The sequence below is a fragment of the Oncorhynchus gorbuscha genome, unplaced genomic scaffold (assembly GCF_021184085.1).
Source record: "Oncorhynchus gorbuscha isolate QuinsamMale2020 ecotype Even-year unplaced genomic scaffold, OgorEven_v1.0 Un_scaffold_1270, whole genome shotgun sequence".
Taxonomy (NCBI): domain Eukaryota; kingdom Metazoa; phylum Chordata; class Actinopteri; order Salmoniformes; family Salmonidae; genus Oncorhynchus; species Oncorhynchus gorbuscha.
This window is the reverse complement of record NW_025746095.1, coordinates 1-117,500: the sequence shown is the minus strand read 5'-3', so window position 1 is coordinate 117,500 and position 117,500 is coordinate 1. Positions and strand designations below refer to the sequence as shown.

The 117,500-nt window shown below is 43.8% G+C and overlaps 2 protein-coding genes and 3 pseudogenes across 4 annotated transcripts in view; 1 reads left to right on the top strand and 4 right to left on the bottom strand.

Annotated features, from left to right (window-relative positions):
* The window catches only part of vwa3a (von Willebrand factor A domain containing 3A), a 45,403-nt gene extending 25,668 nt beyond the window's left edge, over positions 1–19,735 (bottom strand). The window contains exons 1-12 of the mRNA XM_046337081.1: positions 19,511–19,735; positions 16,539–16,666; positions 16,375–16,398; positions 13,897–14,015; positions 13,480–13,560; positions 13,032–13,086; positions 12,811–12,912; positions 11,662–11,768; positions 790–921; positions 326–434; positions 133–195; positions 1–21 (exon numbers count right to left, since the gene is read on the bottom strand). The exon at positions 1–21 is cut by the window's left edge and continues 114 nt beyond it. Of these exons, the coding sequence (XP_046193037.1) occupies positions 1–21; positions 133–195; positions 326–434; positions 790–921; positions 11,662–11,768; positions 12,811–12,912; positions 13,032–13,086; positions 13,480–13,560; positions 13,897–14,015; positions 16,375–16,398; positions 16,539–16,661 (936 nt within the window). The 5' untranslated portion in view covers positions 16,662–16,666; positions 19,511–19,735. The remainder of the gene's footprint in view (positions 22–132; positions 196–325; positions 435–789; positions 922–11,661; positions 11,769–12,810; positions 12,913–13,031; positions 13,087–13,479; positions 13,561–13,896; positions 14,016–16,374; positions 16,399–16,538; positions 16,667–19,510) is intronic.
* A 22,465-nt stretch (positions 19,736–42,200) lies between these two features.
* On the bottom strand, positions 42,201–78,853 carry mosmoa (modulator of smoothened a). The gene is made up of 3 exons (XM_046337080.1): positions 77,790–78,853; positions 57,750–57,962; positions 42,201–43,198 (listed from the first exon to the last, which is right to left on the bottom strand). Exons 1-3 carry the CDS (start codon positions 77,893–77,895, stop codon positions 43,014–43,016), a joined length of 504 nt encoding a protein of 167 aa, XP_046193036.1. The 5' UTR covers positions 77,896–78,853; the 3' UTR covers positions 42,201–43,013.
* A 3,843-nt stretch (positions 78,854–82,696) lies between these two features.
* On the bottom strand, positions 82,697–98,419 carry LOC124022030 (annotated as a pseudogene). Its single transcript, XR_006836332.1, has 15 exons — positions 98,387–98,419; positions 94,168–94,251; positions 93,602–93,750; positions 93,409–93,456; positions 92,623–92,639; positions 92,422–92,478; positions 89,378–89,502; positions 88,871–88,968; positions 88,711–88,768; positions 86,990–87,085; positions 86,635–86,834; positions 86,297–86,377; positions 86,124–86,200; positions 85,821–85,937; positions 82,697–83,152 (listed from the first exon to the last, which is right to left on the bottom strand). The product of XR_006836332.1 is annotated as a cytochrome b-c1 complex subunit 2, mitochondrial-like (transcript).
* Positions 98,420–98,459: 40 nt separating this feature from the next.
* LOC124022028 lies at positions 98,460–101,813 on the top strand (annotated as a pseudogene).
* Positions 101,814–103,036: 1,223 nt separating this feature from the next.
* On the bottom strand, positions 103,037–115,713 carry LOC124022029 (annotated as a pseudogene). The gene is made up of 11 exons (XR_006836331.1): positions 115,313–115,713; positions 113,027–113,161; positions 112,628–112,819; positions 112,055–112,198; positions 107,581–107,767; positions 107,160–107,306; positions 106,833–106,961; positions 106,389–106,565; positions 105,937–106,083; positions 104,616–104,781; positions 103,037–104,075 (listed from the first exon to the last, which is right to left on the bottom strand). The product of XR_006836331.1 is annotated as a kelch-like protein diablo (transcript).
* Positions 115,714–117,500: the final 1,787 nt, after the last annotated feature.

Here is a 117,500-nt window from a genome sequence, read left to right as displayed (position 1 = left end):
TGTACTGCTGTCTACTACACCCTGATACACACACAGACACACACCACACACACAAACAGCAGGGAAAGTTTTTTTTGACCACAACACACTAAAACACAAACCCAAATAGCACAGTCAGGACAGACAGGTTACCAGGGAAGCTGAGAAGATGTGGTGGCGTCCCTGTGTAACTTCAGCTAGTCTCTTTACAGTTGTCTGTTTGAGGCAGAGACACAGTGAATCATTGACCAAACTTTTCACAGGTTAGAAAGTTTAGTAAATCTGTCCCTCTATTAATAAAAACATATGATTGTTGGTGACCTGAAGGTCCAGCAGTTTGACTCACAATGGTCAGAGGGCTAATGCTACAGTAGGACACCACATGGATCAACAACGTCCTTCCCAAAATGCTTTGTCCTACATAATCAAAGAGGGCATCTGCGGTCTGGTCAGGGCTAGAGAGAGGAAAGGAGAGAAGTCAGAGGAGGAGGTACTATCATCAAACACAGGGGACTTGTTACTTGTTATGTGGAAGAATAACCCTGCTTTCTGATCGGTCTCTTTATAATGACATTGTCATAACCCCACTCTCCGATTGGTCACTTCAAAAAGGCATAGTCATAAGCCCGCTATCTGATTGGTACTTTCATCATAAGATCGTCATAACACTGCCCTCTGATTTGTCCCTTAAAAATGACATGATAATAATAAATACAACCCAATGTGTAGATAGTGTACAACCCAATGTAGTTATTGCTGTACTTTCATCATCAGTCCCACTACATCACTGTCCTGTTGAAGTTGATTCACCTGGAGCCCAGGACGATGACCAAGGAGTCAAGCTGAGTGCAGTCCAGGCCAAGGCCTCTCTTCAGGGCCTGGAGGAGGTTACATCCCCCCCTGGCTCCCAGCTCATCCACCCAGCCACAAGCCTCCTGCAGTCTGGAGAGAGAGAACAGGCCACAGAGACACAATCTACTGTAGAAGGCAGCCTAAACAGATCCACTGACAACGAGTCAGCCTACAGAAACTAGCAGTTTAGGTCTAGTTCAAGTTCATGTTCAATTACACCCACACAGCAGTTAATACCAACTGAAATGCATGAGCACACAAATGGTATGGCTCTCTCTAAAACATATTGATAAATGGATAAAAGGATGGAAAGACATATACTTGAAGTCAGAAGTTTACATACACTTAGGTTGGGGTCATTAAAACTTGTTTTTCAACCACTCCACAAATGTAGTGTTAACAAACTATAATATTGGCAAGTCGGTTAGGACATCTACTTTGTGCCTGACACAAGTCATTTTTTCAACAATTGTTTACAGACAGATTATTTAACTTATAATTTACTGTATCACAATTCCAGTGGGTCAGAAGTTTACATACACTAAGTCGACTGTGCCATTAAACAGCTTGGTGTAATGATCTTCGTCTGTTGTTTGTAGAAAGTCAGACCGAAATGCAGCGTGTAGGTTACTCATGACTTTTAATGAAGCTAATACGGTACATGAAATAACGGAAGAAGAAAACAACAAACGAATGAAACTAATTACATTTACATTTACATTTAAGTCATTTAGCAGACGCTCTTATCCAGAGCGACTTACAAATTGGTGCATTCACCTTATGAGATCCAGTGGAACAGTCACTTTACAATAGTGCATCTAAATCTTAAAGGGGGGGGGATACTTATCCTATCCTAGGTATTCCTTAAAGAGGTGGGGTTTCAGGTGTCTCCGGAAGGTGGTGATTGACTCCGCTGTCCTGGCGTCGTGAGGGAGTTTGTTCCACCATTGGGGGGCCAGAGCAGCGAACAGCTTTGACTGGGCTGAGCGGGAGCTGTACTTCCTCAGTGGTAGGGAGGCGAGCAGGCCAGAGGTGGATGAACGCAGTGCCCTTGTTTGGGTGTAGGGCCTGATCAGAGCCTGGAGGTACTGAGGTGCCGTTCCCCTCACAGCTCCGTAGGCAAGCACCATGGTCTTGTAGCGGATGCGAGCTTCAACTGGAAGCCAGTGGAGAGAACGGAGGAGCGGGGTGACGTGAGAGAACTTGGGAAGGTTGAACACCAGACGGGCTGCGGCGTTCTGGATGAGTTGAAGGGGTTTAATGGCACAGGCAGGGAGCCCAGCCAACAGCGAGTTGCAGTAATCCAGACGGGAGATGACAAGTGCCTGGATTAGGACCTGCGCCGCTTCCTGTGTGAGGCAGGGTCGTACTCTGCGGATGTTGTAGAGCATGAACCTACAGGAACGGGCCACCGCCTTGATGTTGGTTGAGAACGACAGGGTGTTGTCCAGGATCACACCAAGGTTCTTAGCGCTCTGGGAGGAGGACACAATGGAGTTGTCAACCGTGATGGCGAGATCATGGAACGGGCAGTCCTTCCCCGGGAGGAAGAGCAGCTCCGTCTTGCCGAGGTTCAGCTTGAGGTGGTGATCCGTCATCTACACTGATATGTCTGCCAGACATGCAGAGATGCGATTCGCCACCTGGTCAGTGGCCTATCTGGTGACTAACACTAAGACAGGTACAATCACCCACGAAATACAACGCACACACAGGCTACCTAAATACGGTTCCCAATCCGAGACAACTAGAATCAGCTGACTCCAATTAGGAATCGCCTCAGGCAGCCAAGCCTAACTAGACACACCCCTAATAAATACACACTCCTAATTAATGCAAACCCCAATACGAAATGTTCTAAATTGAGCAGCTGCTGAAAAATGAGCTCCTGTATTTATTGAGATTTAAATGTTTTTTTAGAGTGAAGTACATCGAAAAAATCAAGAGAAAACTGCAAGACTCAATAGAAGACAAAACAAGGAACAAACTAAACAAGACAGGCTTTTGAAAAATTAACTATTTTTTTCATAAAATTGTACAGTTATCTTAGCTAGGTGAATTGCTAGCAGAATTGTTTACTTGTTGCTAAGCAGTTGCTAGGGACTCTCCTGGAAGAAGCTAGCTAGCTTACAAAGAATAACAACAAAAAATATCTAGTTAACAGAAGAAAGGAAGACAAAATAAGGACAAAAGAAGGACAGAAGAAAAAGGAAAAGAAAGAGGACAACAAAGTGAAACAGTCAGCACTTCTATTGCAACTTCGTATTTCGTCGTCCTAACGTAGTCTACACTGCTATCTGCCCAGCAGCTAGCCAGCTAGCAAACGTCCACCGTCTACCGAATAGCAGCACTGTAGAAACTATTACACTCAACTGAACGACTTGATTAGTGTAGTGTTAGCTAGCTACATAGTTGTCTTTGCTGTCTTCGTATCCAAGATAATTGTGTAGTTTAGAGCGTGTAGTCTTAGAGTGATTATCTTAATTTACCGAGGTTAGCTAGCCAGCTATTTGTCGTCCTTAACGTAGGAGACACTGCTAGCTAGCCAACAGCTAGCCAACGTCTACTGAATAGAACTTCCGCACTCAACAACCCGGTCGCATTCCGCTTCGCTCCACAGGTAGTATCACATTTTTCATTTCATTTCATTACAGCACAACGGTTTGATTTGTTTGATCGTAGCTAGCTACATAGCTAGCTACATAGCCGTCTGTGTATCAAAGATAATTGTGTAGTCTAGAGCGATTTTCTAGGTTAGCTAGCCAGCTATTGTCGTTCTTTTAACGCAACGTAACGTAATCAACACTGCTAGCTAGCCAGCTAGCCCCCGAATAGCAGCACTGTAGAAACTACTACACTCAACGGAACGACTTGATTAGTGTAGTGTCAACAACGCAGCCACTGTCAGCTAGCCTACAAAGTCAACAACGCAGCCACTGCCAGCTAGCCTACTTCAGCAGTACTGTATCATTTTTAATAATTTTAGTCAATAAGATTCTTGCTACGTAAGCTTAACTTTCTGAACATTCGAGACGTGTAGTCCACTTGTCATTCCAATCTCCTTGCATTAGCGTAGCCTCTTCTGTAGCCTGTCAACTATGTGTCTGTCTATCCCTGTTCTCTCCTCTCTGCACAGACCATACAAACGCTCCACACCGCGTGGCCGCTGCCACCCTAATCTGGTGGTCCCAGCGCGCACGACCCACGTGGAGTTCCAGGTCTCCGGTAGCCTCTGGAACTGCCGATCTGCAGCCAACAAGGCAGAGTTCATCTCAGCCTATGCCTCCCTCCAGTCCCTCGACTTCTTGGCACTGACAGAAACATGGATCACCACAGATAACACTGCTACTCCTACTGCTCTCTCTTCGTCCGCCCACGTGTTCTCGCACACCCCGAGAGCTTCTGGTCAGCGGGGTGGTGGCATAGGGATCCTTATCTCTCCCATGTGGTCATTCTCTCTTTCTCCCCTTACCCATCTGTCTATCGCCTCCTTTGAATTTCATGCTGTCACAGTTACCAGCCCTTTCAAGCTTAACATCCTTATCATTTATCGCCCTCCAGGTCCCCTCGGAGAGTTCATCAATGAGCTTGATGCCTTGATAAGCTCCTTTCCTGAGGACGGCTCACCTCTCACAGTTCTGGGCGACTTTAACCTCCCCACGTCTACCTTTGACTCATTCCTCTCTGCCTCCTTCTTTCCACTCCTCTCCTCTTTTGACCTCACCCTCTCACCTTCCCCCCTACTCACAAGGCAGGCAATACGCTCGACCTCATCTTTACTAGATGCTGTTCTTCCACTAACCTCATTGCAACTCCCCTCCAAGTCTCCGACCACTACCTTGTATCCTTTTCCCTCTCGCTCTCATCCAACACTTCCCACACTGCCCCTACTCGGATGGTATCGCGCCGTCCCAACCTTCGCTCTCTCTCCCCCGCTACTCTCTCCTCTTCCATCCTATCATCTCTTCCCTCTGCTCAAACCTTCTTCAACCTATCTCCTGATTCTGCCTCCTCAACCCTCCTCTCCTCCCTTTCTGCATCCTTTGACTCTCTATGTCCCCTATCTTCCAGGCCGGCTCGGTCCTCCCCTCCCGCTCCGTGGCTTGACGACTCAATGCGAGCTCACAGAACAGGGCTCCGGAAGGCCGAGCGGAAATGGAGGAAAACTCGCCTCCCTGCGGACCTGGCATCCTTTCACTCCCTCCTCTCTACATTTTCCTCCTCTGTCTCTGCTGCTAAAGCCACTTTCTACCACTCTAAATTCCAAGCATCTGCCTCTAACCCTAGGAAGCTCTTTGCCACATTCTCCTCCCTCCTGAATCCTCCTCCCCCTCCCCCCTCCTCCCCCTCTCTGCAGATGACTTCGTCAACCATTTTGAAAAGAAGATCGACGACATCCGATCCTCGTTTGCTAAGTCAAACAACACCGCTGGTTCTGCTCACACTGCCCTACCCTGTGCTCTGACCTCTTTCTCCCCTCTCTCTCCAGATGAAATCTCGCGTCTTGTGACGGCCGGCCGCCCAACAACCTGCCCGCTCGACCCTATCCCCTCCTCTCTTCTCCAGACCATTTCCGGAGACCTTCTCCCTTACCTCACCTCGCTCATCAACTTATCCCTGACCGCTGGCTACGTCCCTTCCGTCTTCAAGAGAGCGAGAGTTGCACCCCTTCTGAAAAAACCTACACTCGATCCCTCCGATGTCAACAACTACAGACCAGTATCCCTTCTTTCTTTTCTCTCCAAAACTCTTGAACGTGCCGTCCTTGGTCAGCTCTCCCGCTATCTCTCTCAGAATGACCTTCTTGATCCAAATCAGTCAGGTTTCAAGACTAGTCATTCAACTGAGACTGCTCTTCTCTGTATCACGGAGGCGCTCCGCACCGCTAAAGCTAACTCTCTCTCCTCTGCTCTCATCCTTCTAGACCTATCGGCTGCCTTCGATACTGTGAACCATCAGATCCTCCTCTCCACCCTCTCCGAGTTGGGCATCTCCGGCGCGGCCCACGCTTGGATTGCGTCCTACCTGACAGGTCGCTCCTACCAGGTGGCGTGGCGAGAATCTGTCTCCTCACCACGCGCTCTCACCACTGGTGTCCCCCAGGGCTCTGTTCTAGGCCCTCTCCTATTCTCGCTATACACCAAGTCACTTGGCTCTGTCATAACCTCACATGGTCTCTCCTATCATTGCTATGCAGACGACACACAATTAATCTTCTCCTTTCCCCCTTCTGATGACCAGGTGGCGAATCGCATCTCTGCATGTCTGGCAGACATATCAGTGTGGATGACGGATCACCACCTCAAGCTGAACTTCGGCAAGACGGAGCTGCTCTTCCTCCCGGGGAAGGACTGCCCGTTCCATGATCTCGCCATCACGGTTGACAACTCCATTGTGTCCTCCTCCCAGAGCGCTAAGAACCTTGGCGTGATCCTGGACAACAAACTGTCGTTCTCAACTAACATCAAGGCGGTGGCCCGTTCCTGTAGGTTCATGCTCTACAACATCCGCAGAGTACGACCCTGCCTCACACAGGAAGCGGCGCAGGTCCTAATCCAGGCACTTGTCATCTCCCGTCTGGATTACTGCAACTCGCTGTTGGCTGGGCTCCCTGCCTGTGCCATTAAACCCCTACAACTCATCCAGAACGCCGCAGCCCATCTAGTGTTCAACCTTCCCAAGTTCTCTCACGTCACCCCGCTCCTCCGCTCTCTCCACTGGCTTCCAGTTGAAGCTCGCATCCGCTACAAGACCATGGTGCTTGCCTACGGAGCTGTGAGGGGAACGGCACCTCAGTACCTCCAGGCTCTGATCAGGCCCTACACCCAAATAAGGGCACTGCGTTCATCCACCTCTGGCCTGCTCGCCTCCCTACCACTGAGGAAGTACAGTTCCCGCTCAGCTCAGTCAAAACTGTTCGCTGCTCTGGCTCCCCAATGGTGGAACAAACTCCCTCACGACGCCAGGACAGCGGAGTCAATCACCACCTTCCGGAGACACCTGAAACCCCACCTCTTTAAGGAATACCTAGGATAGGATAAAGTAATCCTTCTCACCCCCCTTAAAATACTTAGATGCACTATTGTAAAGTGGTTGTTCCACTGGATGTCATAAGGTGAATGCACCAATTTGTAAGTCGCTCTGGATAAGAGCGTCTGCTAAATGACTTAAATGTAAATGTAAATGAAATACAACATATAAACCCATGTCACACCCTGGCCTACCCAAACATTTGAGGTTAAGGTTGTCTGGCCGATCTAGAAGATCTTGGTAGACTGGCACTTCTGGCGGATTCAGGCAGACTGGTGACGCTGGGCCGACAGGAGACTCCGGCAGCACAGGAGAGGAGAAAGGCTCTGGCTGAGCTGAACAGGCGGGAGACTCCAACAGTGCAGGAGAGGAGAAAAGCTCTGGCTGCGCTGAACAGGCGAGGCGCACTGGACGCGCTGGGCCGACTGGTAGCACTGGTGGCGCTGGACAGACAGGAGACTCCGGCAGCGCCGGAGAGGAGAAAGGCTCTGGCTGCGCTAAACAGGCTGGAGACTCCGATAGCACAGGAGGGGAGAAAAGCACTGGCTGTGCTGAACAGGCGATGCGCACTGGACGCGCTGGGCCGACTGGGAGCACTGGTGGCGCTGGACAGACAGGAGACTCCGGCAGCGCAGGAGAGGAGAAAAGCTCTGGCTGCGCTAAACAGGCGAGGCGCACTGGAGGCCTGGTGCGTGGTGCTGGAACTGGTGGTACTGGTGCGAGGACACGCACAGGAAGCCTGGTGCGGGGAGCTGCTACCGGAGGACTGGTGTGTAGAGGTGGCTCTGGATAGACCGGACCGTGCAGGCGCACTGGAGCTCTAGAGCACCGAGCCTGCCCAAGCTTACCTGGCTCGATGCCCACTCTAGCCCGGCCAATAGGAAGGGCTGGTATGTGTCGCAGCTGGCTCTGCACCCGCACTGGAAACACTGTGCGCTCCATAGCATAACACGGTGCCTGCCCGGTCTCTCTAGCCCAACGGTGAGCACAGGGAGTATGCGCAGGTTTCCTACCTGGCATAACTATTCTCCCTTTTAGCCCCCCCAATATTTTTTTTGGGGTGACTTTCCGGTTTCCAACCGCGTCGCCGTGCTGCCTCCTCATACATACGCCTCTCCGCTTTAGCTGCCTCTATTTCCTCCTTGGGACGGCGATATTCTCCCGGCTGCTCCCAGGGTCCTTGACCGTCTAATTCCTGCTCCCATGTCCAAATCTCCAAATGATGCATTCTCTCCCATTGCAACTGCTCTTCACGATTAACAGGGAGAGTAGGCTCAGGTCTGTTTCCTGACTCAGCCACTCTCTCTCTGCGCTTTCCCCTGTTACCTTCAGTCTTCGCTCTGTATAGCAATGCTTTCCTTCTCGATTCCATCCGTGTATAGCCCTCTTCGCATTGCTGTAGGGAATCCCAGGCGGGCTCTTGCACTCGCTCTGGGTCGGCTGCCCACCTGTCGATTTCTTCCCACGTCGTATAATCCCTGCTTCTGCCGTCCATATCGTCCTCCTTTAGCTCCTGCCAGTTCACACGCTGCTCGGTCTGTGAATCGTGGTGGGTGATTCTGTAATGATCTTCGTCTGTTGTTTGTAGAAAGTCAGACCGAAATGCAGCGTGTAGGTTACTCATGACTTTTAATGAAGCTAATACGGTACATGAAATAACGGAAGAAGAAAACAACAAACGAATGAAACTAATACAGCCTATCTGGTGACTAACACTAAGACAGGTACAATCACCCACGAAATACAACACGCACACAGGCTACCTAAATACGGTTCCCAATCCGAGACAACTAGAATCAGCTGACTCCAATTAGGAATCGCCTCAGGCAGCCAAGCCTAACTAGACACACCCCTAATAAATACACACTCCTAATTAATACAAACCCCAATACGAAATACAACATATAAACCCATGTCACACCCTGGCCTACCCAAACATATAACAAAAACACAAGATACAATGACCAAGGCGTGACACTTGGAAAATTCCAGAAAATGATGTCATGGCTTTAAAAGCTTCTGATAGGCGAAGACAATTGAAGGTGTACCTGTGAGTCAATTGGAGGTGTACCTGTGAGTCAATTGGAGGTGTACCTGTGAGTCAATTGGAGGTGTACCTGTGAGTCAATTGGAGGTGTACCTGTGAGTCAATTGGAGGTGTACCTGTGAGTCAATTGGAGGTGTACCTGTGAGTCAATTGGAGGTGTACCTGTGGATGTATATCAAGGCCTACCTTCAAACTCACTGCCTCTGCTTGACATCATGGGAAAATCAAGACATCAGCCAAAACTTTTGAAACAAAATTGTAGACCTCCACAAGTCTGGTTCAGCCTTGGGAGCAATTTCCAAACGCCTGAAGGTACCACGTTCATCTGTACAAACAATAGTACGCAAGTATAAACACCATGGGACCATGCAGCCGTCATACCGCTCAGGAAGGAGACGCATTCTGTCTCATAGAGATAAACGTACTTTGGTGTGAAAAGTGCAAATCAATCCCAGAACAACAGCAAATGACCTTCTGAAGTTGCTGGAGGAAACAGGTACAAACGTATCTATATCCACAGTAAAACGAGTCCTATATCGACATAACCTGAAAGGCCACTCAGCAAGGAGGAAGCCACTGCTCCAAAACCACCATAAAAAAGCCAGACTACGGTTTGCAACTGCACATGGAGACAAAGATTGTACTTTTTGGAGAAATGTCCTCTGGTCTGATGAAACAAAAATAGAACTGTTTGGCCTAATGACCATCATTTTATGTTTGGAGGAAAAAGGGGAGGCTTGCAAGCTGAAGAACATCATCCCAACCGTGAAGCACGGGGTGGCAGAATCATGTTGTGGGGGTGCTTTGATGCAGGAGGGACTGGTGCACTTCACAAAATAGATGTCATCACAAGGAAATAAAATTATGTGGATATATTGAAGCAACATCTCAAGAGATCAGTCAGGAAGTTAAAGCTTGGTCACAAATGGGTCTTCCAAACAGACAATGACCCCAAGCATACTTCAAAGTTGAATGGCTTAAAGACAACCAAGTCAAGGTATTAAAGTGGCCATCGCAAAGCCCTGACCTCAATCCTATAGAACATTTGTGGGCAGAACTGAAAAAGCTCTTGCGAGCAAGGAGGCCTGCAACCTGACTCAGTTACACCAGCTCTGTCAGGAGGAATGGGACAAAATTCACCCAACTTATTGTGGGAAGCTTTTGGAAGGATACCCGAAACGTTTGACCCAAGTTAAACCATTTAAAAGCAATGCTACCGAATACTAATTGAGTGTATGTAAACTTCTTTTTACTAGGACTAAATGTCAGAAATTGTGAAAAACTGAGTTTTAATGTATTTTGCTAAGGTGTATGTAAACTTCCGAATTCAACTGTATATACTTCCAACAATAAGAACAACAAAAACAAAATAGCTTTAAGTGTGTATCCGGACGTTTCACACAGAACTTGTATTTGATCTATTTGTATTCTAACCCAACACTGTAGCTCTATTCCCTCCTACAGTACTAGATCAACTGTATGTTGTTCTATTTCATCGAGGAAACATGAGTGTATTACTCTACCTGAAAATATGGGCGTCCCCCAAACTATTCACAGTTTATGTTTTCACAAACCAGTGTAGGAATGGACAGTTTTTAAAAAGCAGAGATACACTTAACTGTAGGAATTAGTGATGATCTATGAGGGTATTAAAAGATGGAACGCTTAACATTTATTTACACTAATAGATACTAAAATGTTCAGTATGAAAACACATTCTGTGTGTATTATTTGGCATTGGTGTTGAATACAGCCAGTCAGTTACCACAGAACAGTGCACAGTAGCTCTCAATGTCCCTTACTCTTCCCTCTGTGTTGTGTGTGTGTGTGTGTGTGTGTGTGTGTGTGTGTGTGTCTTCCTCTACTAACACAGGCACAAACTGTTCTCGCATGTACACACGCATTCCCAAATGACTCATCTAAAATAACACAAGAGCCATAAGAAGCATTTTAAAATAGACATTATACCCTAATGAAAATAAACGCAGGAGCGAGCTGAAATAAACAGTGGGCGCTGTGCTGGGTTAGGTCCGTGAGACTGCAGGGACACACACACAAAGGCCGTGAGACAGTCCAGCAGGCCTCTCCCCTCCAGCACCATGCTGTTACATCAACATCCAGAGTCCTCTGGTATCATCATGGAACTTGAGCTAAAGTGACTGGGCAGCTTTTTAAGGATACTATAGCAACATCTGAAAAATAATAGTATTTTATCCCACCAAAACACTTGAGGGATACATGTCAGTTATAATATCCTCTCAATGGTGAACAACTGGAATTCCTGAGTGGACTATTTTGTGGTTAAAAATAATATGCCTGTCACCCCTCTGGGTCAAAGGTGCAATCTGTAGTTTCCTTTCTGGTTAAAGAAAACTACTTGGCAGGCTGACGGGGTACCTAAATGTATAGCCACAGGAAGTAGTTTGGGGGAGGGTCTGGAAAAGCGTTTTGCCCACGCTGCAGACTGATATATTGGTCCGCTAATACAGGACTATTAAAGGCCCAGGGCACTACTTTTCTGATTTTTCTAAATTATATTTTTTCAACAACAAAAAATATTCACATTTTTCAGGGGGTTCTGCAGCACCCTCAGCACCTTACTTCCTGCGGCTATGCCTAAATGGTGTGTGTATGTGTGTGAGCATGGATTATTTCAGCATTTAGTCTGATGGCCACAGGGGACAAAAAGGTTATGGGATACACTTTTAAAGCACAATGTTATGACCTCGATGACCTCTCTTATGACTTCTCACCTGAAGGTGTCGACGTCTCTGGGGCCGTCCCAAAGGCTGCTGGTCTCAGTACCACAGGATATCAGGTACAGCTGACGCTTACAGCTGAGCTGCTCTTCTATCAGACACTGACAAACACACACACACAAACATACACACATAAACACACACACATCCAATGCTTGCTGAGAGTCAAAGCACATAGTAAATTAAGGAAATGATGAGGTGAAACAAGAGGTTTAAATGTCTATCTAGCTCGCCAGTAAATGAGAGGTGAAACCAGGGGTTTAAATATCTATTTATCTTACCAGTAAATGATGAGGTGAAACCAGGGGTTTAAATATCTATTTATCTTACCAGTAAATGAGAGGTGAAACCAGGGGTTTAAATATCTATTTATCTTACCAGTAAATGATGAGGTGAAACCAGGGGTTTAAATATCTATTTATCTTACCAGTAAATGAGAGGTGAAACCAGGGGTTTAAATATCTATTTATCTTACCAGTAAATGATGAGGTGAAACCAGGGGTTTAAATATCTATTTATCTTACCAGTAAATGAGAGGTGAAACCAGGGGTTTAAATATCTATTTATCTTACCAGTAAATGATGAGGTGAAACCAATGATGTATACAAACTCTGGATTGCTGATGCAATATATTGGCCATTGAGAGGCTTTGAAGCCACTGGTCGGCCATTTTAGCACTACTTTGTAGGAGCAGTCCTCCATAAGAATGAATGGAATTCTACAGTATTTCAATTAAATGTTTCAAGGGCAAAATTACATGTATTTAATAATGTTTAAATTGTAGTGAGGACACTAATATTTGTATTCTCTAAAGAAATACTTTAAGGTCATTTTTAAAATAATTTTTCCTTTGTATGTTTAGCTCACATGATATAATTTAAAAGCATGCATCAAAGTGTCTGTAATAGAATAAACATGTCAAAAACTAATCTAGACATGAATAATTGCATTTTATAGCTTCCAAAATATTTTTTTCAAGGGAGGAGGAGTACCAAGATGCTGCATGGTAGCTTTATTACACCAGTCCGTCAGTCATCCAGGGTTTATAAACATCGCTGGGCGAAACCAGGGGCCTAAATGTATATCTATCTCACCAGTAAATGATAAGGTGAAACCAGTGGTTTAAATGTCTATCTATTTTACCAGGAGGTTCCTCTGTAGATCTGGCAGTCTGTCCTTGGTGCAGTTAACATCTGAGGTGTCAACTATGACCCCTACTCTGGACCCCTTCACCAGCCCAAACACCTGCCACACACACAGGGGAATGGCACAGTTAAACTGTCACTCTGGACACTTTAGGTTGTATAGCAATAGTTATATAGTGTATATGATGATGATTTATAAGAAGATCTACTATGCCATGCCTTCATACTTCCTTGGTTCAGCCATCTTATTCTGCCATGGTACAGCTCAATGGCCCTGTAGAGTCCAAACAACACATTCATTATCACAAACAGTGGCAGTCACGGTTGCAGCTGTGTGTGTGTGGGTGACAGCACTTGTTTTGTGTGTGTGTGTGTGCTTGCATGCCAGTGTGTGTATGTGTGCCTGTGCGTGCGTGGCACCACATGCCAGTGTGTGTGTGTGTGTTTGTGTGTGTGTGAGTTTGCACACACGCATGTGTGTGTATATGTGTGTGTGTGTGTGTGTGTGTGTGTGTGTGTGTGTGTGTGTGTGTGTGTGTGTGTGTGTGTGTGTGTGTGTGTGTGTGTGTGTGTGTGTGTGTGTGTGTGTGTGTGTGTGTGTGTGTGTGTGTGTGCGTGTGCGTGTGTGCGTGTGTGCGTGTGTGTGTGTTAAGAGAGGAGTACTCACTGGTACAGCTGGAAGTCAAAGTGAATGAGTGCTGCAGCAGTGATCTCCAGCTGTCTGCTGTGGCCTCCGTCCTCCTCAGCACTGCCACCAACACAGAGAGGTCAGAGCAGGGGACAAGGGCAACTGCTATTAGGTCATAGTTCATACGTGGCCGTTCAGGCAGCCTTGCTCAGGCAATAACTGCCCAGATGGGATAAGTTGGATGCATAGGGCATTTGTAAAATGGAACCAGCTAGGCGTGCTAGGGACCTTGGCACGTATAACAAAGCGTCTCAGTGTAAAAGATTTAGTATCAGGTCCATGCTCTTTTTCATTATGATTTCAGTCAAAAACTGATCCTAGATCAGCAGTCCTACTCTGATACTCTTTGTGAATATGGGCCCAGATATGTAAAGCTGGCCCCTGTCACACACTTGCCTGATCTTGGTGGTCCCATGTGAGAGGAGTGTTGATAGGGAGAGGCTGGAGCTGTAGAGACTGTGGGTCAGGAGCCAATCAGAGGAGCTCTTCCACTCCGCAGCCTGACCCTGTGACCTCTGGGTTACAGAGTGGAGCACAGACAGTAAGGTAGAGGACAGATACACTCTGAGGCTCACAACTACAGACATAAAGTAAGCCTTAGTACTATATACTGTATATAGAAACATTTAGAGGGATACAGACTAAGACATAAGGTAGGCCTATTGCACAGACAGCATTACAGACAGACAGGGGCAATACGGACTAAAACACAGACAGCATTACAGACAGACAGTGGCAATACGGACTAAAACACAGACAGCATTACAGACAGACAGGGGCAATACGGACTAAAACACCGACAGCATTACAGACAGACAGGGGCAATACGGACTAAAACACAGACAGCATTACAGACAGACAGTGGCAATACGGACTAAAACACAGACAGCATTACAGACAGATAGGGGCAATACGGACTAAAACACAGACAGCATTACAGACAGACAGTGGCAATACGGACTAAAACACAGACAGCATTACAGACAGATAGGGGCAATACGGACTAAAACACAGACAGCATTACAGACAGACAGGGGCAATACGGACTAAAACACAGACAGCATTACAGACAGACAGTGGCAATACGGACTAAAACACAGACAGCATTACAGACAGACAGTGGCAATACGGACTAAAACACAGACAGCATTACAGACAGACAGGGGCAATACGGACTAAAACACCGACAGCATTACAGACAGATAGGGGCAATACGGACTAAAACACAGACAGCATTACAGACAGATAGGGGCAATACGGACTAAAACACAGACAGCATTACAGACAGACAGGGGCAATACGGACTAAAACACCGACAGCATTACAGACAGACAGGGGCAATACGGACTAAAACACAGACAGCATTACAGACAGACAGTGGCAATACGGACTAAAACACAGACAGCATTACAGACAGACAGTGGCAATACGGACTAAAACACAGACAGCATTACAGACAGATAGGGGCAATACGGACTAAAACACAGACAGCATTACAGACAGACAGGGGCAATACGGACTAAAACACAGACAGCATTACAGACAGACAGTGGCAATACGGACTAAAACACAGACAGCATTACAGACAGACAGGGGCAATACGGACTAAAACACAGACAGCATTACAGACAGACAGGGGCAATACGGACTAAAACACAGACAGACAGACATTACAGACAGACAGGGGCAATACGGACTAAAACACAGACAGCATTACAGACAGACAGGGGCAATACGGACTAAAACACAGACAGCATTACAGACAGACAGGGGCAATACGGACTAAAACACAGACAGCATTACAGAAAGGCAGGGGCAATACGGACTAAAACACAGACAGCATTACAGACAGACAGGGGCAATACGGACTAAAACACAGACAGCATTACAGACAGACAGGGGCAATACGGACTAAAACACAGACAGCATTACAGACAGACAGGGGCAATACGGACTAAAACACAGACAGCATTACAGACAGACAGGGGCAATACGGACTAAAACACAGACAGCATTACAGAAAGGCAGGGGCAATACGGACTAAAACACAGACAGCATTACAGACAGACAGGGGCAATACGGACTAAAACACAGACAGCATTACAGACAGACAGGGGCAATACGGACTAAAACACAGACAGCATTACAGACAGACAGGGGGACAAAACACAGACAGCATTACAGACAGACAGGGGCAATAAAAACACAGACAGCATTACAGACAGACAGGGGCAATACGGACTAAAACACAGACAGCATTACAGACAGACAGGGGCAATACGGACTAAAACACAGACAGCATTACAGAAAGGCAGGGGCAATACGGACTAAAACACAGACAGCATTACAGACAGACAGGGGCAATACGGACTAAAACACAGACAGCATTACAGACAGACAGGGGCAATACGGACTAAAACACAGACAGCATTACAGACAGACAGGGGCAATACGGACTAAAACACAGACAGCATTACAGACAGACAGGGGCAATACGGACTAAAACACAGACAGCATTACAGAAAGGCAGGGGCAATACGGACTAAAACACAGACAGCATTACAGACAGACAGGGGCAATACGGACTAAAACACAGACAGCATTACAGACAGACAGGGGCAATACGGACTAAAACACAGACAGCATTACAGACAGACAGGGGCAATACGGACTAAAACACAGACAGCATTACAGAAAGGCAGGGGCAATACGGACTAAAACACAGACAGCATTACAGACAGACAGGGGCAATACGGACTAAAACACAGACAGCATTACAGAAAGACAGGGGCAATACGGACTAAGACACAGACAGCGACGACACAGACAGTAATAACATGGAGAAAGAACTATAAAGACACAAACAAGATTTACCCCATTACACCGTGGATTCAGCATCTGAATGATTATACATTAGACACAAACAAACTACAAATCAATTCAATGCAATGCTTTCAAGGGAAGTCTAAACACTATTTATCCAGTGTTTGGAGATGGAGATAAAATGTATTTTTCAAGAGAGAACTTGACCAGCTCACCAGTAAGTCCTGTGTTTGGTTGACATGGGTGACCAGTAGACCATCGTCTCTGTGAGGGGCAGACAGAGACACATCTTCCCAGGGAGGGCAGTCATCTCTGAGGGAAGTACTGGCCGCTTCCATCACACCTGTTGTGAATGAACACCCAATAAAAACACACTATAACACCCAATAAAAACACAATATAAAACACACTGTATCTCCAACCTTCATTCAGAATGGCAATATTGTGCATCATGCAACCCTTGGTAACAGTGTGCAACCCATATGCAACACCTTTGGATAGGCCGGTGGATTATTAACATGGATAATTGGGCATCACCTCTGATCTAATGACAGACAACACAATATGACACTCTTGACATCTTCTAAAAGAGTTCCTCAAAGGCATCTGTAAGACCTGCCGAAGTACACTAACTAGCATCCTCTTTGCACACCCAGGCTGCATCACATCTGGCCGTGATTGGGAGTCCCATAGGACAGCGCACAGTTTGCCCAACGGTGTCCGTTTTTAGCCCGTGTAGGCCATCATTGTAGATAAGAATTTGTTCTTAACTGACTTGCCTAGTTAAATTTAAGTCAAAATAGTGCAGAACAATTGGAGACATCCAGTGTAGTTAGAAGAGTTCGTAGTGAGACACAGTTCAGACAGAGGCAGTAACCCTGTGAGCTCTGTGGCCACTGGGGAATAACAAAACAGCAGCACAGCACTGTCACAGACTGACTGGGGCTTCAGTGTAATCAATACCCATTGGTTCTGTTCATGAAGGATCTTAGCCATGCAGCCCTCTGTCAGACACCTGTCCACCAGAGGAGGTGGGAGGAGCTATAAAAGGATGGGCTCATTGTAATGACTGGAATGGAACAAATGGACCGGAAGAAGAAATACGGTTTCCATGTGTTCGATACTGTTCCATTAACTCCATTCCTGTTATTACAATGAGCCCATCCTCCTATAGCTCAGCCAACCAGCCTCCTCTGCTGTGCACAGACTTCCCAGGAGAGGATAAGAAGGGAGGGAGGGTAGGGCCTTCAGATATCTATCACCTGAAGCATGCGCACAACATACAAATACATGCACTAGACGCATGCATACCTGCCAATAGTGCTGAGCGATTAACCATTTTTTAAAACGTTTTTTAAACAACTAATTGACCGACATAAATGATTTGAATTCAATTTTGTTCTTTTTTTCTGTGAGCTCAATGAGTTTTTCCAGAGATAAATCAAATCCAGTCTGAACTGTGCGATGTAGTAGTAGTTTCCAACAGGCCAATATTCCAAATAGTTTAACCCATAAAATGTGGTAATTAACTACAATGCCTTATTTACATCGAAGAACTACTAAAATAGAGATTTTGTCAGACAGCAAAGGCAGCAGCTCTATAGAGATGATGATGACTTGGAATGAAATACTGAAGAAATTAAAGAAAACAAACGTAATATACACAAAAACTGAATTATGTTATTAAAGTTGAATAAATGATGGTTAATAAGTAATAAGCAGTAAAGGGCAGTCACTACCATAATGGATCTTTTATTCATTGTTTTATTCTGTTTTGTTACAGCATTCAACCCACATAATGCTAAATGGATTTAACGTTGAAAAAAAAAATCTAAACCGAAATCAAAACAGTGATTATTTTTTAGTAATCGAACCGAAACAGAACTGACCTCAAATAACACTAATCATAAAGCACTAATCCCTGAGCAGTACTTGACGATTTTGTGGATGTGTTTACATGGTTCTGCGCATGCTTCGGGTGATATAAATCTCAAGGCACTAGCAGCTCTTTGAAAAATGTATGTATACCGAACAAAAATATAAACGCAACATGTAAAGTGTTGGTCCCATGTTTCATGAGCTGAAATAAAAGATCCCAAAAATAGTCCAAATGCACAAAAAGCTTATTTCTCTAAAATGTTGTGCATTAATTTGTTTACATCCCTGTTAGTGAGCAATTCTTCTTTGCCAAGATAATCCATCCACCTGACAGATGTGGCCTATCAAGAAGCTGATTAAACAGTTGACAGTGCATGACAGAGCAAAAACCAAGCCATGAGGTGGAAGGAATTGTCGTAGAGCTCTGATACAGGATTGTGTCGAGGCACAGATCCGGGAAGGGTACCAAAACATGTCTGGAGCATTGAAGGTCCCCAAGAACACAGTGGCCTCCATCATTCTTAAATGGAAAAAGTTTGGAACCACCAACACTCTTTCTAGAGCTGGTTGCCTGGCCAAACTGAGCAATCGGGAGAGAAGGGCCTTGGTCAGGGAGGTGACCAAGGACCTGATGGTCACTCTGAAAGAGCTCCAGAGTTGCTCTGTGGAGATGGGAGGACCTTCCAGAAGGACAACCATCTCTGCAGCACTTCACCAATCAGGCGTTTATGGTAGAGTGGCCCGACAGAAGCCACTCCTCAGTAAACAGCCTGCTTGGAGTTTGCCAAAAATACATCGTTTTTGATTTGTCATTATTGGGTATTGTGTGTAGATTGATGAAGGGAAAAATATATACATTTTAGAATAAGGCTGTAAAGTAACAAAATGTGGGAAAAGTTATGGGGAATACTTCCAGAGCGCACTGTATTTTGGGGGGTATATTGTCTCACATTCCTACCGCCAAAAACGACCAACTGCAAAAGACAACCGGTAAAGTATTGTACGTTAAAATGTAACGTTATTAAACATTCTGGCTTGTAGATGTGAGCGGAAACTTTGGTGTAAATTCTCATGTATGCCCAACTTCGGGTTTCCAGGCAAATCATTATCATATTCCCAGGATGGCCCTTTTTTAACCACATTGGTTTAAGGCATCATATTCTTAGACTACTCCTTATTTCAAGAAAAATACTATAGAGTTTTTGAAAACATGCAATTAAATTAGATCATAGCTGAATTAGATAGGTTGCAGCAGAGTTTCAGAATCTTGTCATTTGTAAATTGATACAATTTCACCGGCGCGTTCTACCTTTGCTTGCAGGGTGGACAATCAGAGCGTCTTTCTCAAGACATTCTGAAGACGTAAAACATGGATGTGTCCGACAGGTGCCTCGCGACAGTTTATGCAATCATCGGTTTTGTCTCAAAGCTTCTTAAATTGTATATAAAGTTGTACAGATATATTGAGGGTGCTTCGCTGAGAGTTTTCGTGTGGAAAGTCGAGGCTGAGACAGTCGTAACCGACCCTCTTCAATGTTTCTCATCTCCAAGGTGACCGACAATTTCCGATCTGTGCACGTGAGTGCGCATTTTGAAAGAGAGCGCATAAATACGTAGAGGCAGGTAAAGGCATGGAACATAAAATACCTGTAACTGCATTGAAAAGAAAATGTTATATAGATTTAACATCTGAATCAAAACCGTTAATATTTTACCTGTAGGGTAGGCCTAGGCAGGCCTAATAATACTGTTCTCAGCCTGGTCTCATAGACTAGACGTAAAATAGTAAATATCAATTCGGGACACCAGCATAGTATGATATGTTACGTTTAGTAGTGTTGATAAGAGAAATGGTTTCTTAAGGCAAAAACAAAAGTAGGATGGTTAGTCAGGGTGGGTGTATAACTCGAACCTCTAACAACCCAAAGATTGCAAGTTCGAATCTCATCAGGAGAACTTTAGCATTTGAGGTATTTAGCAACTTTTCAACTTCTTACTACTTTTTGCTTCTTTGTAACTACTTAGCATGTTAGCTAACCCTTCCTCTAACCTTAACCTTTTTAGCTAAACCTAACCTTAATTAACCCTTTAACCTAACTTCTAAACTTAACCCTAACCCCCAGCCTTAGCTAACATTATAATTGTAACATATCACACGTTTAGCATATTGTACATTTTGGAAAATTTGTACCATATAATACGAATTGTAATTCATAACATATCATACGAAATGGGTGATGGACACCCACAAATGAATACATACCATACATATCATAGAATGGGGTGTCTCCACGTACAGAATAATACGAAAGACTCAGAGACCAGGTTGCTGTTCTTGGCAGGCATGATCTATTCTGTTTGGCTTCCACTAAAAGTGTAGGCCCAAAGAGGGTTCATATAGCCTACGTTTTCCCCATCCCCTCTGGTAGGCCTATTGGTATTTTTATAAAGTCCATAACCCTGCCATTGTGAACAATTAAATATAATATATGCATTAAATATAATATACTCTTATTTCCACAAGGTGCTTGCTATGCATTGTATCAATGCACTCTAAAAAGAAAAGGGTCCTGGGGTATCCTTTAGGGCTTCTTCAAATCGAAACAATGGGGGAACCCCTATAAAGACTTTAAAAGGGTTCTTATTATTAATAATACGCATAACAATAACACAATATTTTAGTTGTCTGTGTTTAGTATGATTTTAGTGGCAAAGCAGCATAAAGAAATCTAAATATGAGGTAAACTCCCAGCAGAGCCCCAAGTCCAATGGGTTTATCCTCTGGCCTGTTGATGTTAGTGTGTTGATGTTCTCTGTATCCATAGGCAGAATGAGTTTGCAGTGCATGGTGTTCAAACAGGTTTCCTGTTATATTCATCAGAGGTGTGGGGAGGGTGAAGTCTGTGAATCCAAAAAATAGTCATTATACAGATATTTAACAAAACATGCACACAACAGTATTCATACCTTGGTTTTTGTGTTAAATGTGAATGAAAAAACTGTTTTGATGATGGTTTTCATACACATACCTTGTCCGTATTGTAGAGGCCTATTGGATTTTCATTGAAGAGGTAAGAGAAGAGGATGGTACATGTGATTTGCATAACATACCAATTGACATACTTTTGTATGCCTCCTCGTCTGTATACCTACAGACACAAAAGTGAGCAGTTCAGTCATCTGCACCCAATACAGCCAGCCTGCAACATATTATAGCCTTCAACATATTATAGCCTGCAACATATTATAGCCTGCAACATATTATAGCCTGCAACATATTATAGCCTGCAACATATTATAGCCTTCAACATATTATAGCCTTCAACATATTATAGCCTTCAACATATTATAGCCTTCAACATATTATAGCCTTCAACATATTATAGCCTACAACATATTATAGCCTTCAACATATTATAGCCTGCAACATATTATAGCCTGCAACATATTATAGCCTGCAACATATTATAGCCTTCAACATATTATAGCCTTCAACATATTATAGCCTACAACATATTATAGCCTTCAACATATTATAGCCTTCAACATATTATAGCCTTCAACATATTATAGCCTACATATTCTTACCTCTTTGTTGATTGATATCCATTGAATTGTGTCCAATTTCTGTTTTAGAAAGATTTTCACAAATATGAAAAGAGAGACGGTATCATTACAAAACAATATCCATTTAGATCATATAAGGGACCAACCTCAAATTGAGGAGATCTTTACATTTCTCAGTTAAGTACCTGCACCTGCTCTCCTTTCAAATTCAAATTGTCACGTTCTGACCTTTATTTCCTTTCTTTTGTCTTTATTTAGTATGGTCAGGGCGTGAGTTGGGGTGGGCAGTCTATGTTTATGTTTCTATGTTTTTTCTATTTCTGTGTTTGGCCTGATATGGTTCTAAATCAGAGGCAGCTGTTTATCGTTGTCCCTGATTGAGAACCATATTTAGGTAGCCGGGGTTTCACTGTTGGTTTGTGGGTGTTTGTTTCCGTGTGAGTGTTTGTCGCCACACAGTACTGTTTCGGGTTGGTTATTTCACATATTTGTTTATTGTTTTTGTATTTCATAGTGTTCAGTGCTTTTCTTATTAAAATCGTCATGAACAATTATCACGCCGCATATTGGTCCGATCCTTACTCCTCTTCAGACGAAAAGGAGAAAATCTGCCGTTACACAAATCATGTTTCAGTTGGGCAGTTAGGTTCCTGCAAGAACCCCCACCAACTAAGGAGGTTCCTCGATGAACCCCACCTCCTATGGGGTTTTAGGAATAACCTTTTGGGGGCAATTTTCAGTGCCATGAACACTAAGGTTCTTCAAAGAACTTTGAGGATCTTAGAAGAACCCTTGTTGAACCCTTAATTTTTAGAGTGTAGGCTACAGCTTCCTGCCACTACAATGACCTCTCTCCTCACTGCTGCTTGGAGAAGGAGAGACTGCTGCAGCCTAGCTGGTATTATCTGCTCAGGTGAACTAAATCGAGTTGGAAGGCCATCAAATGAGCAGATGGGTACCACGTTTCCATCTAAGTGCATTTGGCAGCACTGACACAGTAATCTATCACAGTCAACAAACGTGAAAGCCATAACGCATAAAAAGCATGCATTTAGCAAGAAAAAACATTGTTGCATTCTATTCGAAAATCCTTCGAAAATCAAATGTTTCCATACGTATAATAATTTCTGTGAGATTATGTTCCTACACTTACCACCCACGTAACATAGGCCCCTATACATCAGCACCTGTCAGTGTGTCATGTTTTGTCATTTATTATCTTGTCTTGTCCCTGTGCTTCCCATTCTATTCGTTTCCCTCTGCTGGTCTTATTAGGTTCTTTCCCTCTTTCTATCCCTCTCTCTCCCCCTCCCTCTCTCACTCTCTCGCTCTCTCTTCTCTCTATCGTTCCGTTCCTGCTCCCAGCTGTTCCTATTCCCCTAATCAATCATTTAGTCTTCCCACACCTGTTCCCGATCCTTTCCCCTGATTAGAGTCCCTATTTCTTCCTTTGTGTTCCGTTCCTGTCCTGTCGGTTCCTTGTCTAGAATTCACCGTGCTGTGTTTGTGTATCGCCCTGTCGTGTCGTGTTTTCCTCAGATGCTGCGTGGTGAGCAGGTGTCTGAGTCTGTCTGGTTCAAGTGCCTTCCCGAGGCAACCTGCTGTTCACCTGCTGTTCAAGATCGTTTGTCCTAGTCTCCAGTTTGTCCTCGTCATTTCGAGTGAAAGTTGTGTTTTTTGTTTGTATTTACTTTACTGGATTAAAGACTCTGTTTTCGCCAAGTCGCTTTTGGGTCCTCTTTCACCTGCATGACACAGTGTGTAGGCTATAACATCTACAGAGATGACATGTCAGTGTCTAGGCTATAACACCTACAGAGATGATATCAGCACCTCCCAGTGTCTAGGCTATAACATCTACAGAGATGACATCAACACCTGTCAGTGTCTAGGCTATAACATCTACAGAGATGATATCAACACCTGTCAGTGTCTAGGCTATAACATCTACAGAGATGACATCAACACCTGTCAGTGTCTAGGCTATAACATCTACAGAGATAACATCAACACCTGTCAGTGTCTAGGCTATAACATCTACAGAGATGATATCAACACCTGTCAGTGTCTAGGCTATAACATCTACAGAGATGACATCAACACCTGTCAGTGTCTAGGCTATAACATCTACAGAGATGACATCAACACCTGTCAGTGTCTAGGCTATAACATCTACAGAGATGATATCAACACCTCCCAGTGTCTAGGCTATAACATCTACAGAGATGATATCAACACCTGTCAGTGTCTAGGCTATAACATCTACAGAGATGACATCAACACCTGTCAGTGTCTAGGCTATAACATCTACAGAGATGACATCAGCACCTGTCAGTGTCTAGGCTATAACATCTACAGAGATGATATCAACACCTGTCAGTGTCTAGGCTATAACATCTACAGAGATGACATCAACACCTGTCAGTGTCTAGGCTATAACATATACAGAGATGATATCAACACCTGTCAGTGTCTAGGCTATAACATCTACAGAGATGACAAGTCAGTGTCTAGACTATAACATCTACAGAGATGATATCAACACTTGTCAGTGTGTAGGCTATAACATCTACAGAGATGACATGTCAGTGTCTAGGCTATAACATCTACAGAGATGACATCAACACCTGTCAGTGTCTAGGCTATAACATCTACAGAGATGATATCAACACCTGTCAGTGTCTAGGCTATAACATCTACAGAGATGACATCAACACTTGTCAGTGTCTAGGCTATAACATCTACAGAGATGATATCAACACCTGTCAGTGTCTAGGCTATAACATCTACAGAGATGATATCAGCACCTGTCAGTGTCTAGGCTATAACATCTACAGAGATGACATCAACACTTGTCAGTGTCTAGGCTATAACATCTACATAGATGACATCAACACCTGTCAGTGTGTAGACTACAACACCTACAGAGATGATATCAACACCTGTCAATGTGTAGGCTACAACACCTACAGAGATGACATCAACACCTGTCAGTGTGTAGACTACAACACCTACAGAGATGATATCAACACCTGTCAGTGTGTAGACTACAACACCTACAGAGATGATATCAACACCTGTCAATGTGTAGGCTACAACACCTACAGAGATGACATCAACACCTGTCAGTGTGTAGACTACAACACCTACAGAGATGACATCAACACCTGTCAGTGTGTAGACTACAACACCTACAGAGATGATATCAACACCTGTCAATGTGTAGGCTACAACACCTACAGAGTAGTATGGAGCAATTAAGCAACATTTAGGTCACTAATATATGCCATTTAGCAGACACTTTTATCCAAAGCAACTTAGTCATGCGTACATACATTTTACATATGGCAGGCCACAGCAGGAATCAAACCCACAGCCCTTGGTGTTGCAAGCACCATGCTCTACCAACTGAGCTACACAGGACCACAGGATATTGGGAAAAGAAAGGGAATATCTAGGCAGTTATACAACTGAATGTGTTCAACTGAAACACGTCTTCCACATTTAACCCAACCCCTCTGAATCAGAGAGGTGCAGAGGGCTGCTTTAATCGACAGCTTCGGCACCCAGGGAACAGTGGATTAACTGCCTTGCTCAGGGGCAGAATGACAGATTTTTACATTGTCAGCTCAGGGATTTGATCCAGCAACCTTTTCGGTTGCTGGCCCAACGCTCCTACCCGCCAGTCTATGCATGTATCAATGTACCTACATTCATTAAACTCTATCTAGATATATAATGTCATATTAATTATGTGCTTAGGCTATAAATGTGTTAGGAATAATGTAAACATGTTACCTTTATGAAGACAAATGTAGAGTATGCAGGAATTGAAACAGTCAGTTCATGAAATCCTTAAACAGTGGATTTTATTTTGGTACATTTGCTCAATAACATAAGTACAGGTGATAAAAAGGGGTTCCTTGTTCATAAACCACAAATCAACAGAAGAATACAAATAAAAACACATTCTGAAAAGTTAAAATCCCCAAATATATGAACAATTATAACCTGTGATATTTCCCAGACATACACCACAAAAACATACATTGGTGATTATTACAATAATCCCCCAGCATTTCCGAAATACCAAATAATGTTCAAAATCGACATCGACTTGAGTGTGCTTCATCGCTAAAGACTCTTCATTTTACTCCCATTGAGGAGTCATTTGTTTGTACAGTGAACATCTCTCTCCTTGATAACCTCAATGTGGTCTGCTAATCTAGACAGACAAGATGTAGGTTGCTTCCATCATCAAAGCAATGTACCATTTTGACTGATATAGGCCTATAGGGTGTGTGTGTGTGTGCGTGTGCGTGCGTGTGTGCGTGCGTGCGTGTGTGTGCGTGCGTGCATGTGTGTGTGTGCGTGTGTGTGTGCGTGTGTGCGTGCGTGCGTGTGTGTGTGTGTGGTATAAGTAAAGACAACAGAAAATATATAGAGACTGTGTACTTGATATGGCCCTATGAACATTTCATCAGTAGAATGAATCATCATTCATCAAGTCAGCTATTCTTCCACAGTTCTCTTAGCTCTCTATAAATTATACAGATTTATTATAATAATTTGATGGGTGCTTATATTTGTCCTATTTCACACCAATACAAGCGTGTATTAATACGCATGTGTGAAATGAAAATGTGTTTTTAGTATGCCCTCACTCTCCCTGAGAAACTGGTGTCACGGCCAGATTTTGAAAATAGATCCAAAACATGTTCTTGGTGATTAGGTATCCTAATATGATCACAGGTTGTGCTCCTACTTAAAATGTAACATTATGTGGAGAAAAATAGGCTTTATATTCATCAGTATGAAAAAGGACCCATCATCATTATGTCTGCATGGTGTTGCTTCAGGCCAATCTGATTGCAGGGTTTCAATTTGATTACGTTCTGAGCTCTCAATTAATCAAGCTTAATTAATTGAGCTCTTAATTGGGATTGAGTGGTCAATTTAAGATTAGCTCTTTGTTTTAATTCATCACCACACGACCGTGATGCTTTTAGTCAAGTTCGCAACTGATTCATCTTAATTAAAGTTAACTACAAACAAATATTCTTAATTGATAACTAATTTGCATTCGAGAATGTTCTCAAACACTCTATACATTTCTCCCAACGGTTTTAATCATATAAAACTGTGTTAAAATGCTTTCAGCGTGACTATAGATCTCCTCTTCAAACTGTTTTACCAATGACTCATTCCAAGCACGAGAATGTGGCAAACATAGAAATATCATTCCTAGAAGAGAAAATGGCATTCTATTTTTATGGTGGCAAATGGATGGATTGGTTAGTCACAGATGAGCTGAGGGACCAGAGAGAGCCTCTGACCGTTTGAATCCAGCCAGCACACCCACACTGCTCTCAGATCTGTCAGGGCTCATCAGCCAGGGCTCATCAGCCAGGGCCCAGAGGGAAGCCCATGTAATTCTAGGCTGGGAGACTCATCCTCAAACCTCATAACCTGTCACTCAAACATACACACACACCCACACATAGACATACATAAGGTACCCACACATGCGCAGATACATGCATGTGCATACATATACACTATGGCTCTGTGAAGGCTTTCAGCTGTCATTTAGCTCAAGCTACTGAGAAAAACAACAACATTGTATTAACAGAGCAGAGTAGAACACAAAGAGAGGGGAAGAACCTCAGATGGCGAGGGAATGGGCGGAAAGAGTGTGTGCTCAGACAGAGCAGATAAACAGATTAGACACGTAGTGTATGTAGATGAGTCACCATTGAGGAGGAAGAGATGTGGCTGCTGTTCTCTAAAAGGGTTCTTTGGCTGTTCCCATAGAAGAATAACCATTTTTGGTTCCAGGTAGAACCCATTCCACAGAGGGTTCTACATGGAACCCAAAAGGATTCTACCTGGAACCAAAAAAGGGTTATCTTATGTTGACCGACAAAGAACCCTTTTTGCTAAGAGTGTAGACTAGGCCCAGAGTTGTTACTGGTCAGGTCACATGGCCAAGAAAAGCTTCCTGTCTCTGGTTGACTGAACTTAATCCTTAAGAGTCTAAGCCCATATTTAACCTTTTTGGGGCGCACTAAACATTTACCTGGTACCGAGCTACCCATCAGATGCGTCTTGTGAGGATCATAGAGTAAGTCAGCCGACATGTTTATGAGATTCTCACCTTTCTGTGTTCGTGAGAGTCTCACCTTTCCATAGAGGGGTCATGTTAGTGTGTAGCCAAAACTGTTTGGACCGTACAGACAGAAGTTAGCAGATCGGCTGTAATGACTTCTGAGGAGTCCCATGACAATTTTGTGGATCGTAGAGAACACAAAACGGAGAACACCATCGTGAGAGTCTCATCTTTCCATAGAGTGGTCATATAGAGCACTACAGTATGAGTCATAATACCCATAAAACCTAGCAGTCAAACAAGGAAATGGTTGTAATTGTTTATCCACCATTCATTTTTCCCCATAGGAGATTTGATAAAAACTTAAAATAAGGGCTGTTTTGTATACCATCTCTACCTGTACATGACCATTTGATCATTTATCACTCCAGTATTAATCTGCAAAATTGTAATTATTCGCCTACCTCCTCATGCCTTTTGCACACAATGTATATATAGACTGCCCTTTTTTTCTACTGTGTTATTGACTTGTTAATTGTTTACTCCATGTGTAACTCTGTGTTGTCTGTTCACACTGCTATGCTTTATCTTGGCCAGGTCGCAGTTGCAAATGAGAACTTGCTCTCAACTAGCCTACCTGGTTAAATAAAGGTGAAATAAAAAATAGGCTTACCCTGGCGTGACATTTTGATAACCGTGTAAATCTCTCTAGGACAAAGTGACTTTTATCAATATATTCGCCTGTATCCCCCCCACCTCCACAAAAATGAAAGGCTAATTAGCTGCTAATATGGTGGTCAAATAACTACAAATGCCTTGGTGATCTGGACAAAACTGCCAAATCAAGGAAACGGTAAGAATCTCTGGATTAACTATCTAATGTTAGATAAATTTAGTAATGAATAAATTGGTTACATTTCTTTGACTGTATACCGGTTAGCAACGGTGTCAGCTGAAGATGACGCGCAGGAGCTTGCAGGGATTTGTAGTCTTGTATGGTGTCTACTTTGATGCTAATTAGCATTTTCGAATCTGAGAGTAAATATATTGATAAAAGTCACCTAGTCCGAGAGAGATTTACACTGTTATCAAAACGTCACGCCAGGGTAAGCCTACACCAAACCCAGCCCTTATTGTAAGTGTTTCTAACATTCCCTATAGGAAAAATAAATGTTGGAAAAATGATTGGAACCATTTCCTTGTTTGACCGCTAGGTTTTATGGGAATTATGACACCTCCACTGAGGGGCTCTATTAGTTTGGAGGTTTGGACACTACAGACATTTTCGTGAGAAGACCGGGATGTGTCATTGTCTGACAAACACTGCTGTAGCTCGGCCAACTTCCACCGCAAATGCTACATTTTAAACAGACAGATTTTGATGGGGATTTGTTTATTATGCTAATGACATTTCCACAGGGGCACGGGCATAGACTCTAGGGGGTCAATCTAGCTGGTAAATGAATTTGAATGGCAAAATGGCAGACTTCACCTAATACCCAAACAAGAACCAGCTCTCTTTAGCCAAACAACCAGATTTGGGACATTCCTCATTATAAAATGGCCCAAATGTCACGCTATTCACTATATACCAATAGATCAGGGAAGAAGGTGCCATTTGATAGGGAATAGGTTGCCACTTGATAGGGAATAGGATGCCATTTGATAGGGAAAAGGGTGCCATTTGATAGGGAATAGGGTGCCATTTGATAGGGAATAGGGTACCACTTGATAGGGAATAGGATGCCATTTGATAGGGAATATGGTGCCATTTGATAGGGAAAAGGGTGCCATTTGATAGGGAATAGGGTGCCATTTGATAGGGAATAGGGTGCCACTTGGGATGCAACCTAAATGTTTTGCTCTGGTGTGAAGTTTGCTCTATCTGTTGTTATCCAAGGGGAGTGAAGCAGGTGTTACTAAAGACTTTCATGGTTTAACTTCATTTTAAAATACTAATTTCTTTCTCTCAGAACAGGTGCAAACTTTGGACTGGTGGAAGTGATTGGTAAATGTGGCCCTTTATTTTATTAATTGATAGTATGGATCACATCAAGATGGTTGACAGACAAGATGCTGTAATTAGATGGAAGAGAAGCCTTGACTATTACACCTGTAGAGCTCATGTCTTTATTTGCATAGTTGGTGCCGTTTATTCTATACAGTCAGATGATGTTAGTGACTAGTGTCTCGCTAATAACTTACCCAAAGAGTGAATGTGCACTTCCATATAATCAGATGATGTTAGTGACTAGTGTCTCGCTAATAACTTACCCAAACAGTGAATGTGCACTTCCATTTAATCAGATGATGTTAGTGACTAGTGTCTCGCTAATAACTTACCCAAACAGTGAATGTGCACTTCCATATAATCAGATGATGTTAGTGACTAGTGTCTCGCTAATAACTTACCCAAACAGTGAATGTGCACTTCCATTTAATCAGATGATGTTAGTGACTAGTGTCTCGCTAATAACTTACCCAAACAGTGAATGTGCACTTCCATATAATCAGATGATGTTAGTGACTAGTGTCTCGATAATAACTTACCCAAACAGTGAATGTGCACTTCCATATAATCAGATGATGTTAGTGACTAGTGTCTCGCTAATAACTTACCCAAACAGTGAATGTGCACTTCCATATAATCAGATGATGTTAGTGACTAGTGTCTCGCTAATAACTTACCCAAACAGTGAATGTGCACTTCCATTTAATCAGATGATGTTAGTGACTAGTGTCTCGCTAATAACTTACCCAAACAGTGAATGTGCACTTCCATATAATCAGATGATGTTAGTGACTAGTGTCTCGATAATAACTTACCCAAACAGTGAATGTGCACTTCCATTTAATCAGATGATGTTAGTGACTAGTGTCTCGATAATAACTTACCCAAACAGTGAATGTGCACTTCCATATAATCAGATGATGTTAGTGACTAGTGTCTCGCTAATAACTTACCCAAACAGTGAATGTGCACTTCCATATAATCAGATGATGTTAGTGACTAGTGTCTCGCTAATAACTTACCCAAACAGTGAATGTGCACTTCCATTTAATCAGATGATGTTAGTGACTAGTGTCTCGATAATAACTTACCCAAACAGTGAATGTGCACTTCCATTTAATCAGATGATGTTAGTGACTAGTGTCTCGATAATAACTTACCCAAACAGTGAATGTGCACTTCCATTTAATCAGATGATGTTAGTGACTAGTGTCTCGCTAATAACTTACCCAAACAGTGAATGTGCACTTCCATTTAATCAGATGATGTTAGTGACTAGTGTCTCGATAATAACTTACCCAAACAGTGAATGTGCACTTCCATTTAATCAGATGATGTTAGTGACTAGTGTCTCGATAATAACTTACCCAAACAGTGAATGTGCACTTCCATTTAATCAGATGATGTTAGTGACTAGTGTCTCGATAATAACTTACCCAAACAGTGAATGTGCACTTCCATTTAATCAGATGATGTTAGTGACTAGTGTCTCGATAATAACTTACCCAAACAGTGAATGTGCACTTCCATTTAATCAGATGATGTTAGTGACTAGTGTCTCGCTAATAACTTACCCAAACAGTGAATGTGCACTTCCATTTAATCAGATGATGTTAGTGACTAGTGTCTCGCTAATAACTTACCCAAACAGTGAATGTGCACTTCCATATAATCAGATGATGTTAGTGACTAGTGTCTCGCTAATAACTTACCCAAACAGTGAATGTGCACTTCCATTTAATCAGATGATGTTAGTGACTAGTGTCTCGCTAATAACTTACCCAAACAGTGAATGTGCACTTCCATATAATCAGATGATGTTAGTGACTAGTGTCTCGATAATAACTTACCCAAACAGTGAATGTGCACTTCCATATAATCAGATGATGTTAGTGACTAGTGTCTCGCTAATAACTTACCCAAACAGTGAATGTGCACTTCCATATAATCAGATGATGTTAGTGACTAGTGTCTCGCTAATAACTTACCCAAACAGTGAATGTGCACTTCCATTTAATCAGATGATGTTAGTGACTAGTGTCTCGCTAATAACTTACCCAAACAGTGAATGTGCACTTCCATATAATCAGATGATGTTAGTGACTAGTGTCTCGATAATAACTTACCCAAACAGTGAATGTGCACTTCCATTTAATCAGATGATGTTAGTGACTAGTGTCTCGATAATAACTTACCCAAACAGTGAATGTGCACTTCCATATAATCAGATGATGTTAGTGACTAGTGTCTCGCTAATAACTTACCCAAACAGTGAATGTGCACTTCCATATAATCAGATGATGTTAGTGACTAGTGTCTCGCTAATAACTTACCCAAACAGTGAATGTGCACTTCCATTTAATCAGATGATGTTAGTGACTAGTGTCTCGATAATAACTTACCCAAACAGTGAATGTGCACTTCCATTTAATCAGATGATGTTAGTGACTAGTGTCTCGATAATAACTTACCCAAACAGTGAATGTGCACTTCCATTTAATCAGATGATGTTAGTGACTAGTGTCTCGCTAATAACTTACCCAAACAGTGAATGTGCACTTCCATTTAATCAGATGATGTTAGTGACTAGTGTCTCGATAATAACTTACCCAAACAGTGAATGTGCACTTCCATTTAATCAGATGATGTTAGTGACTAGTGTCTCGATAATAACTTACCCAAACAGTGAATGTGCACTTCCATTTAATCAGATGATGTTAGTGACTAGTGTCTCGATAATAACTTACCCAAACAGTGAATGTGCACTTCCATTTAATCAGATGATGTTAGTGACTAGTGTCTCGATAATAACTTACCCAAACAGTGAATGTGCACTTCCATTTAATCAGATGATGTTAGTGACTAGTGTCTCGATAATAACTTACCCAAACAGTGAATGTGCACTTCCATTTAATCAGATGATGTTAGTGACTAGTGTCTCGATAATAACTTACCCAAACAGTGAATGTGCACTTCCATTTAATCAGATGATGTTAGTGACTAGTGTCTCGCTAATAACTTACCCAAACAGTGAATGTGCACTTCCATTTAATCAGATGATGTTAGTGACTAGTGTCTCGCTAATAACTTACCCAAACAGTGAATGTGCACTTCCATATAATCAGATGATGTTAGTGACTAGTGTCTCGCTAATAACTTACCCAAACAGTGAATGTCTAACTTCCATATAATCAGATGATGTTAGTGACTAGTGTCTCGCTAATAACTTACCCAAACAGTGAATGTGCACTTCCATATAATCAGATGATGTTAGTGACTAGTGTCTCGCTAATAACTTACCCAAACAGTGAATGTCTAACTTCCATATAATCAGATGATGTTAGTGACTAGTGTCTCGCTAATAACTTACCCAAACAGTGAATGTGCACTTCCATTTAATCAGATGATGTTAGTGACTAGTGTCTCGCTAATAACTTACCCAAACAGTGAATGTGCACTTCCATATAATCAGATGATCATTTTGCTGTGGATACATCATTCCTTTTTTGTACTGTAAATCATTAGTGTTTGTAAATGATGGAAGGAACATTTTAATCAGTTGCATTATGTAAATCTTTGTCTATTCTTGGCTGGACACTGAGCACACAGACTTCTGAACAAAATCCACATTTAACAGAAACATGAATGCAGTATGAACATGAATGAAAAGTCACTCATAGGTTTGACTGTAAAACTTAACTGGAGATGAAGTCAATTCAAAGGTGAATATGGTAAAACACTGTTAAAGTCTGGAAAAAGAAACAACTTCAATCAATAGTTGTGGGGTTGGGAAGGTATTGTACGTTTTGTTCTTCACCAACTTCACTGGTGCTCATTTCCAGATGAACAATAAGCACATTGCAGGCTGACTGAAAACATATAGCCCTTCAACTGAAATGCATCTTCGTTGCCTCTGTCTTCTACATAGGTTTGTGTTGACAAAAGTGCAATGTCGTAAAACGCTCACATTGTGACGGCCCTGAATTTTTCTGAACCGTCTCAGTGCAGCTCCTTCCAATAGGGCGCTTTCCCTTTAATTCCCAATTAAATAGCCAGTATCAGCTGCGCAAAAGTGGGGTTGTGATGGAGACGTGACTGAGGATGTGTTCAACCCTCAGTTCCCGAAGCTTCTCTATTCCGTTGTTTTGTTGCCGTTAAACGTGTGTTTTGTTGCCTAATAGAGTTTACCCAGGATCGGATCCACTCTTTGCGTCCCTGGACTACACCTCTCCGTTCTTCGTGGCCTTTCTCCGCGGGAGATCTATTGGCGGATTGGATTGTCTGACTGACCGACTGACTACCACCTTTTTGTATACGGTATTTCATTTGTTTGGATGTGATGTATACTGTGATTTGTGTAGTTAGTGGTAGTTGAGGACTTAATTAAGAGTTGATCCGCTTTAAGGTTCTGTGGTAAAGTAATTGTTATATTGATTGTATGTTTAATACTGGGTTTACGCTACACGGAACGAACGGACAAACATCGCGTGACAAAAGTCACTTGAGTTCACTGAACTCCTTTACCGGGCAGGACTCTTTTTAGGCCCGAGGTACAGGACATTTCTGGAGGAACCAGAACTCATTGTGATATTATTATATATGTGTGTAATCATTGTTGTTGCTAATACAACCCACGCAACAGAATATAATTGTTTTTGAAGTTCTTTTCAATGTTTTAAGGGTTTATGAAAAGTTTATTTCCATCCTGACTTTTACATACGTCCTTTGTATTGGTGTAGACTTGACGGACCAGATGGGACTCATTCCCACCCAAACTAAAAGGAGAAACTAATGTTTTCTCTGGTAGGCACAACCTACCTGGCACCCCTATAAATAATAACCTCAAGTCAAAACCGTTACATAAAAAATGGCACCCCAGATGGGACAGCTCAACATTGAGAACTAACCAAAGCAAATATTTTGTGTGGAATTAAAACAATGGATTCACCCCAAGATAATGTGCTCATCCATGTCATACCTGTCAATGGGAATACACAGGGCCATTCTGACCATCAAGCTGACAATACAAATCATAATGTGAATGGAGATAATGGAGTTGATTTGGGCCAGAGCCCTGGGAATCTGAATGCTCGGCCTGAGCCACAGGCCACAGGAGGTCTAACCAGTTACTCACTTATTGACATGGATCTGTGTGGAAGTACTGAGCTAGTCCTCCCTCTGACACCCAACCTTCCTCCATTGTCTGGTTTATCTCCAGAGGTTGTAGTCTTACAACTTCAAGGTGACATCCTTGATATTCGTCGGACTCAACAACATCTCCAAACTCTTATCCACCATAAATTCAAATGTCTGAGGGAAGAGCAACAACAGAGTGCCATGGAATTCAGAAACTCACTGAGCACTCTAACCCACACGCTGACAGAGCTCAGTGAGAGTGGAAGACGGGAAATGACTGGTGCCATGGACAGGCAGTTTGACTACCAACGAAACCAACTCACTGCCACTCTCCAATGGCGCCTGCAACATCACCACACTGAGGTCCTCAAGGACGTTAATTCTGTTTTTCTCCCATGGTTAACACTGTAGACCACTTGCAGACAGAGCTCTCTAATTGTGTTAAAATGTTGGATGACGTGTCTGTGGACATGGCCTCCATTAGGCACAACTCCTTACACAGAGTTTCCCTGGTGTCCACTTCAGTTCAGACCACTGAGGGCCAAGCTGGCACCTCTGAACAGCCAAGACCAGGCCATGCTGCAGCCACCCCTTGCAGGATGCAATCCACCATGCATCCTGGTGTTCATTTTCATTGTCCGATAACGCCCTCCCCCTCTACTTCCTCAATCCCTCCTAGCTCGTTTGTTCATGGTGATTTGAGTAGACGTCATGTGGGGGCGATGCCCATTAAATTGCAATTTCCCACCTTTGGGAAAAAAGATGACAGTCCTGATCCGCTAATGTATCTAGAAAGATGTCGTGACTTTCTTGCCCTCAATCCCCTGGCTGACGAAGAACTCCTTGCCACATTGAGGAATGTGTTGCATGGGACAGCTCGAGACTGGTGGGATGTGGCACGTCTCACCACTACCTCCTGGGCTGACTTTGAGGCCAAGTTTTCCTCTGCATTTCTATCTGAGGACTACACAGATGAATTGGCAGACAGAGTCAGAAATCGAGTACAAGGAGAGAAAGAGAGTATCCGTGACTTTGCATACGGTTACCACTCCCTGTGCAGAAGGTGGAAACCTGGCATTGAGGAGGAAGAGGTCATTAAATTGATCTTGAAGAACATCAACCCACTACTAGCCAGTCAACTCCGAGAACGAGTCACCACTGTCGATGGACTGGTTCGCTTGGGACAGCAGTTTGAGAAGGACAGAGAATGCCAACAGCAATATGACCAGAGAAAGAAACAGACACCCAAACAGTTACCCAAGACAGACCCTCAACAACAGCCAGAGTCTCCAGCCAAGACCCCTCTCATGTTTTGTTGGAGATGTAGCCAAAAGGGACATTCTTCAGCTACATGTCCAAGACCGTATCAAGTAAACCCTTCCAGAAACCACAAATCACAACAGGCCAACACACCTAACTCTCTTCGCAGCAATGACCATCCTTCTCTGGGTGCTTTAACCAGAGCTGAAACCCCAAGAGTCACTGCCTACGCCCCCATCGACATCCCCTTCCTTTCAGTTAATACCGCACCAACTGGTGTTACCCCTGTCCATAGGCCCATGGACAGGAAGAGCCATCTTGGATACCGGGTCATCCTACACACTGCTCAATGAGAAACTGTGGAAGGAGGTTAACGGTCCACAATACAACTTGAAGCCGTGGACAGAAGGTCCACTCTATCTGGCTGATGGTGAGGCTAGACGACCCCTTGGATGGAGTGAGGTAGAGTTCCGCCTGTGTAACCGCTCCTATATGATTCCTTCTGTTATCCTACAAACCAGGAACCTTGCTTTTCCTGTCGTGTTGGGAATTGATTTCATGTACTTCAGTGGTGTCCAGATTGATATCGCACACAATTGCTACTGGTTTCCATACAATCCGAGCGAGAAGCATTTCTTCCAATCAGAAGCTATGAAGTTACATGATTGGGGTTCAAATGTGGCAGTCTTCTCTGCCATTGCTCCGGTACCACTAACCCTCGATAATCCTTCTGACGATCTCCTTTTACAGGCTGTGAGAAGAGCTCAGCTGGAACAGCCAGAGGAGTTAAGGCTGTTGGAACAGCTGCAGAATAATGCTGATGTATGTACTTCAAAGCTGGGACGCACCAGGCTCCTGAAGCACAAAATATTCCTTACACAGGAAATGCCGATCAAGCAAAAGCCATATCGTTTGTCCCCAGCGACGCTAATCATCCAAAAGGGACTCATAAATGATATGTTAACCCAAGATATAATAGAACGTTCCTCCTCTCCCTGGGCTGCTCCTGTTGTCCTCATCCCAAAAAAGACTGGTGGTCTTAAATTTTGTGTGGACTATAGGAAGACCAACAATGTTTCCCAGACTGATGCCTATCCTCTTCCCACCATCCATGAGATCCTGGAGTCATTGTCTGGCGCTGTTGTGTTCACTACCCTTGACCTCAATAGTGGTTATTGGCAGGTTGAGATGGACCAGGAAAGCAAGGACAAGACTGCGTTTGTCTGTGCCGAGGGCTTGTTTTCCTTTAAGGTGATGCCCTTTGGATTAAAGAATGCCCCTGCCACTTTCCAAAGACTCATGGAGATTGCGTTAGGTGAGCTCAAAGGGAAGATCTGTTTCGTCTACCTGGACAATATAATTATCTACTCTCAGAACAGAGAAAGACACTTTCAAGATCTTCAAGCAGTGTTGGACAAGCTAAGAGAAGCTGGTCTGACCTTAAATATGAAGAAGAGCAACTTCTGCCAAACCTCCCTGAAGTTCCTTGGCCATATTGTGTCTTTCGACGGCATTCATGGGGATCCTGAAAAGACAAAGGCTGTACAAGACTTCCCTGTGCCAACCACACTCAAGGCCCTTCAACGGTTCCTTGGTATGGGTGGATGGTACCATCGGTTTGTGTCGAACTTCTCCCAGGTGGCAGAACCCCTCAACGCGATGAAGCGAAAAGGAGCGAAATTCCAATGGACGGCAGAGTGCCAGACTTCCTTTGAAACCCTGAAACGACATCTCGTCACACCTCCCATTTTAGGTCATCCCAACTTTGATTGCCCTTTTGTTGTTTACACTGATGCAAGTGATGTTGGACTTGGTGCTGTCCTAGTCCAACAGACTGGACTTGGCACTGAAGAAGTGCTAGCGTTCGCCAGTCGGACATTGAATGGAGCAGAACGGAACTACTCCACAACAGAGCAAGAGTGCCTTGCAGTGGTCTGGGCTTTGGAAAAGTGGAGGTACTACTTGGAGGGAAGACACTTCACTGTGGTCACTGACCATTCCTCCCTTGTGTGGGTGTTCAAGACCAACAAACCAAGCACCAGACTCATAAGATGGGCTCTACGGTTGCAAGAGTTCACATTTGCAGTGGAATACAGGAAAGGAAAATACAACACTGTTCCAGATGCCTTGTCCAGAGCTCCTACTTGTGATAACGGTGGCCCTGATCTTACATGTGCTACTGTCCTGTCAAGCAGTCGAGACTCGCCCAAAACAGACTTTCCCATCTCTGATGAGGCAATATGGAAAGCTCAACAGGATGATCCAGAAGTACAGGCTTTGTACCAGACTATCCTGGAAGATGGAGAAAAGATGGTCAATCCTACCACAAAGCTGACCATCATTGAAGATAAAGTCTACCGAGTCGTACAACTACCTCACAGAACACTCTACCAAATGTACATACCGGACACTCTACGCCTACAACTGCTTCAACATTTCCATGAAGACCCATTAGCTGGTCATTTGGGCAGGTTCAAAACCTACAAGCGGTTGCAAGCGTTACTCTACTGGCCACATCTGAGCATGGATGTGAAGTCACACATCCGAAATTGTCAGGTTTGTCAAATGTACAAACCAGAAGGTAGAAAGCCTGCTGGCAAGTTGCAGCAAACGGTGGTTACCCGACCTTGGGAAATGTTAGGAGTGGATTTGATGGGTCCATTTCCTAGAAGCTCCAATCAGAATGTGTACATACTTGTTTTTGTTGATTACTATTCAAAGTGGGTGGAACTCTTTTCCCTGCGTCAGGCCACAGCAAGGACCGTCTCTAACATCCTTACGAAAGAGATCCTGACTCGCTGGGGAGTGCCTGATTACATCCTGTCTGATCGAGGTTCCCAATTTGTCTCTGATCTCTTTGAGGAGACCTGCCAAAGATGGAACCTGAGGCAGAAGTTGACCACGGCCTATCACCCACAGACCAATCTCACTGAGAGAGTAAATCGAACCTTGAAGACAATGATGGCTTCCTATGTAGGGACCCAGCACAAACACTGGGACAAGCACCTTCATGAGTTTCGATTTGCCCTGAATTCTGCTGTGCAAGAGTCCACTGGAGTCACACCTGCAGAGCTGAACCTAAGTCGTCCTCTCCGAGGACCCTTGGATATGGTGCTACAGCCCCAGCAGCTTACTCCAGACGCTGCTTGCTATGACCAGGTAGGCCATCTCCATGACTTGAGAGCTCTTGTCTCAAAGAACATGATCCAGGCTCGACTCAAGCAGAAGAGAAATTATGATAAGAACAGACGAGACATGCAGTTCCAGCTTCGTGATCGGGTGTGGCTTCGCTCTCATCCTTACTCGAAAGCTGAACAATTCTTCTCGGCCAAGCTCGCTCCTAAATGGCAAGGACCATATAGGATTGTGGAGCAGATGGGCCCTTTGAACTACCGAGTGGTGAAAGAGGACACAGGTGAAGATATGTGCGTTGTTCATGTCTCACGCCTTAAGGCCTGTTACCCCTCGGCTGAGGAAATGGAGGCGATTGAGCGCCGCAAGGTCCTGGATATCTTTGAAGAGGAAAGTGAGGAGACTTTTCTCGGATTCCCAGACCCAGAAGTCTCGCACCTTAAGGCCTGTGGCCCCTCAGCTGAGGAGCGTGAGCTCCAAAAAGTAATGAATATTTTTGTAGAGGAAAGCGATGAGACCTTTCTCGGTTTCCCCGACCAAGATGTGCCTTCCAGGGCAATGGTCGGCTTTTTCCAGGGGAGGGGGTGTGTGACGGCCCTGAATTTTTCTGAACCGTCTCAGTGCAGCTCCTTCCAATAGGGCGCTTTCCCTTTAATTCCCAATTAAATAGCCAGTATCAGCTGCGCAAAAGTGGGGTTGTGATGGAGACGTGACTGAGGATGTGTTCAACCCTCAGTTCCCGAAGCTTCTCTATTCCGTTGTTTTGTTGCCGTTAAACGTGTGTTTTGTTGCCTAATAGAGTTTACCCAGGATCGGATCCACTCTTTGCGTCCCTGGACTACACCTCTCCGTTCTTCGTGGCCTTTCTCCGCGGGAGATCTATTGGCGGATTGGATTGTCTGACTGACCGACTGACTACCACCTTTTTGTATACGGTATTTCATTTGTTTGGATGTGATGTATACTGTGATTTGTGTAGTTAGTGGTAGTTGAGGACTTAATTAAGAGTTGATCCGCTTTAAGGTTCTGTGGTAAAGTAATTGTTATATTGATTGTATGTTTAATACTGGGTTTACGCTACACGGAACGAACGGACAAACATCGCGTGACAAAAGTCACTTGAGTTCACTGAACTCCTTTACCGGGCAGGACTCTTTTTAGGCCCGAGGTACAGGACATTTCTGGAGGAACCAGAACTCATTGTGATATTATTATATATGTGTGTAATCATTGTTGTTGCTAATACAACCCACGCAACAGAATATAATTGTTTTTGAAGTTCTTTTCAATGTTTTAAGGGTTTATGAAAAGTTTATTTCCATCCTGACTTTTACATACGTCCTTTGTATTGGTGTAGACTTGACGGACCAGATGGGACTCATTCCCACCCAAACTAAAAGGAGAAACTAATGTTTTCTCTGGTAGGCACAACCTACCTGGCACCCCTATAAATAATAACCTCAAGTCAAAACCGTTACAACATGGGAAGGCTATTTGGAGATGGCACAGTCTTCTACAGATTATTCCAGAAGAAACTGAAAAATATATAACTGAACCCCCCCCACACAAATTAAACGGTTTTTGTGGTAAAATAAATAATAAATAGGTCCTCTGGATTATTTGAAACAGGGAGATTTTCTCCAACTGAACATCGCCCTGGTTTTTGTCATTGCCTTTTATCAGAGACCGGTGTGATTGGCTACTCCTTACCAGTCAAAGACACTAGTTGATAAATGACAAACCAGGTAACACATAAACCAGCTGACATGGTGGCCCTCGAGGCCTGGAGCTGAACACTAACATGTTGAAACAGAGTAAACATTATACAGTATGTAGAGTGATTGTGTCAGACTCAAACACAGCTGTCTTTTTTCTCTTTTTATTCAGTGAAAGATAAATAATTTGCGTTGATCACAAGCTTTATGCCTAGCCGCCTGATCAAGACAATACCATTTCTAGGGAACTCATCGCCATGGTTTGGAAAACATAATAGTAGTAGTTTGAATAAGAAAAAAATATGAGGTAAGAAGTTATTTTTTTATACATTTGTGGTGCCTCTTCTGCTATTAGCTATACCCTTGAATGCACAGTGCTTCCTAAAACAGAAATTCTGATCATGGCACAACAACAAATCAAACTAGGAACCAGAAAGGGCTTCTTCATTATCCATATTATACAGACCAACATAAAGAAAAGCTGAGCAGGAATGGAAATGGACAACAAATACTTCACCATGACTTGGAGATTGAGCCCGAAACACGTGTGTGTGTGTTTGCGTGCGAGTCTTTTGTGCATCTGTTAGTGTGTGTGTGCGTGTGTGTTTCACAGGCATCGGGCACAGCACAGTAGTGAGGCACAGCCCCACACAACGACCTGACCTGCAGTCCCTGATGCCTTTTATTACTATTTTACAAAGCAAAAACAAAACATCCCTCCTGCCTGATCCCATCCATGTTTCATAATAATCCAGCTGCTCTCAGTCTTCATTCCCTTTTTCCTTTCCTGTAGAGCAGCTGGTAGGTGCTTGACTTACTGTGTGGTGCCTGGTTAATTAGGGAACCTTGATCGTCAGGGCCTGGGGTCCTACCCTCCCCTCTCTGGAACAGCGCACCTGTCTAAATCCCATGGATTATATGGGTCATGGTGCTGGGGTTAAGGTTAGGGTGAAGATGGAAAGGCCAATGTAGCAGTCCACCCTCCCTCTTCCAAAGGGGACCTGCTCATACCCAGCAAGCTAGAATGTAATCTCAACCAACCTTCCCCCTCTACTCCAAATAACCCCTCCCTAGTTACTGCCTAACCATGGCTGAAGTGACTCTTGTCCCAGACCACACATGGGGAGGCAGAGAGACAATGACCCCACCAGAAGCCTCTTAATATACCTTTACAGCTCCTCCAGAGGTTCGTTGGCCCAAACTTCACCTCAGTGAAAAAGGGGGAGAGGAGAAAGCAACAACCCCAAAAAACACTAAATGGAAGAAACTAAAACATGACATTACATTTAAGTCATTTAGCAGACGCTCTTATCCAGAGCGACTTACTAAAACAACTGAAATAGTGTAAGAAGCCAAAAATAGCAACAGGAACAGTTGAGATGACAACGGTTTGTTTTCTCGCTGGGCAGGAAGGGTGAAGTGGAGATCCTCCGAAAGGTGTGACGTCATAGTTACTGTTGCCGTGGCAACGGCAGGGGGTTTGGGGAAAGGAAGGCGGTTGTTCCAACCCCCCCCCCACTCCTCTTCACCCCCCCATGGTGTGGACGTGTGTCTCCCACATCGCTCTCCAAAGTGCAACAACAACAATGTAAAAATAACATGTTTTAAATAAGCAAAGGCAGAGAGGGAAAAAAAAGCCTGAGTCAGTTCGACAGCGTCCATATTCGTCCATGTCTATTCATCTCAGTTAGTTTGTTATTCCGCGTTAACCGTCCCAGCTGCATATCGTCACACCGTCCGTCAGAGACATCCCATCCCTGCTTCCTGGCCAGTGTTTTTCTTTTTAGTCGTCCATTTTTCATTTCCTCCATTTTATTGATCTCCTTTGTATGTTTTTCCTCGGCCCCAGCTTAAAGTCCAGGTGGCAGAGTGGTAGCCGCAGTCAGCCGGGCAGGCACACCTTGCCTGCGAACAGCAGTCCCACTATGGTGAAGAAGATGGACAGGACAAAGAGGACGTAGGAGGAGCCCACCACCGTGTTGTTGGGCAGCTTGTATGGCTGACCACCCACCTCGTTGATGTAGAAGCCGATGGGGAAGATGAGCGCCGCCATACAGAACAGGATCACTGAGGGGGAGAGAGAGAGATAATGTTAGACATGTTGGAATGACTATTTCCTGTGGTGTTTGCTACACTGGAGACAGCTCCGCTTTCAATTAGGATTAAACCTGGGATGGACTGGATGCTTGTCAACCAAATCTCCCTCTGGTATAATAAAGATTGACTTGATTTGTTAATTGATGAATTTAATGACTGAATCATCACTCGTCCTCAGTAGGCCTACATACTACCTACCGCACAAGGTCACACACACTACAGAACCAAAACACTCGTCCAAGGCCCCAGACACCATCACGCCTCAACCCTTTTACATAAATAGACCTTAGTTGTGAAGGAGACACACTCCAGTCTCACCACCGTGAATGTACCAAGAACACGAACACACAACCAGACCATGCAGGCTTTTACAAGAGCTCCAAAACCAACAGGCAGACGGGACGCTCTTCGGCATAGGATAATGGGGCCTTTCAGTGGGCTTCCAAGCAGATCAATGATCAGAGGGAGAGAGAGAGAGAGAGATGGAGGAATGGATGGAGAGGGAGGAATGGAGAGGAGAGAGAGAAAGTGTGTGTGTGTGTGTGTGTGGACATGTTTAACTATACTACTGGGGACCAGAAGTCCCCACAAGAATAGTAATCCCAAGAAAAACTGAACAACTGCGGAGAGTCGCCACAAGGTAAAATTCTAATTTAGGGGGTTTAGGGTTTAGAATTAGTGTTAGGGAAAATAGGACTTTGAATGGGACTGAATTGTGTGTCCTCACAAGGTTAGTTACACAAGACTGTGTGTGTGAGAGAGAGAGTAGCATAGAGAGAGAGTAGGAGAGAGTAGGAGAGAGAGTAGAAGAGAGAGAGAGAGTAGAAGAGAGAGAGTAGGAGAGAGAAAAGTGAGTTGGCGTTGTAACAAACTGAGGCAATTTTATAATCCACTCAGCTAGAGGGAGCCGAGACCAGGGAGCAACTCTCTCTCTTCAGACAGTCAGGGCAGCGGGTAGAGAGGGACTCAGGACCAGATCAAGAGACACAAACACCAACTGAACACCCACACACGTACGCACAACATAGATTCTGTGGGCTTTGAGTGAATCTGTCCATCTGAAGCAGTGTTAATAATCTGAAACGGCAAAGCCAAGGACTTACACATACTCTTTAAAAGATTACTTTAAAAGCTAATTCGATATACTGTAACTTAATCACTTAGGCTAACGCTAATTCAGTGGACATGCGGTGTTCTGCAGTGAAATAACTTTTGCTCTCCTCTATGGTAGAGTATCCATGTTCTCTCCCTATCAGCAGCAATAGAAGGGCCACCCCATCACAAACACTGTCACATCATGACAGGGCCGTTTGAGACATACCAGGAGCTATAGGAGAGAGACTGCAGACATGTTCCCCAGGCATTCTACTCTGTGTCGAAAAAAGCAACAAATATCATTAGATAAAATAAAAAAAAGTAAAAATAAATAAATATATACAGTACCAGTCAAAGGTTTGGACACCTACTCATTCAAGGGTTTTTCTTTATTTTATTTTTTACTATTTTCTACATTGTAGAATAATAGTGAAGACATCAAATCTGTGAAATAACACATATGAAATCATGTAGTAACCAAAAAAAGTGTTAATGAAATCAAAATATTTAAGATTGCCACGTTGTATACATGATTGGAGACAGGCGCAGGAATACGTAATAGGGGGTTTTAATACTCCACCCAAAAATACAATGCCATGAAAAGGCACGGGGAAGAAGTCCAAATCAAAACACGTATACAAAAACACAGGGATGTAACCCAAACAAAAGAGTGAGGTTAAACCTCTAATAAATACACAGGACGAGAACCGTAATAACAAGTGCACAATACACGCAGCACGAAAGTCGAAACAACAAAGGACAGGTACTCACATGACCGACGGACATGGGAACAGTAACTGACCAAGACAATGGTGAACAGAGGGCACACATATACAATTACTAATCAGGGGGAATGGGAACCAGGTGTCCATAATGAGACAGTTTCTCTTCGATTATAATCACAGCCGTATATATCCCCCCCCCAAGCAGACACATCGATGGCTCTGAACGAACTTTATTTAACTCTTTGCAAACTGGAAAACATTTATCCGGAGGCTGCATTCATTGTAGCTGGGGATTTTAACAAAGCCAATCTGAAAACAAGACTCCCTAAATTTTATCAGCATATCGATTGCGCAACCAGGGGTGGTAAAACCTTGGATCATTGTTACTCTAACTTCCGCGACGCATATAAGGCCCTGCCCCGCCCCTCTTTCGGAAAAGCTGACCACGACTCCATTTTGCTGATCCCTGCCTACAGACAGAAATTAAAACAAGAGGCTCCCACGCTGAGGTCTGTCCAACGCTGGTCAGACCAAGCTGACTCCACACTCCAAGACTGCTTCCATCACGTGGACTGGGACATGTTTCGTATTGCGTCAGATGGGAATATTGACGAATACGCTGATTCGGTGTGCGAGTTCATTAGAACGTGCGTCGAAGATGTCGTTCCCATAGCAACGATAAAAACATTCCCTAACCAGAAACCGTGGATTGATGGCAGCATTCGCGTGAAACTGAAAGCGCGAACCACTGCTTTTAATCAGGGCAAGGTGTCTGGCAACATGACTGAATACAAACAGTGCAGCTATTCCCTCCGTAAGGCTATCAAACAAGCTAAGCGTCAGTACAGAGACAAAGTGGAATCTCAATTCAATGGCTCAGACACAAGAGGCATGTGGCAGGGTCTACAGTCAATCACGGACTACAAGATGAAATCCAGCCCAGTCACGGACCAGGATGTCTTGCTCCCAGGCAGACTAAATAACTTTTTTGCCCGCTTTGAGGACAATACAGTGCCACTGACACGGCCTGCAACGGAAACATGCAGTCTCTCCTTCACTGCAGCCGAGGTGAGTAAGACATTTAAACGTGTTAACCCTCGCAAGGCTGCAGGCCCAGACGGCATCCCCAGCCGCGCCCTCCGAGCATGCGCAGACCAGCTGGCCGGTGTGTTTACGGACATATTCAATCAATCCCTATACCAGTCTGCTGTTCCCACATGCTTCAAGAGGGCCACCATTGTTCCTGTTCCCAAGAAAGCTAAGGTAACTGAGCTAAACGACTACCGCCCCGTAGCACTCACTTCCGTCATCATGAAGTGCTTTGAGAGACTAGTCAAGGACCATATCACCTCCACCCTACCTGACACCCTAGACCCACTCCAATTTGCTTACCGCCCAAATAGGTCCACAGACGATGCAATCTCAACCACACTGCACACTGCCCTAACCCACCTGGACAAGAGGAATACCTACGTGAGAATGCTGTTCATCGACTACAGCTCGGCATTCAACACCATAGTACCCTCCAAGCTCGTCATCAAGCTCGAGACCCTGGGTCTCGACCCCGCCCTGTGCAACTGGGTACTGGACTTCCTGACGGGCCGCCCCAGGTGGTGAGGGTAGGCAACAACATCTCCTCCCCGCTGATCCTCAACACGGGGCCCCACAAGGGTGCGTTCTGAGCCCTCTCCTGTACTCCCTGTTCACCCACGACTGCGTGGCCACGCACGCCTCAACTCAATCATCAAGTTTGCGGACGACACAACAGTGGTAGGCTTGATTACCAACAACGACGAGACGGCCTACAGGGAGGAGGTGAGGGCCCTTGGAGTGTGGTGTCAGGAAAATAACCTCACACTCAACGTCAACAAAACTAAGGAGATGATTGTGGACTTCAGGAAACAGCAGAGGGAACACCCCCTATCCACATCGATGGAACAGTAGTGGAGAGGGTAGCTAGTTTTAAGTTCCTCGGCATACACATCACAGACAAACTGAATTGGTCCACTCACACTGACAGCGTCGTGAAGAAGGCGCAGCAGCGCCTATTCAACCTCAGGAGGCTGAAAAATTTGGCTTGTCACCAAAAGCACTCACAAACTTCTACAGATGCACAATCGAGAGCATCCTGGCGGGCTGTATCACCGCCTGGTACGGCAACTGCTCCGCCCTCAACCGTAATGCTCTCCAGAGGGTAGTGAGGACTGCACAACGCATCACCGGGGCAAACTACCTGCCCTCCAGGACACCTACACCACCCGTTGTTACAGGAAGGCCATAAAGATCATCAAGGACATCAACCACCCGAACCACTGCCTGTTCACCCCGCTATCATCCAGAAGGCGAGGTCAGTACAGGTGCATCAAAGCTGGGACCGAGAGACTGAAAAACAGCTTCTATCTCAAGGCCATCAGACTGTTAAATAGCCACCACTAACATTGAGTGGCTGCTGCCAACACACTGTCATTGACACTGACCCAACTCCAGCCATTTTAATAATGGGAATTGATGGAAATGATGTAAATATATCACTAGCCACTTTAAACAATGCTACCTTATATAATGTTACTTACCCTACATTATTCATCTCATATGCATATGTATATACTGTACTCTACAACATCGACTGCATCCTTATGTAACACATGTATCACTAGCCACTTTAACTATGCCACTTTGTTTACTTTGTCTACACACTCATCTCATATGTATATACTGTACTCGATACCATCTACTGTATGCTGTTCTGTACCATCACTCATTCATATATCCTTATGTACATGTTCCTTATCCCCTTACACTGTGTATAAGACAGTTTAGTGACGCCTAGAGGACAGTGACATAGACTTCCGGAACTGGTGCACGGAATGAGCAGCAGTACCGGGGGGATCCGTTACAAAGATTTTAGATTCTTCGAAGTTGCCACCCTTTGCCTTGATGACAGCTTTGCAACTTTTGCATCCTCTCAACCAGCTTCACCTGGAATGCTTTTCCAACAGTCTTGAAGGAGTTCCCAAATATGTTGGCTGCTTTTCCTTCACTTTGCGGTCAAACTCGTCCCGAACAATCTCAATTGGATTGAGGTCGGGTGATTGTGGAGGCCAGGTCTTCTGATGCAGCACTCCATCAGTTTCCTTCTTGGTCAAATAGCCCTTACACACCCTGGAGGTGTGTTGGGTCATTGTACTGTTAAAAACAAATGATAGTCCCACTAAGCGCAAACCAGATGGGATGGCATATTGTTGTAGAATGCTGTGGTAGCCATGCTGCTTAAGTGTACCTCGAATTATAAATAAATCACTGACAGTGTCACCAGCAAAGCACCCCCACACCATCACACCTCCTCCATGCTTCACGGTGGGAGCCACACAAAGACACAGCGATTGGAACCAAAAATCTCAAATGTGGACTCATCAGACCAAAGGACAGATTTCCACCGGTCTAATGTCCATTGCTCGTGTGTTTCTTGGCCCAAACAAGTTTCTTCTTCTTATTGGTGTCCATTAGTAGTGGTTTCTTTGCAGCAATTCGACAATGAAGACCTGATTCACTCAGTCTCCTCTGAACATGGATGTTGAGATGTGTCTGTTACTTGAACTCTGTGAAGCATTTATTTGGGCTGCAATCTGAGGGGCAGTTAAATCTAACGAACGTATCCTCTGAAACAGAGGTAACTCCTTTCCTGTGGCCGTCCTCATCAGTTTCATCATAGCGCTTGATGGTTTTTGCGACTGCACTTGAAGAAACTTTCAAAGTTCTTTAAATTTCCCGGATTGACTGACCTTCATGTTTCTCTTTGGTTATTTGAGCTGTTCTTGCCATAATATGGACCTGGTCTTTTACCAAATAGGGCTCTCTGTGTACCATGCCTACCTCGTCACAATTGGCTCAAATGCATTAAGAAAGAAAGAAATTCCACAAATGAATTTTTTACAAGGCACACCTGTTAATTGAAATGCATTCCAGGTGACTACTTCATGAAGCTCGTTGAGAAAATGCCAAGAGTGTGCAAGGCTGTCATCAAGGCAAAGGATGGCTACTTTGAAAAATCTCAAAAATATATATATTTACATTTGTTTAACACTTTTTTTTCCATATTATTCTATAATGTAGAAAATAGTACAAATTCAGAAAAATTCTTGAATGAGTAGGTGTGTCCAAACCTTTGCCACATTTTTCTCCCCAATTTCGTGATTACGATCTTGTCTCATCGCTGAAACTCCCCAACGGGCTCGGGAGAGTCACGCGTCCTTCTAAACATGACCCGCCAACTGCGCTCCTTAACACCCACTCGCTTAACCAATGTGCCGCACCAATGTTTCGGAGGAAACACCGTTCGACTGACGAAGTCAGCCTGCAGGCGCCCAGCCCGCCACAAGAAGTCGCTAGAGCGCGATGAGCCAAGTAAAGCCCCCCTGGCCCTATGGGACTCCCGGTCACAGCCGGTAGTGACACAGCCTGGGATTCGAACCAAAGGCTGTAGTGACACCGCAAAACACTACGATGCAGTGCATTCGACCACTGCACCACTCGGGAGGCCATAAATATATATTTCTGAAGAGACAAGCACTTGGCGTCCATTTCAAGACACCAATTAGTGTGTTGGACTTCCTGCTGAGAGAAGTGACAGTGTAATAAGTCACTGCTCTGGCACCCCACAAAGTGGAGTGACACACCAGTCCTGATGGGGCACAATACAGTGTGTGTTCAGTGTGTATGTGTAAGCAGTGACTGGGCACAGGGACAAGGTCAGGAGTAAAATCATTATGGTAGTTATTGGTCTTAATCCAAGTGATTAGCCTCTTGGTAGGACCAGTTAATTTAAAAAGTCATTCTTAATTAGCATCATGAAACTCCTCATGTTTGGTTTTATTTTGGGGCTTTCAGAATATTTATTTGAAGATATTGCAGCCTCCCCAGCTACCAAATGTTAGTTCCCAGGACGATCTACCAAAACACTCTAATGTCAGTGGGGGACAAAATCTAACAATTGTAAAAAATTCTGGAAAAAGAAAACACTAATATATCTTGATTAGATAAGTATTCAACCACCTTAATCAATACATATTATAATCACCTTTAGCAGCGATTACAGCTGTGAGTCTTTCTGGGTAAGTATCTAAGAGATTATCACATGGATTGAGCAACATTTGCCCAAAATTCGTCAAGCTCTGTAAAATTGGTTGTTGATCATTGCTAGACAACCATTTTCAGGTCTTGCCATAGATTTTCAAGCAGATAAGTCAAAACTGTAACTCGGCCACTCAGGAACATTCACTGTCTTCTTGGTAAGTAACTCCAGTGGAGATTTGGCCTTGTGTTTTAGGTTATTGTCCTGCTGAATGTTGAATTAATCTCCCAGTGTCTGGTGGAAAGCAAACTGAACCAGGTTTTCTTCTAGGATTTTGCCTGTGCTTAGCTCTCTTTAGTTATTTTTTTTATCCTGAAAAACTCCCCAGTCCTTACAAGCACACCCATAACATGATGCAGCCATGACTATGCTTGAAAATATGGGGAGTAATACTCAGTGAAGTGTTGTTTTGGATTTGCCCGAAACAGAACACTTTGTATTTAGGACAAAAAGTGAATTGCTTTGCCACATTTTTTGCAGTTTTACTTTATTACTTTATTACCGTCACTCTGTAAATTAGGTTAGTATTGTGGAGTAACTACAATGTTGTTGATCCATCCTCAGAGTGTGATAGGAGAAAACAAACTGTTTAAAAATCACCATTGCCCTCATGGTGAAATCCCTGTGTGGTTTCCCTCCTCTCCGGCAACATAGTTAGGAAGTACGCCTGTATCTTAGTAGTGGCTGGGTGTGTTGATACACCATCCAAAGTGTATTTAATAACTTCACCATACTCAAAGGGATATTCAATGTCAGCTTTTTTTTTTTTTTTTTACCAATCTACCAATAGATGCCCTTCTTTGCGAGGCCTTGGAAAATCACACTGGTTGAATCTGTGTTATAAATGCACTGCTTGTCCAGAGGTACAGAGATGAGGGAGTCATTCAAAAACCATGTTAAACACTATTATTGCACACAGAGTGAGTCCATGCAACTTATTATGTGACTTGTTAAGCAAATGTTTACTACTGAACTTGCCATAACAAAAGGGGTTGAATACTTACTGACTCAAGACATTTCAGATGTCTTTAAAAAAAAAAATCATGATTTAAAAAAAGAAGAGAACTCTACTTTGACATTATGAGGTACAAAAAAAAAGGGACAAAAAAAATCTCCATTTAATCCATTTTAAAGTCAGGCAGTAATACAACAAAATCGGTGAAATGTCAAAGGGTGTGAATACTTTCTGAAGGCCCTGTATGTCAAATAACCAAAGGAGAACGTTTAGGGAAGTGTTAGCTGGGTCTTGTCTAGAGGTGCAACTGTTAGGGAAGTGTTAGCTGGGTCTTGTCTAGAGGTGAAACTGTTAGGGAAGTGTTAGCTGGGTCTTGTCTAGAGGTGCAACTGTTAGGGAAGTGTTAGCTGGGTCTTGTCTAGAGGTGAAACTGTTAGGGAAGTGTTAGCTGGGTCTTGTCTAGAGGTGCAACTGTTAGGGAAGTGTTAGCTGGGTCTTGTCTAGAGGTGCAACTGTTAGGGAAGTGTTAGCTGGGTCTTGTCTAGAGGTGAAACTGTTAGGGAAGTGTTAGCTGGGTCTTGTCTAGAAGTGAAACTGTTAGGGAAGTGTTAGCTGGGTCTTGTCTAGAAGTGAAACTGTTAGGGAAGTGTTAGCTGGGTCTTGTCTAGAGGTGCAACTGTTAGGGAAGTGTTAGCTGGGTCTTGTCTAGAAGTGAAACTGTTAGGGAAGTGTTAGCTGGGTCTTGTCTAGAGGTGCAACTGTTAGGGAAGTGTTAGCTGGGTCTTGTCTAGAGGTGCAACTGTTAGGGAAGTGTTCGCTGGGTCTTGTCTAGAGGTGCAACTGTTAGGGAAGTGTTAGCTGGGTCTTGTCTAGAGGTGCAACTGTTAGGGAAGTGTTAGCTGGGTCTTGTCTAGAGGTGCAACTGTTAGGGAAGTGTTAGCTGGGTCTTGTCTAGAGGTGCAACTGTTAGGGAAGTGTTAGCTGGGTCTTGTCTAGAGGTGCAACTGTTAGGGAAGTGTTAGCTGGGTCTTGTCTAGAGGTGCAACTGTTAGGGAAGCGTTAGCTGGGTCTTGTCTAGAAGTGAAACTGTTAGGGAAGTGTTAGCTGGGTCTTGTCTAGAAGTGCAACTGTTAGGGAAGTGTTAGCTGGGTCTTGTCTAGAGGTGCAACTGTTAGGGAAGTGTTAGCTGGGTCTTGTCTAGAAGTGAAACTGTTAGGGAAGTGTTAGCTGGGTCTTGTCTAGAGGTGCAACTGTTAGGGAAGTGTTAGCTGGGTCTTGTCTAGAGGTGCAACTGTTAGGGAAGTGTTAGCTGGGTCTTGTCTAGAGGTGCAACTGTTAGGGAAGTGTTAGCTGGGTCTTGTCTAGAGGTGCAACTGTTAGGGAAGCGTTAGCTGGGTCTTGTCTAGAGGTGCAACTGTTAGGGAAGTGTTAGCTGGGTCTTGTCTAGAGGTGCAACTGTTAGGGAAGTGTTAGCTGGGTCTTGTCTAGAGGTGCAACTGTTAGGGAAGTGTTAGCTGGGTCTTGTCTAGAGGTGCAACTGTTAGGGAAGCGTTAGCTGGGTCTTGTCTAGAAGTGAAACTGTTAGGGAAGTGTTAGCTGGGTCTTGTCTAGAGGTGCAACTGTTAGGGAAGTGTTAGCTGGGTCTTGTCTAGAGGTGCAACTGTTAGGGAAGTGTTAGCTGGGTCTTGTCTAGAGGTGCAACTGTTAGGGAAGTGTTAGCTGGGTCTTGTCTAGAGGTGCAACTGTTAGGGAAGTGTTAGCTGGGTCTTGTCTAGAGGTGCAACTGTTAGGGAAGTGTTAGCTGGGTCTTGTCTAGAGGTGCAACTGTTAGGGAAGTGTTAGCTGGGTCTTGTCTAGAGGTGCAACTGTTAGGGAAGCGTTAGCTGGGTCTTGTCTAGAGGTGCAACTGTTAGGGAAGTGTTAGCTGGGTCTTGTCTAGAGGTGCAACTGTTAGGGAAGTGTTAGCTGGGTCTTGTCTAGAGGTGCAACTGTTAGGGAAGTGTTAGCTGGGTCTTGTCTAGAGGTGAAACTGTTAGGGAAGTGTTAGCTGGGTCTTGTCTAGAGGTGAAACTGTTAGGGAAGCGTTATCTGGGTCTTGTCTAGAAGTGAAACTGTTAGGGAAGTGTTAGCTGGGTCTTGTCTAGAGGTGCAACTGTTAGGGAAGTGTTAGCTGGGTCTTGTCTAGAGGTGCAACTGTTAGGGAAGTGTTAGCTGGGTCTTGTCTAGAGGTGCAACTGTTAGGGAAGTGTTAGCTGGGTCTTGTCTAGAGGTGCAACTGTTAGGGAAGTGTTAGCTGGGTCTTGTCTAGAGGTGCAACTGTTAGGGAAGTGTTAGCTGGGTCTTGTCTAGAGGTGCAACTGTTAGGGAAGCGTTAGCTGGGTCTTGTCTAGAGGTGCAACTGTTAGGGAAGTGTTAGCTGGGTCTTGTCTAGAGGTGCAACTGTTAGGGAAGTGTTAGCTGGGTCTTGTCTAGAGGTGCAACTGTTAGGGAAGTGTTAGCTGGGTCTTGTCTAGAGGTGCAACTGTTAGGGAAGTGTTAGCTGGGTCTTGTCTAGAGGTGCAACTGTTAGGGAAGTGTTAGCTGGGTCTTGTCTAGAGGTGCAACTGTTAGGGAAGCGTTAGCTGGGTCTTGTCTAGAAGTGAAACTGTTAGGGAAGTGTTAGCTGGGTCTTGTCTAGAGGTGCAACTGTTAGGGAAGTGTTAGCTGGGTCTTGTCTAGAGGTGCAACTGTTAGGGAAGTGTTAGCTGGGTCTTGTCTAGAGGTGCAACTGTTAGGGAAGTGTTAGCTGGGTCTTGTCTAGAGGTGCAACTGTTAGGGAAGTGTTAGCTGGGTCTTGTCTAGAGGTGCAACTGTTAGGGAAGCGTTAGCTGGGTCTTGTCTAGAAGTGAAACTGTTAGGGAAGCGTTAGCTGGGTCTTGTCTAGAAGTGAAACTGTTAGGGAAGCGTTAGCTGGGTCTTGTCTAGAAGTGAAACTGTTAGGGAAGCGTTAGCTGGGTCTTGTTTAGAAGTGCAACTGTCAATCGAAAGTCAAACAAGATCATTCTCTGATTCCTGTGAATTACCACTGAACAGACAAACTGGAAACGGACTAAATCAAATCATGTTGCTTTGCCAAACACACAATCAAAGGCTTACAGATGAAACTGTCTTCCATTCACACTGAGTGCACTAACTAAAGCTTCAATCATAGGGCTGATTTTCCAAACGCACGTAGATGGAAATCAAAAGAGGCCTGGGGCAATAACTCCTCATATGCTTCCACAACACTACAGCTACACATCATGTCCTCCAGCCCAAACCCACACAGGCTATTTTCCCCCTCAGAAAGGGACTGATTTAGCCTAGCTAAAATGGCTCAGATGATGCAGCTGGCTCTCTATGGCTCTCTCTACACTAGCAGGAAGGCTGGCTGGCTGAATGTGCCCTGTCTGTGCTGCCAGCTAGCGAGGAGAGTGTTGTCTGGCTAACCCCCCCCGGACTGGGCAGACACGGCTAATATTTACGTCTGTCCTCACTGCCGCGGCCATGTGTTTACCCACCGCAAGCCAGAACCTCAGTGTTTTTCAAACTACCTTAGCTGATATGTTACTGATCCTTAGCCTGACAGAATACTGTACCTCACTGTACCTGGGGTGTAGTGTACAGCGAAGTCAGACAGTGGGGTTTGCGAGGACATAGTAGTGTCTGGCGTGTAGTGTACAGGGGACAGAAGGGGGCCTGGCTAGGGCCTAGTGTAAAGACTGTAGTGTACAGGGGACAGAAGGGGGCCTGGCTAGGGCCTAGTGTAAAGACTGTAGTGTACAGGGGACAGAAGGGGGCCTGGCTAGGACCTATTGTAAAGACTGTAGTGTACAGGGGACAGAAGGGGGCCTGGCTAGGGCCTAGTGTAAAGACTGTAGTGTACAGGGGACAGAAGGGGGCCTGGCTAGGGCCTAGTGTACAGACTGTAGTGCACAGGGGACAGAAGGAGGCCTGGCTAGGGCCTAGTGTACAGACTGTAGTGCACAGGGGACAGAAGTGGGCCTGGCTAGGGCGTAGTGTACAGACTGTAGTGCACAGGGGACAGAAGGGGGTCTGGCTAGAGCCTAGTGTAAAGACTGTAGTGTACAGGGGACAGAAGGAGGCCTGTGCTGGCTGTACAAAAGGGTCCTTTCAGGTGGCAGTGGCCCTGGGCCAGCTACGCCTACTGGTAGCTTCCTTTCCCCAGCCAGCAATCATCACCTGTTAGCCCCCTATTAGCTACCCCCCTCTCCCTGCACCTTTCATTCTGTAACAGAGCACCAATCACAGATGCCCCTTATCCCAACCCCCAGCCCCCTCACTCTCTCACATACTCAATCTCTCCCTCACTTTAACTCTACCTCTCTTTTAATCCCCTTTTAGTCTACCACTTCTCCTCACTCTACCTCTCCCTCCCCTCTCCCTCTTTCCTCAAAGGAGAAAGCCCAGCCTGCCCATTACACAGCAGCAGCAACCCTGTGAGGTGCAGTGCTCAGCACTGTCAGGGAAATACTCAAGGCCCTCTTACTTTCTACCCCCTTTAGAACCCCTCTCTCCTCCTCCACCCTTTCCTTCTCCCATAGCTGGCTCTCAGGTTACAAGTGATGCTTTTATACCTCTCCAGTCTCTCAATCCCACTCTCATTTTCTCTTCATCTCCCTCTCTCTCTTCCTGGTCCAGCGTAGCTCACTGTCATTCTGTAGTCTCCTCTTCACGCATCTCAATCTCTACCCCCTACCTACAAACATTCTCCCGTTCCTTCTCTCTCAATCTCTACCCCCTACCTACAAACATTCTCCCGTTCCTTCTCTCTCAATCTCTACCCCCTACCTACAAACATTCTCCCGTTCCTTCTCTCTCAATCTCTACCCCCTACCTACAAACATTCTCCCGTTCCTTCTCTCTCAATCTCCATCCCCTACCTACAAACATTCTCCCGTTCCTTCTCTCTCAATCTCTACCCCCTACCTACAAACATTCTCCCGTTCCTTCTCTCTCAATCTTTTTCTTTCTGGCGGCAGGGAGCCTAGCGGTTAAGAGCGTTGGGACAGTAACCGAAAGGTTGATGGTTCGAATCCTCGAGCCGGCAAGGTGGAAAAATCTGCCGTTCTGCCCTTGAGCGAGGCAGTTAACCCCCGCAACACCACCTGCTCCCCGGGTGCCGATGACATGGGCGTCGATTAAGGCAGGCCACCTCACCTCTCCGATTCAGAGGGGTTGGATTAAATACGGAAGACACATTTCGGTTGAATGCATTCAGTTGTGCAACTGACTAGGTTTCCCCTTTCCCTGTTCCTTTAAAATGCATCCCTTTGTCTGAAAGAGCCATCAATGGTAGTCTTCACTGCAGTGGGAGAGAAAGCGATAGAATGTGAAAGCACAAGAGGGAGATAAAGAGAAAGAGAGATTATCACTGAGAACCTGATACAGCCAACGGAACCCTGGACGATTGTGACTATATCCTCCCTGTTGCCCGGGAAACCTCATCACTTGGCTTAGAGCGATGTGTGATTGTCAAAAAATGACTCAATAAAATCACATGTAGCACGTGACACAGATTTGCAATGAACACATTGACAACGCATCTTTTTAGACGGGTTGGAGGGAAATGGATTAATGGGTGATTCTTGGGTAAATACACCATAGAAATATAATCCTTCTTGTTCTCTAAATACGACTAACATATAATGACTGTGATGCACCAATTCAATCAAATGTATCTGTGTGTTAGCAAAACTCTCTACGTGTGTGAGTGAGTGAGAGAGGGGGGCGTCTCTTCTCTTTGCTAAACAACCAATCAGAATATGAACACCTACACAGCCTTACGAAACAGCCCAGCTCAGCAGGGCTGCTGAATGTTGGGTTGGTATTGAGTTAAGAAGTGTCTCCTCTGAATTCCTGCTTAAAAAAAGGGGGATGAGTGTTGAAAGACAAAAAGAAGCGATTGAGTGGTATTCTATGACGCCCACACAGGTACCATAGAATGCACTTCTCAGTCGAAGAGCTGCAGGGAAGGGATGATCTGGAGGTATGGAGGATAGAGAAGACACATACAGCATACACATACAAGTACGCACACACACACACACACCGCCCACACAAAAGACGCAAACATCACACACATTGGTTCCATTGGTTTACCTGAAATCAGCTTCACCACTGAAATTCTGGGCATGAATGCAAAGCTAAACCAATATTTTCACAGCCCCCCTCTCCCTCGCCTCCCCCTTTCCACTTCTCTCCCTCAACTTACTCTCTCTCTACCCCTACCCCTCCTCTGTGTAGGAGAGGGTATATCTGCTCGTAGACGGATGCACTGGTGTTCAGGGGAGTGTTATTCCAAGGTAATGATGTCATGAAAGAGGGGAGTGAGATTGGAGAGAGGAGTAAGAGAGGAGTGAGAGAGAGACCTCTGTACTTAGGCCTACAGCTTGTTTGGTCAAGCTACTTAACAGGGTGATAGAGAGGGTGCATTTTTTAATTTAGTGGTCAAGTGTAGTATGTCTCTGAGTAACGTCTATCAGTAAAGAGAAGAGACACAGTTAGTTGAGCTTGGCTTTGATTGGTCAATGTACACTCGACCGTCATTAAGGTAGGGTCGTTTCGGTCACTTACTCCCGGTGAAGGCAATCCAGCGGGCGTATTTGGTGGCCTCGCGGCGCCAGTGGGATGCCACCAGCAGGCCACAGGTCACCGTGAGGGAGATGATACCCAGGATGATGAAGAAGAGCGTGGTGACCCACTCGGGGGGAAGCCGCGGGGGGATACAGGTGCGGTCCCGACCGTGGATGGTCTGGCACTGCCGCACCAGGCCTACCGTCAGGGCACCTATATATATATATAAATGAGAGAGAGAGAATAGGTGTTAGATCATACACACATTTAAATACTCACACCAGTCACACTGTTAGGGCACATCCTTGTAGGGCTGGGCAGTAAACCGTATTTTACTATATACAGGTATTGATGCACAGTGCGGTTTGTATTTTTACTTTACTTTACCTTAACTTAAATAATGGTATTTGGTATGTTAAATGTAATTGAAATGTAATAACTGAGTGATGTAACTAAAAAAAATATGGCAATCGCCCGTTCTTACCGTCAGTAAGAGACTGCGAACAGCTGAGAACTGCTCATTTCCTAGCAAGAGCTTCTGGTGTGCGCTTGTGCTTTTTTTTGCCATGAATAGTGCCTGTGAGGCAGCACTGGAGACAAAGATGTGCAAATGTACTTTTTTGCCGCAAATCTTGCCTGTGAGGCAGTGCGGGTAACAAAAGCACTCTAGAAATCGGCACAATGCCCCTTGTGGCGAAAGGAACTGACATTGAATCCATTTAATATACAGTATATGGTACTTGGAAAGAAAAAGTGTCTTTCACAAAATAGAGGCATACAAAGAAAACAAATGTGGTACAGTGTGGAAATAACAAGCATGTACTGCGCCCGGCCCGCCACAGGAGTCGCTAGTGCACGATGAGACAAGGACATCCCTGCCGGCCAAACACTCCCTAACCCGGACGACGCTGGGCCAATTGTGCACTGCCCCATGGGCCTCCCGGGCACGGTCGGCTGCGACAGAGCCTGGACTCGAATCCAGAATCTCTAGTGGTACAGCTAGACCACTGCACCACTTGGGAGGATGATGTGTTTTTATTTGAATTCCGGTGCTGCTCTGCACACACAAACATGTTAGCTAGCTAGCAGGTCCAACGTTAAGTCAACTATGACGTTCAAAGACATTCAAAGTTCCTTTATAGAAGCTGCTCCTCCATAGGTATAATTCTGTGGGCCTAATTCAGGTAATGCATGTCATAAGATTCCCAGCGCTTCAAGCCAAGCCTCCTCGACCCTCTCTCTCTCTCTCTCCCTCTCTCTCCCCACTGCAAAATGTCAGTCCCATCTCACACCCTACACTCATCTGTCCAGTGCATGTAAATATTTTGCCCGCTCCACCACAAGCTGCTCTATCCGCACTGATTTCAGAAGTTTAAAAAGGAACAGAAAGGCACCATATAAACCGTTACTTTTTTTGGGTTCGAACCGGTTCAGAACATTATTTTGCTGGTCGGAATAGTGGAACGGAATGAAAACAATAATGGTTCTGTTCAGAACGATTGTAAAATAATTTCGGTTCCAACCTCTGGTACTGAGTACAGTACAGCACAGTGAGTAGAGCATAGTATTGTACAGTCCAATACAATAGTACAGTACAATATAGTAGAGGACAATAAATAAAAGAAGCGTTTAGTACAGTATATTGTCCTGTACTGAACTATACTGTATTCTACTGCGCTGTACAGAACTCCACTCATCTGTGCTGCGATGCCCAAACTTGTAAAACATGAAGACAATGATATTCATATCCATAATTACTCATTTCTGTGTAGTATAGATCAGGGACCCATGATGTATTTCCGTTACTGTAATTCCACTTCACTTACTGTAGTTCAATATCCAAAAGAGATTTTTGTTAAACTCAACATGCCATAGCTGATACCCCATTCTTTCTGCAGACATCTTTATGCAACTTTATGGGCGACCCAACCAAATTCACATAGAAATGTGAGTTATAGATCGGCCATTCACATTGAAAGCAAGTCTAAGAAGCGGTATATTTGTTCTATGAGAGCTATTTCTATGCTTCTACTTGTGTGTTTTACTTTTGGGTTTGTACACCAGCTTTAAACACATGAAAATACTATATTTTCTGTTATGGAAAATATAGTATTTCACAGTGATTTAGATGGCACAATGATTCTCTACACTATACTTGCTTGTTTTGTCATAAACTGAAATTAGGCGAACTATTCAAATTTTTGCAACCAGGAAATGGTGTTCTGCATAGTGTATCTTTAATTCTGAGAGTATATTTAACCGTTTTTGGAAAACCTGAGGGAGATTTTACAGTAATTCCGTTACCAAAGTTTCCATCTGCACAGTTCTTACATTAAATTTGTTTTTGTAAAAAAAAAAAAGTGGAAATTGTTAAAAGTAGTCCTTGTGCATAGAGCTCTATTGTTTGTTAAACTTTGAAAATAAATGGCTTTTGTTTGGCATACATTCTAAAGTGAAAAGACTGAGACAAAGTTGAATTCTGTTACTGTGGAATCCCCCCCCTTTAATCTGTCTGTGAACCAATACCTGCTAGGAGCTCCTCTCTGCAGCCTACAGGGCCCAATTATGTCAGAGGAGGCTGCGGCTGTTGCTCTGTAACACACACAAGGACACACAAGCATGCACATCTCTCACACATACACTGCAACCGATTGTAATGGTCCTTCTCACACACAGGTGCACATACACACAGCAACAGACATAAATCATTATCCACTTACAGGCACGCACACACACTGCATCCGGATGTTTGTCTCGACACCTCAGCATTCCCTGTATAATGTGTCAGTTCATTAAGAAGCAGAGGCTTTGAAAAAGTCTCAAATTCTGCTAGCTAACGTGACAGCAGTTTGCATCGCTACTATATATTTCATCTCACTTCTCCCATCAGACAGGGTACAGTATTTCTCCCTTTGATTTATCCACCAAACACACACACCTCCCTGTCCTCTCTCTTCCTCTCTTCCTACTTCACTTTCTCTCACTTCAAACTGAAGAAGCTTCTTTCTCTCCAGGAGTTTCTTCCCTGATCTTGAAGTCAGTCAGTAAGTATGCACATCTGTTGGTCTGGAACACGGAGGAGAGGAGATAATATCTAGCCTATGGCGGCGAGCCTACTGAAGCCATCTATCACTGATCAGACACACACAGAGGATTTATAGCCTCTGGACTGAGGCATGATGACGTCTGCCAGAGATAGACTAGCTCATGAGCACACACACTTGTACAGTTATGTAGGCAGCCACACGTAGGTCACTCTCTCACACACACACACACACACACACACACACACACACACACACACACACACACACACACACACACACACACACACACACACACACACACACACACACACACACACACACACACACACACACACACACACACACACACCAGGCCACTGAGAACCATAGGAGACACTAAATCAGTATGTGTTCGTCTTCATGGAGATTTCTACCTGAGTAAGCAAAACGGTATCATATTAAGCATGAAAGGTTTAGGTGGTAGGAACCTGTAGTCCTTTTCATGAAAGGTTTAGGTGGTAGGAACCTGTAGTCTTTTTCATGAAAGGTTTAGGTGGTAGGAACCTGTAGTCTTTTTCATGAAAGGTTTAGGTGGTAGGAACCTTTAGTCCTATTCATTGAAAGGTTTAGGTGGTAGGAACCTGTAGTCCTTTTCATGAAAGGTTTAGGTGGTAGGAACCTGTAGTCTTTTTCATGAAAGGTTTAGGTGGTAGGAACCTGTAGTCTTTTTCATGAAAGGTTTAGGTGGTAGGAACCTTTAGTCCTATTCATTGAAAGGTTTAGGTGGTAGGAACCTGTAGTCCTTTTCATGAAAGGTTTAGGTGGTAGGAACCTGTAGTCTTTTTCATGAAAGGTTTAGGTGGTAGGAACCTGTAGTCTTTTTCATGAAAGGTTTAGGTGGTAGGAACCTGTAGTCTTTTTCATGAAAGGTTTAGGTGGTAGGAACCTGTAGTCTTTTTCATGAAAGGTTTAGGTGGTAGGAACCTGTAGTCTTTTTCATGAAAGGTTTAGGTGGTAGGAACCTGTAGTCTTTTTCATGAAAGGTTTAGGTGGTAGGAACCTGTAGTCTTTTTCATGAAAGGTGGGCTCGGATATGAAGAGTGGGTTTTACTACCACCTTCACCATAATCTTACCAGGTAGGCTATCGACAATACTTGAATTTTACAACAACTTGGAAAGACATGGTGGAAAAGATGATACAATACATATTGGTGGTCCAATGGTGGAGATGCTGAAAGACAGATTGGCCTGGTAATCTCCTCTTGCACTGGGGCAGGGCGGGTCTCCTCTCCTCTGGTATCCCCCAGCGAGCCAAACAGTCCACTGGCCATCAGTCCAGAGGAAATCCTGTCCCCTTTATAACAGCTAGCAGGCCAGCACAACACCGCCTCTACAATAACAAGCAAACACCGCCTCTACCCTTCCCTAACCACACGTACAAACACTATGAAGGCCTAATGCTCCTCTGCTGGAGAATGCTTTCATGTGCTAGAATAATAGAGAACATTTTAGAGATTATATAATCAACATAATCTAGAATCCGAGCCCTGGATATTCTAAAATAGGCTACATTCAAGAATAGCAACATTCTAAAAGGCCATTATTGCCTTTGCCTTGTGTAGTCTGCACTGGGGCCAATGTGTTCTGCTGTCAACCGGAAGAACTACTCAGCCTTTAGACTAAAGAAAGAAGGAGGTCAGAGCGAGGCAGACTAAAATGGCACCTGGAACGCCCACCAGAGCACTAGAGCTTACCCAAGAGCCTATTTCTGAAGTGAAGTAGGCCATATATTCCTGCCTGGGTACTGTAACCTTGAACCTGTCTGAGGACGGGAAGTGTGTGTGTGTGGAACATCAGCGGGCTCTGATAGCACTAATAGTCTTGTTTTATGGCCATTTCCCCCCGGATCCTCCAGCCTCCTGCTGATTCACTAGCTCTCAGTGGAATTCCTGCCTTACAAGAGGCAGGCACGGCATGGCACACACACCACTGGACACAACACACACACGGCATGCAAAAACATGGTACTCTGACATAAATTACACAAACGTACACACAGACACATACACACTCCGTGAGACTACACATCTGGATAAATAAACCTGGAATCTAAAATGAAAAGTGTGAGCAATGGAGCGACGCCTCATTTCCCCCCAGCCCACCGCAGAGCAGAGATGGTGAAGGGTACAGCAAGACCCACCACTGCTGCTGTGTACAGAGACAGACATCCAGATATACACAGAGCACAACAACCAGTAACACACAAACACTCATACACTGTCCCACACAATAATACAGCCTATTCACAAAGATACTGACAGTCCCCATAAAAACATTATTAACAGTTCTAATCTCCATGTATCCCTGTGTCTCTAGCTAACCGTCTCCCATGTGCCTCCCCTCTATTCTCTCTGTATTCACACAGCTCATATCTGTTTCTCTTCTCCGGTGTTCCCTCCCATGTGCCTCCCCTCTATTCTCTCTGTATTCACACAGCTCATATCTGTTTCTCTTCTCCAGTGTTCCCTCCCATGTGCCTCCCCTCTATTCTCTCTGTATTCACACAGCTCATATCTGTTTCTCTTCTCCGGTGTTCCCTCCCATGTGCCTCCCCTCTATTCTCTCTGTATTCACACAGCTCATATCTGTTTCTCTTCTCCCCATCCCCATCCCCTCCCTCCTGACGTCTCACTGTTTATCACAGCTTCTCTCTCTCTATGTTCCTTCCTTCTTTCCCTCCATCCATATTCACTCTTCTTTGAGTGAGATCACTGTTTCTCACCCCCTCTCTCTATCTCCATTAGATTACTGCTTCTCGCCCAGTCTGTGTCTAAATGAGAGGAAATGAGGGCTGTGTGAGTTGGTCCTGAGCATGGGAGAGCATGGCGATGCTGTCATTAGTGTAGGTGCAGAGAGGTGTTAGCTACTGTTAGACAGACAGCAGGCAGCACTGGAGCGATGAGTGGAGCAGGAGGCCTCTAAACTCTGCTGGGTGGAAGTATGGAGGTGGAGGCAGCACTGGAGGGATGAGTGGAGCAGGAGGCCTCTAAACTCTGCTGGGTGGAAGTATGGAGGTGGAGGCAGCACTGGAGCGATGAGTGGAGCAGGAGGCCTCTAAACTCTGCTGGGTGGAAGTATGGAGGTGGAGGCAGCACTGGAGGGATGAGTGGAGCAGGAGGCCTCTAAACTCTGCTGGGTGGAAGTATGGAGGTGGAGGCAGCACTGGAGGGATGAGTGGAGCAGGAGGCCTCTAAACTCTGCTGGGTGGAAGTATGGAGGTGGAGGCAGCACTGGAGGGATGAGTGGAGCAGGAGGCCTCTAAACTCTGCTGGGTGGAAGTATGGAGGTGGAGGCAGCACTGGAGGGATGAGTGGAGCAGGAGGCCTCTAAACTCTGCTGGGTGGAAGTATGGAGGTGGAGGCAGCACTGGAGGGATGAGTGGAGCAGGAGGCCTCTGAACTCTGCTGGGTGGAAGTATGCCACTGCAGGTTTTAACAGCCCGGCCGTTCTTGTACTTACATCACAGGGCTGCAGGGGAAGGTAGACTGTAGTGTTGACTGCCCCCACCCCCACACACACACACACACACACACACACACACACACACACACACACACACACACACACACACACACACACACACACACACACACACACACACACACACACACACACACACACACACACACACACACACACACACACACACATTCGTTCCATGACAAAAGGACAGACGCTTACACACACAGTACTTAACACAACCACATAAAAGCACTTGTTAAGGGAGAGGGCAGGAAGCTGGTAGTATACTTTTCAACAGCGAAGCACTTTTTTCTCCCCTAGTCCCTCATGCCCTGACCACGTACGACAACAGGATGCTGCCCAGTCAGTGCAGACAAAGATGGCGGAGGAGGATTCTGCTCTCTGGTACAGCTGGTACAGGGAAACAGGTGATGTTATTGTGGCTGTGTCCCAACTTGGCTGTTGATACTAGCATGGCCACCTCCAACTGGCTCATTCAATCTCTCTACACTCCACTGTAACTCTTCCCTGGCCAGGGTGTTGAAAATGTGTTCAGTTAACCTATCTGGTAAAGTAAGGGTTAATGATCAAATATTAACTTGCTACATTCACACATACAGCCTACTGTAACTGTGCATGCTCTACTAAAACAAGGCTAACCAAGACAGTTATCCAAACCTTATGCCCCAATAGCACGCAAGGAAGCAACAGGGATGCTTTGGCTGTACAAGGACGAGGCCAAATTAAGAGCTATTTCCAGATGTACGCTTTTAAGTATCAAATTTTCAATGGCACGGCTTTGTTTAAACAACAACAAAAATAATTTCCTCAATTGTACCTCAGAGCAAAGGTTGTTTCGTCAGAACAGAGCGATCAGAACAGAACATTTTCACAGCAGTGGGAGGGCTTGGCACCGCTTGCTGGCTTTGCCATTTAGAAGTAGACCAGAAATCACTGTAAAAACAGCCACCGACACGACCTATCACTGAGAGAGACAATCAGCCGTCCATGTCAACACACCGATGAATAGAACAGAAGAGTGTGAGAGACAGAGCGGGAGAGAGACAAGAGAGGTACGTCATTTTCTCCCTTCGCAGCTGTAACACACATACACACACTCCAACACAGAATTTATACACACCATGACGGCCTTGCTGGCTGTTCTCTTTTCTGAAATTGTCACGACTATCCCCTTGTGGTGTTCTTCTATGGTGGACTTTGTTCTCTCTCATAGCTCATGTCAAAGCTTCCCCTCCACTGTGTTTTCAGGGTGATGTTGTACCCCTCGGTTATAGGCATGGATTTGTGGAACGGCGGCGTTAATCCAATGTCTTTATGCCTCTTAGATTCTCGGAGCAGTGTGAAAATACAGAGAGAATCTGAAAAATGTTCAAATCTGTTGTCTTATCAATATGTGTTGTGTGTGTTCGGATCACCAAAAGTAGAAATCAAATCTTGCCATGAAAAAAGGACCTGGACAGGAGTATAGAGTAAACTGTTTCACTTAAGTGTCACTAATATCCCTTTCACATAGGATTTACAGTTTGTTGCATGCAATTGTTTTGCAATGTTAACAGGACCCCCTTTCAAACAGGTCCATCTTTACCACATTCTTGCCGGCATCAGACTTTCACATGTATATCTCCCCAGCGCATGCCGGCATCAGACTTTCACATGTATATCTCCCCAGCGCATGCCGGCATCAGACTTTCACATGTATATCTCCCAGCGCATGCCGGCATCAGACTTTCACATGTATATCTCCCCAGCGCATGCCGGCATCAGACTTTCACATGTATATCTCCCCAGCGCATGCCGGCATCAGACTTTCACATGTATATCTCCCAGCGCATGCCGGCATCAGACTTTCACATGTATATCTCCCAGCGCATGCCGGCATCAGACTTTCACATGTATATCTCCCCAGCGCATGCCGGCGCAGCTGACGAGTGAGGGTAGGGGTGTGCAGATGTGCGTGGACGGCTATTTGAATAAAATAGCTGTCATCTAACAAAACATGTTTTATTGCACATGAGAGTTTGTAGGTGCCTGTACAGTGCCTTCAGAAAGTATTCATACCCCTTGACTTATTCTAGTCGTGGCCAAAAGTGTTGAGAATGACACAAATATTAATTTTCACAAAGTTTGCTGCTTCAGTGTCTTTAGATATTTTTGGCAGATGTTACTATGGAATACTGAAGTATAATTACAAGCATTTCATAAGTGTCAAAGGATTTTACATTTACATTACAGTTAAGTCATTTAGCAGACGCTCTTATCCAGAGCGACTTACATTGACAATTAGTAGTCAATAGTTGATGCAAAGAGTCAATATCTGCAGTGTTGACCCTTCTTTTTCAAGACCTCTGCAATCCGCCCTGGCATGCTGTCAATTAACTTCTGGGCCACATCCTGACTGATGGAAGCCCATTCTTGCATGATCAATGCTGGGAGTTTGTCAGAATTTGTGGGGTTTTGTTTGTCCACCTGCCTCTTGAGGATTGACCACAAGTTGTCAATGGGATTAAGGTCTGGGGTGTTTCCTGGCCATGGACCAAAAATATCGATGTTTTGTTCTCTCGAGTCACTTAGTTATCACTTTTGCCTTATGGGAAGGTGCTCCATTATGCTGGAAAATGCATTGTTCGTCACCAAACTGTTCCTGGATGGTTGGGAGAAGTTGCTCTTGGAGGATGTGTTGGTACCATTCTTTATTCATGGCTGTGTTCTTAGGCAAAATTGTGAGTAAGCCCACTCCCTTGGCTGAGAAGCAACCACACACATGAATGGTCTCAGGATGCTTTACTGTTGGCATGACACAGGACTGATGGTAGCGCTCACCTTGTCTTTTTTAAATTTATTTTTATTTCACCTTTATTTAACCAGGTAGGCTAGTTGAGAACAAGTTCTCATTTGCAACTGCGACCTGGCCAAGATAAAGCATAGCAGTGTGAACAGACAACACAGAGTTACACATGGAATAAACAATTAACAAGTCAATAACACAGTAGAAAAAAATGGGCAGTCTATATACAATGTGTGCAAAAGGCATGAGGAGGTAGGCGAATAATACAGTTTTGCAGATTAACACTGGAGTGATAAATGATCAGATGGTCATGTACAGGTAGAGATATTGGTGTGCAAAAGAGCAGAAAAATAAATAAATAAAAACAGTATAAAAAACAGTATGGGAATGAGGTAGGTGAAAATGGGTGGGCTATTTTCCTGTAGACTATGTACAGCTGCAGCGATCGGTCTTCTCCGGACAAGCTTTTTTCCGGATGCCCTAAACAATCGGAAAGTGGTTCATCAGAGAAAATGACTTTACCCCAGTCCTCAGCAGTCCAATCCCTGTACCTATTGCAGAATATCAGTCTGTCCCTGATGTTTTCCCTGGAAAGAAGTGGCTTCTTTGCTGCCCTTCTTGACACCAGGTCATCCTCCAAAAGTCTTCGCCTCATTGTGCGTGCAGATGCACTCACACCTGCCTGCTGCCATTCCTGAACAAGCTCTGTACTGGTGGTGCCCCGATCCCGCAGTTGAATCAACTTTAGGAGACGGTCCTGGCGCTTGCTGGACTTTCTTGGGTGCCCTGAAGCCTTCTTCACAACATTTTAATCGCCCTCCTTGAAGTTCTTGATGATCTGATAAATGGTTGATTTAAGTGCAATCTTACTGGCAGCAATATCCTTGCCTGTGAAGCCCTTTTTGTGTAAAGCGATGATGACGGCACATGTTTCCTTGCAGGTAACCATGATTGACAGAGGAAGAAAAATTATTCCAAGCACCATCCTCCTTTTGAAGCTTCCAGTCTGTTATTCAAACTCAATCAGGATGACAGAGTGATCTCCAGCCTTGTCCTCGTCAACTGTGTTAACCTCTTGAACCTATAGGGGCGCTGTGTCATTATTGGATAAAAAGACGTGCCCATTTTAAGCGCAATATTTTGTCACGAAAAGATGCTCGACTATGCATGGAATTGACAGCCTTGGAAAGACACAACTCTGACGTCTCCAAAACTGCAAAGATATTATCTGTGCGTGCCCCAGAACTAATGCAACAGGTGAAAGATGATGTTTCATACAGGAAATGCCCCGGATTCTGAAGGCGCTGTGTTCCAATGTCTCCTTATATGGCTGTGAATGCGCCAGGAATGAGCCTGCGCTTTCTGTATATTCCCCGATGTGTCTGCAGCATTGTGACGTGTTTGTAGGCATATCATTGGAAGATTGACCATAAGAGACTACATTTACCTGGTGTCCCGCCCGGTGTCCTGTGTGCGTAATCAGTAAGTCCATGCACGTTCCATTTCTTCAGAATTGAAAGTAAACTGCCACGATGGATTTTTATCGTCGATAGATATGTGAAAAACACCTTGAGGATTGATTCTAAACATTGTTTGCCATGTTTCTGTCGATATTATGGAGTTAATTTGGAAAAAAGTTTGCGTTTTAATGACTTGTTTTTTTCTTTTCCTTACCCAAACTCGATGAAACGAAACAGAGCGATTAGTCGACACAAATAATATTTTTTTGTAAAAACGGAACATTTGCTATCTAACAGAGTCTCCTCATTGAAAACATCTGAAGTTCTTCAAAGGTAAATGATTTTATTTGAATGCTTTTATGGTTTTTGTGGAAAATGTTGCATGCTGAATGCTAATGCTAAATGGTACGTTAGCCATCAATACTGTTACACAAATGCTTGTTTTGCAATGGTTGAGAAGCATATTTTGAAAATCTGAGATGACAGTGTTGTTAACAAAAGGCTAAGCTTGAGAGCAAATAGATTCATTTCATTTCATTTGCGATTTTCATGAATAGTTAACGTTGTGTTATGCTAATGAGCTTGCTGATAGATTTACACAATCCTGGATACAGGTTTTTTTTCGTAGCTAAACGTGACGCAGAAAACGGAGCGATTTTTCCTAAACAAATAATCTTTCAGGAAAAACTGAACATTTGCTATCTGAGAGTCTCCTCATTGAAAACATCTGAAGTTCTTCAAAGGTAAATGATTTTATTTGAATGCTTTTATGGTTTTTGTGGAAAATGTTGCATGCTGAATGCTAATGCTAAATGCTACGCTAAATGCTACGTTAGCCATCAATACTGTTACACAAATGTTTGTTTTTCAATGGTTGAGAAGCATATTTTAAAAATCTGAGACGACAGTGTTGTTAACAAAAGGCTAAGCTTGAGAGCAAATAGATTAATTTCATTTAATTTGCGATTTTCATGAATAGTTAATGTTGCGTTATGGTAATGAGCTTGAGGCTGTAGTCATGATACCGGATCCGGGATGGCTCGACGCAAGAAGCTAACAAGAGAATTACTAACATAATGTCAGCTTGTCCTTTTGTGGCAGGGCTGAAATGCAGTGGAAATATTTTGGGGGGGATTCAGTTCATTTGCATGGCAAAGAGGGACTTTGCAATGAGTTGCAAATCATCTGATCACTCTTCTTATCATAACATTATTGGATGTATGCAAATTGCCATCATACAAACTAAGGCAGCAGACTTTGTGAAAATGTATATTTGTGTCATTCTCAAACCTTTTGGCCGCGACTGTAAATTGTTGTGTTAGAGCCTGAATTCAAAATGGATTTAAAAAATATATCTCATCCATCTACACACAATACCCCATAATGACAAAGTGAAAACATGTTTTTAGACATTTCTGCAAATGTATTGAAAATGAAATACAAAAATATCTAATTTAGGTAAGTATTCAACCCCTGAGTAAATACATGATAGAATTAACTTTGGCAGCGATTACAGCTGTGAGTCTTTCTGGGTAAGTCTATAAGACCTTTGCACACCTGGATTGTACAATATTTGCACATTCTTTTTCAAATTCATCAAACTCTGTCAAGTTGGTTGTTGATCATTGCTAGACAGCCATTTTCAAGTCTTGCCATAGATTTAAGCCGATTTAAGTCAAAACTGTAAACTAGGCCAATCAGGAACATTAAATGTCATCTTGGTAAGCAACTTGTGTATATTTGGCCATGTGTTTTAAGTTACTGTCCTACTGAAATATATATTTGTTTCCTAGTGTCTGTTGGAAAGCAGACAACCAGGTTCTACTCTAGGATTTTGCCTGTGCTTAGCTCTATTCCTTTTCTTTTTATCCCCCCAAAATCCCTAGTTTCTGACGATGACAAGCATACACATAACATGATGCAGCCACCACCAAGCTTGAAAATATGAAGAGTGGTACTCAGTGATGTGTTGTGTTAAGATTTGCCCCAAACATAACACTTTGTATTCAGGACAAAGTTAATTTCTTTGCCACCTTTTTGGCAGTTTTACTTTAGTGCCTTATCGCAAACAGGATGCATATTTTGGAATATTTGTATTCTGTACAGGCTTCCTTCTTTTCAATCTGTCATTTAGGTCAGTATCGTGGCGTAAATACAATGTTGTTGATCCATCCTCAGTTTTCTCCTATCACAACCCCCCAAAAACATCTGTAACTGTTTTAAAGTCACCATTGGCCTGGTAAATTCCTTCAGCTTTCCTTCCTCTCTGGCACCAGTGTTAGGAAGGACGTGCGTATCTTTGTAGTGACTGGGTGTATTGATACACCATCCAAAGTGCATTTCATAACATCACTATCATCAAAGGGATATTCAATGTATTTTTTTATTTATACTTATCTACCAATCGGTGCCCTTCTTTGCAAGGCACTGGAAACCTTCACTGGTCTTTATGGTTGAATCTGTGTTTAAAATTCATTGTTCGACTGAGGGATCTTACAGATAATTGTACATGTAGGGTACAGAGATGAGGTCATTTAAAAAACCATGTTAAGCACTGTTATTGCACACAGAGTGAGTCCATGCAACTTGTGACTTAAGTGTTACTCGTGAACTTATTTAGGCTTGCCATAACAAAGGGGTTGAATACTTATTGACTCAAGACATTTCAGCTTTTCATTTTTAATTCAATTGTAAATTTCTAAAAACATAACTCCACTTTGACATTATGGAGTATTGTGTGTAGGCCACTGACACAAAATATAAATGTAATCAATTTCAAATTCAGGCTGTAACACAACAAAATGTGGAAAAAGTCAACGGGTGTGAACACTTCCTGAAGGCCCTGTATGTGCTTTGGAAAACATTAGAATCTGCTCTTTCCGATCTCTCAAATTTGAGCTGGATGAACCTCTGCACCCTTTATCTTTTTTTCCGACCCTGGCTCCGCTTTGTTAGGGAACAGGCGTAGGCTGTTACATTTGGAGTATCTTCCTCATGACACAGATTAGAAAATATAGATTGCTATTATTTTTCAAACAGATATTCAGATAATGCCCCCATGCTTGTTTCAAAGCAGCGAGATGGTGCTGTCCCAATCAAAACGGTGCTGAAATGATCATCAAGTTGACCACGCGTTTTGTCTTGGAAAGAAATGTATAGAAGACACAATATGCTTCCTGCATGAAATGATAGTGCTACATATGTCTGACAGCTGGAAGGTGAAGCGAGGATCTCATCATCAAGTCTACTTGTAGGATAGCATTGTGAGAGATGGCATATCGCATTTCAGTCAAGAAAACAAAATAACACTAAATACTGAACCGTGACCCTTTTTAATCTCACTGTCTCTCTCTGTGTGTGGGTCTATTTTCATTCAGATGGTGACAGAGACATTCTGAAGACAACAGGATCTACAGGAGGGCAGAGGGCTGCGGGCAGATTCACAGTTGTCTCCGTGACACTGACACTGCCAGTAATAATGGGATTTGTGTAGAAGCCCAGGCAGGAAATGAAGTTTACTGTGATTGCCTGGGAACGTCACACAGAGGTGAGGACAGGGTCTTTTCAGCTGGAGAGCCAACATTTCTCCTCCTTTTGTGCCAGTGGTTGTCGTGGTCCCCAAACGTCTCTGTGTTGCCCTGGGCCAGGAGTTGTTCCTAGTCAGGTTACGTAGTCAGGAATGGAGAAACTCCAGACTACTTATGACTTACTCACTTGCAGGCTTTTCAATTGGTCTTGTTTAACTACAAATCAATAATGTTATCTCCTTCATTAGAATTATCTTTAGCCGTGACCAAAGACAGGTGTAGAGTAACCCATTTAGGAAACACAGCTGTGGCATTGTGTTGAGTGAGGAGACTCAACCCTTCTTCTGTATATTATACACACAAGGTATCTGACTCAAGGTTTCAATTACAGGGGTGTTTAGAGCTGCCGAGCGCTCCTGTAGGAAATCAAGGCACCGTAATAAGGGCACCACCCTAAGAGTCAATGAGTAGCTCAAAATCCAAATCCTGGTTCCATTAACGCTAATCCAGATAACAAATGTAGGTACAGCGAACTTAATTAGGAGGTTACAAAAATCTGACCTATGATCAGTGTCTGTGGGCAACATCTTCATGCATCCCTACTAATTGGCCTGGGTGGCATTTCTGTTTCTCTACACTTTGACCTTAGAGAGACACCATGATGAGGTCCTCCGCCACTGATCCCAAATCAGGTTTGCTTTTTGTTTTTATATAGTAATGCTTTAGATTTAATGCTGGGGTATGGTCATCTGATCCTAGATCTGAGCATAGGGGCAAATTCTGGGTGACATTTCACCCCGGTCCATAATGCCCCGCAATGAGAAATGTGTGTGGGTAACACACAAAGGATGCAATTCAATAGCCTAAAGTGACCACCTCTGCTGGTCTCCTCTACTCCTCTTTACTGAGTGCACTGGCTAGGTCAGGGTTTCCCAAACTAGGGGTTGCGACCCCATGAGGGGTCGTCTGCTTTGAAAATGGGGTCCCGAGAGAAAATGTGCGCTTGCTTCATAGAACCAGGGTTACATCATTAACCTAGATGCGGTTTTAATAAAAAAGAGTGGTTTATGTAGGGCCCTATGATTTCCGAGATGCTGAAAACGCAGATGGAATTTGGTAATAAAAATGGAATCAACTGTAAAACATGGAAGATTGCAGAATTTCCCATAATTTGGCTGAAATTGAAAATTATTTCATAATTGTAAAATTAGACGAGTAGGCCTAGATAAATAATTCAGTTTTCAATTGGGGTGTTTTGAGGGGGGAGGTTGTGCGTGGGACCCTTACGGCACCTCACAACTTGGCTGTCACTTTGAGAAACATGTCGAAGAGGCTGTCTAGGACGGCCAAGTCATCAAAAACACGAAAAACTTTGACCCTAACCCCTAAATTCAGAGCAGAGCAATACCCAAAGGACTATTATGAGTCAGGCGATAAGCTGTTCTGCAAATGATGTCAACATACTATTGATTGGACCCGTAAAAATACATGTGATGGCTTTAGACTTTAAGTGGTCCATGTGAAGAACAAGGAAAAGCACCGTGTTAGCCAGAGCACACCTCTGATAGATTCAAGACGAGAATTTATTCAGGACTTTGCGGCTGTGTGCGCGTCGAGTCAGACATCCCCTTAGAAAAGCTAAGAACGCTATGGCCGTTTTAAGTGTGAAGCACTGCAAACAGGAAGGAGCGTTCCTCGAAAATGAGAGCAGCCTGTCAAACTCACCCACCCCGTGTGTTCGACCAACATATCTTTCATTGCAGGTGTTGAAAACCAGTACTTTCTGGTAGATAAACAGATAAAAGTACTCAATGTTTTCCCAAGCTATTACTAGCCTCCCTCCACAGCAACCATCTGAACCTGAATGATGCCTGGGCAGTGGTCACAGACAATGTCTCCTAGTGCCTGAAGACATACAAGGAGGTTCTGAAAGGAGAGATGCCCAACAGTGTCCATGTACCCTGTCTCTATCAGGTCATCAATCTGGAGGGTGAAACCTGGCAACCTGGCAGGAATCAATCACCACCTTCCGGAGACACCTGAAACCCCACCTCTTTAAGGAATACCTAGGATAGGATAAAGTAATCGTTCTACCCCCCCCCTTAAAAGATTTAGATGCACTATTGTAAAGTGGCTGTTCCACTGGATGTCATAAGGTGAATGCACCAATTTGTAAGTCGCTCTGGATAAGAGCGTCTGCTAAATGACTTAAATGTAATGTAAATGTTCTCTGAAGTTGCATCACTTGGGACATGGATGAGATTTGTCTTCTTCAGAAATAGAAGATGGGTGAGCTTCCTCATTATGAAGGAGTTTGTGCAGGCCAAGGTTCCTCCTGAAGCAGTGAGCTCCAGATGGAATAGTTCATTTGAGGCAGTGAAGTACCATGCAGAGCATGTTCATCTGTACAGAGAGTTTTTGTTGGCAGAAAAGTCATCATCCCAGGCAGTCAGAAACCTCCTCAGCCAGCTGGAAACAGAGGAGAAGGTTGCTGCATTGTTGCCTAGATTCTTGCATTATTATTTATTTATTTATAATGAAACACTTTGTAGAACTCTGTATTGAAGCACTTGCCATGATAAAAAATGTACTGTTTCCCTGTACTATGCCCAAAAGCAGTTAGAACCGAGTGGACAAGACCCGTGGGACTGTGATGATGTTCTTTTCTACACAGAAGATCATCCAACATTATTGCCATTCCTTTGATGCACTACAGTCACTTAATACTGTCATAGTCCAAACTAAAAAAATTACATAACTTATTTTAATTTAATTTTTTACATCGTGGGGTCGCAATTATTATTTTTTAATATCAAAGTGAGGTCAGGAGCCAAAGAACCTCACAAGGTTAAAGCCATGTGGATAGACAGACATCCAGGAATTCACCTGTTCGGTACAGGCGGAGGATAGGAGACGAGGAAGCCACTTTAGACTATTGAGATACACCCACTGTATTTTTTATTTTATTTAACCTTTATTTAACTAGGCAAGTCAGTTAAGAACAAATTCTTATTTACAATGACGGCCTACTCCGGCCAAACCCAGACGATGCTGGGCCAATTGGGCGCCGCCCCATGGGACTCCTAATCACGCCCTGATGTGATGCAGCCTGGATTCGAACCTGGGACCAGGGTAACACCTCCAGCACTGAGATGCAGTTCCTTCGACCGCTGCGGATAGTAGATGATTTAATGCTTTGCTAAATGCCATGTCTGCATCTTTGTGCTACGCTAAGAGAAACTAAGAGGAACTGAAACTGACAGATGAAGATTAAAGCAATATTCACATTGGTCACACAATGTCTTTACAACCAATAATACATTCAGTCTCATAAATTACATTCAGATGACTTAATCAAAAGCAGAGGCTGAAGACTGATGATAGAGTTCTTTGCTTGTTTCTGTTTTTTATGTTAAAATCTTTCTACTATAGCAATGTTGTTTGGGGGCAAATAGAGCATAGCCTATTTGTTGCTTGTACAGGCATTAAAGAAGTGAGGCTGTGTTAGGCCAATTATGCCAGTATAAATTGAGAACAGAAGAAGAAAAAACATTACAAAACAAACTGCATTTGTATGCTTGCTTTCCCTTCATCCAAAAATAAATCAGCCCAACAAATAAAATTATCACTTCCATTAATGTGCTTGTTGAGAGTGTAAGATATACAATTATCTCCCAAATTGTGGTGAGCAATTAGGCTAACCACTATGTCCACAAACACATCACAATCAAACCATGATGACAGAGGGAAATTCTTATGATGCGTCACACAGGCCAACCCTGACCAAATTACTTTTTCTGCCATCCATTAAAAGGCTGCCAATGTGCTGGAAATGTTCTTCTCTATATTGAGTTAGTTCTATAATGAATTGGACCGATAACACCTAATACCCGCAGCCTGTCACAAAACCAGGAGGGTATGATGAGAAGCACAGGACACCAAACACAGGCTTTGTGACTAAATCCCTGGGTGAGAAAAGCCTGGTGCCTTCAGAGACAGGATGTTAAGAAGGGTCTTTCCATCTCATAAACAGCCCAACAAAAGACCCACCATCATCATCAAAGAAACCACAGGGGAGACTGTGGAGGGGAAGTGAGAACAGTGGGAGATATGAGAGGATGGTCGTTTGCACCACTCTACTAAAAACCAGCAGCCAAACCAAAACAAACCCTTTTGGCCAATTGCAGCCTGAGTTGCACCTTGGAAAGTATTTTTTTGTTGAGAATTAAAACATTATATAATTGGAATCGGTTATGACATTCTTTTCCCTATATTCATTTAGCAGGGGTGGCCCACCACTGTTAATTGTTGCCACCACTGCAAACAAAAAATTATTGTTTATAATCAATATCGGCTGAGACTCGCTTTTAAATGGATAGTCGTTGGCTCAATGACTGGAAGTCTATGGGAACAGCTTGCATGTCATTGCCCTAACGCTACCCTTGCCACCACTGCTGAACAAAAATCCAAGGGGAAACACTAAGATGTGTGGTTTGCAATGCATGCAACCCTAATTGCAGGTGTGACCATTATCAACAAAGCAGGAGTGAGGCAGATGGCACAGCCTAGCAGGAATAGGTTACTGAGGCCATTGCTGAGTAGGCATACTGAAACAACTCAGCATGCTTTCTAATTACATGTAATTACAATGTTATTTACTGTCGAACATGAGTTAGCTACGCTTCATTTCCAGTAAGGGTGTCAATATTGTCAAGTCGTTTTAAAAGACAAAACATGAATGTTATTGTCATAGAAGGCTTATTTGAGTTGATGTGTGAGAGTGTGTGTGGACACAGTCCAATTGAAAGATAAAGACAGTGAGCACACATCAGAAACAGTGTTTTGAAAACATCCATCCCTTTTCTTCTTAGAAAATAGGGCAATGAAAACAAATAGCTTCTGCTGCAGCAGCTGACAGGCTACATTGGTTTCACATTGGTGCATGAACCCTTCCTGACCCAGTTCCTACTATAAGCCGTCATCATCGTGGGTGGGGGTGGGTACAAAGAAGAGCATCAGCCTATTAATGGCATGTGGATACGTTTTGAGGCTTGTCAACAGAAAAAGACCAACTGGCATTTGGGAGGCGAGCAGGAAGCCTGTATTCAACACTTGTTACAGTTGATCAAGTCTGTCGATTGACCCATAGGATTGACCTCGAAGTGGTCATTGACGTGGCCAATTGCTCTGATGACAGATCTATCTACTAAATAAACAACCGCCGCCAAGAAATGACTGAGTAGTGCTTCTTGGTCTTGCTAATATGAAATCATTACAACACTGCCCTTATGTAATACATGGGAAAGAGAGTAGTAGAGAATACAACATATATCAAATTATTTTTGTGTGTCCCCAATATATCAGCAATAACTTATTATATAGGCCTAAAATAATATCTACATGTGATATATACATTATATATTTATTATGCATCCCTATTTTGGATTAGTAGCCCAGTGTTTCAAATCACAGAGGAACATAGGACAAACGACTGAGTTGCAGAGAGGACAAGATACCCCTGCTGATATGTAAACATTGCTAGAGAGTGAATGCAGCAGCAGGTAAAGGCTTCAATGAATGTATAACGTATAGCCCTACAATCTGCAAAGGGGAATCATTCCATCAGTGATGCTGTAACATTAAAAGGAAAATACAGTGGTCAATGTCAAAGATAAGAGTTCAATAATTCCCCAATTACCTGCAGATTCGCCTGTGTTGATCCAGTCGGGGTTTGCAATGCTTGCGATTGCAAAGATATCCGCTGCCAGAAACAGACATCCTGATATAATTGTTAATTTATCCATATTTGCAGCTCAAGTCTGTGTACTTTAAATTAGCAGATATGAAAGACGTGGCTTAGAGTTCCAGGTAAGACCAAGGAGTGTAAACCTCAGAGATACAGTTTTTAGATATATGTTTCCGTTAGATAGTTATCAGTCCACCTCACCCCCTTCAAAAGAGATTCAACTGGTTTGGAGGTTCAGCCTGTCATTATTCATTTGGACATGGCAGCAACAGGAAAAAAAATCACATCTCAAACGACCATCTTTTCGACCCGAATCTTCCTCCGATAAAGCAAAAGGAGCTGGCGCAACGTCAGGGCCCAAGTCTCCAGTCGCTGGTGTTCTCGCTCGGATCTGCACGGTAGCAGCAGCATTTGGTTATTGAGACTAGCCGGATAGCTAGCCACCTAGCTAGCTATTTCCCACATTCCAACTCCGTGTGCCGAACAACAACCCACAGAGGGTGCTTGACGGCCGAACCCCCATTTGAAGAAGTACTTTAAACCATTTCACGAACAAAACTCCGTCAGACAGGGGTACAAAATAATCGAATAATGCTGTGCCTTCAGTATGTCCTTGTTTTCAGCGAAGCTCTAAGGCTAGCTAGCCGTCAGGAAAACGAGAACCCATCCTCCCTCTTGCTTATTCATGCCCCCTTCTCCGCTGCTGGAATAGCATCTGTAGTGTAAATAGACCGCTAGCTAGCAAGCTCTGGTGCCGACATAGCGAAGTAGGAACCAAGGCAGCTCGAGCAGGCTCGGCGGCTTTCGCATAATCTTTATATGGAAATACGATATTATTAAAGCCGCTAGGAGAGGTGGTGATTATGTTTTCCCCGATTAGCCCACTAGCTTGGCCCCCTATCAACCGAACACGGTGCCTCACGCAGTGCGTTCCACAGACACAACAGCTCTCTCTCTCTCTCTCTCTCTCTCTCTCTCTCTCTCTCTCTCTCTCTCTCTCTCTCTCTCTCTCTCTCTCTCTCTCTCTCTCTCTCTCTCTCTCTCTCTCTCTCTCTCTCTCTCTCTCTCTCTCTCTCACACACACACACACACACACACACACACACACACACACACACACACACACACACACACACACACACACACACACACACACACACACACACACACAGGGGCATTCGCTATCGTCTCGCGAGATCGTTGGCGTGAGAGACGTTTCAGACAGATGGGACCATGCAGAGGGGGTAGATGAGACCACTCATTTAGAAGGACATGACATTCATCAAACGGTTTATTATTCTCATCAGAGGAAGAAGTAACGCCTTTCCTTTTAACACTCAAAGGCTCCTTATCCCATGTTTGAATAAGTGTCCATTCTACCAGATAAAAGTGGTCCCCAAGATAGGAGTGATGGGGGGAAAAAACGACAGTCTGAAATGTTTGTATGATTACCTTTTTTGTGACACATTTTTGCCAACAAAAGCATGTGTAGATGCCTAGGTTTATTCTCACTGACACATGCTGTAGTTAAGGTCAAAGCAAATCCTCTGATCTATCAAGGGAGTGTGCCAGATAGCAGTACTTTGCTGGTCAGCGCTTTCCACTATTCCATTAGAGCAGCAAAGCAATCAGCAGAAAGTAACCTCCCACCCACTCAACACAGCAGTCTCAGCAATGTGAGTCTTCACACTCTGCACAGATGTCAGTTTAACATCTTGTTTTGATGCACATTTTGTTGAGTTGTTAACTAACGTGAATTCAATGTGAAATCAACCAAACATGTCACCCTGTCATTGAATTTAGGTGTAAAATACAAAATACCTTTAAGTTGATGACTATTTGCAAATCCAATCAGTTTTCCACAACATCATTGCATTTTTTGGTTAAAATAATGTGGAAACAACTTTGATTCAACCAGTTTTTACCCAATGTGCTTCTGCTTTGGAGAGAATACATAGATCACCCAGTTCTCATAAACTCAGCAAAAAAAGAAACGTCCTCTCACTGTCAACTGGGTTTATTTTCAGCAAACTTAACATGTGTAAATATTTGTATGAACATAAGATTCAACAACTGAGACATAAACTGAATACAAGTAGCACAGACATGTGACTAACAGAAATGGAATGTGTCCCTGAACAAAGGGGGGTCAAAAGTAACAGTCCAGTATCTGGTGTGGCCATCGGCTGCATTAAGTACTGCAGTGCATCTCCTCCTCATGGACTGCACCAGATTTGTCAGTTCTTGCTGTGAAATGTTACCCCACTCTTCCACCAAGGCACCTGCAAGTTCCCGGACATTTCTGGGGGGAATGGCCCTAGCCCTCACCCTCCGATCCAACAGGTCCCAGATGTGCTCAATGGGATTGAGATCTGGGCTTTTCGCTGGCCATGACAGAACACTGACATTCCTGTCCTGGAGGAAATCACGCACAGAACGAGCAGTATGGCTGATGGCATTGTCATGCTGGGGTGTCATGTCAGGATGAGCCTGCAGGAGGGATACCACATGAGGGAGGAGGATGTCTTCCCAATAACGCACAGCGCTGAGATTGCCTGCAATGACAACAAGCTCAGTCCGATGATGCTGTGACACACTGCCCCAGACCATGACAGACCCTCCACCTCCAAATCGATCCCGCTCCAGAGTACAGGCCTCGGTGTAATGCTCATTCCTTCGACGATAAACGCGAATCCGACCATCACCCCTGGTGAGACAAAACCGTGACTTGTCAGTGAAGAGCACTTTTTGCCAGTCCTGTCTGGTCCAGCGATGGTGGGTTTGCGCCCATAGGCGACGTTGTTGCCAATGATGTCTGGTGAGGACCTGCCTTACAACAGGCCTGGGGACAGTCTGAGTACTGATGGAGGTGTTGTGTGTTCCTGGTGTAACCCGGGCAGTTGTTGTTGCCATCCTGTACCTGTCCCGCAGGTGTGATGTTCGGATGTACCGATCCTATGCAGGTGTTGTTTCACGTGGTCTGCCACTGCGAGGACGATTAGCTGTCCGTCCTGTCTCCCTGTAGCGCTGTCTTAGGCGTCTCACAGTACGGACATTGCAATTTATTTCCCTGGCCACATCTGCAGTCCTCATGCCTCCTTGCAGCATGCCTATTCCACATTCACGCATATGAGCAGGGACCCTGGGCATCTTTATTTTGGTGTTTTTCAGAGTCAGGAGAAAGGCCTCTTTAGTGTCCTAAGTTTTTATAACTGTGACCTTAATTGCCCCCCGTTCGTTCCACAGGTGCATGGTCATTAATTGTTTATGGTTCATTGAACAAGCATAGGAAACAGTGTTTAAACCCTTTACAATTAAGATCTGTGAAGTTATTTGGATTTTTATGAATTATCTTTGAAAGACAGGGTCCTGAAAAAGGGACGTTTCCTTTTTCCGAGTTTGTATTGCTTGCCTGTATGATCTAAGCTTTTACAGAACTCAACCCAAAATTGACACTAGAATATGCAGGAGTCCCAACTTGGAAAAGTATATCCTGTGTGCTCATATTCACTCAATTGTAGGTCCCACTGGCTGACCAGGCAGAATGACATGAACACACATTCTAATGGTGGAAGAGGTCCTTAGCTGACAGTGTGTTATATGTTCAAATGTATTATGAATTGTATTAATGTTTAAGGACTCTTGGAAGGTTAGTCCAAATGAGGACTAAAATAAATCCTAGTAAAATGTATACCAATTTGAAGAGACAAAAAGTTCTTAATTTGTTTAATAAGATTAGATTTTCTCAGAGGACCCCACACTATAGCCTTCATGGCATTTATGGCACATGAGGTATATTAGTGCATTTCCCTGTTACCACAGTCAGTCAATAACTGATTCAAGCACCACTCCACCACCTCCAATGGGCAATACATGTTCAACCTAAATAGACCCACATGGATATGTAGCTTTATTATTCACTACGTTCCTTGAATACATGAGTCACTGACACCCAGTCGATATCTGTATTGATTTGTCATGTTTAGTCATCAAGGCCTTTTTTGCCCCTCTCTAGCCATAGCGGTTATTCTTAATAGCTGCTTTTGCTGTGCCATATTTTTGATAACGTGTTTGACCAAACTCCAAATCGATCAATATACTTAACAAAAATATAAACTTAACATGCAACAATTTCAAAATGTTTACTTACAGTTCATAGAAAGAAATCAGTCAACTTAAATAAATTGACCCCCCAAACGATCCTACAGGTGAAGAAGCCGGATGTGGAGGTCCTGGCTACATGTGGTCTGCGGTTGAAAGGCTGGTTGGACGTACTGCCAAATTCTTTAAAACGGAGGTGGCTTATGGTAGAGAAATTAACATTAAATTCTCTGGTAACAGCTCTGTTGGACATACCTTGCAGTCAGCATGCCAATTGCACGCTCCCTCAACTTGAGACATCTGTGGCATTGTGGTGTGTGACAAAACTGCACATTTTAGTGTGGACTTACACTGCCCCCAGCAGAAGGTGCACCTGTGTAATGATCATGCTATTTAATCAGCTTCTTGATATGCCACACCTGTCAGGTGGATGAATTATCTTCGCAAATGAGAAATGCTCACTACTATTGTGTGCACAATTTGAGAGAAATGAGCTTTTTGTGCATATGGAACATTTCTGGGATCTTTTATTTTAGCTCATGAAACGTGTTGCGTTTATATTTTTGATAAACAATACCCCCACAATTTCCCCTCATTCTAACATACTTGGCTGCTACACTAGATGCAACATTTTTGCTGATGTAGCAGCTCCAACAGATTTTCAAGGCTCTTCGTCTCCCCCTGCAGCAGCTGGGCGGAATAACAAAGATATATCATTACTCACATTCATCTTGGTGATCAAATCAGACTGCCATTACTGTAGATAGACCATTTAATGAATTTACATCAAATATACAGAGATATTGACAACAAAAAGCATAATTATTCCTGATACCTGTGTACAATTATTGCAGAACAAACTTTAACATGATTTGTTAACAAAGGATTATCGTTTGCTGTGAGATGAAGTCATGGGCTTCATATCAGAACCAGGTTCCTTTTTCTGGAGTAAGCAGCCAGGCACAACCTGCCCAGGTTAAAATGTTAAATAACTGTTTCATTGTTTATGGTTGATTTCTTTTCACAATTCATCCACGAAGGGTGTGTTGGTGAGGTGTCCACTAGCTGCCATCGATTTCTTGCCGTCCACAAACTTTCTCGCAGCCTGGAAAAACAAAATAATACACTTATCACATTGTCCCTTATTTCCCTTCTGTGTCCCCAGCTGATCTGCTATAAATAAATGTAAATGTAGGATGCACACAAAAATCAGTCTTGAAAATTTTTATATTTTTTTCCCCCTTTATTTTTTACTTGGAGAATGGTATTCCGATCACTTTACCCAAACATTATTATTTTATAGGACAGATGGAGGTATAGTTTGGAAGATAGACAGAGGGAAAGGAAGGATTTAGGGGCACATACAGACAGCAACCCCCATAGCCAAGGGGGCAATATATTCACCATAAATATTCACAGGCATACACAGTGTACAAAACATTAGGAACCCCTGTTCTTTCCATGATAGACTGAGCAGGTGAAAGCAATGATCACTTATTTATGTCACCTGTTAAATCCACTTCAAATCAGTGTATATGAAGGAAAGGAGACAGGTTAAAGAAGGATTTTTAAGCCTTGAGACATGGATTGTGTATGCGTGCCATTCAGAGGGTGAAAGGGCAAGACAAAATATTTAAGAGCCTTTGAGCAGGATATGGTAGTAGGTGCCAGGCACACCAATTTAAGTGTCCAGAACTGAAACGCTGCTGTGTTTCACACTCAGTTTCCCGTGTGTATCAAGAATGGTCCACCACCCAAAGGACATCCAGCCAATTGACACAACTCTGGGAAGCATTGGAGTCAACATGGGCCAGCATCCCTGTGGAACGCTTTCGACACCTAGTGGAGTCCATGCTCGATGAATTGAAGCTGTTCTGAGGGCAAAGGGGGGTGCAACTCAATATTAGGAAGGTGTTCCTAATGTTTTACACACTTAGTTGAAGTCGGAAGTTTACATACACCTTAGCAAAATACATTAAAACTCAGTTTCACAATTCCTGAAATTTAAAAATGCCCTGTTTTAGGTCAGTTAGGATCACTACTTTATTTTAAGAATGAAATGTCAGAATAATAGTAGAGAATGATTTATTTTTGCTTTTATTTCTTTCATCACATTCCCAGTGGGTCAGAAGTTTACATACACTCCATTAGTATTTGGTAGTATTGCCTTTAAATTGTTTAACTTTGGTAAAACATTTCAGGTAGCCTTCCACAACCTTCCCACAATAAGTTGGGTGAATTTTGGCCCATTCCTCCTGACAGAGCTGATGTAACCGAGTCAGGTTTGTAGACCAGCTCGCTAGCACACGCCTTTTCAGTTCTGCACACAAATGTTCTATAGGATTGAGGTCAGGGCTTTGTGATGGCCATTCCAATACCTTGACTTGGTTGTCCGTAAGCCATTTTGCCACAACTTTAAAAGTATGCTTGGGGTCATTGTCCATTCTGAAGACCCATTTGCAACAAAGCTTTAACTTCCTGACTGATGTCTTGAGATGTTGCTTCAATGTATCCACATAATTTTCCATCCTCATGAGGCCATCTATTTTGCAAAGAGCACCAGTCCCTCCTGCAGCAAAGCACCCCCACACAATAATGCTGCCACCCCCGTGTTTCACGGTTGGGATGGTGTTCTTCGGCTTGTAAGCCTTCCCCTTTTTCCTCCAAACATAACGATGGTCATTATGGCCAAACAGTTCTATTTTTGTTTTATCAGACCAGAGCACATTTCTCAAAAAGTATGATCTTTGTCCCCATGTGCAGATGCAAACCGTAGTCTGGCTTTTTTAAGGCGGTTTTGGAGCAGTTGCTTCTTCCTTGCTGAGCGGCCCTTTCGGGTTATGTCAATATGGGACTTGTTTTACTGTGGATATTGATATTTTTGTATCCGTTTCCTCCAGTATCTTGACATGGTCCTTTGCTGCTGTTCTGGGATTGATTTGCACTTTTTGCACCAAAGTATGTTCATCTCTAGGAGACAGAACGCGTCTCCTTCCTGAGCGGTATGACAGCTGCGTGGTCCCATGTTGTTTATACTTACATACTATTGTTTGTACAGATGAACGTGTTACATTCAGGCTTTCGGAAATTACTCCCAAAGATGAACCAGACATGTGGAGGTCTACAATTTATTTTCTGAGGTCTTGGCTGATGTCTTGATTTTCCCATGATGTCAAGCAAAGAAGCACTGAGTTTGAAGGTAGGCCTTGAAATAGATCCACAGGTACACTTCCAATTGACTCAAATGATGTCAATTAGCCTATCAGAAGCTTCTAAAGCCATGCCATGACTTTGTCATGCACAAAGTAGATGTCCTAACAGACTTGCCAAAGCTATAGTTTGTTAACAAGAAATTTGTGGAGTTGTTGAAAAACAAGTTTTAATGACTCCAACTTAAGTGTATGTAAACTTCCGACTTCAACTGTGTGTGTGTGTATATGTATATATATACATACATACATACATACACACACTTATGACAGTTAATGACACTTATGACACTTATGACACTTAATCCAGTCAGTTAATAACAAATTCTTATTTACATTGATGGCCTATAATACCTGATATATGTTGATAAGTGACTGTCCCTAACTGACTGTCCCTCTATACAGGTGATCAAAGCTGCAATCGCCCAGGTGACAGGGGTTGAAGGGAGGCGTGTCCGAGGACGATGTCACCAGAGCAAAGTGAGTTCACTAAACAACATAGCTCATTAAGTGGACATGAAACTTGGTGCTGTCTCTGTGGTTTTATTTTTATTTAACCTTTAACCAATCCAGTCAGTTAATAACAAATTCTTATTTACATTGATGGCCTATAATACCTTCTTGACCTAGCAGTAGTGAATGTTGAAGTGTACTCTGGGTCTGCGTGGCTGACACTGTAACTGTCTCTGGTGAGTGGTAGGCTCCGCTGGATAGAGCCTGGGCCCCCATCTCCTCCAGCAGGCCCTCGGAACTCTCCATGGACATCAGGTACTCAGCTTTCAACTGCTTCCTACCAGGTAAGAGGGGGAAAGGGTCAAAGGTCAAATCAGGGCAAGAAGTTATTTTAGGCCATCAATGTAAATAATAATTTGTTATTAACTGACTGGCTTGGTTAAAGGTTAAATCAAAATAAAACCACAGAGACAGCACCAAGTTTCATGTCCAGTTAATGAGCCATGTTGTTTAATGAACTCACTTTGCTCTGGTGACATCGTCCTCGGACACGCCTCCCTTCGCAACCCCTGTCACCTGGGCGATTGCAGCTTTTATCACCTGTATAGAGGGACAGTCACTGTTAGGAAGTCACTTATCAACATATATCAGGTTCTAACACGTTCTTATGTTACTACTGCATTATTGTGTGCTCACCTCTCCTGCGGAGTCGGCTTGGGCGATGGAGTAGACTCCAAAGAGTCCAGAGTCAGCGTATGTGGCATTGAAGGCTGTGGCCTGAATAGGAGACAGAGAAATAAGCATTAGATTAACTTATGTACACAAGATAGTTCAAGATCATTGTGCTTTCTAACCTCTAAACCTTTTATTTTTCTCTGTGCGTAATTTAGACAATCAAATCAAATTTTATTTGTCACATACATGAAAACTCCAGTTATGTAGAATTTCAGCTATGTTGAATATCGATTTATATTGTAGTGACCACAACCAACAACACAGGAATAACTGTAGCAACAAACAGGGAAGTTACTCACATCGAAGGGCTGTGTGGTTGCATTGGCGATGCCCTGGCTCAGTTTGCTGGTGACGTTGGAGCCTCTCTTTACGTGTGGCCCGGCTCCCAGAACCCTTTGCAGCACACTAAAGGCATTGGCCTCTGCTGATCCAGTCACACCGCCCTCGCTGGCGATCAGCGAGTGGACCAGACCGGCCCCGTTCTGCACCCGCAGCTCACCTGCAGGGACACACAGTCACACACGGTTAACCACCATCAGGGTACAAACACACAACCCATCTTGGCTCACACACTGGGGTTGACTGAATCAGTGGCCCAGACTAGAGCTCAGCAGTTAGGCGTGCATTGCTTCTAAGGCTCTCTATGGGTCTTACCTCCGCGGTATACAGCCTTGGCCCCAGCAACTCCAGCCCCACTGCGGACACTGAGAAACTGCTCTCCTACCTGCCTCAGCACTGAGTGATTCACACCTGGGGAGAGACGGCACAGACAGGGGTCATGTCACTGGAAGACACACCAGAGAGCCAGCAGGAGACACACACACACACACACACACACACACACACACACACACACACACACACACACACACACACACACACACACACACACACACACACACACACACACACACACACACACACACACACACACACAGTCATCACATGCCCTGTTCAGTGTTTTACACAGGGGTACATACTAGGGCCGGGAATTGCCAGGGACCCCACGATATTATCACCATACTTACGTGCTGAAGCGATATGTAATGTCGTTCTATATGTATTGCGATTCGATACTGTGATTTTATTTCGATTCAATATATATTTTGCTCACAATATGTCTGCTGCCGAGGGATAAGAGAGAGCCATGAGAATTACTTTTGATCAGTAAGGGAAATATACTACATGGCTAAAAGTATGTGGACACCCCTTCAACTTAGTGGATTCAGCTACTGTGTAAAAGGTGTAAAAATTGAGCACACAGTCATGCAATCGCCATAGACAAACATTGGCAGTAGAATGTTTTTCATGGTTCGGGCCCCTTAGTTCCAGTGAAGGGAAATCTTAACGCTACAGCATACAATGACATTCCAAACGATTCTGTGCATCCAACTTTGTGGTAACAGTGCACAAAGCGAGATCCATAAAGAAATAGTTTGTTGAGATCGGTGTGGAAGAACTTGAATGGCCTACACAGAGCCCTGACCTCAACCCCATCAAACACATTTGGGGTGACTTGGAACGCCAACTGCAAGCCAGGCCTAATCGCCCAACATCAGTGTCCGATCTCACTAATGCTCTTGTGGCTAAATGGAAGCAAGTCCCCGCAGCAATGTTTCAACATCTAGTGGAAAGCCTTCCCAGAAGAGTGGAGGCTGTTATAGCAGCAAAGGGGGGACCAACTCCATATTATTAACCATGATTCTGGAATGAGATGTTCGACAGGTAATGTAAGTGCTGAAAACAAATTGGCTCCCTATTTAAAAAGAAGATGGGAGAACAAGTTTTGGGGCAGGTACCGCCAACAAGCGCAAAATTAATATTGCAATATTATCAAAACTATACGATATCGTCAAAAATAATATCTCAATATGTAACTAGCAATTTATTTCCTATCACTTGTACATACCAGAGAGCAGTCATGTCACACAAAGTGCGTCATACTGGAGCAGAACAGCTGACCTCTACTCCACATATCTTTAGACAGCCTTTAACTCTAGGGTTTGGACAGAGGCCAAAGGAAATGTGATGTGTACACAGTACGTACACACACAGAAGGAGAGTGTGTTTACGTCAGCCTAATTCAAAGGATATGACCCTTATTGTGACCAAATCAATAGGGTTGTTCCGATTCCCTACCCTTCTTCCTGAAGTGTGCACTTGCTCAATATCCCCTCAAGGATTTAAAAGTAATACATTGGTTAGAGTGAGTTTCCACCATATTCCTTTTCAATCCATGAGGGGCTGCACACTTCAGGGAAAAGGTAGGGCAAGGAATCAGAACAGCCCCGGAGACATGCTGAAGGAGCTGCAACATGTTAAGGAGAACCCAGGGTGCCATTGGATCAAAAAGACTAACAGCCAGACACACTCACCTAGTCCTACAAGAGCCATTCTGGCACTGGTGAAATTGTTCTGGACAAAGGACTGCAGCTGAGGGGGAATAAGGATGTAGGAGAGAGTTTAAGAGAGAGCTAAGCTGTGACAAACACAAGGTAGCACTATAGTGAAAAACACAGCTATTAACAGTCTTACCTGTTCACCACTGACTTTGCCAACCATGTAGTCAGGACAGTACAGGGAGTTGGATAGAGCGTTTTTGTAAGCAGCTTCATGCAACTTCTCAATGACACCTTCAGAGAAATAAACCACATAACAAAAGATTTCAGTCAGTGTGTTGGCAAGGAGAACTAATAACAGGATGCTAGAAAAGAAAAGAAAAAAAAATTGGCAGCATACAAATATATACTAAAACAAAATGCTACTGGTATAATTTTATTTTATTTATTTTACCTTTATTTTACTAGGCAAGTTAGTTAAGAACAAATTCGTATTTTCAATGACGGCCTAGGAACAGTGGGTTAACTGCCTGTTCAGGGGCAGAACGACAGATTTGTACCTTGTCAGCTCGGGGATTCAAACTTGCAACCTTTCGGTTACTAGTCCAACGCTCTATCCACTAGGCTACCCTAAAACATATTAATTCAACAAGGAGCAATCGTGCTGAACAAGTAAAGTGAATAGAGGGGAAGTGTTGCTGACCTATCTGTGAACACTGGTGGGCCAGGGCCCGGTCTACCTTGACCCTGGAGGTCAGGTCGTCCACCTCCCATGGCCGGAACTCTGGGGTCATAGTCACGTTGATCAGGTACTCAATCACTGTGTCTCTGAGGAGAAGGATGGACGTTGGATGGGCAGACAAACATATGGACACACACGGACAATGCAACAGTCATAACTCTCAACATACATTGGCAAGAAAAAGTATGTGAACCCTCTGGAAATACCTGGATTTCTGCATAAATTGGTCATCAAATTTGATCTGATCTTCATCTAAGTCACAACAATAGACAAACACAGTCTGCTTAAACTAATAACACACAAACAATTAGAAGTGTTCATGTCTTTATTGAACACACTGTGTAAACATTCACAGTGCACGGTGGGAAAAGTATGTGAACCCTTGGATTTAATAACTGGTTGACCCTTCTTTAGCAGCAATAATCTCAAACAAACATTTTCTGTACAGTCGTGGCCAAAAGTTGAGAATGACACAAATATTAATTTTAACAAAGTCTGCTGCCTCAGTTTGTATGATGGCAATTTGCATGAACTCCAGAATGTTAAGAGTGATCAGATGAATTGCAATTAATTGCAAAGTCCCTCTTTGCCATGCAAATGAACTGAATACCCCAAAAACAATTTCCACTGCATTTCAGCCCTGCCACAAAAGGACCAGCTGACATGTCAGTGATTCTCTCGTTAACACAGGTGTGAGTGTTGACGAGGACAAGGCTGGAGATCACTCTGTCATGCTGATTGAGTTTGAATAACAGACTGAAAGCTTCAAAAGGAGGGTGGTGCTTGGAATCATTGTTCTTCCTCTGTCAACCATGGTTACCTCCAAGGAAACACGTGCCGTCATCATAGCTTTGCACAAAAAGGGCTTCACGGCAAGGATATTGCAGCTAGTAAGATTGCACCTAAATCAACTATTTATCGGATCATCAACAACTTCAAGGAGAGTGGTTCAATTGTTGTGAAGGCGGCTTCAGGGCGCCCAAGAAAGTCCAGCAAGCGCCAGGACCGTCTCCTAAAGTTGATTCAGCTGTGGGATCAGGGCACCACCAGTACAGAGCTTGCTCAGGAATGGCAGCAGGCAGGTGTGAGTGCATCTGCACGCACAATGAGGCAAAGGCTTTTGGAGGGTGGCCTGGTGTCAAGGGCAGCAAAAGAAGCCACTTAACTCCAGGAAAAACATCAGGGACAGACTGATATTCTGCAAAAGGTACAGGGATTGGACTGCTGAGGACTGGGGTAGTCATTTTCTCTGACGAATCCCCTTTCCGATTGTTTGGGGCATCAGAAAAAGCTTGTCCGGAGAAGACAAGGCGAGCGCTACCATCAGTCCTGTGGCATGCCAACAGTAAAGCATCCTGAGACCATTCATGTGTGGGGTTGCTTTTCAGCCAAGGAAGTGGGCTCACTCACTCACAATTTTGCCTAAGAACACAGCCATGAATAAAGAACGGTACCAACACATCCCCCCAGGGCAACTTCTCCCAACCATCCAGGAACAGTTTGGTGACGAACAATGCCTTTTCCAGCATGATGGAGCAAGGCAAAAGTGATAACTAAGTGGCTCGGGGAACAAAACATTGATATTTTGGGTCCATGGCCAGGAAACTCCCCAGACCTTAATCCCTCAAGAGGCGGGTGGACAAACAAAAACCCACAAATTCTGACAAAGTCCAAGCATTGATTATGCAAGTATGGGCTGCCATCAGTCAGGATGTGGCCATTCTATTGTTGATTTACTTCTGTGTTTTGGGTCGTTGTCCTGTTGCGTCACCCAACTTCTGTTGAGCTTCAATTGGCTGACAGATAGCCTAATATCCTGCAAAATGTCTTGATAAACTTGGGAATTCATTTTTCCGTCGATTTTAGCAAGCAGTCCAGGCCCTGAGGCAGCAAAGCAGCCTCAAACCATGATGCTCCCTCCACCATACTTTACAGTTGGGATGAGGTTTTGGTGTTGGTGTGCTGTGACTTTTTTTCTCCAAAGTGTTGTGTGTTCCTTCCAAACAACTCAACTGTAGTTTCATCTGTCCACAGAATATTTTGCCAGTAGCGCTGTGGAACATCCAGGTGCACTTTTGCAAACTTCAGATGTGCAGCAGTGTTTTTTTGGACAGCAGTGGCTTCTTCCGTGGTGTCCTCCTATGAACACCATTCTTGTTTAGTGTTTTATGTATCGTAGACTCGTCAGAGCTTCTGTAAGTCTTTAGCTGACACTCTAGGATTCTTCTTAATTAACCTCATTGAGCATTCTGCACTGTGCTCTTTGCAGTCATCTTCGCAGGACGGTCACTTCGAGGGAGAGTAACAACAGTGCTGAACTTTTATAGACAATTTGTCTTACCGTGGACTGATGAACATCAAGGCTTTTAGAGCTAATTTTGTAACCCTTTCCAGCTTTATGTAAGTCAACCATTTTTCTGAGATCTCTTTTGTTCGAGGCATGGTTCACATCAGGCGATGCTTCTTGTGAATAGCAAACTCAAATTTTGTAAGTGGTTTTTATAGGGCAAGGTAGCCTTAACCAACATCTCCAATCTTGTCTCATTGATTGGACTCCAGGTTAGCAGACTCCTGACTCCTATTAGCTTTTGGAGAAGTCATTAACCTAGGGGTTCACATACTTTTTCCACCCTACACTGAATGTTTAATTTATATATTCAATATAGACAAGAAAAATACAATAATTTGTGTGTTATTAGTTTAAGCACACTACGTGAAAATCAGATCAAATTTGATGACCAATTTATGCAGAAATCCAGGTAATTCCAAAGGGTTCACATACTGTTTCTTGCCACAGTAGATGATGAATCAAGATGATCTCAAGTTGCCCTATGGGAAGCCTCTATGATAAATATATAAGAAACACAGGAGCTAATTACACCATGAATCAACCCTGTCCTCGCATACAACGTGTCCGTAATTCAAGTTTCCTCATCCATCAATTCAACACCAAAGTAAACCCACACACTTTGAGGGAGTCTGGCTGCGGTAGTAAGGGTACTTACAAGTGGTCTCTCAAACACTCCACAGAGTAAACCATGGTCTCCCTCGATGACGTTACGCTGCGGACATACAGAAAACAGACATGTTAGCTACATCCTCCAGACTAGACTAGCTATGATGCACATTGCTTTGGAATGAGGTGAAAATAGAAACATTCTTGTGCTGTGTGTACAGATTGGCATTTACTGGGATGATTAATGTACTGGAGGGTGGTCCCTAGCTGGCACAGCCACAAAGTCATAAAATCTGATTTCAAACCTAAACTTAACCATACTGCTAACCTTAAATTGAGACGGGGAAAAAACAACACATTTTTGTTTTCATAACTTTGTTTACGATATAGCCAATTTTAACTTTGCAGCTGGCCCATCTAGCGGAACACTTAGCTTTGCCCCCAGGACAAGATTCATCCCAATAAATGTCAACCTGCATGTGACTCTGTGCATCTCTCATCTTGTTCATTCTGCTCTATCCTAAAACGTGAGCCCCCTGTTGACTCGAGGGCAACTGTATGTGTGTGCATCTATAATGTAGTGAAGCTATAGCTTGTGTAAGGTATGGGTGTTGAAGTTGGTGTTAACGTTTCACTGCCTCCTACATTTACGTTTATTTACGGCAAGTCAGGCGGGGACACAGAAGAAATAAGGGACAAGGAGGGGAGGGGTACACAACACAAGTGTATAATAAAATAATAATATTCCATTTAGCAGACGCTTTTATCCAAAGCGACTTACAGTCATGCGTATATACATTTTACTTATGGTTGGCCCCGAGAATCGAACCCACAACCCTGGCGGTACAAGCACCATGCTCTACCAACTGAGCCATACAGGGTAACAGAGGGTATATCGTAACATACAGAGTGTATGTGGAGATAGGAAACAGTATAACATATACTCTGCGTGAGGACAAAAATGGGGTTAGGGGACAGGGAGGGAGGGGACATAGTGCTGTACTCTCCATACTCACTGACCTCAGACTACCCCCACTGCCTCCACACCACGACAGATCCTGAACGCAGACGCTCCCTTAGTAGTCTGAAAACAACAACAGTGACAGTGTTCATTCATTAACTTAAGGACTTACCAAAAAACAGTGTAGTTGTGATGGAAATTGCCCTTATTGTTGAAGTCATTCACAAGTCAAAGAGATCAATCCATTCATAAAACCACTGGGACTTACCAGGTTGGCTGCCAACCGCAGGACATGACTGACTCCCTGGTTCTCCACAGTCTCATAACGAGTGCCTGCTTTAACAAACACACCCACACTGGACACGGAGAGTAGTTCTCCAACGACGCAATCACTAGACCGTTGGGCAGCTTGGACACCTAGTAGAGAATACAGGGAGGGAGAGTCATGATGTCACAGCTGGAACACACATGAGACTGGCAGCATTTTTGTTTTGGAAACTGCAGAGTGAGTAAGAGTAAACATTGCATTCTGTTCAACTGAGGTAAAGTTCTTGTGATCAACTACACAACCAAAAGTTAATTTTCCAATATGGAGGGAAAAATATGTCTACACAGTATGTAAAAGTGTGTGCATGGTAGTACCTAAAACAAGTCTACACATGAACATAATCACAATGCTTAGCCATAGAGTAGAGCACATCCTCATCCCTGACACGCCATGCAAGGACCCATCAAGAAAAACTCCACACCCCAGTTTGGGCTACAACTAGGGCCCAGAGTTCTTCCTGTGATCCCATGTGAAAACGTCTTGGCCTCTATGACATACCTGTACACTCTGGGGGGCAGGGCCACCCCAGCCTTCAGGCCAGCCAAGGGCTCAGTGAGGACATCACTCCTCCTGGCTGCATAGCATCGTATCTGGGGAGGGAAATTATAAAAATCATGTCAACAAACACTCACCAGCACTTCCTCAGCTAGGGAATTACAATATGATACACTATTCAGTTCATGTGGAGGGATCTAGATTTCCTTCTGTCCTCAAATGACCCCAGTCAAATGACTTCTAATGACCATAATAACAGGTTTTGTTTAGGAGGATGTTTTGTGATACGAGCAGCTTCCTCTAGACCTAAAGATGGGAGATGAATTCTGAGCCTGGTCTAGACTAGAGCAGTGGGTTTGCTTGATGATATTTAGTCCACTCTGAGGGTAGACTCACTGGGTGCCAGGCCAACCTGAAATATGTAGTATGTTAAGCCGCCTTCTTATTTGTCCTTCCAAGAAGACACATCATACATTGGCTGTAGCACCTTGGTTAAGATAAGGGTGAGGTGTAGGGAAACTCAATTGGTAGTAAGGCTAAATCCTAAAGACCTGACACGATCCAACCCCCAGTCAAACATCTAATGTCAGAAGAGATTATGGTTGTACAGACAACCCGACAACAATATGAAAGAGAGAAATAGAAGCTACTCATTTTTTTTGCAGTATGCAGTCTTACAGATCATTTTCCACATTAAAGCATTTCATGTTATTTCCACAGAAATGACCAAAACAGGTGTCTTCAACCTTTTCTGGCATGAGAGCTACTTAAAAAGTGTAGCAAGCTACTAATTTTTCTCTAGCTTTCAAATAGGCCCATTTTTCTTCTCTTCTCCGGGTTCTTATTGAACTACTTACTCTTGTACACTTATGTTTTCTGTTTTATTTTTCCTGGTTTTAGATGTTTAAGTTTTTCACTTTCAAAAGTATAATTGTTCATAGAAAAACAACGAAATTGGATGTTCTGAGTCCATGTCAACGGTTAAATCACATGAGAAAACATTTTTTTTATGTATGTAAAAATACATTTATTTTTTGTGTAATTCCCCTTAAATTGCGCATTTGGCCATTTAATTGCGTATCTAGTGAGTGAGGAATATGCTAGGACCGTGAGATGGCGGAAGCAGAAGTGTCGATTAAAGCGCATCGAGTAGTTAGCGTGAAAGATTAGTGGATAACAGTGAAGAATGGAACAAGAATGGAACAAAATGGTCTTAAGTTGTTGTGGAAAATGAGTCTGATGTATCATTCCTTGTTGGAGTACGTTTTTTGGATAAAGATTTGGGAAACCCTTTTGAAGTCACGAGGATGGTGAAGGCGGCGTTGGGAAAAGTGGATGCAGTCAAAGTAACCAGAAGTGGTATGGTGTTGATATTGTGTGTATCTAAAGAGCAAAAGGAGTGTGCATTGTGGCTCGCGAAAATATCGACGCATGAAGTGAACAGCTTTGATTTTCGGAGCAGGGTACCGGTAAAATGTTATTTCTGTCGTCCTATTGGACATTGATAATCATTATCTTAGGCCAAAAATTCCAGGAGTTGTTAATACACGGCGCTTGACACATGGAGAATGGGGAAAATTAACAGTTTATGTATTATTGTTTAATTAGTATATACCACCCTAAGATACGCCGTAACAGCATTCGTCCAAAACCAGATGCAATGCAAGAAGTGTAAAAAGGTTGGCCTTGTGTCAAGTCTTTGCAGAAGGAATAAATCTTATTGAAGAGTCTTCATGTAAAATGTAACTGTGGTGGGGATCGTATTTCCGAATTCCCTGAGTGCCCTGTTAGGGTGAAAGAGGTTGAGGTGTCAAAGATCAGGGATGTAGTCTGTGAAGAGCTTTGAAGGGGCAAGAGGCCACAGTTCTGAAGAAGATATGGAGGTGGATATGCCACAACCAGTTGCAAACGTTGAATACACTTATTGTGAAAAAGGTGTATTTTGTAGCATTTATAGCCACAGTTATTAATTGTACTGCACAAGTGCCCAAGAAGCTGGACATCATTATATCTGCAGACGATAAGTTTTTGGGCCTCCAAGACTTAATGACAGAAGCACTGCAAGGATGACTGTCACCGGGATATGTCCCACCATCACAGGATCCTTCTGAGCCTGTGTAGGGACCAGCTTCAAACAGAAAAGCTTTAGTTTAATTAACATTCCATTAGATAGTTTGAATGGAATTTTTATTTATTTATTTTTTACCCCATTTTTTTTCTCCTTTTTAGAGCCTTATTATCAACTTGTAGTGTAGGTGGCAGAATGCACATATAATTGATGCGAACGCCATTATACCAAAGAAGAAGCACCAAGTTTGCAGTTAACCTCAATTAAATGTTTTGGGGAAACTCTGTCAACCCACAAAATGGTTATCATATCAACTGGCAACACATAGTGTGATGGATAAACGCACGCACCACACAGACAAATGCATTATTGCTGGAAATTAATAGACAGATAGTGTTAGGTTTGGCTTTTTAAGACAATAGTGGCTAACCAGGAGTTGGATAATGTCAATGTTGCGTTGATTAGATAGTAACTGGGAGCTTGCTGTGTCTGATATTTGATAAATTGTATGTACTTTCAGAATTGTTTGGAGAGCTTCTCGTAGGTGGGCTGCGAGCTAATCAACCTGTTGGAGACCTCTGACCTAAACTAATCTGGAACCTGATATCTGAGAAGCTAATAAACTCAGCAAAAAAGGAAACGTCCCTTTTTCAGGACCCTGTCTTTCAAAGACAATTAGTAAAAATCCAAATAACTCTTCACAGATCTTCATTGTAAAGGGTTTAAACACGGTTTCCCATGCTTGTTCAATGAACCATAAACAATTAGTTAACATGCGCCTGTGGAACAGTTAAGACACGAAAGATGTCCAGGGTCCCTGCTCATCTGTGTGAACGTGCCTAGGCATGCTGCAAGGAGGCATGAGGACTGCAGATGTGGCCAGGGCAATAAATAGCCATGTCCGTACTGTGAGACGGCTAAGACAGTGCTACAGAGAGACAGGATGGACAGCTCGCAGTGGCAGACCACGTGTAACAACACCTGCACAGGATCGGTACATCCAAACATCACACCTGCGGGACATGTACAGGATGGCAACAACAACTGCCCGATTTACACCAGGAACGCACAATACCTCCATCAGTGCTCAGACTGTCCGCAATAGGTTGAGAGAGGCTGGATTGAGGGCTTGTAAGCCTGTTGTAAGGCAGGTCCTCACCAGACATCACTGGCGACCACATTACTTATAGGCACAAACCTACCATCGCTGGTGTCTGGAACTTGTTCAGTTTGTCTGTTGTTGAATCTTGTTGTGTAAATTTGTATTAACATATGTTAAGTTTGCCGAAAATAAACAGTTGAAAGTGAGAGGACGTTTCTTTTTTTGCCGAGTTTGTCAGCTAAGCCTATCTGCAGACAGCTGAGCTAGACACCAAACACTTGGCTGCCACTGCGAATTCTGTCTGAGTAGTTCGGCCACATTAAAACATCTCAATGCTGATGCTTTGGATGTCAAGCATTAGCAAGTAGCACTGGGAATTCTGCAGCACTCCAGATATACTATACTACATTGTTCAAAAACAGGGCAATATCAAAACAGTAACTTGTCAAGCTTCCTAGAAATCAACAGTATACTAGATAATACGGGAGAAAGCCGGTGGCTTATTGTCAGACCTTCGTAGCTAAAAATGCCAGATACTTAATCCCATCACTACCAATCAACATTGCAATGAGATTACTTGATCGGTGAATTGAGACATTGACTGTTCCATGGCATGTCACCTGGTTTGGATTGTCAGTGTGGGATTGATCTGAAAACCAGCAGAACCGAAATGACCTTCAGTGGGTTGAGCTGGATGGAACCATGGGCTACGTGACAGCTAGCTAGCAATACAGCCTGCCAGCGATTCGCCAGTAGAGAACATGCCATTGTAAAATGTAGTACATAGCCCCATTTGTAAGTAAAAATGGCTATTATAGGTTCATGAAACCGATTGGATACATTATCGGTCAAAATTATAGAAGTAAGCGCGCCTAGCTAACTTTAGCTACGGTAACCGACAGGCTAATTAACCATCCGTTTCCACTAGCCAACCTTGGCAACTTAGCCGGTGAGTCCGCGGGGTGGGTTCTAATTGACTCCCCAACGGAAAGAATGCACGAAACCTCATGATACATAGTTATAAAACACACGTGTAATAGGATAGAGTAACGAGACTCACGGATAATTTATTTAGAGTTCGGATCCCTTTCATGACTCGGGTTTCTCTCCTTCAGCAGCAGTAAAATACAGATATGGACGCGCTGACGTCCTACCCAGAATGCACCGCTCTTCACAGCCAATCCAAAAATGGTAAAAAGATTCGTCAAGCTATTTAACTTTAAAGGGCCAATCGGTAGTTGAAACAATACTGTTTGGGTAAAAATCTGAGGGATGAGCCTGGAGAAATGTTACCACTTAAATGCATTTACAGAGCTATGGATGCAAGGACTGACCATCCATGATATCCAAGTTAAAGTTGTAACCATGGTTTGAGGCTATACAATGCAGAGGAGGCTGGTGGGAGGAGCGGGCTCATTGTAATGGATGGAATGGAGTTAATGGAACGGCGTAAAACATGTGGTTTCCATGTGTTTGATACCGTTCCAGTATTCCATTCCAGCCATTACAATGAGTCCATCATCCTATAGCTCCTTCCACCAGCCTTCACTGATACAGTGTTTGTTTACATTAACCTCGTTTACAACCAATGGAATAATACAAGCTAATATTTTGGGTTCTGATGAGGTATGACTAATGACATTGTGTACGATAGTTGTATCAATGGGTATATACCATTAATTTATAAGTGCAAAATGGATGTAGCAACTGCAGATCCCATTGATCAGATTCAGAAATTGTATGGACAGGCTGAGTCCACTGTAATGCATTTTCATATTGTAACTTTTGCCATAAGGGTATGTGTTAAATACACTACAATAAAACAAAACAGTTGTTGTGACTGAAGGAGAAACAGCTCAGCTGAAGAGAGAGGGCAGGTCTGGTGTGATCAACTGGGTTTGTCATCAAACCCACCACAAGACTGTCTTAGCCCACTGAGCTAAAGCCTATGCATTAGCTTGCCGAACAAGTCTTCAGGTCTCATGCAAGGTTACTCACACAAGTGAGATTGACTGCAAACGGATTTGAACCCATCTGCGCTATACAAGTCTGGTATTCTATTCTAAAAGCCTAGGTGGTATTTAATAATGCAAATCTTTAAGTCTTGCAGCCATTAGCTGTTGAAATTTGAGGTATGGGGATCCTTACTGACTTTTAAAAAACGAATGTTCAGAATGTGCACTATCCCCAAATTCATTACAACAGCTGAGAATTTCATATCTCGATAGACTACTATTTCTACAGCGTGATTAAAGTCCCTCCTCCCGGGTCGCCAGTAGCTTCCACCATAGACAATTGGCACATAACTAATGCCGTGGAGAAAGAGAGAGGTGAATTTAAGTCAGCCTGGTTAATTGGAAATGGTACATTGCTAATATTTTGTGGTATCCAGGCTCAGCAAGGGAAGATTCTGGAAATGGAAAAGCTTAATGGGAAGAAGATTAAAAGCCATGTCCCTGATGATTACTCTAGGTTGAGGGGAGTCATCACTTGGGTCCCAATATATATGTCCACAGCACATGAGATTAGTGCCACCTTAATTGGGGAGGACAGGCTCATGGTAATGGCTGGAGCAGAATAAGTGGAATTTATCAAATACTTCAAACACATTATTTCCACGTGTTTGATGCCATTCCATTCGCTCCGTTCCAACCATTATTATGAGCCGTCCTCCCTTCAGCAGCCTCCACTGGTCCAGATGTGAAGGGAAGCAGAGTGATTAAGGATGGTGTTCTTGGGGTTGTACTCATCCTTCTTCCTCCAAACACAGCAAGTGTAGTTCATACCAAAAAGCCCTATTTTTGTCTCATCAGACCACACGACCTTCTCTGGATCATCCAGATGGTCATTGGCAAACTTCCGACAGGCCTGGACATGCGCTGGCTTGAGCAGGGGGACCTTGCGTGCGCCGCAGGATTTTAATCCATGACGGCGTAGTGTGTTACTAATGGTTTTCTTTGAGACTGTGGTCCCAGCTCTCTTCAGGTCATTGACCAGGTCCTGCTGTGTAGTTTTGGGCTGATCCCTCACCTTCCTCATGATCATTGATGCCCAATGAGGTGAGATCTTGCATGGAGCCCCAGACGGAGGGTGATTGACCGTCATCTTGAACTTCTTCCATTTTCTAATAAATTGTGCCAACAGTTGTTGCCTTCTCACCAAGCTGCTTGCTTATTGTCCTGTAGCCCATCCAAGCCTTGAGCAGGTCTACAATTTTATCCCCGATGTCATTACACAGCCCTCTGGTCTTGGCCAATGTGGAGAGGTTGGAGTCTGTTTGAGTGTGTAGACAGGTGTCTTTTATACAGGTAACGAGTTCAAACAGGTGCAGTTAATACAGGTAATGAGTAGAGAACAGGAGGGCTTCTTAAAGAAAAACTAACAGGTCTGTGAGAGCTGAAATCTTACTGGTTGGTAGGTGATCAAATACTTATGTCATGCAATAAAATGCAAATTAATTACAAATCATACAATGTGATTTTCTGGATGTTTGTTTTAGATTCCGTCTCTCACAGTTGAAGTGTACCTATGATAAAAATGACATACAAAGCATGTAGAGGTAAGTAGGAAAACCTGCAAAATCAGCAGTGTATCAAATACTTGTTCTCCCCACTGTATATATATATATCCTGTCACCTTACACACACACACACACACACAAATATGGTATTGGAACTGACCTTTTAAATATTTCCTGTATATTTCTTGTTCTTTTATATTTTGTTTCTAGTAATACATTGATTATTGCATTCTGGGGGTTTGAGTTTGTAAGAAAGGCATTTCACTGTGCATGTGAGGTTAGGAGCTAGACAGTAGCAAGTTAATGTGTTCGGGGGAAGAACAGCAATTCATCCAGACCAGTAATGCAATCGACATGCCTCTGAAATAGTACCACCTAACAGCTTCAGAATTGTCACTCTCTAACCTCTGCTTGCCCTCTCTCCCCCAGCCACTAAAACACTTAACCGCGGTATTGCTGAGTTCATTGTGATGGCTGCAGACGCAGAGCCCCTGGAGATCATCCTCCACCTGCCACTGCTCTGCGAGGACAAGAACGTGCCCTATGTGTTTGTGCGCTCCAAGCAGGCCCTGTGGGGTCTCACGCCCAGTCATTGCCACTTCAGTCACCATCAAGGAGGGCTCGCAGCTCAAGCCCCAGATCCAGTCTACCCAGATGGGCATTGAGAGACTGCTGGTGTGAGCAGAGAGCTCAGGATGGGGGTTGTAGGGTTAATGGGACACCACCTGCTTTGGTCATATTCAGATTTTTGTAAATGGGACGGACTATGATTTAATGTTGTCCTGCTTTGTTTCATGTCCTGTCAGACTTATGTACAGAAGATTCTATTTTGTAGGGCTGTGTCCATTTTGAAATGTTGGGACAGAATAGGTATATCTGAAGCGTTGGAACAAAAATGGCTTAACTTGTTTTTAATATTACTATGTTGTAAATGTGGTAATTCTATATAGAGTATATGGGACGTCAAACGAAGCATAGTAGAATCATAGCAACAACACTTAGCTTTCCTTATGTTGACCTTTTTCCTTCATTTGGTGCAGTTAAAGGTGGACATGTTCATTTCAGTATTTGTAGTGTTTCATTTGGGAAACATTCCTACATTGGTTTTAAATTATAATTTGTTTATCACCTACACAGTGACTTGCCCAATGTAATTAATGTATAATTATGGAAGACCCTGTTCAAGTTTCAGCATTGTAATCAAAGGAACCTCTAAGGGCAGATGGCTACATGTATGTCACTGGAAACCTGGGTAAAAGCCATGTGGTAAAATGGGTTTAGATCCTGGCATCTGTAGGGGGACAAGATTAGGTAGAGATCCTGGCATCTATAGGGGGACAAGATTAGGTTGAGATCCTGGCATCTATAGGGGGACAAGATTAGGTTGAGATCCTGGCATCTATAGGGGGACAAGATTAGGTTGAGATCCTGGCATCTATAGGGGGACAAGATTCGGTTGAGATCCTGGCATCTATAGGGGGACAAGATTCGGTTGAGATCCTGGCATCTATAGGGGGACAAGATTCGGTTGAGATCCATCTATAGGCAGATCTGGCATCTATAGGGGGACAAGATTTGGTTGAGATCCTGGCATCTATAGGGGGACAAGATTCGGTTGAGATCCTGGCATCTATAGGGGGACAAGATTAGGTTGAGATCCTGGCATCTATAGGGGGACAAGATTAGGTTGAGATCCTGGCATCTATAGGGGGACAAGATTAGGTTGAGATCCTGGCATCTATAGGGGGACAAGATTAGGTTGAGATCCTGGCATCTATAGGGGGACAAGATTAGGTTGAGATGTGTTGAGATCCTGGCATCTATAGGGGGAAAAGATTAGGTTGAGATGTGTTGAGATCCTGGCATCTATACGGGGACAAGATTAGGTTGAGATGTGTTGAGATCCTGGCATCTGTAGTGGGACAAGATTAGGTTGAGATGTGTTGAGATCCTGGCATCTATATGGGCACCAGATTAGGTTGAGATGTGTTGAGATCCTGGCATCTATATGGGCACCAGATTAGGTTGAGATGTGTTGAGATCCTGGCATCTGTAGGGGGACAAGATTAGGTAGAGATCCTGGCATCTATAGGGGGACAAGATAAGGTTTAGATCCTGGCATCTATACGGGGATTAGCATGCCACTCTAGGTTGAGATGCACCGTGAATAGTCAGATTCAGTAGTAACTATATTGGCATCCATGTGCTTTTATTAAATTCACATTTCCACTTTTACAGAATTAAAATGACTACTCAAAAGCAACATTTACTAAGCATACCAATTAGACATATAAACTAAACCATATAACAGGCAGTCAAAAGGCAATTGTGAACATACCTTCCAAATTTGCATGACAAAACACTTAACAGGTTTGGCTTTTGTTCACTAATTAGTCTTAAATACTGGTTCACAATAGATTCTTTGGCCAATAAAGAGCATCTTTTATAAACGGGAAAAATAATGATCTTCCAATTGTAATAAAATGGGCCATCAACTCAAGACATCAAATAAATACTAAACGTCACATACAAATAATGCAAAAATAGACTGTGATGGTTGTGGAGAGAACATCTTGGTGACAGTTTAATGAAACACCCTGACCCCAAACGTTCACGTAACATTAAAAGAGAGGGTTCCATAAGTGTGTGACGAGGGTCATCCATCCTAAATGATACCGTTACCATGGACACAGTGACATGGCAACAGAATGGAACCATGCCATTGAGTAAGAGAACAGGCTTTCATGGTGAAATAAAGACCACTTTTGTCAGGCTTGCCATTGAGGCAGTCACACAACTGTCCTTCTCCATGAGTTAAGCCTTGAGGCGCAGTCACTTGGCAAGGTCAAGACTCACGATGAGACAGAATACCAGCCCTACTAAGGTAGTTAGCTGCCCTCTGGCATTGTCTCTGGCACAGAGTGACTTCTGTACAGCACCTGAACAGCCAGGGTCAGGTTGACTGTTTGGCAGAGATGCATACTCAGAGCTCTCCAAAAGGTGGCAGTCTGGAGCAATATAAATGAATGGTACAAGGACCTCCGTCTGGAGTTCTCCCTCAGTCCACAGAGAACTCGGTCTCCGAGGCAGTGCCGGGCGGCTGCCCCCATGGGCATCCTTCCTCAGCTGCAGAGAGACACAGCTCAGCCAGCTCCGGCTGGTGGGCATCTCCCCCACGATCTCCCAGCTGTCTGTCTCCTCACAGTACCGCTCGATGGTGTCGTGGTACCTGGCGGACAGATGGGACAGGTTGTGTAGGCTCTGGTCAAAAGTAGTGCACTACATATGGAATAAGGTGCCATTTCATCAAAAGTAGTGCTATGAATAGGGTGCCATAGGCAGCCCAGATAATTTTCATATTCTCCTTAAAAATATATTTTATAGGCCTTGCACCTGCCAAATCAGGGTCGTATTCAGGCACCAAACGCGGGAAAACTGACTGAAATAGGGAGAGAATACGTCAACTTGTTCAATAAGAAACGCTTGATTTCATTTTCTGTTGAAAACCATTTTGCTCAGGTGTGGCCTAATAAATACAATCAAGCTGAATATGATTAGAAAAGTCTTACCTGTCCCAGCCCTCCTCTCCACCCAGCACGTAGATCTTACCTGTCCCAGCCCTCCTCTCCACCCAGCACGTAGATCTTACCTGTCCCAGCCCTCCTCTCCACCCAGCACGTAGATCTTACCTGTCCCAGCCCTCCTCTCCACCCAGCACGTAGATCTTACCTGTCCCAGCCCTCCTCTCCACCCAGCACGTAGATCTTACCTGTCCCAGCCCTCCTCTCCACCCAGCACGTAGATCTTGCCGTCCACCACGGCCACACCGGGCCGGTAGCGCCTCTCCCTCATATGGGCACACATGGTCCACTGGTTACTCTTGGGGTCGTAACACTCCACCTTGTCTGTGTTCTCTGTGGACGCATGCCAGCCACCTATGAATGGAATACAGGAGAAAATCCTAATGTATTTTTCCACGGAAAATGTGGAAATATCCCCTGGCTTCAAACTTGGGCCTTTTTTCCTGATCAGGTCACGTGTTCAGGGAAAAGTCACTATGTAATCAAGCATCTTAGAGCATGTGTGCTGATCAAGGATCAGGTCCCCCCCATGTCCATGTAATTGTATTCATTGAAGGCGCAGCAGCGCCTATTCAACCTCAGGAGGCTGAAGAAATTCGGCTTGTCACCATAAGCACTCACAAACTTCTACAGATGCACAATCGAGAGCATCCTGGCGGGCTGTATAACCGCCTGGTACGGCAACTGCTCCGCCCTCAACCGTAAGGCTCTCCAGAGGGTAGTGAGGACTGCACAACGCATCACCGGGGGCAAACTACCTGCCCTCCAGGACACCTACACCACCCGTTGTTACAGGAAGGCCATAAAGATCATCAAGGACATCAACCTCCCGAACCACTGCCTGTTCACCCCGCTATCATCCAGAAGGCGAGGTCAGTACAGGTGCATCAAAGCTGGGACTGAGAGACTGAAAAACAGCTTCTATCTCAAGGCCATCAGACTGTTAAACAGCCACCACTAACATTGAGTGGCTGCTGCCAACACACTGTCATTGACACTGACCCAACTACAGCCATTTTAATAATGGGAATTGATGGGAAATGTAAATATATCACTAGCCACTTTAAACAATGCTACCTTATATAATGTTACTTACCCTACATTATTCATCTCATATGCATATGTATATACTGTACTCTACATCATCGACTGCATCCTTATGTAACATGTATCACTAGCCACTTTAACTATGCCACTTTGTTTACTTTGTCTACACACTCATCTCATATGTATATACTGTACTCGATACCATCTACTGTATGCTGCTCTGTACCATCACTCATTCATATATCCTTATGTACATGTTCCTTATCCCCTTACACTGTGTATAAGACAGTAGTTTTGGAATTGTTAGTTAGATTACTTGTTGGTTATCACTGCATTGTCGGAACTAGAAGCACAAGCATTTCGCTACACTCGCATTTAACATCTGCTAACCATGTGTGTGAGACAAATAAAATTTGATTTTGATTTGATTGTGATCTAAAAGTCAAAACTAATCCCTGATACCTATGACGTAGATTTTCCCCTTCAGGGTGCAGGCAGCAGAGCCGGAGCGAGCGATCTGCATGGGGGCCACCTCAGTCCATACAGACGTTTTAGGGTTGTACACCTGGGCCAGGTCTGTGCCGTCACCATCCTCTAGAACAGCACCACCTAGGAGGCAGGAGGACACTGATAAGTTACTATCTAATATTAAAGATTACCTGTAGACAATTCAAACTACCGCATAAAGCAATTTCAGAAAAATTATATAGACCAAGCTGAACCTATAGAGTTGCTATAGAGTTTATACAGTCATCCCAATTCTGATATTTTTCCCACAAATAGGTCTTTTGACCAATCACATCAGATTTTTTTCAGAGCTGATCTGATTGGTCAAAAGAATATCAGAATTGGGCTGCCTGTGTAAACACAGCCATAGAGTTCTCTGGAAGTGGGTGAGCAATGATCTCTCCTACCTGTGACATAGAGCAGTCCATCCAGTGCCACCACAGCAGGGCTGGTGACGGCCATCTTGACTGACTCCATGAACTGCCAAGTGTTGGTGTGGGGGTTGTAGCACTCTACAGAGTCCAGGCGGGAACGGCCCTCCCAGCCCCCCACTGCAAACACATAGCCATCCAGCATCACCAAACCTGGAGGGGAGGGAGGGGGACATATTTATGGAAGAGCCGGCAGGCTCAACTTAAAACAGAGAGGAGTTATCCAATGGAAGTCTGTCAGCATTCACAAAGGATGTACTGTATTGGCTATTGTTTTATTCCATTACAGAAGTCATGGACGGGGACCTAACCTGTTACAAAAAAAGTCACGTCCCCGGCTGTCCTTCTAACCAGTGTTATGACATGTCAGACAGTATGTTAAAATGGATAAATAAATGGCTAGAGTTGACTGATTTTTACCTAGCTCTGAGCGAGCTACGTTCATGGGGGCCATCTCCAGCCAGGAGTCGAAGCAGGGGTCATAGCGCCACATCTCTCTGCTGGCTGAGCCATCAGGGAACTCCCCTCCAGCCAGGTACAGAGTGGAGCCTGGGGGAGAGAACATGGAGATTGGAATAAATTAGAAAATGATACAATTCCTCACAAAATCTGTTTATTTTGTGAGAAACTGACATCGCTCTTTTCTTCATCTCATTCTCAAGCATTAGGTCAAATGTAACAAAGGTCCTATAACAATCTATGACATAGGATCCATCTTATATACAAACTAAACCAAATGGTCCTCACCTGAAACCACCAGGCCATGTTTACTGACAGCGAAGGGCAGGCAGGCCAGACTCTTCCACTGGCTGGTAAGGGGGTCAAAACTCTCCACGCTACGCAGCACCACCTTATCGTCCTCTCCCCCCACCGTCACAATCACCTCAGCTGTCCCTGTCACAGAGGCCAGCAGAGAGGGATGTGACTGGGGAGCCACAGAGACTTGTCCCTTCAGAGAGCTGATCATTGTATTAAAGGCAGAACAATCCTCCAGGCATACCAGGGTTTGCGCTTCAGAAATCTAATTAATTAAAGCACTAGGCGTGTGGAGGAGTTTGGCAAGTGGGAGGTTAAATGTGTGTGTTCAAGTTCTTGTGTTTGTGTGTGTTAGGGTGACAGGGTGTATTTGGAGTGTGTATGTTCATGTATCCATGCGTGTGGTACCTACCTGTGGACCTACGTGGGCGTGCTCGGGGGCAGTAGAACTCTCCTCGTCGGTCCTGTAGCAGCAGGTAGTCCTTGGCCTCAGAGATGAGCCTCTGACAGCGCTGGGACTCCCGGACCACCTCCAGAGACTCAATCACATCGTGGATGTAGTACGGGCTGATCAGGGGCAGGCGGATGTGCTCCAAGACCTGCAGGGAGATGTGGGTTAGAATGACGACACATACACTGAAAACAAACACACCCACTGGATATAGACATGAGCAGACAGACACAGGTAGGCATCTCCATCCAACCTCTAGTGTTATATACACATTAAAACAAAGCCATAGGACCTAACCTTCAATTTTGTTCATTTAATTTAATGGTTAGGTCCTATTCCATTTTATCAGAGCGACCTTGATACCTCCAACTTCCACTTAACATGATAGTATCGCTGACCTCTGACCTATCCAAAATGACACCGACTCACATCTGAGGCTCTAAATTATATTTGTGCCAGGCCAGGGTGACACCTTCCAGGGCCCATGGTTACTACAGGACCATACAATGGGGTTCTAACCCCGATAAGAATATTTTGAAAATAAATACACAACACAGGATGACAGGACTAATGGTCAATAGCAAATTGTAAATATGAGTTAATTTTCAGTTCAACATCTGTTCAGAGTCTGTGGAATGTCACTCCTGAACTCAGAGTAATGGGGGCTACATGTGCCACATTTTCATTGGTCTGTACATTGAGTCGGGAGCACCAGATACTGACTGTTACTTCTGATTTTTCTTCTTATTTGGCCATTGGCCAAGTTGTACTGCAAGGACTTCTGATTGGACAACCCCAGGCTAGGGTCAGGGGTTTATAAATGGCATCCTGTTCTTTTGTTCGCTGGGGAAAAGCTGAGGACAGGGAGACTGAACATTGACTCCCAGCATAACATCTTGATTTGTCCTCTCTGAATAAACCTATTTTTCTCCCCCTGATTTGCTTTGGAGTTTGTGTTATTGAAGAATAACATAAATTGCTAACACTTGGTGTCGTGTTCCTGATGAATTGGTCTGAACATCAATAAGAACTTATCAACTGTGTGTTTATCCAGAAGAAAGAGGCTGAGCGCAACCCACTTTGGGGAGACAACTCTTAATCTCCTGATTGACGACAGAATTGCTGGGTGAGTCTAGACCAAAATCATTTTAAACAAACCCAATCAGGTTCAAATAGTGTATGCAATGAGTGATATGTATCTGTGATGTATAAGTGCTCAAGTCCTTTGTTTTATTAGAGTGTAGTCCTTTCTTTACTCTATTAAAAAGGTTGGAGTCTGTTCTTGTGAAACCTTCTAGCAACTTTTACACGTGGTAAATGTAAGCCTTGTAAGCATTCAAAAACGAGTGAACATAAGCTATGGGTAGCCAGGCCCTACAGAAACTATTTGTTCTAGAAGAGGTTGGGGTCCTCAAAAGGGGTTATATAAAAACACACACACAAACTCAAATGCAAAATAAAAAACGCAAAAAAAGAAACGTCCTCTCACTGTCAACTGCGTTTATTTTCAGCAAACTTAACATGTGTAAATATTTGTATGAACACAAGATTCAACAACTGAGACAAACTCAAGTTCCACAGACATGTAACAGAAATGGAATAATGTGTCCCTGAACAAAGGGGGGGGGTCAAAATTAACAGTCAGTATCTGGTGTGGCCACCAGCTGCATTAAGTACTGCAGTGCATCTCCTCCTCGTGGACTACTCCAGATCCTGTGCAGGTGTTGTTACACGTGATCTGCCACCGCGAGGATGATCAGCTGTCCGTCCTCTCTCCCTGTAGCGCTGTCTTAGGCGTCTCACAGTACGGACATTGCAATTTATTGCCCTGGCCAAATCTGCAATCCTCATGCTTCTTTGCAGCATGCCTAAGCCACGTTCATGCAGATGAGCAGGGACCCTGGGTATCTGTCTTCTGGTGTTTTTCAGAGTCAGTAGAAAGGCCTCTTTAGTGTCCTAAGTTTCCATAACTTTGACCTTAATTGCCTACAGTCTATAAGCTGTTTGTGTCTTAATGACTGTTCCACAGGTGCATGTTCACTAATTGTTTATGGTTCATTGAACAAGCATGGGAAACTGTGTTTAAACCCTTTACAATGAAGATCTGTGAAGAGTTATTTGGATTTTTACTAATTGTCTTTGAAAGACAGGGTCCTGAAAAAGGGACATTTCTTTTTTGCTGCATTTATATTATACAACTTTTGACGTTAATGTAATGTCATTTTTAAGTGAGAAAACCACTGGAAAAAGGTGGAACAGCTCTTTCGGATGTGAACATGACATTTTAAATTCACTGTCTAGAACCATTTCAAAGTAGAGCAGGAGACACAGATGAAAATCAGACGTGACCCCCACCTGTGGCCTATGTTCTCCTAATCTAGCTTTACACTGAGTTGTGCAAGGCAGATCAGATTTCAAGCAACTGGCTGGCACTGCCTGTCTTTGAGTCAACAGATTCTGACAGCAGTGACGAACGATGTCTTAGGCCAACCTGAACACAGGCTGTGAAAAGGGTGTAAAGACAAACTTCCAGAGATCGTGATCACACATAAATCAGCATCTCCAAAACAGTTGGATTAATGGTCAAAAACTTTTAAGCTTCCATGAGACGTGGTTATCAGTTATGCAGGTTCAGAGTGAAACCAACAACATAATCCGTTCAGGAGAAGAGGAACCTGGTGTATGTCATTATTGCGGGATTTCTGATCACTGGCAGCAAGACTGTCAGAAAAGAAAACATGATTTTATGAGAAGTGGCCAGGAGAAGCAGGGTCCGTCTAAGGGAAAATGGAACAAAGACAACAGCCCCAACGACACAATACTCGTGCAGAAATGTAAAAAGCTCTCTCCAGTTCAGCAGCAGAGGTTTCTAGATACTGTGGAGGTAAACTAATAGACCCCCCTCTTACGTCCCATCTCAGCTGGTGTACATATGAAATCGGATGGAATATATGTGAACATGATGGTTAACAACTTTGCAGTAGATTTTTTAGTAGATACAGGTCCTGAAGTTACTGTATTGCCCATATCTTATGCAAAACATATATGTCCTCATTACACAGGAAAGAAGATGGGGGGCAACAGGAGTGGAGGGAAGACTGATATGAAACAAACCAAACCATTATCAATTTCTATTGGTCCAATGAAGATTGATGCAGGGGTGTGGATAGGCTCATTTGAACAACCTATTTTAGGCTTTGATGTTATTATGTAACTTGACTCAACATTGAACATTCCTTAAGAAAAGGTGACGTGGCAAATTAGACAACCCCAGAAATGTATAGTTCAGAACCATGCTATTTGGACTATGAAGAAAAATGACTGTGGAACTGTGGATATGGAATCAGTGTGTTTGACAGGTGATGCCCCACCTTGCACAAAACAATATCCAATTAGCAAGGTAGCTATAGCCACAACTAAAGTAGTGAGTAAAGATCTATGGGACATGTGTATAGTTGAAAAGACACCACAATGTGAATGTGGTGGGGATCATCACCACACCAAGCCTCATGACTGTGGTCAATGTGCCCGTGGTAACTGTCCTTGGTGCTGTAGTGAACCATGCTCTCTCAGATGTGCGATCACACTTGTTAAGACCTCTTTTCTATAACTTTGTGTGAAATCTATTTCTTATGGCAACGGCAAGTACAATATGCCCTTTGTGTTTTATAGAAATGCAAGGTGTTTAATGTGAATTATTTTATGCTTACTGCTAATGTATTTTATTCTGTCTGTTTTTTTATGTTTTCTAAAATGACATTTTAACTATATTTATTTTTTAAATGGTCTAGGGGGGAATATAAGAATATTTTGAAGATAAATACACAATGCCGAGGACGAGTGTACTAGAGTACTAATGGTCAATAGCGATTTGTAAATATTAGTTGGTTTTCAGTTCAACATCTGTTCAGAATCTGTGGAATGTCACTCCTGAACTCAGAGCGACGTGGGCCACGTTTTCATTGGTCTGTACATTGAGTCGGGAGCAGGATACTGGTTATTTGGCCAAGGACTTCTGATAGGTCAACCCCAGGCTAGGGTGGGGGGTTATAAATGGCATCCTGTTCTTTTGTTCGGTGGGGAAAAGCTGAGGACAGGGGAGACTGAACATTGACTCCCAGCATACCATCTTGATTTGTCCTCTCTGAATAAACCTACTTTTCTCTCCCTGATTTGCTTTGGAGTTTGTATTTTAAAAGAATAACAAATTGCTAACACCCCTAACGTTTATGTAAAGCTGAGTGACTGACAGCTGGGGTTTCAGACAGTCAGATCTACTGGGGATTCCAGAGCTTAAAACCCCCCCACACCACAGTCAACAGAGAACTGTAGGGAGGGGCGTAGCACAGAGCTGGACACAATCTGTCGCCTAGATACCGCTCAACACACAGACAATGGGGGACCACTGCATTGACTGTTGTGTTTTCATGCTGACCTTTTCAAAGCTCTGCCTGCGGGTGGCGCTCTTGTCCAGCCACAGCATGGTGGCCTCGAACACAGTCTCCTCCTTGGCTACGTTCAGGTGGTCGCTGGCGATGATCTCCGTCAGCTTGTCTGCACACAGAGAGAGGAACTCCTCCTGGGAGGAGGGGGGGGGGGGGACAGTGTTCAAAAGATTTTGAAATTTAAGCAAAAAATTGCGTTGCTTATTGGAAGAAGTCCAGGTAGTCCCTCCCTGTTTAAGTCTAGTTTCTTCCTTTTGGTGCCTAAGGAACATGATCCTGGGCTGGCATAGACCAGCAAGGGGAACAAAAGACTATGATGTCACTTCCCCTTTCTCACATACATGAAGAATGGGAATGTCTAAACAATGAGACATGAGAAATGTCCCCTCCTTCGTCTGCACTGTTCTGAAGGAACAACACGGGTGAAACCAAATACCTCTCTGGGATCATTGTGTTCAATGCAGCACAGATGAAGGAGAACAGAGGTGAAAAATACATTTGAAACTATTGAGACCAGGTCCCAGGTTTGGACTACACAACCCAGACCTCCCTTCCTATCTCACCTGTTGGCAGACACTGCCGAAGTGCTGGAGGATGTAGTCCATGCTGTGTTTCTCCAGCTCCCTACAGGAGTGGGCCTCAGCGAAGCAGTGGATGCCCACACAGTTCATCTCATCCATCTGGCGCTCCATGAAGCGGCAGCAGGCTTCACGCACTGCCATCACATCCAAGAGGTTGGCCGCAGCCAGCAGGGCCTGGGGGTCACAGGTCAATGACATTTGATTTCAAGACAGTCAACTCAGGAAATTTATTTAGGAAATGGAAAGTGCCATTTACTGTATTTATGACTAGGAATGAAACTGACTTCAACTCTGGGGTAGTATAACTTTAATTTAACAACTGCCATGCTAAACCAGAAGTTGACTACAAAGTGAGACTGGAAGACAACGGTTCTACCTCACCTGCACGTTGGCCTTGGAGATGACCACCTCAGCCGTGTAGGCGTAGCTGACCAGCATGCCAATCATCTGGGACTCCACTCCGTTGATGGCCACCCGCTCCTGTCTGGACTCCATCAGGTCTGTGGAGAACATGGCCTGGGGAGGACAGAGGGGAGGGCAGAGAATTAGGAGAAGAGAGAAACAGACTCCTGCCAATGAAAAAGCGCCAACAGCAAATGACCACATGTAAGTACTTCAGGTCTGCAGTGAGTGACAATATAAAAGATGCACGGTCATCAGTAAACTGTATCCATTCAGTAAATGGAATAGTTGAGAAGCAAGGGCACCGTCAGCTTGCTCATCCCCGTTGCACCACTGTATTGCCCTCTGGGTCTATGTAGTATAGCAGTTAGAATAATCATTTGGGGGGGGTTACCTTGTCGGCTCCGGAAGTCCAACGCTCAAACCTCGAGGCCACCGACTTATATTAACGCACAGTCTGACTGTCCGTATTGAGTTGGTAAGTGTTAGTGTGTCATATGCAAAATTGCCACAGGGGATGAGGGACATGTCCTCTCCACCCAATATTCTTTAAAAATATATATATTTAAATTTTACCCCTTTTCTCCCCAATTTCGTGGTATCCAATTATTCGTAGTTACTATCTTGTCTCATTGCTACAACTCCCGTACGGGCTCGGGAGAGACGAAGGTCGAAAGCCATGAGTCCTCCGAAACCCAACCAAGCTGCACTGCTTCTTAACACAGCGCCATCCAACCCGGAAGCCAGCCGCTCCAATGTGTCGGAGGAAACACCGTGCACCTGGCAACCTTGGTTAGCGCGCACTGTGCCCGGCCCGCCACAGGAGTCGCTGGTGCGCGATGAGACAAGGATATCCCTCCCTAACCCGGACGACGCTAGGCCAATTGTGCGTCGCCCCACAGACCTCCCAGTCGCAGCCAGCTGCGACAGAGCCTGGGAGCGAACCCAGAGTCTTTGGTGGCACAGCTAGCGCTGCAATGCCCTAGACCACTGCGCCACCCAGGAGGCCGGTCCTCCCCAATATTCTGAACAGGTTGATTGTAGAATAACAGGACAAATGCTAAATTCTTTCTCATCCTCATGGCAAAATGTGAATAGCATGAGATGAGCTATAAAACAGCACACTTCTCTCTACCCCATGGCAAATGTGTAGAACTGCAAAAAAAAAAAATGCTTTAAAACTGCAACATTTTCTCTCAGCCTCATGACAAAAGTGTGTAGAATAGCATTTATAAAACTGCTCTGCATTAGTCTGGCCCCGTTCAGACGCACTGAGCCTCCTCCGCTGTCTAGACAGACGCACTATATATTCGCACGCCTCCCGCTTCAGTACCAGTAAGTGAAATATGACTAATTTACAGTTTGAATGAAGACTCTCCCCTAACTCTCTCTTTCCAACAGGCATTCAGCCAGTCCTTAAAGGTGTGTTTTATCTCAACCTCCACCTGTAAACTAGGAAAACTTGATAGTCAATGTATGATCAACTTAGTAGATGACATCCTATGTAAATGTGCATCATCATTATAATAGTACTCAGTCTTCATCTTTTGTGTATTATTAATATTTTAAATACTTTCATTGGTGACTTATCCTTTCACTTATACTGTTTTCAAAGTACCCGTCAAGAGGGCATACATTCATGTCAAACTGTAGAACTGCAGGAACTTTCTTTTTATAGGTAAATATTCACAATTATAATAAATCTCAGTCTTGATCTTTTTGACTTCTTAATATCTGCCTTGAAATACCTTAATTCATGATGGTGCTGACTTATCCTTCCAGTTGTACTGTTTTCAAAAACCCTTCAAGAGAGGCATAATAAAGTAATGTCAAACTGTGCACAATTGCAGGAAATACCTTTTGAAATTTTCCCAAACATTCTGGGGAACAACTCCCAGATCCAACGTCTACTGTTTGTCCCCCCAAATATCTACCCACAATTTAATTTACATATACATTTTAGTAATTTAGTAGACGCTCTAATCCAAAGGGACTTACAGGAGGAATTAGGGATAGGTGCCTTGCTCAAGGGCACATTGGCAGATTTTTCACCTAGTTGGTTCGGTGATTCAAACCAGTGACCTTTCGGTTACTGGCCCCAACGCTCTTAACCTGCTGCCCTTGTAGTATATGGAGAAGTAGTGTATGCATTCTGTGTCTGCTCCTGGACAATGTATGTTTTCTGTACTCTTGTCCCAATGATATCTTCCACACTTTCTGTGGGGATTAATAACGTTGTATTGTACCGTACATCACTGTCCATACCTGGAAGTAGGAGCTAAAGGAAGCCAGTACGATACGGTGACAGGGAACTCCTGCCCCCACAGCACAGTGTCACATCACAGAAGGCATTGTTGAGACGCAGGCTGTTCAGGCCCTCCAGGACCTTGTTGGGGTGCCTGGCCTCAACAAACACATAGTCCTCACTGTCCAGCGAGGCCAGGGGAAAGCCAGAGTCCTCAAGGACAGGAGATGGGGGCAGGAAGAAGGTGGCGGATGTGTCCGAGATGTTCACAGCAATGATTTCGGCCATCATTTCACTTTAGTCAAGCCTGTAGGGGAGGAAGAGGCAGATCGACCGTAGCCTACAGTCTCTTTACCCAGCAGATCTGACCCACTTGCTTACAGCTGCACTAGGGTCAGACAGCATTCCTGTGTAGATTAAGAAACCGTGGGACCTGGCGCAAGATTTGGCTCAGAAAACATACCAGGGATATGTAATCCAGGGATGAGAAATGTGCTGTACTATGAATTCTCCCATTATCCCAACTGTTACACTGACATCATGCTAGTTATGGGTAGTCACAGCAACCATTATGGAATGGCATGGCGCATTGAACAACAAAATGGCTGCTAGGTCTTCTGCTATCTAGCATGAGGACAAAAATGACACTTTTCCAGAAAAACTAGCAGTCGCTCAATCTTCTCAGTTTAACAGTTGGGATAATGGGAAAATTCGAGTACAACGCATTTCTCATCCCCCAGGTCAGCAGAAGACAAAATCAAGCTCTGCACGGCAATGCCATTCGACTCCAAAATGTTGTAATAACATGAATAACAACTCCGTATAGCTCTGCATTGACATGACTGGTTGCGTTATGTCCAGTATAAACACAAACTCCCTTCCTTGACAACAACTATGCTAATTGCAAGAAGTATGAATGCCTCGACTTCTGCAGAGCCGCATCGGAGTAAATGCTGTGTATGACTGAGCATGCAGAGGCTTTAAAATCGACACAGGAATGCTGTCCAACCCTAGAGCAGCTTTAAGCAAGCCGGTCGAATCTGCTGGCTACAGTCTATTTTTCCCCAGTTTGCCTGTCAAGACTATTTTCAGTCCACTGGGGCAACAGTCTCCTCTCATATACTGACCTCTCCATAACAAATACAATAATACAACATTTAAAAAAGAGAAGGTTAGTGAGGGAATTCATAGCAGCATCACAAGTGTCTAGTACAATTTCAAGACCAGATAATTCCATTCCAGTTCACACAACATAATATTGTAGTAATTACATTTCACCCTTATGACAATTACACCATTTTTAACCAAAGCAATAATTTTGAGGACGCAAACTGATTCTTTCGATTGAAATAGTACATTGAAAATGAAATTAGAACACTACATATGCAATGAATGTGATTAAAACACTAACAAGCTAGTTTGTTATTGCCGAAGATTTCTGGAAAGCGCTCAGACTGACTGACACTGCTGACAACTGCTAAGTTAAATGATGATCGACATTTGCCTCCTAAAAATGCCATTTATTGCCCAAAAGCTAAGACTGCAGACCATGCACTTCTACCCTGACATTGTGATATGTTACATTACCTGGATAAACATTGCCGCATCAATAGAACAATCCAAATTTGTCAGGTGTCGACCGAAAAATTGTTAAGAATCGTGACCACCAGACGCCATGTCTTCTTTTCTCTCTGTTTTACTTTCTCAGCAAAGTGAAACAGAGCTCATTATATCGCCCCTGCTGTTTAGGTCCTCGAAGGTCCTTGCTTGGTTACACCCTAAAAGGTTGATCCATCATGTACCGGTTCAAAGTATAATGTAATAAAACACATTGTGTGTCACTGTATTATGTATCTCCTTTGAAGCTGTAAATCCACATATTATCACCAATAGCCATAATACCACTCCAGTGACTCATGGTTACATCAGAGATAGACTTTGTACATGTCAGTGGTGATCCTATGCAATGTATGATATGGTCAGATTTCATATATTGACCAACATCTACATACTGGCACACACACGACTGGTTGTAGTCACAGTTTAGATAAAAAACGACTATTCAGGTGGCCTTACAATAAAATTTAACACGGAAAACAGTTTAGACTTAAGCGATACTTCATCATCATGACCATGACAAGTTGTCCACCAGACACAACCCATGTAGATAACTGGCTTGAACTTGTCTTTCTCCCCTCTCTCTGTGTC

What these genes read in the sequence shown, in the direction of transcription:
- mosmoa (XM_046337080.1), bottom strand. Translation starts at nt 77,895, where the DNA reads ATGGATAAATTAACAATTATATCAGGATGTCTGTTTCTGGCAGCGGAT. An exon ending in CAACACAGGCGAATCTGCAG is followed by an intron (nt 57,963 to 77,789) that starts GTAATTGGGGAA and finishes ATATATATATAG; the next exon opens with GTGCCCTGACGGTAGGCCTG. An exon ending in CTGGATTGCCTTCACCGGGA is followed by an intron (nt 43,199 to 57,749) that starts GTAAGTGACCGA and finishes TCTCCCCCTCAG; the next exon opens with TGATCCTGTTCTGTATGGCG.